The sequence below is a fragment of the Puma concolor genome, chromosome A1 (genome assembly GCF_028749965.1).
Source record: "Puma concolor isolate L17-30 chromosome A1, mPumCon1.1.hap2, whole genome shotgun sequence".
NCBI lineage: Eukaryota > Metazoa > Chordata > Mammalia > Carnivora > Felidae > Puma > Puma concolor.
This window is the reverse complement of record NC_141667.1, coordinates 96,910,734-97,024,729: the sequence shown is the minus strand read 5'-3', so window position 1 is coordinate 97,024,729 and position 113,996 is coordinate 96,910,734. Positions and strand designations below refer to the sequence as shown.

At 39.9% G+C, this 113,996-nt stretch overlaps 1 protein-coding gene and 1 long non-coding RNA gene across 3 annotated transcripts; both read left to right on the top strand.

The window, feature by feature from the left end:
* Nucleotides 1-2,273: 2,273 nt before the first annotated feature.
* On the top strand, nucleotides 2,274-92,036 carry CMYA5 (cardiomyopathy associated 5). Of its 2 annotated transcripts, XM_086698000.1 has the most exons (13): nucleotides 2,277-2,644; nucleotides 35,016-45,531; nucleotides 48,634-48,729; nucleotides 50,119-50,352; nucleotides 51,955-51,977; nucleotides 56,888-57,006; nucleotides 64,121-64,270; nucleotides 67,064-67,210; nucleotides 68,297-68,444; nucleotides 82,532-82,665; nucleotides 83,936-84,035; nucleotides 86,129-86,302; nucleotides 91,190-92,036. In XM_086698000.1, the coding sequence occupies exons 1-13, from the start codon at nucleotides 2,496-2,498 to the stop codon at nucleotides 91,434-91,436; spliced, it is 12,237 nt and encodes a 4,078-aa protein (XP_086554126.1). In that variant the 5' UTR covers nucleotides 2,277-2,495; the 3' UTR covers nucleotides 91,437-92,036. The 2 variants fall into 2 exon arrangements, 1 of the variants encoding a protein (XP_086554126.1); XR_015248369.1 differs by lacking the exons at nucleotides 51,955-51,977; nucleotides 67,064-67,210; nucleotides 68,297-68,444; ... (2 more) ...; nucleotides 86,129-86,302; nucleotides 91,190-92,036 and having other exon boundaries at nucleotides 2,274-2,644; nucleotides 64,121-64,259.
* An 8,306-nt stretch (nucleotides 92,037-100,342) lies between these two features.
* Nucleotides 100,343-107,008, top strand: LOC147584317 (uncharacterized). Its single transcript, XR_015248367.1, has 3 exons — nucleotides 100,343-102,026; nucleotides 102,832-102,942; nucleotides 104,357-107,008. It is a non-coding gene; the product is annotated as an uncharacterized LOC147584317 (long non-coding RNA).
* The last annotated feature ends 6,988 nt before the right edge of the window (nucleotides 107,009-113,996 follow it).

Here is a 113,996-nt window from a genome sequence, read left to right as displayed (position 1 = left end):
TGATGTTTTCACACTTTTGAAGCAATTAAGCTTTACAGATCAATTCTTTTTCTTGGGAAATTTCCTAAAATATACACTGTGCAACTCTTCTTTATTAGAATGTATTGAACATAATATTTTGGTGATGACTGGGCACCATTAAAAACAGTAAAAAATAGTCCTCATGCTCTGTGGTAATACTGTATAGCTCTCAGGGATGGGGAAGTGTGTAGGGAGTTCTGCCTTTATAGTATTAGGACATTTCCTAAGAAAGCCCTAGCGTTTACCATGGTATGGACTCTTCCACTGCCACTGTTTTCTCAGCTCTCAGTGCCATACCCCATCAACCCCATCTTACTGCTGCTACTTTTTAACTATCTTGCTACAACAAATGCATAAAGAAGTTAATAAACTTGTACCCATTTCTAAGTCATTAGACTGAAACCTAAAATTATGTATCTTGTGGTAGCCAAATATGTCAAATAAGTGGCTGTTAATATATGAGGAAATTTTTTAGACTTTTAAATTATTTTCAGTTTGACTTACTTGTGTGGTGAATAATACATTCTTTTATTTTCTGTTTGTATTGATCTGGCCATTTCTATATGTTTGCATGTATCATTAAGAAAATAGTGTTAGGAAGTTAAAAATGTGCAGTCTGTACTGCAGCCAAGTTTTGGGTTGGTTTGAACTGGAATCTTTGCAAATAAATCTTGTTGGCTTTAGTTAGTGTTCCCAAGAAATGTTGAGTGAAATGCAAGGAATATACAGTGGCTTTCTATACTTTTGATTAGTGTTTAACAGATTCCCACAACTGTGATTGAATGCTTTTTGTCCTAGGTGAGCAGTCATTTGGGATTACTAGTTGGAAAAGCCTGGCTCATGTTAGGATAATTATTGCTGATGTTAAACCTGGTTTAGTGAACCGTGGAAGACTAGACTCTTGTCTCTTCCCTTCTCACACATACCAGCTGGTAATTCTGAACTATCTGCAGTTTTTTGCTCACAGACTTAATGTACACCTATAATCTAGTGTAACTGGTGAATACAACCTAACTTATGTTCATCATATTTAACAACTCTGTGAACAGAATTTGTGGTAATTAAAAATACATGTCTATTTTAGCCATAAAATCATCCTCATGAAAAGAAGAATATGTATTATAAAGATCTCTCTACCTGTTCTATGTACTGAGCAGGTCTGGTCCTGTTCTCTTCAGGGGATATTCATTAAGCATCTACTATGTGTTAAGTACTTTGCTTCCTTCTGGGCCCGTAAGAGATGGGGATGGTGGGGAAAAAAATGAGTAACAAATTTATGAAATGTACAGAGGGAAACAGACACATGATTTGGATACAGGATTGAATTTAAGCATTTCAGAGAAAGGTAGTGATCTTGAATGGTGAGTCACCAGGTATATAAAGGTGGGAAGAACCTTTCAGGCAGAAGGAACTGTGTAAATAAGGGTACAGTGGTGTGGCTTAATAAATGTTGAGAATCGTGACTTCTAAAGAAGAAACCAGACAGATGTGGGCTGTTGTTATCCAGCATTCATCTTCTCGAGGAGCTTGAGCTTTCGTCCTTGAGCACAGGGACGCCATTGAGTTTTAAGCATGGGCATGACATGATCCAGCCAAAGGTCTAGGGTGTTTGGGTTGAGTTTCAGACAAAACTTAGACGTTGACCAAAGTGGGGAAAATTATTTCTCTTCAAAGTTATTAGGGGAGATCATGTCCCGACTGAACAGGCTAGGGGCCACGGGGTAAGAGAATACACAATTCATCTGTAAACATAAAAGGAGCCAATACTGAAAGAACAACGGTTTAAAACTGGGCTTATGAAAAGGGCAGACTTAGCTGCTTCCCCCTGGATCACTTACACTGGGCAGGAGGCCTTGAGCAAGCCAGCTTCCCAAACTCTTCTGAGCCTCAGGTTTCTGATCTAGAACACCAGCATTGCAGTTAAACGTACCACCGCAGAATCGTGAGGGGATAATGAAAGCTAGACCCTTCACAGTGTGCCTGAACTAGCAACGGCTCTGCTCAGGAAGGAGTAGTTATTTGGTTGGGATGAAAGGTTTACCAAGAAGTTCTGTGCCAAACACACGGCCTACCAAACCCACACTGGGGGAAAGAGAGGCGGGGCTGGGTGCCTATTCTCCTTTCAGCAACCTGGTGCAGCTGAAGCCTGTCCCCCTCGGAGTGATGATCGCTGCTGGCCCAAAGGGCCGCCTGGGATCCGCCTAAACGGGTGGGGAGGGCTGGGGGGCGGGGGGAAGTTGGCAGACGCGGGGGAAGAGGAGAAGCTGAGCCCGGGCCCCAGGAGCTCGATGGCGAAACTTTGACGCCTTCTATTTAAAGTCGCGGGGCCAGCCCGCCCCCCGGGCCGGGAACCCGAGCCGCGCGCCGGGGCAGGGCCGAGCCGGGCCGGGGCCAGAGGCGCAGTCAGAGGGAGAACACCAGGCGCGCGCGGGCGGCTCCGGCTCCAGCTCCGGCTCCGGCCCGGCAGAGGCACGATGGCGAGCAGCGACAGCAACCACGCCGCGGAGAGCCCCTTCGGCTCCGACGGGGACGAGGAGGCGACCCGAAGGCCGGAGAGCGACGAGGAAGAGGAGGACGAGGAGGACGAGACGGCCGCCGAGTCGGAGGAGGAGCCGGACGCCAGGTAGCGTGCGCCCCTCTCCTGAGGCCGCAGCCCGAGCGCGGGCCCGGCCGAGGGCCTGGAGGTGCGGCCGCGAGGGCAGGTGCTTCGCAGGCCGACTCCGCACGCTTCCCTTTTCTTTCTCTGCGCTAGAGTTCGTTTCCTCCGAGCTCAGCACTTTGTCTCAGGGCGTGCTGCCGTGGTAAGGAACTTGAAGGTGAAGGTGCTTGCTGTCAGCTGGAGTGACAGGCCCGCCTGCAGCGGCAAAGTTCACGACCGCCCCCCTTCCCTCCTTCACTCCCCCCTCCCTCCCAGCAACTTGTGACTTGCTGCTCTTGTTTATTCCCGGGGGTTTACTTAGGGTCCTGCCTGACCACAGAATGTGCTGAAACGCTCATGTTTGGCCCAAGGCTTAGGAACAATCGTGAAAGCCCGAGCTAGAAGAGAAGGGGGTACGGAGTGGGGGTGGAGGCGGAGAAGGCTGCTCTGGAACCTTCAGATAACCGGAGGTCTCTTGGAAGCCAGCCCTGGACCAGATCGCTATGAGAGGGCTTTAATTTGGTACAAAGGCTTACAAATTCTTTGGACGAAAGGAGCCTGACTTTCAATAACCCCTCTTCTTAAAATCGTGCTTTCCCCCCACTATGGTTCCAAATATCGTTTCAATGAATGTGATTGCAATTAGGTAATATTGTATAAAAATATGGGTCTCCTTCTACTTCCATCTCCCTCCCTCTCTTCATGTACGTCCTAAAATGAGAACATTAGAAATCACCAGGGAGAGAGTCGTGTTTTGTTTGCTTGTTTTGGTTTTTTGTTTTGTCAGTCAGTCATGTCCTTTCCGAAATCTATTAATATCAGTAGAAAGGCTCTGTAGGTGACAGATCGATGTGCAACATTTCAGAATGCCCCTCTCAAAGTTAGAAGTTCTGTCCAACCAAAGCCCACAGAGCTGAAGTTGAAGTAGCCCACAGAGTAGCACTGATTAAGCTGAATGGTCAGTCAGATAAGAAGACTGGAATGTAGGTTACATATTGACCAAGCAATTGCCGAGTGGGAAGCAGGCACAGTCCCTGCCCTCAAGGACTTTATGGAAGAAATTAGGGAGCAATATGGGGAATATGAGTCTATGAGCTAAAGAAATGAGAGGGGCAGGGGGGACAGACCGTGCATACTGTGGAAGCTCAGAGGAGAGTATGTAGATGTGTGACTGCCTTGAGAGGAAGTGGGTATGACCTGGGCCTTAGAGAGTAAGCAAAAGATGCAGAAAGGAGAGGCAGAAGAGAAGGCACCTGCGGGAAATGGAGGAGGGAGTAGGCACCGGTGATTCCCGGGCAATACTGAGAAGGGAAATCCGTCAATCTCAGCCTTTAGAACCTTTTCCCCTAAGTGGCATTGGGGATCCTTATATCTTAGCCCAACCAGAATTTACCACCTAGAGAATTTGAAAACTCCAATGTGAGCAGCTGACAATGATTCCAAACACCACGCTGGGATTCCTTTGCCTTTTTCAGGTAAAGATAGGATTTTTGGGTAAAGATAGGATTTATCTGCAGTAAGTTTCGGCCTGCTCTGACTGCAGGTGGTCAGGTGGACACCAAGGCCAGCGTCGGGATTAGTAGAGTGAGGGAAACAGGAGGAAATGGGCAGGTGGCTGGGCGCTGAGGCTTTGTAAACCATCACACTTTTACATTTTGGATTTGATAGCGTGAGTAACAAGAAATCAGTAATTCTGAGCAAGATTTAGCTAAGATTGGAAACACATTGGAGTTAGGGGAAGGTTACCGACAGCAGATTGGCAGATTGGAAAGTTGGTTTTCGGGAGGGCTCCGATCAGAGAGACAGTAGCAAAGAGGAAGAAAGGTGTGTAGAGATTGAATCATGGTGAGGGCCAAGGGAAAGGAGATGGCAGGGAGGCTAAAGGTAGAGAAGTGTCAGTGGGCAGGACCTCCTGGGGGAACTGAGAGTCCTGGACTTTTTACTATCTTGAAGTATTGTTAGAAATCAAACCATTTTGTTGTGTGTACGTTTACAAATATGGCCTAAAGTTCTTTTTCTTCTGAGGCTAGAGGTGAGGACTTGGAATATTCTGTAAAGGATGGGAGGTAAGAATGATGTCTCATTGTTCTTCACCCCTTCCTCTTGCCTCTTCTGCCAAAGATTTACAATTATGAGAGGGTCTACTCACTCTGTGCCAGGCTTAGTGCTAAGTGTTTACGTATGTTTTGTCATTTTAAACCCTCCCAGCAACGCGATGAGATGACTGTCCTTTTATAGATGAGGAAACTGAGGCTTTGTATGATTTCCTGAGGGTATAAGGCAAGTCATTATAAGAACCAGGATGTGAGCCTGGGTGTTTCCTCCAAGCCACTGCTGGACTTTCACCACCTGCCTTCCTTTGCAGGACAGACCTTTATGTAGGTGAGCCTGGAATGGCTCCAACTAGCTTCTGCCTTGAAAAATTCATAGAGCAAAAGGAAAGACCTCATCTTTTTGCATAATAGTGGAAATTTTCCCCCTTCGTGAATGGAAAGGTTGTTTGCATTTTCTTGGAGGTCAGAACCTTTCTCAGAAGTTAGATTACAAACTGATTTTTTTTTAATTAAGAGGCACATAATAGTAAATAAATGGAAATAGCCTAATAGTAACAGAATGACTATTACATCTACTTTATGTGTTATTATTAAGCCATTATTAAAATGCTATTTATTATAGGTTTCTTAAAATATGGAAAGTGTATATATTGAATAGGAAAAAAATGTTCACTGTAAAATTTAGAATGATCTCACTGTAAAATAAAATATGTATTGGGAACAGGCCTAAAAGGTTAGTAAAGTTTCCTAAAAAGTTAATAAAGGTTACCATAATAAACATAATAAAAGGTTAATAAAGAACATTTCAGGAATGGTATATGGAGTTTTCTGTATAGCCACCTTTCTGAATCAAGGGAAAAAAATCCCTTTTAATTATAAAAATGCTTTTCTAGTGCAGACAAGCTCACCATTACACATACCAATGCTTATATCGGATCAGAGAACTACCCTCCTGATGTATCATTTAGTGATATGAACATGATATATGGCATGAAAAAGCCTGAGTGTGAATCCTGTTAGCCATTCTGTCATGAGCAGATTCCCTATTTTGTCTTAGCCTCAGTTTTCTCATCTGTAAAATGGTAGTAATAGTTCCTAATGTATAAGGAATGTATAATGTATAAGGTTGTCATAAACTATATGAACGTAAGAGTACTTGCCTTTAGTAGGTTCCCAATAAATTTTAGTTTCTTATCTCCCTTCAGATGAATCATCATTGGCCATCAGATGAGTCACTATTGGCCACAAAGCTATTTCTTCTGCCCACCTTCATCAATGAAGGGAACATAATGGTCTCAGTTTTCAATGAGTAATGATCCTGTTCCACTTTGACATTTTCCTGTATTCATTCACTAAACATTCATGGAATGCCTACTGATTGCCATGGACCATGCAAGGTGCTAGAGATACAAAAATTACTAAGAATCCATTACTGTCCCATGGTATTCATATTCTACTTGGAGAAACAGAAAAACATAATTATGTCACTAACTTTATAAGTGATTTAAGGGGGAAAAAAGGTCCTTATGAAGTACCTCAAAGTAGGGAGAAAGTCCTGGAATCCATCCCGCCTGGAAGGATTGGAGAAGGCTTCATAAGGGGCTTTGGAGCAGGGTATTCAATGCTAAAAGTGCCTAGAAAGCTAATAATTTGTGGATATCAAAAAAATATTTTTGTGTTGCTAAAACTTCATACCAAAGTTATATGTGAAAAGCATCTCTATAAAACCTACAGGATTTCAGAGCTGGGAGAAGCTTTAGAAATTTCTGTTCCCAGAGAATCCTTTTGCAGATTCAGAAACTGAGTGTCAGGAACATTTGTTCAAAGTCACACAGCTTTTTAGTGGTAGAGTTGGGACTTAATCCAGGTGTCTGAGCTCCAATCTAATGTTCATTAGTTTATTCTTTCAACAAATGTTGATTGATTGATTGATTGATTATTATGTGCCGGACACGTTCTAGGCACAAAGGATATAGCAGCGGACAAAATGAACAAAGTTTCTGTCTTCCTGAGAGTGACTTTCCAGTCTGGGGAGACAAATAAACAAATATGAAATATGTCAGGTGGCAACAAGTGGTATGAGAACACGTGTAGCAGGATAAGGGTTTCGCTGCTTTGGAGAAGGTGGTGAGGAAGCTTTCCCGATAAGGTGACATTTGAGCGGAGACTGAAGGAATGAGGGTTCTAGGCAAAGGGAAGAGCTGGTGTCAGGGCTGTGAGGCAGGAATATGTGTGGCTGATTTGAGGACACAAGGAGGTTGGGTTGCTGGAGCAGAGTAAGTAATGAGAGTGGAGAGGTGGAAAGGGAGTCTGAGAGGTAGTTGGGTTGCAGATCAGGTAGCATTTTGCAGGCCATAGTAAGGACTTCACATTTTATTCTGAGTGAAAAAGGAAGCTGGATTCAGTCTACCAAATCACTCAAGGTTTAAAACAAACAAACAAGAAAAACATGGTGGTTGCGGTATTCCATTAAATAGTAAGGGCCCATACGTTCATATACTCACTGATATTTATTGGACATCGACTATATGCCAAACACTGTGCTAAATGTTTCAAATTCATGGTGTCCTGTATGGTGGGAAATATGTAAATGTGCATTCATTATTTCTGCATTTTTCTGACTGCAGAGCAGTGAAGCGGGACTCTTTTAGTCTTTCTGACAGATCACTTAGAAATTTTTCAGTATTTTTGCTTTGGATCATTTTCTGTTGTTCAGTTTTAATTTCTCTGTTTAAGCACAAAGGATTTTTGCCATAGCAGTACCCAAAACCTAAAAATCCTCTTGAATTGCAGTTTTGCCAGTGTCTGTATAAAAATAGGTCTGTGTAAGCTGATAGAATTAAAATTATTAGTGACATTTACATTTAAGTAATCATTGTAAGAAACAAAACTTGGAAGGTGAAGGGAGTTTGTAAGTGGTTTTTGTTATCAGTACAGAGCACTCTGTTTCCATGTATCTATTTATATGATGGCTCCCACTGCTGTGCTTACCCAGGTGTTTTGACAAGTGTGTCATTTGAGCCAGCCCTCTTTTGAGGTCAGTGGAAAGAGCTGCGAGAGGAGGGGTGACTGCTCAGGATGCCAGAGATGGAGGGAGGAGAGAGGATAAAACAGGCGCTTGGAGCCAGAAACTGAAGAGCTATTTAAGTGTTGGCTGCATGAGCATTACATGCCCTTGGTTAGACTTTGACTCAATATAAGGAATACAGCAAGAGTTGTTGTTGTTGTTGTTTTTAAACAGCAAACCTACTAATGTGTATGACATATTGACTGTAGAATTTTACAAAAACAAAAGAAATGTATCCATTTCCTGGATATTCTGAATCTGGGCTTAGTGAAAACCTTGACTCAGTGCAGACAATATAGCCAAATTCCCCTTCCGACCAAGAAAACTTAGAGAATCAGGTATAAGAGACGGGATGTGGTCTGTACCTGAAATAGTAATCTTTGGCTTAGTCCAGCATTCTCCAGTAGACATATAATGTGAGCCACATATGTAATTTAAAATTTTCTAATAGCCACCTTAAAGTCAAAAGAAACAGGTGAAATTAATTTTACTTTATTTTATTCAACCCAATATACAAGTTATTATCATTTCAACATGTCATCAATATAACATTATTACTGGTATATTTTACATGTTTTTATGATAAGCCTTTAGATTTGATGTGTATTTTACTTTCACAATGCGTCTCAATTTTTCCCCCCCAGCTACATTTCAAGTACTCAGTAACCACATGTGGTTAGTAGCTGCTGTGTTAGTGCAGGCCTGATAATACCTGGACATCCATTAGCTTCCCTGGAATCCACAGAACTGCCACTAAAGTTGCATATGTGTATACAACCTTAGACACTAGGAACATAAAGGTGATTGCATGGCACAGTTCTTTCTCTCAAGGAGCTCACAGTCTGGCACAGGGAAGCAGTTAGCTCCACCATAATGTCATAATGTCATAAGCACGACACTAAAGATATTAACAAAGGAATAGAGAAAAGACATATATTCTTCTTAAAATGAGACTTAAAATGTTTTGCAGAGGTAACGCCACAGCTGGGCAAAAAGATATTTCAAGTACAATATGCGGTTAGATATTGCCTTAGACCCTAGTTCCAGCTCTCGTGCTGCTAATTGCTCCTCTGCCTAAGCTTTCTTTTTCTCACCCACCCAGAAGCAGTCAGCATTTCCAAGACTGAGGATATTTGTTGAATGAATGAGTGAGTGGCATGAATAACTGAATGAATGAATAAGCAAGTGAATGTCAAGTCATCAGACTCCCATGAGAAGCAAATTTAGTTGGGATGTTGAACCTGTTAGGTTAGGTAGAATTGTGGTACCATTCATTTACCAGGAACTGACAATATCCAGTGACTCTGGAAACACAGTAGCTTGGAGGGGACAGTGATAAGTACGAGGGATTGTTCAATTAGGATGTCTGCAGTCATCATTCCCACCTTCTGTGACTTGTTGGAAAGCCTCCCCTAGGCTGACCCTCCAGCCAGATCATAGATGGGAGGATAAGAATAGGCTTTGCTTTTTGCCCAGAGAAAAGTCCTCTATTAAGGCAACTGGAGTGTATTCAGTTCCAAAATTCCACATCCTAATCTGATAAAGTCCAAGATATGTGGGAAGATTAAATGATGCTACTGTTGTCTTCCAAATTGAACAGCTCAGAGCCTTCTCATTGAGCCATTACTATGTTTTCTTAGTTTGCATATGCTTCTTTTTAAAAATAAATTCACATGCTAAACACATTTACATTCACCACAAATTTCCTCTTAAGGGCTGAATTCACTAGGGCACTTAAAATTGTTGATTTGTAAATAAGATTAATTTCCTCCTGTTATGACTTTGTTAAATTAACATTTGTTAAGTGGCGCCATAGGTGGTGCCAGATGGTGAGCCATAGTTTGACAAAAGACCACAAAAGAAATTGCAGTAGGGATCTTTATTACTGACAAGCCCTGGAGGAAGTTCATAGCCACAGGGGAGGTGAAGGCAGAGTGAAGCAGAGAGAAAGGCAAGACCCAGGACACATGCCTTTATTAGGATGAGTGGAGGGCTCTAGTCTTGGCTATGACTAGATCAGTCAATTTGAACTAAAATTAGTGGGGTTTTGGTAAGTTCCACTGCGGTCTTATCTAGGGGAGGCACTGAAGGTGGGGGAGACTGTTGATCACAAGAACTGTCGGGGAAGTCATATCAGGAACTTCCAATGGCACGTGACTCTTCAGACTGTTACCTAAGATATGTGCTTGCATGAGGGAGGCTGGTCAGCTTAAGGCTCCCGCAGGGCAGCCACTTGACCAAACAAAATGGATGCCGAGGCCCCAATACCATGGAGTAGCTTAGCTAAGCTCATGACACCTTCACTTTCAGGAATGTCCGTACTATAAGAAAAGAGGCTCATTCATTCAACAGAAAATTATTGAGGACCTACTTAGAATGAGTGAACAAAACACAATTCCTTATCTTTAGAGTTTAGTCTCTGGAGAGGGCAGCCAGTAAACAAGCAATCTCACCTGTAATTAGTTGAATCGAATGTTTTAGTGAAATGAATTGGGCCTGGGGAGCTGCGGCTGCTAGCTGGGGTTCTGCTAGTACGCCAGCCCATCAAGTCTCAGAGTCTTTGTGTCAGTCTCTGGATCCACCTTGCTAGCACTTCTCTTTCTGCCTACAGAAAAAGATTTCAGTGTCCTGTGGCCCAAGGCTGGCAGGAAAGCCTGGCTGCTGATGGCATTTAACCTTGATGGGGCCTTAGCTTCATTTCCCTGACTTATGTTTTTGATGAGTGAACAGAGACCCAGAGAAGGGAAGCGAAACCAGTATTGACTCAAGGAACAGTTGGTCTATCCCTTGCACTGTCACGTGTTATTTTGAGTTATTTTCTCAATAACTCTGTGATATAGGCATTGTTTTCATCTCCGTTTATGAAAGAGAAAATGGAGGCTTAGCAATACTGAGTAATTTATCTAATGTCAGACAGCTCGTAAGTGTGCTAGGGTTCTAACCCTAGCCTAATGGTTCTCATGAGTTCAGTGCTCACCTCGAGATGTATGTCTGTATACACAGGGGACACATATCTGGTCTTTATTAGCTAATTTCTTTTTTATTTGAGTATAAATTAGTTTTTTAAAAATAACTATTTTAATTTACTTCTACCTTTAAAAGCAAAGCATAAAAGACCCAGAAAATCTGCATAATAGCTAATCCTGACCAGCCCCTTAGCATATTAAGTTTCCTAGTGATAGGGAAGTAGATCTTATGTTTAAAAATAGACATTAGGCAATCTAGTGTGATTGAATTTTCATAAGGTCAAACATAGCAACACCAAAATAACTTCTCTACATGCTCTATGGGATCATATGATAAATGCTTAATAGATAATTACTGTAATACCTTTGTTTAAAAGAATTTGTATTGGAGGGGCACCTGGGTGGCTCCATCAGTTAAGTGTCCGACTTGGGCTCAGGTCATGATCTTGCGGTTTGTGAGTTCGAGTCCCGCATCGGGCTCTGTGCTGACAGCTCAGAGCCTGGAGCCTGCTTCAGATTCTGTGTCTCCCTCTCTCTCTGCCCCTCCCCTGCTCACGCTCTCTCTCTGTCTTTCAATAATAAATAAACGTTAAAAAAATAATTTAAAAAATCATTTAATGAAAAAAAAATCATCTTGTTCCTGGGTGCCAAGACAAGGGCATGGAACATGAGAGGTGACAAGTGGTCTTTGAACTTGGCAAAAATGCAGGTCAACAGAGATAGATTAAGGACAGAAATGCTACCACCTGTGAGAAGGTTAAAAGTTGAAACCTTTCAGCATCTGTTTTAGATTGGATTCCCTTTTGAACAAATCCCTTCAAATACAGGACCTTACAACACTTTCCTGGGAGAAGAGGGCACCAGAAAGGGGAAGGTGGGTTCTTAGGAGTAAGAGGGCACCAAAGGCCCACTGAAGTGACAATTATGCTTTCTCGGTCCTGCTCAGAGGAGTGAGTTAAGGAGATTACCCAGGACACTGCAGAAAACCACTTTCTCCAAGCCCTTGGCCTCCGATCACTCATTACTCAGGGAGGGAGGGATATTCTTCTGACTCCCTGACTCCAAGAATCCAGGATACAAAAAGAGGGGTAGGAAGGCAACATACACAAAGTTGGCAGTGCTGATATATGAACCAAAATCACCTGATAATAAAATGTATAGTTAAATTGACTGATAGGATTCCTACTCCGTTTACATACTTTGGAAGAAAATCCCCAGATACTGACCTAGTTGGCAGAAGATGCAGGGTAACACAGCCTCTGTGGCTGCAGGACCAAGGCAGAGAGGTGTCTGCCTGCACCAAAAACTGGAGCCTTACGATCTGAATAACTTAGGAGAATCAATGGCCTACTTAATCATAGAAGAAAATGGCAAGAAGTGGCAACCATTTCTTAGAGTTTTCTTTCCATTTCTCTCTGCTCCAGTTCTTACCTGCTGCTCAAACTGCCAGAGTTTCCACCTGTCAATCCCACAAGTTCCCTTGGACTGAGTTTGCATAGCTTAAGAGTTAAGAATCACAAATTCAGAAACCCAGGCTTTAGTAACAACATTCCCTCTGAACAGCCTTCCATTTGCCAGGAAATTCTCATGTAAGTGATTTTCTCCAGGTAAGGGGAACTGCCTTGGGTTCCAGAGTCAGGGTCAGTTAGGTTTGGAGTTGCATAGCAAGCTGTGACCAATTGAAGCAGAAAGTGACCCTATTCGCTGGATATTGGTAGTTGAGAAAATCAGAAAAGAGAGTTTAGATGGCCAGGAACAACCCTTAAAACCATGCTTCAAAACTGGTCTGAACTATGCAACTCAATTATAAAAAGACAAATAGCTTAATTTTAAAATGGGCAAAGGATCTGAATAGACACTTCTCCAAAGAAGATATTCAAATGTCCAATGAGCCCATGAAAAAAGTGTTCAATATCATTAGCCATCAGGGAAGTGCAAATGAAAACCACAAGATACCACTTCATACCTACTAAAGTAACTCTAACCAAAAAGACAATAACAAGTGTTGGTGAAGATATGGGAAAATCAGAATCCTCATACACTGCTGGTGGGAGCGTAAAATGATACAACTGCTTTGGAAGACAATCTGGTAGTTCCTCTAACTCTGTTAAACATAGAGTTACCATATGACCCAGCAGTTCTACTCCTAGGTATATACCCAAGAGAAATGAACAGATACATCCACATAAAAACTTGTTCACAAGTGTTCATAGCAGCTCTATTCATAAGAGCCAAAAAGTGGAAATGACTGAAATGTCCATCAACAATGAATGGATAAAGAAAGTATGATATATTCATACATGGGATATTATTTGGCCATAAAAAGGAATGAAGTATTGATTTGTGTTACAAGATGGATGAACCTTGAAAACAGTATGCTTAGGGAAAGAAGACAGACATAAAGGACCGAATGCTGTATACTTCCACGTTTATGAAATGTCAAGAAGAGACAAATCTGTGGAGATGGAAAGGATATTAATGGTTGCCTAGAGCTGGGAGAGAGATGGGGAAAAGATTGGGGGATGATGCTTAAGAGTGTGGGATATATTTTTGGGCTGATGAGAATGTTCTAAAATCGATTGTGGCGAGGTTTGCACAACCCTATGAATATACTAAAAGCCAATGAATTGTACGCTTTAGGTGGGTGACTTGTATATGAATTATATCTCAATAAATTGGTTTGTTTTTTTAAAGTTCTTGCGTAAGGAAATGGTTGCCATTATTACTGGGCACTAGATGTCACAATTTGTACTGTTGCCACTTTCATACCAGTAACTCAGGATTGCAACAACTGCTACCCCCAGAGAAAATGACGATGTCTACCATTTATTTCATTCATCAGTGGCTCTCAAGTCGGTCTGGAATGGGTGTGAAGATCATCATGGGGAGAATATCTGGCATTGTCACCTTTAGGACCCACAAGGTGAATTCACCAAATGGGAAGAGAGGTCAGATGCTAGACAGTCAAAAGGAAGTCAGATGCCTACTGGAACAGCATGAGACACTGGACTAAGATTTCTTCAGGTTTTGTTACCTGATCCTCAGAATGTTGAATACATGATGTGTGAGATTTTACTTTTTCTATGGATGGACAATGCTTTATTTAAACAGTGAAACAGATCAAATAGTTAATATAATAGGAATAATAATAATTAATAAATAATAATAATAGGAATTTATCCGGAAATACAACACAGAGCAATGACCGAGTACAACCATATGAGGTTGAAGTACCCTTTCCCATTAAATATCAGTTGATTCTGACTATCACTGTTTATTCTAGCTTTGACTTGGCATTTTATGATAGTAACAAGTCTTTAATTTAGGCCTCACTGTAACCTGTCTTGCACATCTTGATATCTCTGCTTTGGGGTTTCAAAGCTCTGTTGAAATCTATCTGTTGCCATTAATTATCTGTTTGCCATTATTAGAAAGTTAATTGCCTTTTAATTCTTTTAGTCTATATACCTAGGTCAGTCCTCCTTTGGGGAATTATGCTTCAACTCACAAGGTGGGCTACTATGACCCTGACCAAGGGGAGAAATGAGACTCATATTCTCTTTTCTGGTTACTTGGAAATGGAGACACTGATTCTACTTAGCTAGTTTTAGAAACAAAAGGTTGGGGTTCAGGTCTCAACTTTTTGGAGATCTATTCCACTTTATTTTGATCTTTTTAATAATATTTTGGCTTTTATGTTTTTAAAAAATTGGTAGCTCATTTTTCTATTAGTCCAAAAAATTCTAAATTTATTTCTATAAACTGTCCAAGAAGAAATTAGCTAAAATTGCTGAGCATAACTTGGGGTCTGAGTTGGTATCCAGAAAAAAAAAATGCGATTTAGAACTAAATAAAGCCTATCCGTCAAGGTAGGGAGCCCAGAGTATAGAAGATGGGTGGGGAGGAGATCCCATATAGATGGGAAGGGTAGAACTCTGAGTGTAGGATCACCCAAGTGGGTTTCTAAAACCTTGGAACAGTCCACTCAAAATAGAGCCCAAACAGGGAATGTTTCAGTCTCAGAATTCTGCAAGCACACCTATTGTCTACCTAGGTGTAAGAGGGTGAAAGCCCTCTGAATCTATCCTGTCACTCAGGAAGGCCTCCATCCTTCATCAAGGCAGGTCATGCCATCTGCCAGAGGTGAGATTGTATTGCATTCCCCGCCCTTTCTCTGTGTTCCCTGGAATATAGAGGTGTTGAAAGAGGGAGAAGCAATAAAACACCTTTTCAGAAAGCCAGGATCCTCTGCTTTTGTTTTTGGTTTATGTCTTAATCTCCTTGGGAAATAACTGTTAGGAAACCTAAGAACTCCAAGACAATCGTGTAGACTCTGGGATTGAAGGTACCGTTTGGTAGCAACCGTGTTGGGCCATGTGCAAGAGAAACTGAGGAAGCCATGCTAAAGGAGAGAGAGACAGAGGGACAAGATTCATGATGGATTTCCTCTTTCCTCTTCCCTGTGAGGCCTGGATACATCTGCCCTTGGATTCCATGAGAAATCTCTGTTTCCTTCAGATAAGTCCTATTTAAGTGCTTTTTCAAAGCTAGCTTGAGAGAATTTGTTCCTTGCACAAGAGTGTTTTAATCTCTTCTTAACATTTCTAGCAGCTATTTTTTTTCTCTTGCAGACCTTGGCTCCATATGTGCCCTTCCTCAGAGCTAGCCAAAAGAACCCCTTAAGGTGGAGTCATGCCCCACTTTTCCAGAAATGCTTATTTCCCCCAATCAGGAATCTTTTGGACATCAATGGCTACAGTATTGAAACCCATTTGACCATGAAGTCCATTCAACCTTCATCAGTACAACTTACTCCAGCAAAATTTTAAAAGCCTGCTTCAGACCTGGAGAAACTCATCCTTCCCATTCACATGCCTCCCTATTGCAAATATGTTAACTCTGTTGAACACAGGGTTATGGACCTAACACCAACTCTAGCACATACCACCCAGGCGCTAGTAGCAAAACATTCATGATCAATCTCGGATTGACCTCAAGAGTCAGAGTCCCAGACTGTCTTTGAGTCTCTCCTGGAGAGTCGTTAAAGCCTTAGCAGAAGTTCTCCAGTGAGAACTGCATGCCCTCTTTGAGCCTCACACTCTGAAAGTTGTGGGTATGGGGAGGAGTAAGTGAAAATATGAACGCACCAGGATATCACATGCTCCTAGAACAGAGTAGAGTGTGAAGGGTGTCCATTCTTCCCCCTGCCTCCCTTCAGTATGATCTGTCAGGACCCCTTGACTCGAGCAGTTTTACGGGACCATGCTGCCGTCTAGCAATGCTGCTCTCCAGTGCCCACTCCTCACCTACACCTTAATTGGGTGTACTCCCAGTTGTACAAATAACTCTCCTTGATTGGTGCTTTGTTTTTTGACTTAAAACTCACAGTGAACTTCAGTCTGGACTACACCTATCTCATTAGTGTCTTTTTCTCATTTCCTCAGGGGGCCAGAAAATGTCAAAAGCTTTCTTGTTAGAAAAGTATTTGAATACATCTCAGGGTTTCATTAAAATGTACTAGTCCTAAAGCTCCCTGCGATAATTGTGAGCTCCAAGTCAGAATAGAGCCAGGGATGATGTCCCTGCAGCCACTGGGATGTACAGTTGGAACAGCTCTGTCAGCACAGTTTGGGGAATGGCTTTTCTCTCAATTTAGGTTTCAACACGATCATGGCATTCTAAAAAGGATTTAATTCTTCATTTCTGTTTTGTTTAGGGTCTGTGTGTAATTTTTCTTTGGAACACATAGCACACACTTGTAGATGTTGACTGAGAGCATAAGTAACGATTGAGCAATGCAGGGAACAATAACCAGAAAACTCATCAATTTTGCTTCGTTACACTTTACAGAGATAATCATTGTTAGAGAGATGCCTTCTCTCTTTACTATTTACAGTGTTATGAATCAATCAAAGTGGATTTGTAGATCCTTAAAGTCTGGGCTTTACAAGGTTAATTCAACATCAGAAAGGAAAAGGCAGAGAACGAACATATGGAACACTTGTTAATTGCTAAGTATTGTACGAGGCATTTTACACATAGTGCAATGCAGCTGCCTTAGGAAATACATTATTAATTTCCACGTTAACTGATGATGACCTTCAAGTTTAGGAAAGGTAGGAGAAGTAATTTGCCCAAGCTCATGCAGCTAGTAAGTGATGAAGCCAGGATTTAAACACAGATCTCTCTGGGGTAAAAAATGTTATTTCTACCATTACCCCATCTGTTTGTATCACATTGACTCAACGCTGTGGTATATACTAAGGTAATGAGACTTAGTTTGTGTTTGAAGAAACTTAATGTCAAATAGAAGATGCAAAGTAAATACTAATTGTAATAATGCTAAATAGCAGTAAGTAAACACTGTGGTCGAATTATCAGAGAAGTTCTCTGTGAGCAGAGAATTCCAATAAATCTCAAGTACTGTATTTCATCTGAGAGAGTGAGCTCACTAACAACTAGCTCAGTCACATTTTGATTTTCTAAAAACAACTCTCAAGACAGGGTTCACATGGTACACTGTGTTGATAAGTGTGGGTAAGGACAGAAGGCTCTTATACAGGCTGCTGATAGGAACACAGCAGGGATAAACCTTTCTGGAGGGAAAATTGGCAATATGTATAAAAATCCTGAAAAACTAAGTTTGACCCTCAAATTCTACTTCCTAAGGTGTTATTCTAAGAAAACAAGTGTGCAGAAAGAGATATATTTGAGGATGTTGTCATAGCATTTAAAAAAATTTTAAAGTTATTTATTTTGAGAGAGACAGAGCATGAGCTGGGGAGAGGCAGAGAGAGAGGGAGAGAGAGAATCCCAAGCAGACTCTGTGCTATCAGCCCAGAGCCCAATGTGGGGCTTGAACCCATGAACTATTAGATCATGACCTGAGCCAAAACCAAGAGTGGATGCTTAACTGACTGAGCCACCCAGGCACCCCAACATTTTATTTTTATAATTTTTTTAATGTTTATTTATTATTGAGAGACAGAGAGAGACAGAGAATGGGCACTGGAGGGGCAGAGAGAGGAGGAGACACAGAATCCGAAGCAGACTCAGGCTCTGAGCTGTCGGCACAGAGCCCAACGTGGGGCTCAAACTTACAAACCGCAAGATCATGACCTGAGCCGAAGTCAGATGCTTAACTGACTAAGCCACCCAGGTGCCCATCATTTTTTTTTTTTATAATAGCAAAAACTTAGAAATAATCTGTTTGACAATAGGGTATGGGGTAAAGTGTTATATCCTGTGATAGAATGCCATGTTAACCATTAAAGCTATAGACCAGTAGTAGCTTTGAAAGTTTGATCTCACAGGGTGTTCTCAAGATCAAAACTGTTTTCATTATAATACGAAGACATTTGCATTTTTCACTTCCATTCTCTCATTAAAGTGTAGAGTATGAAAAGTTCATTGGCAATTTTATTAGAATCCACATTGTAACTAATCTTTAAAACACTACCACTTGCCAAGTTTGGGTGTGGTTTAAAGAAAAATACCCACAATAATCTGAGAATTACTCCTCTCTTTTTCCACTACCTATCTGTGTGAGGCTAGATTTTCTTCATATATTTCTTTTTTTTTCTTTTCTTTTTTTTTTTAAGTAGGTTCCATGCCCAATGTGGGCTTGAACTCACACTCTGAGATTAAGAGTTGCACTCTCTACTGACTGAACCCACTAGGTGCTCCTTCTCATATACTTCTGCCAACAGAACATATCTACATTTTGAATGCAGAAGCAGATAAGAGAATTCAGCTGTCTTCTGTTAAGCCAAACATTAAAAATATTTGCAAAAATCTGGGGCACCTGGATGGCTCAGTTGGTTAAGCTTCTGACTCTTGATCTCATGGTTCCTGAGATTGAGCCCGAGACCCTGAATTAGGCTCTCTGCTGCTAGCGCAGACCCTGCTTGCATTTCTCTCTCTCCCTCTCTCTCTCTCTCTCTCTCTCTCTCTCTCTCTCTCCTCTCTCTCTCTCTCTCTCCTCTCTCTGTCTCTCTCTCTCTCCCTCCCTCCCTTTCTCTCTGCCCCTCTCCCACTCATTCTCTGTCTCTCTCCCTCTTTCTCTCTTTCAAAATAAATAAACTTTAAAAAAAGTTTTTGCAAAAATCTAAAATAATGTCACTTTTATCACTAAATATTTTGTTTACATTGAAAAATAGAATTTTTTTTGTAAAATATGTTACTGATGTTGACATGTAAGAGTTACCTTAATTAATTAATTAATTTTAATTTTAGAGAGAGAGAGAGTGCAAGCGGGGGAGAGGGGCAGTGGGAGAGAGAGAGAATCTTAATCACGCTCTACGATCAGCACAGAGTCTGACATAGGGCTTGATCCCACAACCCTGGGATCATGACCTGAGCAGAAATCAAGAGTTGGATGCTCTGCTGACTGAACCACCAAGGCACCCCAGAGTTATTTGATCTTAAAATGAATAAAAAAAAATAATTTTTGTTAATTGCTAATATTATAATTATCAAAAATACAGTCCACATAAACAAAAGCTTTTTGAAGTTCTTGATAATTTTTAAAAGCATAAAGTGGTTTTGAGACCAAAAACATTGAGAATAGCTGTTGGAATAGAATATAGCATGGGAGAATGTTCAGAGTACATTTTTAAATTTAAAAAGCACATTACAAAGCCTACCATTTGTGTAAAACAAACAAACAAACAAACAAACAAACAAACAAACAGAAAGACATCTCAGGATAGAAGAAGAATAAAAGAAATACACCAGTATATTAGAAGTAGTCATCTTTGAGTGTTGAGATTATTGATTATTTTCATTTTCTTTTGTGCTTTTCTGTTTTCCCACATTTTCTACAGTGAATTTATATTTGGCAATTAGGAAAATTTTTTATTTTTAAAGACAGAGCATCAAAATCTTGACTTTTTACCTGAATTCAAATGAAGAATAGGGAGAAAAGTATTAGCAAATGTTGCCTATATTATGCTTTTTAAAACATTTTACTAAGATCTTTTTTTTTTCGCCACTGGATTTTTCTTTCTCCTTTGCGGGTGATGAATAAGAGAATGTTATGGGAAATTCATTTTAATTTTTAGAACTGCTAAAGATGTTTAAGTGCTTTAAAGTCTTATAAATATGATTTGTGGGGTGCAGAGTTTTACGTTAATCCTATTTATCCCAACATATCCATATATCCCCCATAAAAGCAAATTAAATGATTGAATCTATTTTTGCTGATTTCCAATTTTGAGATTCTACATTCAGAAAAAAAAGACGAGGGGTGCCTGGGTGGCTCAGTCAGTTGAGCATCTGACTGGGGCTCAGGTCATGATCTCATGGTCTGTGAGTTTGAGCCTCGCATCAGGCTCTGTGCTGACAGCACAGAGCCTGGAGCCTGCTTCAGATTCTGTGTCTCCCTCTCTCTCTGCCCCTCCCCCGCTCATGCTCTGTCTCTCTCCCTCTCAAAAATAAATAAACATTTAAAACAAAAGTTTTAAATAGAAAATAAAAAAGATAATAAAAAAAGAAACAAAAAGACTAGAGCAAGCTACTGGCAAATTATTCCTAGTATATTAATGGAAATTTTATTTCATCTTTTTGTTTCTTTTTCTCTCTGGAATTTGAGAAACTTCCCTGATGATGTTGCTTTTACTATCTGCATTATGTTGTAGGTGAAATGCTTCTTGTTTTTTTCCAGCAACAGTGTTTGGACTTGATGAGGGGACCATCAGCTAGGTTGAGGGTGTCCTCATTGTGCTGCCAGTGGTGTCTCGTGAAGTTAATTCAAACAGGCCCAGGAGAGCCAACCCACTGTCCCCCAAGCGCCTCTGCTGGTCCAGGTGGAAGGTCCCTGCTCTGGAACCTCCAGGGTTGGGAAGTTTCTCACCCATCCCTGCTCAGCTCGGCAGCATCTGCCGGAGTGAGGTCTCGGTGTGTTTTATTTTTTTTTCCCCCTTTAAAAAAATGACAGAAAAAAGAAAAATGTTGCCATATACTATACTAGGCATATGGACAAACCCTCATTTCATCTAATAGAGGAGCTGGGTTTTATCTTTAAGTGTATTATTGTAATTTTCAAGGCCACAATATAAGGCCTCTTTCTTTGTTGCAGACCTAAGAAAAATCACTGGAGGGACACTAAGGAAATGAGGAAAACCGATCCAGTTTTTCCTACTTTTTGGACCAATTAGTCCTCATCCTCCATGCTTTTATGGAGTTATAATTGTAGTAAAAGAAAAAAAAAAGTGGAACAGCAGGGGAGAAGTCTATCCTGACTCACTGATTTATTTTAAAAAGATCCCAGCCTGACACATTCTATTCAGATGAAGTGCTCTGTCTCTTGGTAACCACCCCTCAACCCTCACAGGAATTTGACAGCAGTGGCTGGTGGGGCACAGTTTCTGTTCTGCACTAATACTCAGTAGCTGTTGAAGAATTCCAGTGCTAAAGAGCTAAGCCTGTGTGTAACTCCTCAGCTGGGAATCCCAGAGCACAAATGTTCTTATCCTCCTTGGTTTTTTATTTGCATGCTCAGCCAAGGTTAATGTTGCCTATGGTTGATTGTTTTTTCCCCTCAGTCTTGGGTCTCCCTATACCAGTGGTTCTCAACTAATATAATTCTGAAGATATTTTTGGTTTTGGGGGCCAGGTACTGTTAGCATCTGGTGGAAAGAGGCCAGGGATACTACTGAACACCCTTAGCACGCAGGACAGCTCCTCCCTCCTTGACAAAAAATTTACGTAGCCCCAAATGTCAATGGTGCCACCACCGAGGAGCTCCCAAGGCCACAAATAACTGATTTGCCCACATTTTGGTTTGAATTAGTCACTAAGCTATGAACCAGCCCTATCACACCATAGTTCATTTATTTTGCTTCTCTAGGCTTGGCACCTTTCTGCCCTTAGTTTTTTATAATAGTGGAGAATTTAATGGTTGAGTTTTTATACTTCTCTCTGGTGGATTCAGACATTTGCCTATAGTTTACTTAATTGAATCATAGCTCCTAACTCATGGCCAGGCCCTGAATAGAGAGTTACCCCCTAAGTATTTATAAATTGATTGCTCATCCCAAAACCCAAAGTACTCTTTTCATGCTGGGGAGATAAACGGCTCCTAGAATTCCAGAATCCTGAAGGGTCATGTAACACCTTTACCCACTACTGGGTAGACCTTTCCTACTTGAAGTAAATGAAGAAGTTTATGCATGTAACCCACATGTAATATTTTGGTTGGGGAGGGGTGGGAGTCAGAAAGATGAAAGATAGTCACTATTTTGAAACCTTGCACTTTCAGATGAATCAATTCTTCATGTAATCCTGGTGAAAGGTCAAGCACATATTGCAGGCACTCAGTAACCCAAGTTATCTCAAGTGTATGTGTAGTTCATCATTTACTAATAATGAAGACTGTTTAAGCGCTGAGTGATGAGTATCTTCCAACCTGCTTGGAGGTTGCAATATCATTTGGGAGCATCGAAATAATATGTGCCACTGGATCTTTGAATTTTCAAAATTAGACTTATGCACACCCAGTCAGACCCTATGGTTTCACACCTCCCTCCTTTTGTACTTGTTCCTTTTACTTGAATTGCCCTCAATCTTTCCTAACCCGGTCCTCCTGGGAAACTCATTTTAATTTTGCAAAACTTTATATCAGCTTTTCATATTCTGTGATTATATTTCAGACCCCGCCTCTCACATATATTCACACAGCCTGCCCCAATCTGCTCCCAAGTTAAAAAAATGTCCTTCTCTGTTCATCCATGTCACATGCCTTTTGCACAGTCTTTCTGTTATCACATGTGTCAACTGTATTTTAATGATCTCTGTCGATTTATCAACATGCTAGGGTTGATGTTCCTAGAAGGCAGGCACTGTGTTATTCCTCTTAGTATTCCCATGATTTTCCACATTATGAGTACTTATTAGAATTTAAAACAATTTCTATTATTTATTTTGCCAGGCTCAATTTTTTTTTCATTTGTAGAATATTATTGATTAATGGTTATCTCTGATTATGAGACTGAATTGGGGTTGTGGTAGTTAAGAGAGACTTTGCTTACCAATGTTAGAGTAATTTTTTACAAGAATGTTTTCATTTACTTGTATAATCAAAATTAAAATTTTATACACACACACACACACACACACACATGCATACATAGATATGTATACATATATAACAAAAGAAGTGTTTTCTATGCCAAGTAGTACCAATGTTCAATGTTGGTGCTCCATGGTGACTGACAGATGTAGTTAAGGTTTGTATTAGATAACACTAGCTGCTGTAACAAACCAAATCTCAGTGACTCGTCATAATAAAAGTTTCTCCTAAGCTTGCTTGAAAGTCCAATGCAGGTATTTCTGGTTGGGCAGCTCTCCTCCAAGTAGTGACTCAGGGACTGAGGCATCTTACTTGTTGTGGCTTTGCCCTTTTTATTATGTGACATTTAAGGTTGCCATGCTTCAAGCTGCACATGGGAAAAACTACAGAGGGTCACATGTGGGAGGTTTTAATGAGCCCTACCTAGGAATGGCATATGTTACTAGTGTTCACTTTCCATTGCCTAGAATTCCATCACTTGGCTGCCATCTAGCCAGACCTAACTCAAGGGAGTCTCTCTGTATACAAAATGGAAAATGGAATCTGTTAGAAGAACTTTGAAAAGCTCACAGAGGGGTGCCTGGGTGGCGCAGTCGGTTAGGCGTCCGACTTCAGCCAGGTCACGATCTCGCGGTCCGGGAGTTCGAGTCCCGCGTCAGGCTCTGGGCTGATGGCTCAGAGCCTGGAGCCTGCTTCCGATTCTGTGTCTCCCTCTCTCTCTGCCCCTCCCCCGTTCATGCTCTGTCTCTCTCTGTCCCAAAAATAAATAAACGTTGGAAAAAAAAAATTAAAAAAAAAAGAAAAGCTCACAGAACAAATGGTAGACTGAGGGATTGGACAAGAACTAGGGGAGTGCTAGGTGGGGTCCAGGGAACAAGAAAGTCTGCCATGGATTTTCAGTCTTCCAATCATGCTTCTAAGATTCAAATTCCCCATTAGGATAGAGCAGGGGATGGGGAGTATATGGACCATATAGTATATGGGGGGTATATTAGCCTAGTAGCTGCTCATCTCTGAGCACCTAGAAGACGGCAGGACTGACAGTCTGATGGCTTACTGTCCATTTCAGAGTGAAGTTCAAACCCTTCCCATGGCTTTGATGACCAGGTGTACTGGCTCCCAGCTACCCTTCTTGCCTCATCTCCTGTTTTTCTCTCTCTCCCCCTCCCAGCTCCATTACACTCCCATTTGCTGCATGTGTTTGCTAAGTAGTCTCATCTTAGCGATGTTAGTAATATTGTTTGCTAGTATTTGCATGCTTCATCCCTCACGCTTTCCAAATCTGCTCAAATGCCTCTTGACATTGAGACGTCTTCTTTGACTACCCTATTTAATATAGCACCCCAACTCAAACCATCTCCTTCAATCTAATTTTTTGTTTTATTTTATTCACAGCCCTTACCATTACCAAACATTTGTATGTTTGCTTTGTTTTCTGTCTTCCCCTCTACTAGAATGTAAGCAACATGAGAGCAGGAACTTTGTTTTGTTCACATGCGAAAAATCAGACACTGGGTGAGTGTCAGAGCAAGCACTAGAATCCATCAGCAGATCACTTGAGGACCAGCCTAAGAATTGACATGGCCTGAGGTTAAAGTAGCTTGAGGCATTAAAGAATACTAACTTTTATCTTTTTTGCACAATCTGACTCAAATTGTCTACCTTATTCTCACAAACATTTTTGCCATGGATATAATATTATTTATCACTGACCATGGGTAATGCACTTTTAAAATTGGTCTACATTGCTTACAATGCATCATAACAACCATTGTAATTCTGGACTTCTGAAAACTAGTGCAGATGAAGATGTGCACAGGTCTGTGTGCGTGTGAAAGAGACCTACACATATGGACAGGGCATTACTGAGTTCTGCCTGGCGGATTTCTCTTGGTCTGATTGGTTCACATATCAGTTTATGGTGGATACTCACAAGCACATAGGTTAGCTTTCCTAACTGTTCTTGCTGTCAAGTGATGTCCTTTAGGCTTTGCCCACTGCTATTCTTGTGGCCATTTGTGTATATTGGGCTTTGACAAGTAGATTATTACACAATATCCTCTATCCTCTGTCTAAATTCTGAAACAACTGATAAATAAATCAAAGGAATGGCAAATAGAGATGAAAATGTCAACCTTATTACTGATAAAGCTGCTAATATCAGAGAATGTGGCTTAAATATAGGATAACAATGTGCTTTCTAATACCAAATCTCAGAAATAAACAGTTTTATGTACCCAGTCATGAATTCTGAAGGACTACAGGCCTCTCCACAGGAGGGCCTGTTCTATATACTTAACAGCACAAGGAACAAAGTAAAATAGGAAACAGTGATAGAGGGAAGCTAAGCCAGGAAAGACTGTTACATAATAGATGTTCTTCCACATGGAAAGAGATACCTGGAATGAGCAATGAGTGTCTCGGTTAATAATTTAAATAAATTGCTGTGGTGTATTCTGTGAGATTTTGTAGATTAAAAAAACTCCTTTAAAAAATCTAAAAAGGTGTGAATCTTTATACTGCACAGTTTATCCATAATCCCTTGTATAGATGAGGCAGAAAAATGTTCCCACACAACCGAGTGTTCTGAAACTAGGCTGGGAGAATGTTGATTGTGTCTGGCAATGCTCTTGTAGAGGTGAGGGCTTAGGCAAGCACCTGATTCACTTTACTCTGGAGCTGCCTCCAGTAGCAACACCCAAATACATCTTAGATTTCAGAAGACTACAATAAGGAAAAATTAATTTTCAGTTCTACCATAAATCTATAGCTCAGACAAAATTGGTTAATTTGAAGTGAACTGTAAAGATCTTTTAGAAAATTTGCACCCAATGATCATCTTGCTGTAAAAAATCATGCCTAACCCAGTGCCTACTACATACTTGGAGCTCAGTAAATACTTGTTGAATAAGTGAATCTGGATTTTGGGCTTCAATCTGAAATCAGTTAAAAGTCAATAATGATTGAAGAAATTTTACAGTTTGGAAATTCATCTGAAACATAAATTCAATGGGTATAAATGGATATTAGAAATGTACAGAAAGAGTAATATAAGCTCTCTTAATTATTTTCCACTAAACTTAATTGACTAGAGTAACCAAAGGCCCCTAGTTAATCTTTAAAACAGGCTGATGCCCAAGGCAAGCTAACCACTCTTTGTAGTAGGCTACTGTCTAATAATACCCATCATTTTGAGTAGCATTGTTACTAAGGGTCAGTTTTGAGTATTCCCAAACCTTTTAATACTAGTTGTTATTGTTATAACATGATTTAATTAAATATTACTCAAGCTGATGAAACCGAGTGCAAGATTAAAAGAGCTATTCTTCTGAAAACAAAGGTGAATGTTTTGGAAAGACTTCACAAGAGGAGAGGTCATAAAAGACAGCATTTCTGTTCGTAGGTGTTTCACAGCCTTGTAGAGTAGCTAAGAAATATGTAAAAATAATTCTAGTGTAGGGTGGCAAATACCATAGAAGATTATATGAAGATTCCAGAAGTTCAGAGGAGGAAAATTACTTTTGGCTCACAGAATCATTGACAGCTATGTGGAGAAGTTGATACATGAGCTGGTCTCTGAAAAGTGTAAAGTTTGGATGTACAGAGATGATTCACTCCAAGTAAAGAGAAGGATGTAAGCAAAGCCTTGTGGGCTAAGGTTAATGTTTGGCTGGAACACAGGGTTCATGAAGAAGAGTGAAAGATAAAGGCAGAGAGATAAGTGGGTTTCAAGTAGTAGAGGGCCCAAACTTCCATGCTTATGAAGTGTCTGGTCATTGTGAAAATAAGATACTTATTCTTCTCATCCACAATGAACTTGAGTGGTCTTTAGGATACCTACAAACTGAGGACTTTATATTAGGGCATGATAAACCTGTATAATAATTTTTTCATTCATGGTTTCATACATTTTTTTTCTTAACTGCCATATAGCTTATAAGCTCCTCTTAACCTAAGCTATTTTATATTACTTTCGTTCAACAATGCATGTGATTAATTTTCTGCTAAGGAAATGGGTATTCAATTAATTTTTGGTGAAAATATTAATTGTAGCATTAGTGAATATGTTCTACGTGTCTTTTTTTAAGGCCCATATAAAATACTAACAATTTGTATTAGAATATTACAAGCCTGCTTGATATTTTATACTTCAAAAACATGTTTTTCAGAGTTTGCAATATAAGCAAGATCACATGTGAATTTTTTACTATGTTATAACAGTTGATACTTAATGTGCTCTAACAAGTATAGTAGGGAAAAAATCCTTTCCATTACCTTTCTTTGTTTGAAACATTATTAGTGCACTGTGATTCCTTGAGAGTGGAATAAGTCATTATGAAAATCTGAGGTATTTCTCATAATTATATTCCCATAAGGAATGTCACTTTAGTTGTTGGTAAGAAGAAGGTACTGCTAGTTCCTAGAAATTAATCTTCAGCTTGATAAAAACAAAATATAATAGTTATACATCTTAGCCTTCAGGTAAAAAGTTTGAGGACCTGTTTCACTTCTTTAGAAGTATAGTTATTTTGTCTTTAAGTAAAAATAAAAGCACCAATTAAAACAAAGATGATAATGGAATAAGAGAAATCATTATTTTGTTAGTTCTACTTCAATGGTTAGCCATTTTCCTCTTTAAAATTTTCAATTTGGATATATGTGTATTTCCTTTCTTTGGTTTTTCTCACTTGTAAAATGAAAAATGTTATAAAACCACAAGGCTCTTTCCATTCATGACCAATAATTTAATTTTCAATAAGTTACTAGTCTCTCTTTCAGCTAAAGTGTAGAAATGAAGAGACAGGGTATATCTAAGGAGGGTGATCACTGCTAAATTGTGAACACAAGAATTTTTTTGATATGGTCATATTCCAGAATTTTATCCTTCATTTTGGAACTTTAGAAGTTAGATTTTTCCAGCACATTTAATAAAATTTATCTCTTGAGAACTGATTTATACTAATACAACTCACACACACAAAATAAATTTAGAAAATACATCAATTTAACAACAAGATATGAGAATATTACCAGCAAGCATACCAAAATACAATTCAGGGGGTATCATATCCCCTCCTCACTATACAAAGGGGTTAGTATGTCACACAATGAAAATATAAATTAGGGTTTATTGGGAAAAATTTAAAGAGATGGAGAAGTAGCAGAATACACAAATCCTTCAAGTACTTATCCCACAGAAATTCTTACTTATTCAGGGCATTGGCTGGACTGCTATAGGAAGACAAGGGCTCCTGGGGGAGGGTGATGCTTATGTAATGCTTAACTTATTTATAGGGAGAGGTGGACATGGAAATAAAAGACAAGATTGAGAACTTTGTCAGAGGACTGGAAACAAAAGAATGGAAACCCTAGAAGTGAAAAATACAATAACAACGAAATATTTGATGATTTTAGTAGCAGTTTAGACATAGCTGAAGACAGAATGAATGTACTGAATGATAGAGTAAAAGAAACATTCAAATGAAGCACAGGTAAGACACAATGAGAAATTGTAATATATGAAAAATTGGAATATTAGAAAAAGGAGAGACAAGGGACAGAAGTAATATTTGAACAGAATATGGCTAAGAATTTCTCAAAAATGGTGAAAGACATCAATATACAGATTCAAGAAGCCATAAAAACTCCAAGCAGGATAAGATTCCTAAGCACAAGATAGTAAAACTTCTGAAAACTAAAGACAACAACAAGATCCTAAAAATAGCAGAGTGATGATAGGGAGAAGTACTCCAGAATACCTTCAGAAAAGCAGTTACATTAACAGTTGATTTATCAATGAAACAATGGAAGATAGAAGACAGTGGAATGCTATTTTTAAAGTATTGAGAGAAAATACCTGCCAATCTAGAATTTTATGCCCTAAAAAAATATTCTTCAAGAATGGAAGTGTAAAAGACTTAAAAAAAAAAAAAAAAAAAAAAAAAAAGAATAAAGAGAATTTATCACCAGCAGGTTCACACTAAAGGAAATATTAAATGGAATTCTTCAGGGAGGAGGAAAGTAATTCCAGATGGAATTTTGGGGTGCAGAAAGGAATGAAACACAATAAAAAGATTCAGTATCTAGGTAAATCTAAATGAATACCGACCTTTTAAAATAATAATAAAGCAGGGGCTCCTGGGTGGCACAGTTGGTTGAACATCTGACTCCTGATCTCGCCTCAGGTCATGATCTCACAGTTTGTGAGTTTGAGGCCTGCATCTGGCTCTGTGCTAATGGCACAGAGCCTGCTTGGGATTCTTTCTCTTCTTCTCTCTGCCCCTTCCCTGCTTGTGCTCTCTCTCACTCAAATAAATAAACTTAAACAAATTAAAATAATAGTAAAGTTATGTACACAGGATTTAAAAACATTTATAGAATTAAAATATAATTACAATAGCATGTAAATTGAAATTCAATTGGTTTATAGTCTTTGTGTTGTTTTGGACAAAACAGAAATACCAATTTGTGTTAGGCATTAATGAGTCAAGGATGCATGTTATAATCTCTAGGGTAATCACTAAAAGAATAGTGAAATGTAACTGCCAAGCTGATAGAGAGGGAAAATGGAATAATAATAAATATTCAAAGGACAATAAGGCAAGAAAGGAGAGAAAAAGGGACATTGAATAGGTAGTGCAAATAGAAAACAAAGAAGACTTAACCCCAAATATATGATAATTATGTTGGTAATTATAGTAAGTTTAAATGAACTAAGTGCTGCATTTAAATTGTCAGAGTTTATTTAAAAAAAAATCTTTGAGCTACTGGTAAGAGACATATCTAAAATATAAGGATATAGGAAGGCTAAAAGTAAAAATGCAAAAAGATATACCATGTAAAAATTAATCAAAACCAAGCTGGTATAGTTTTATTAATATCTATGTACAACTATATTAGTATCACAGCATCCCTAGGCAAAAATCATCATTTACATATAAAGGGAACATTTCATTATGATTCAAAGTTACTATTTCCAGAAAGATATAACTATTCTAAATTTATTTGTATCTAATAACATAGCTTTAAATATATAAATCAGATATTGATAAACTACAAAGAGAGACAAATTCATAATTATAATATAAAATTTTAATAGATCTCTCTCAGCTAATAGAAAAAAACAGACAAAACATCACTAAAGATAAAAAATTTGAATAAGACAATGAATAAGTCATACTTACTGGACCAATATAAAATGTTGCTGAAAGACTGCAGGACACATGCATTTTTCAAGAACACACAAATATTAAAAACAAAACCACCCCCAAAATTTGGCCAAATATCCATAAAACAATTCTTAACAAATTTTAAAGTGTAACAATATAAAATAAATTCTTTGGCTGCAATGCAAAGAAAGCACTAACAAGAAAATAACTAGGAAATCCCCCTGTATTTTGAAATTGAGAAAAATATTTTAAAATAATCACTGTGTCAGATTAGAAATCACAGTGGAAATTCAAAAATATTTTGAGATTAATAATAATGAAAATATATATACAATCTTTTATGTGATACATCAAAACCGTTTTTGAAAGAGAAATACACAGCCTTCAGTTAATACATTAGAAAAAAAAGTTAAAGAAAGGAAATAATAAAAAGCAGACATTTATGAGATAGGAAACATCAATAAAGCCAAACTTTATTTAAAAAGATTACTAAGTAATAACCTCTGGCTGTTCTTATAAAGAAAAAAAAAAAAGAGAGAAGATAGAAATAACCAATATCAATAATGAAAAAAAATGGATAACATTTTATTTTTTTATTTTTTAAGGTTTATTTATCTATTCTTGAGAGAGAGAGAGAAGAGGGGTGCAGAGAGAAGGAAAGAGAGAATCCCAAGCAGGTTCTGCACTGACAGCACAGAGCACGACGTGGTGCTCTAACTCACGAACTGTGAGATCATGACCTGAGCCCCAAAGGCAAGACACTTAACTGACTCGCCATCCGGGTGCCCCGTTATGAATAATTTAACTCCAATGACTTTTTAAAATTTAGGTTCATAGGCCAATTCTTAGAAAAATACAACCTACTAAAATGGACACAAAAATAAACAAGAAATTCCAGGTAGACACAAACTATTAAATAAATTATTAATTAAAAACCTTACCACAAAGAAGACTTCAGGCCCTGATGACTTCACCAATAAATTCTACCAAATGCTCAAGGGAGAAATAATACCATCTTCCACAAATTCTTCCAGAGAATACTGAAAGAGAGAACATTTCCTAATTTGTTTTTTGAGGCAGCACAATCTTGATTTGAAAACCTGACAAGCACATTGTAAGAAAAGAGATTACAGGTCACTTATTCATGAACACAGGAATAAAATTCCTAAACAAAGTATTAGTAAACAAAATCCAATATTATATAAAAAGTATAATACATCACAAACACATATCATCATTTCAGGAATTCAAGGTTGGCTTGACATCTGGAAATCAATCATTATAATTCCTTACATTAATAGAATAAAAGATATGGTCATCTCCATAGCTGTATAAAAAATTGCTTAATAAAATGTAACATTCATTCATTGTTTAAAAAAACCTCTTAACAAATGGGAATAGAAGGAAACTTCCTTAATCAGATAAAGCTTATCAAAAGGAAGGAGGAGACTGTGGCACTCAGCTCTGGCCTCAAGTATATTTTTCTTGATCTAACTCAGACCTGGTAAACCTTCTCCTTGCTCAATGTAACAAGTAAGTGAGCTACATACACAGGTCATCGAGATGTGTCGGTCTTCTACATGGGAAGCCAGGTAATAATGAGAATGTTGTGAGAATCAGAGGACAATGAATGAGATGATGTTCATAGCCAATATCCATTAACTATGAGAAGATGATGTATACATTTGTGCATAGATGAGAACACTTGTGTTCCTGAATAAGAAATATATTTCTGAACTCTATGCGGATCATTTATCTTCTATTAAGGGAAATTATTTTTTTAGACTGAGTGTAATGTGAATACTTGGGCTTTGGCTTTACACATGCTAATATAGTCATTCTCTGATTCCTGTTGGCTCTGTCATTCTTCTATTCCTTTGCTTCTCTCCAAAAATCCAGACATCCCAAAATACTTTGGGTTTTTCAGTGAGCCAGGCTGATTTATTCATATGTACATTTTGCATATTCTGTGACATTTTCCTGGAATAACCTCTCCATCCTCACACCACCTCCACTCCTCATCCATTTGGCAAACTCCTATTTATTCTTCAAAATCCAACTCAAGTATCTTTCCTTTGTAAAGTCTTCTCTTCTTTATATTGTCATTGTATCTTGCATGTCTTCTAGAATAATACTAATCACACTGTGTTAACATGTTTAGTTCTGTCTCCCTATTAGATTTTTAATTTCTTGAGAGAAGATTCTGTGTCTTTATATTTGTATTCCTAGTATTTAAACCCAACGAAAGTTTGTTAAGTGAGAAATGAATGAATGAATGAATGAATGAATGAATGAGCGAACTCACCTCAGTAGGGCTCTGTCTTCTTAGGATCACCATTTGGGTATTCTGCTAAGCACCCGTGAACTCATCCTCGCTAGTAATGAAAATTTCTCCAGTTGAGTACATTAAATTTACAATCAATAATTAAACCTAAATTGAATTTATAATTGGTTTTATAATACTACTATAGTCATGGGGTCTCAAAATGCTGACTTCTCAGATGCATTCATAACCTTAATTTTTAATTTCATCCTGCTTCTCTTAAAGCTAAAGGGAGAAGGGGTAGAAGGAATTGAAAATTCTGAGGAATAACTTTAATTAGGTATGTAAATAGCCTGAAAAAAAAACATTTTAAAATAAGATTCAATCCAAAGCCAAGATACAGTGTTAATTCCTAATTAAGTTCAGTGGTTTTATACCAAAGCAAATAAGTGAGAGAAGAGTTGCCAAGGAAATGGAGAAAGTAGTTCTTCCCACTGCTTTCCAGCCCTTTGCACTCATGGCATATATAGGGAGTGAAATTACTTACAGTGCACTGGGATGAATGGATGAATGGATGAATCTTCTTGCTGTTGAAGACCAGCAGGGCAGGGGTTCTGCCTAGCTGTGATGAGAGTTAGGGAAATCGGGATCTCAGCGGTCCATACACCCTTTGCTGCAGACTGTTGGGGAAACTCTGAGGTTTAAGAAAGGGGGGTAGAATGTAACTGCAAGAATTTATGGTCTTGGCCCTCAGCCTCACCTAACAAATTAGGAAGTGTTCGAAGTAAGTGAGAAAGGCATGTACTATTTAAATTTCATAGTTAGGATTGTGTAGGCTGGTGATTTTTAACTCTGCTTTAGACTGGTGTCACTTGGAAGCTTTTAAAACCTAAAAACACAGAAAAACTGAGACCCTACCCTAGTAAAGTCAAATCAGAGTCTCTGCCGGGAGGGGTATAGGATGGCATCAGTATTTTTAAAAAAACTTCCTACAGGTGACTCTCAAATATATCCAGAGTTAAGAACCACTGGCATAAGCAGTGACTGATGATTAAAAATTATTAGTAAGGGACCTAAATTCTAACTGTGTATGTTTTCAAAAAGTGACTCAGTTTAATACTTGTACTTAGTGGCTTTTTGTATACAAAGGTTTTTGGTTTTGTTTTTATTGTTGTAGAAAGGCATATGTCAGTCAGTAGTTTGTGTTTATCTCAAATTATAGCCATATTCCTAGAAGGATATAACCCTTGGAGTTTTAATCTTGAACTTAATGTTTATGAAGTATTGGCAAACAGGATCGCTGAATTGATCAGGAATAGTAACACTGGAGGTTTTTAAAATAAGCCTTGAAGAGGAGATAGAATTTAGGTGTGCAGAAAAGGTAGAGTGAAAATTTAAGTGGAGGAACAACATGAGCACCAGAAAGGAAAAGGTATAAGAAAATTTCAGAGAAAAGTACTGCAGACTCTGAGATGGCAATTGAAGGGGCAGCCAAAGCCAGTTGTGTCTTGAGACACATGAGAGCAGTCCAAAGAGATCACCTTTTCAAACACCTGTAGCAGTTGAAAATGACCTTGCCAAGGCTCCCTAGGTCTCTACTCCAATGATTGTGAAGAAGCCTTAATTACAGATAGTGTTTAGTGAGCACTAACTATATGCCAGGCACTTTTCCTGAGCATTTCGTGTATATTAACTAATTTAATCCTCACAGCAGCCCCGAGAGGTAGGTTCTATTATGATCCCTGGCTCACAGATGAGGAAAGTGCCGCCCACAGGCTGTTTTTTTAGTATATCTCTATATTTTCCCTGTATGGCTCATACTCAGAGTCCACACAATATATTAACTGGACAGGAAATTATATAGTTAAAACAGAAATGTACCAGGTATGAATAAGGTAACAGTTGGTACTTGGAAATAATGTCAGCTAGGGATCAAAGAGTTAAGTATTTTGAATTTTTTTTCTACAGGTAGAAAAAAATTTACTGAGGAATGAGCAATTCACTGATATTTTTAAAGTTTATGTATTTATTTTTAGAGAGAGAGAGTTGAGAGACAGAGAGAGAGGGCACAAGAGAGCAAGCACAGGCAGAGAGAGGGAGAGAGAGAGAGAATCCAAGCAGGCTCCGCATGATCATTGCAGAGCCCAACGTGGGGCTTGAATCCACAAACTGTGAAATCAAGAGTTGGACACTTAATTGACTGAGCCACCCAGGTCCCCCTCTACTGATATCTTTTGAGCAAGCAGTGTGATGATGAAAATTTTTAGTGAAGTTGGTGTGGAAAGAGGAGTAGGGTAGGGTGAGGATGGGGAGGGTAAGAGGTAAACATTATACCAGCTGACCAGTTAGGAAGCTAATGAAATAATCTAGGGATGACATGATAAAGGTCAGGGTGGTTGTAGTAGTAACAGAAAGGACACAGATGCAAGTGCCATTTTGAAGGTCCTTGCGCCCAAAGAGTGAGCCTGAGTGACTGGGTAAGCCCAGGAGGTCAGGGGGGCAATCCTGATAAGGGTAGGTGGTGCACTGAATCATTCCAGCCTGAAATGTGTTATTATATTTCATATTCTGACTTAGAGTTTTAAATTTTATTTTGTACACCTCCTTATTTTTGATATAGATGGCAATACTTATCTGTATACTTTAATTTCACATTAGCCCATCCACCTAGTAAGAATAGGATATTTACTTATTTCTATATGTAATTAATATTATTATTTATTATTAATATACATGTGATTATTAATAGTATTATTACTTACTTTAGATTATCAGACCAGGATGAAGAGGGCAAGACCAAGCAGAAGTGTATCATAAATGACCCCTCCTTTTCCATGGTGACAGTTCAACGGGAAGATAGTGGAATAACCTGGGAGACCAATTCAAGCAGGTCTTCTACTCCTTGGGCCTTGGAAGAAAGTCAGACTTCTGGTGTATGTAGTCTGGAAGGGTCAACTATGAATTCTTCTCCAGGGAATGTTTCCTTTATTGTGGATGAAGTTAAAAAGGTTCGGAAAAGAACACCTAGGTCAAAGCGTGGCTCACCATCATTGCGTCGGAAAGGCAACAAAAAGAGAAATTCTTTTGAATCTCAGGATGTTCCAGCAAATACAAAAGATAATCTTTTAATTTCAGAAAGCCAGGTACTAAACAATCAGAAAGAGAAGTCATCTAGTGGCGTTCATGATAAAATAAGAAAAAAGAAGACCACCTCAAACACACCTCCTATTACTGGGGCAATATACAAAGAACACAAGCCCTTAGTGTTAAGGCCAGTTTACATAGGAACAGTACAATATAAAATTAAGATGTTTAATTCTGTTAAAGAAGAATTAATTCCTCTACAATTTTATGGAACATTGCCAAAGGGTTATGTAATTAAAGAAATACATTATAGGAGGGGGAAAGATGCATCCATTAGTCTAGAGCCAGATTTGAGCAATCGTGATTCTAACTTAGTTTCCAAAACAGGCAAATTAGTAGCCCCAAGCATAGAAGATGATAAAGTAACAGGGCTTGCTTCACCCTGGAGAGGTGTACTCTCCAAAAGATCAGAGTCCTTGACCTCCTCATTCAGTCATGAAGATGAAAAGAAAATTTACGTTGATTCTCCCCTAAAGGCCACATCTGCCACCAAGCACACAGTTTCCTCTTATGCAAGTAATGACACAGCAGAACAAGAAACACAGCTCAGCCCTCCACAGTTAGTGCCACAACAACCAGGCGATGAAACAAAACTCCGTGAAATGGAGTCTTCCCCTCTTACACCTGATACATCTACAACTGGGTTCCTGGGAAGAGCAAAGGAAGAATTTGAGCCTGATTCACAAGAAATTGTGACATCAGAGCGTGACTCTTCAGTCTCACCACCTTCAGTGGGTGAGGTAAAGAAGGAAGATGTGTATTCTGCTGACCATTCCATTTCATTGGAGGCAGAAAAAGTTTCGCGGATAACAGGTTTACCAGGTCTGGCAGCATCCATCCAGGAGGATTTTGGCCCAGAGACAGAAGGGGTGGACCTGACTTCAACAGAAAGGGCAGAACCAGTCTCTGAAAAATGGAGCCCTCCTCATCTTGATGTCAAAGGAGTGGAGGAAGAAAATGTGCCTGAGCCATCCATTTCTCTTTCTGAACCTCCAGTATTAGAGGAATCAAAGAAAGAAATAGAAACTTCTCTACCAATAGCTACTACCCCTGAGTCTGAAGATTCTAATTTAGTGGAAGAAGAGATCATAGAACTTGAATACCCAGAAAGTCCATCTATTTCTGAGAAGCCCTTCCCATCATATTTGCCCCCTGAAGTGGAGCAGAAAGAAGAGGAGATCACTTTACCATCACTGAAAACATCAACACCTGAATATGTTGCTTCATCTGAGGAAGAAAGAGAGGAAAATGAGTCTGTTTCTACTGATTCTGCTTTTGTATCAGAATATTCAGTCCCACAGGATTTGAACCATGAACCAGAGAAGCAAGAAGTTGAGCCAGTTCCTCCATCCACTGTGAAAGGTATATCTGAACATGCAGTTTTTTCAGAAGAGGAGAATGAGGAATTTGAGCCTTTGGCCTCTGTGTCTGAACGCTCTCTCTCACCATCCACAACTGAGAAGACTTCTGAATGCCAGTCCCCACTGTTTTCAGCAGCTATCTCAGAACATGTGGTCCTGTCTGGAGAAGAGGCTTCAGAAAGTGGATATTACACACCAGATTCCACATCTGCTTCTGAATATTCAACTCCATCACAGGCAACAAAAGAGTCACTGAAGAAAACAATTGACCATAAGCCCCCATTAGAACCAACAGGTGTTTCTGAGCATGTGATTCTATCAGAAGAGAAGGAAGATACAGGACCATATTCCCCAGATGTGGCCTCTGAATATGAATACTCTCTCCCACCATCCACAACTGAGCAGACTTCTGAATGCCAGTCCCCACTGTTTTCAACTGCTACACTGGAACAGGCGGTCCTGTCAGAAGAGGACCTAGGAAGTGAGTGTTTCACACTGGATTCAACATTGAGTTCCCGATATGCAGTTCCATCAAATGCAATGCAGGAATCCCCAAAGAAAATAATTGATGTTGTGTCCCCATTAAAATCAAGACATGTTTCTGAGCACATGATTTTGTCAGAAGAAAAGGAAGACACTGGGCCATATTCCCCAGATGTGGCCTCTGTATCTGAACACTCTCTTCCACCATCCATAACCGAGCAAACTTCTGAATGCCAGTCCCCACTGTTTTCAATTGCTACACTGGAACAGGCGGTCCTGTCAGAAGAGGACCTAGGAAGTGAGTGTTTCACACCGGATTCAACATTGAGTTCCCAATATGCAGTTCCATCAAATGCAATGCAGGAATCCCCAAAGAAAATAATTGATGATGTGTCCCCATTAAAATCAAAAGGTGTTTCTGAGCACATGATTTTGTCAGAAGAAAAGAAGGAAGACACTGGATTGTATTCCCTAGATGTGGCCTCTGTGTCTGAACACTCTCTCCTACCATCCACAACTGAGCAGACTTCTGAATGCCAGTCCCCACCACTTTCAGCCACTCCATCTGAACATGTTGTCCTATCAGAAGAGACAGTAGAAATTGAGCGATACACACCCTCTTCCACCTCAACTTCTGAAGTTTCAGTACCACCATATGCAACACCCGAATCTCAGGGGGAAGAAATTATCCAGATATCCCCTTTAAATCTAAAAGGGGTCTCCTCACCCACGAATTTCTCAGAAGAAGAGCAAGAAGACATTGGACCCTTTTCTCCAGACTCAGCATTTGTGTCAGAATTCTCATTTTCACCCTATGCAACTCAGGAAATAGAGAAAAGAGAATTTGAATGCGATTCTCCAATATGTTTAACATCACCATCTGAACAAACTATTTTGTCAGATGAAGACACTGAGGTTGAACTTTTCTCTCCAGACTCAGCATCACAAGTTTCAATTCCACCATATAGAATCCCAGAAACAAAGAAAAATGAATTTGAGCATGATTCACTGGTAACTACAACATCTGCCTCAGGATACTCTTGCTTTTCAGAAGCGGGTGAGGAAGACATTGCACCAACAGCTGCTACACCTGTACCTGAGCACCTCAGTTCATCACAGAAGCAACAAGCCAAACCTTCCCCTTCACTGTCTGCACCTGAAGACTCGAGTTTGCCACCTTCAGCAAATAAAAGAGAGATCACAGAAGTTCAGCCAGATGCTCAAACAATCTCAAGACCTGTATCTGAATATCTCATTTTGGCACAGGAGCAGATAACTCGAGCATTTTTAGAACCTGACTCTGAGGACTTGATTCCATCATATTTAACCAGTGAAATGGATAAGGGAGAAATTCAGACTATTTCATCAGTAGCTGCAAGACCAGTTTCTTTACCTGAACAATCATTTACGGTAAAGGAAGACACCAAGCCTGGTGTGTGTTCATCTCAATATTCAGCTTCACCTGATTCAGTTCATGCACTTCATGCACTTAAGGAGGAACAAGAACTCAAAGCTTCACTCACTCCAAAAGCTGCAAATGAACAGATGGCTTTGTTAAAAGTTAAAAGTAAGGAAGAAATTGTGCCTGATTCTCAAGAAGCTACAGCACATGTATCACGGGATCAAGAAATGGAGCCTCAGCCTCCAAATGTTCTAGGGTCTGGGATGAAATATTCAGTTCTTCCTGACTTGGTAGATGAGCCAAAGAAGGATGTGAAACCTAATTTAGCTCCAACTGTGACATCTGAACTAGAACAGAGAATGTTGTCAGAGAACGAACCTGAAGTAATAAAATCATATTCACCTCTAAAGGACACATCTTTATCTGGACCTGAGATTTTATCAGCAGTGAAAACACAAGTGAAACATGACTCTAAAATAACTGATACATCTAGAGTGCTGCATTCAGCTCCACCAGGAGTGCAAAAGGGAACTGAACATGAACCACCTGCACCAGAATTTCCGGAAGAAATAAAGAAAGAAATTGAACCTAGTTGTTCATTAACCACAACATCTGTAACTAAGCATGACTCAGGCTTAACTAAGTTAACAAAAGAAGAAACCCCAACAGATTTCTCTTTTACCACCCCTCTAGAACATCCAGTCTTAACAAAAGTAGAAAAGAGTGAATTAGGAAGTGATTTGCCACCACTGGTGACGTCGACAGATGAACATCCACTTCTTAAAGAAGAAAAGGTAGCACTGAAAATTAGTTCTTCTACTGAAACGGCTACATCTGAACGTCCAGCTTGGTCAGAAGCAGAGAAAGAAATTAAACTTGATTCACCTGCAGGAATATCCTCTGTACCAGTGCATTCTTTGTCCAAGGTAGAAACTGAAGAAGTTAAACCTGGGTTGCCAATAACAAAAGCATTGTCTTGTCAACATTCAGATGTAACTAAAGAAGAGAGGGTGGAAAATGAAAAAGGTGTTTCATTTTCTACAGTCCTGGACTCTGAACAACTGGTTTTACCAGAGAAAAAGAATTCTCTGTCTGCCTCAGAAGTGTCAGGGCCTGAACATGTGCTTTTGCTCAACGAAGGTAGTGAGGTAAAGGAAAAAGAAACCAAACTTTTTTCCTCACAAAACATGTCACCTGCACCCAAACAGACAGCCCCAGAATGCCAAAATGAGGAAATAAAAAGTTCTCCTGCATTGGAAAATTTAGCATCAGAAGATTTAACTCCAACCCTTGGAGATGATAAGAACAAAGAGGCAGAAGAGCCATCTTCTACAGCACGGGGAAATTTCCCATCAGAAAGACAAGATCTTGTTCTGGCAGAGCTCTCTTTGGAAGCTGAAAAGAAAGACAAGCCATACCAAGTATCAGAATTACTGAGCACTGGGTCAGAAGTCATTCATAGTTTAGGTGGGCAAGATGGATCCATAGATACAAAACACATAAAATCTCCCATAACCGAAACAGGGGATTCTGTCTTAGAAAAGAGCCTCACTGAACTTAGGAGTAGAGGAGAAGGAAAAGAAGAAAACAGGGAACGTCATGTGTCAGCTACAGTCGACCCTGAAATTCCAGAGGTTTCATCATACCTTAGGGAGGAACCACAGATTCAAGAACTTAAATCTTTCTCTCCCAAGGTAGTCAGCTTAGGATCAAAGGAAGCATTGGACCCTCTAGTTGAAGGAGACAGCCCCAAAGAGCTTCAGCCACTTTCTTTTTCTTTAAAACCATCATCAGAGAAATTGAACCATTCAGCCGACATTAAAGAGGGAGAAAAACAGGAAATAAACCCATTACTGTCAACAGGAAATTTGAAGACACAAGTGATAGGACATATTGAAACAAAATTAAATGAACAAACAGACCAACCAAATTCATTCCGTGTGCCCCAGAGTATAACAGATCCATCTAAGATTGTTTCTTCTGACCTCCTTGTAGACAAAGAGAAGCCAGGAAAAGCACTTCATTCAGAACAAGCTGTTAAATTACCTGATATAAGCACATCTTTTGCAGATAAACAAGATCTGGGAGTTAAACAATTTTTATTTCTGAAAGAGAATTTGCCTTTGGAAGAATCAAAATCACTTACAACAAATGAGCCTGAAGATGTTAAAGAAACACAAGTGAAAGAGGCCCTTATTTTTCCAAAGGATAAAAGCTGGATACTAGAAAAGCCAGAAAGGGATCTGGCAAGTCAACATGAAGAAAGAATATCAGGATCTGTGCAGCTGGGTTCCTCTGGCAGTAATGATTTGATGACAGGACAGCTTAAGGCTGTTGTGCCAGATAAAGACCACACATGTGAAACCAAAAAGCAGGTTCTGCCACATTCTGCTGAAGTATCTCCTGTATCATTACAAGAGCCAGTATCTACTCTCAGTACCTTCAGTGGTGACATAGAGACCTTATCAACTAAGACTTACTCTTCGGAAGAAACAAAGCTGGCCCCCAAACCAAAATCTTTAGTTCCAACTGGAAGTGTAGAGAGAAACGAAGCAGAGAGGAAGCAGATCTTTTCTTTCATGGGGAGTGAAAGTTTGACAGTGGAAAAAGCAAACGCAGAATTGTCCAGGCCTTGCAAAGAAGGCAGCCAGGAAGAAATCAACCTACCTTCCGAAAGAATCCTTCAGAAAGGAGTGTCTGGCCCATCAGTGGAACTGATCAAATCAGAAACTATTCCCTCTCCCTCCAAAGCAGCCCCTTTCCTGGCAGAAGATGCAGAATCTGCATTGGACAGCGAAAAAGAAGCGCACAGGAGTATATCTTCTTTACCTGGAGAGAAGTCATTAGAAAAAGAAAAAACGATTCAGTCAAAGGTTTTAGATGTTAATGAGAGAGGGAAACCAGCACCTGAAGTGAAAACACCCACACCAGTAAAACTCCTCTCTTCGATCCAAGAAAATGAAGAACCTCAATCTGCAGAGCCATCTGAGGCAACACAAAAATTGCCTAAGCAGCCAAAGGCAGTTGAGCGAGGCCTTTCTGAGGAGAAGGGAAAGAAAGGAATCTTATCATGGATGTCCAGTTTGTTTTTTGGATCAAGGACTCCAGATGACAGAGTTGCTGAAAAAGATTTAGAAACTCAGCCAAGTCCATCTGTAGAAAAAGCAGTGCCTGCGACACTGAAGTCTGAAGGAGCAGCTCCAGCTGACTTTAATGCAACCAAGACGCCAACTGATCATCTGTTACCAGAGACAAAACTTAAACCTGCTGAAAAATCCAGAGGTACTTTAGTTAAATCTGGTGAAAGCCAAGACTTTAAAGAAAAAACTACATTTTTATCAAATGTAGAAGTTTTACAACAGCCCCAATCCAACCTTGAGGTGTCTAGTGAAGATTATGGGGAAAAAGAAATCCTAGCGTATTCAGAAGAATTGGATTTAAACTCGGTAGTTACTTCTGCTGATGGTGAGGAACGTCTTGAAATTCAATCTTATTCTCCCATGGGTGAAGAAGCACAAAATGCTGTTCCTCTTCACGTCGCTGATAGTAAAAGAGCCCAGAAGCCAGAAATTTCTGCTCCATCTAAATGGAATATTTCTATTCTTAAGGAAGAGCCAAGAAGTGATCAAAAAGAAAAATTATGCTTTTCATTTGATGCAGTGGATAAGGTGCCACAACAGCCAAAATCAGCTTCATCTAGCTTCACAAGTAAAAATATCATGAAGGAATCAGAGAAGCCAGAGACAATAATTTTGCCAGTAGAAGAATCTGAACGCAGTTTAATTGATCTGGGTGAAGACAGACCGAAGAAAGAAATGCAAAAACCTACTTCCTTGAAAATTTATGAAGAGGAAACGAAACTCAGGTCTGTTAGCCCAACTGAGGAGAAAGGTAACTTGGAAACCAGATCACATTCCTTGGCAGAAAAGGAGGTGCTGGCAGAAAAGCAAGAAACTATGGCCCCGTTAGAATTTAGAGATAATGAAATGGGGAAGGCACAAATTGCACGTGGATCTAGCCCTATTAAATTGGAAGAATCAAAAACCACAGCTGTGCTTCAGCAAGTCTCTCAAAATGAAGACCACAAAGAAAGATACACAATTATGGAGGAGGAGAAAGATGAAAAACAAAAGCAGTCACAAGCATTTTTAGAAGGAAGAAAGTGGCAGGAAATTCAACCTTATTCCTTGAATGTAGCCAGGTTTATGCCTGAAGAATCAGATATCTCTTTAAGTCATTCTTCAGGTGAAACTCAACCACTTTCATTAGTTAAAACTCTATCAGTTACTGAAAAATCAGAAACTGTGTTCTTGGAGGCTCACCCAGAAATCAGAGAAACAAGGGCAGTAGGAACTCAACCACATCCAAAAGAAGAAAGTAAAGTTTTGGTGGAAAAAACAAAGACTTTCCTTCCAGTGGATCTTTCTTATCGTGAAGAAATAGATAAGCAGTCTGTACCTAAGGAAGGAAATCTGATATTGGAAAAGTCAAGCAGGGAGGTGGCAAGTCACAGTGAAGAAAAGAAACAGGTTACAGTGCCAGAGCCATCAAAAGGTGTTTCAATAGATATCACAAAAGAAAGTATGAAACAAGGATCTCCATCTAAAGAATCTGAAAGGATTTTAGATCATCCTTTTGATGAAACCATGAGCTTAGAAACCCCACCATCTTTGTTGTCATCTGCGAAATCACAAACACTTGTTTCTAGAGCTTATCCAGAAATTGATACAGTGAAGAAACAAGAAATGCCATGGTCAGAATTGACTCCAGATAGGCATACAGTCCATACTATTCAAACATCTAAAGATCTAACATCTGAAAGGACTAAACAATCTGTTGTTGCTTCAAATCACCACTTGGAGGCTGTGGAAGATGCCCATGTAAATGAACCAAGCTCTTCAGTGAGCAGCAACTATGCTCGATTTATAAAGGATGCATCATCAATTGATGCTGATAAAATGGTTTCTTCTAGAGAAATATCCAAGGAACCTGAAGACACGTATGTAAAAGATGAAGAATTTACAATGACTAGCAAGCCAGCTGGACTTTCAGAAGATCAAAAGAGTGCCTTCAGTATTATTTCTGAAGGCTGCGAGATATTGAATATTCATGCTTCTGCATTTATTTCTTCTGTTGATCAGGAAGAAAGTGAACAAATGCAAGATAAATTAGAATATTTGAAAGAGAATGCTTCATTTAAAACAATATCTCTTCATGACAATAGTGAGGCAGTCTCTTGCCATAAAACATTAAAGAGTAAGTTAGAAGATTCTGATCAAGTTATATCATTGCAAGAAAATAAACAAAAGGCATCTTTTAACACAGAAGGGGAGATGCCCACCTATTCAGAAACTGATGATTTCACCTTTAATCAGCCCGCAGCTCCTAGTGAAGAAGATTATTTTGAAAAATATACATTGATTGATTATAACATCTCCCCAGACCCAGAAAAACAGAAAGCTCCATGGAAATTAAATGTTGAAGTGGAACTCTCAGAGCAGGTTACAGAAGATACTGTCTCTTTCCCAGAAGGTTCAGAGGAAAGTGCCCTGGAACATGAATATGACTTGCTGAAGTTAGATGAAAGCTTCTATGGGATGGAAAAGGACGACAGCAAATTATCTCACCCAGAGACCCGGAAGCATTTGGATATCCAGCAATCAGCTGACAGAGATGTTCCAAAGAGCATAAATAGAGATGTGGACTTAAAGGCACCTGGGATGCCATTATTTGGTGCAGAAGAAGGAGTTTTGTCACGAACCCAGATATTTCCTACCACCACTAAAGCCATTAATCCTGAACTTCTGGAGGAGCCACCTGCACTCGCATTTTTATACAAGGATCTGTATGAAGAAGCAGTTGGGGAGAGAAAGAAGGAAGGGGAGACAGCTTCTGAAGGTGACAGTGTGAATTCTGAGGCATCATTTCCAAGCAGGAACTCTGACACTGATGATGGAACAGGAATATATTTTGAGAAGTATATACTAAAAGATGACATTCTCCATGACACATCTGTAACTCAAAAGGACCAAGGCCAAGGTCTGGAAGAAAAAGCAGTTGGTAAGGATGATTCATACCAACCAGTAGCTGCAGAAGGGGAAATTTGGGGGAGGTTTGGAACTATTTTGGGGGAGAAGAGTCTGGAAGAGGAACAGAAAGCTATGTATAGGGAAGGAGAATCAGTAGGCTATGTGGGGCCACTTGACAATGAAGCTATGCATGGAAAAGTTCCCATCACTGAAGAAGTCACAGTGGTTACCCAGAAGGTAAGCTATGCGATTCCATTTGAAGACACCCATCATGTCCTGGAGAGAGTAGATGAAACAAACAGTCAGAGTAATGAAGCAGAAAATGCAAGTCCAGAAGTCAGTCTGAATGTCCCAGTACAGGTGTCCTTCCCAGAGGAAGAATTTGCGTCTGGCGTAACTTGTGTTCAAGAAACACTGCAAGAATCTAAAGTAATAGTCCCGCCTGAGCCAAGTGAAGACAGGCTCCGCCATAGCCCTGTTCAGGATGAGTATGAATTTGCTGAATCCCTGAATTATGAAATGGTTGTTCAAGACACTTTATCAGAGGAACTATATTCAGAATCCACACCTGAAGATGTGTTATCTCAAGGAAAGGAATCCTTCGAACACATCAGTGAAAATGAATTTGTGAGTGAGGTAGAACAAAGTACGTCTGCTGAACAGAAGGAGTTGGGTAGGGAGAGGACAGAACAAGAACAATTATCAGAGTTAGCAACTGAGAAGGAACAAAAGGAACTGAAAAAGTCCCAGATCGACACGTACTGTTACACTTGCAGAAGCCCGATTTCTGCTGTTGACAAGATGTTTGGTGCCCACAAAGACCACGAGGTTGCAACACTTGATACAGCTATAAGTGCTGTAAAGGTAAAGAGATGTTAAAGCTTATAAGTACATGACAATACACATACACTTAACTTGTTTTAATTAACGTTTTCTCAATTTAAAAAATGACCAATATTTAATATATTCATATTTAGGCATAATAGTCTGAAAGAAAGCTAAGAATTCTTTCCCTAAGCATTTAGTTAAGATCAGTTTGACAAACATTTATTGGGTATACACTATGTGCCAGGCATTTTTCTAGGTTCTTGCAACACCAGTGTAAATAACACAGGGTCACTGCCTTTGAGGGGTCCTCTCTTATGGCAGTAACCCTTAACATTATCTGAAAGGGCCAAAGGATTTTAAATTGAAAAATGTACTTTCGAGCATAAAACACAATTTATTTTCTATTATCTACGCTATTATTCTTTAAAAATACACATTTATATTACATTGAACAATATTATTGCAAGTTTTATAAAAAACTCAAGATGGTCGTTTTAAATTTTGGTTTTCTCTGTATTTCCTCCTTATGGTAAAATTGATATTAAAAATGGAAAACCTTTGCATTCTTTCTGGCTATGTCTATAGATTCCCAATGTTAAAAAGCTAGTCACAACACGTACCCTCAATGCATGTAATTATAAATACTCTCCCCAGAGATACTATTGGAAGTCAAGTATTTAGTCTTACAGATTGTGACATACTTTCAGTAGCCTTCTAACTGGAATCCCTATCCTTGTCTCTCCAAACCATCCTCCAGTACATTAGCCAGAATGATCTTAAAATGCAGACCATCACAAGAATTGAGCACTGGCTACGTGCCAGGCACTGTGTTAAATTCTGTGCATACAAGATATCATCTACTCCTCACAACAACCCTGTCATTATCATCAATTTTCAGACAATGAAATGAGTGCAAATTGTTTTAAGTGATTTGCTCAAGGTCATGGAAGACAGACTAGGATTGGTACCCAGGTCTGTCTGATGCCAGAGCTATGCTCTTGGCTGTATATCCGTATTGCTTGGCCCAGTGCTTGCTAATGGTAGCAATTTTCAATATGATTATTCAATCAGGTCACTGTTAAATAATTGTTAGGCTAATTTTGATTTAAAAAATGATGATAGAATCTTGACATTTTTTTCCCCAGGAAATTAAAATTTCTCAATTGTCTAACATAGGTTATGCTTCTCTACAGTGAAATTTTGTTGAAACTTTACCTGGTAAAATGTGGGAGTAGAAGATGGGGCAATTAAAAAAAAAAAGAAATCTCAGGCTTCTGGATGCATTAGCACTGGTGAAATGTGCCCCATTCTGTGATGACACTTGGTTTCGCTAACTGACAACTACTGGGCACTGTCAGCAGAAAGACTAGATTTTTTTTAGCTTTCTTAATTATGTTTTATTTATCTCTCTGAGTTTTAGAAATTAAAAAATAATTCTGTCTAAATATTGTCAATTTAAAACAAAGTTCAAAAGCAAGGGGTTACGTCTCCTGCTTTAAAACCATTTTGAAGTTCTTCCCCCCTGATGTTCTCTAAACAGTATGACCAAAAAAAGTGGAAAGCTAGTTCACTAAAGCCAGAGAGACCTGCTTTGTTTCATTAAATCAACTGTGAAGATTAAGAGTTGGTTGACAACTTTTAAAAATTAGAAATCAATTTAAAGCTATACCTTGAGAATTCTCTAGCATCTTGTGTGAGCAGACCATTTGTGATGAGTCAGAAACTGGTGACTGCCTTTATAGATCATTGAGGTCCTTGCTTCTCCTTTCCTGCCATCTCCACTGTGGTGGCTTATCTTTTGCCACTTATTTTCTTCATTCACTCTCTCCTTCTTTCTCAGTATTTATTGACCTCCCATTACATGTTGGAAACTGTCTAATCATTGGGAATGACAACAAAAATAAAAGAAGATGGACTAATGGCTCCCCAAATCAGTCAGGATTATGGGAGCACAGTGTTTTGAAAAAGGACCCTTTTGGGAGTGAGCCAAATGATAGAGTAGGACTGAGAGGGTGAGGGAAGGTGAAGACCGAGTGAACCTTCAGTAAGATAGAGGTTTTTCCAGCAATCAAGGCACGGAGGACATTCTAGAGACAGGAAATACCACACGAAAAGGCACATGGGTGAGAAAAAGTTCAAGGAAAGATGGGGCTTGTGTGATTGGAGCCTGGGATCTTGTGGAAAAGAGGCAAGAGCTATAGAGGGAAGCAGAAGCCAGATCCAGAAGGGGCTTCCATCCTTGCAATTTCTCCATCATTCTGTGGATAGTGAACCAGGCAGCTGAATAGATTATAGCAGGGTTTATAACTATGGCTAAGGCAGCTACCATCTTCCCCCATGACCCATACATTTTCTAGTTGGCTTTCACTTCTTGAGTATTTTAACCCTGTAAGGGTTATTACAACCTTTAGGTCTCTTTAGTAAACAGTTTCCATTATTTGGTATGCTAGGCTCCTGGCCCAGTGACACTCTGAGCACCTTCTCAGAGTGATCCAGGCACACTGAGGCCATTGGCACAAATGTGAGGAGACTACTTGGATAAGTTGAACAAGTTCAACAAAAAGTCTGCAATCTTTGAAGAAGACAATGTATAAAAATTGAAGCTTTAGGGACACCCAGGTGGCTCAGTCAGTTAAGTATCCAACCATTGATTTCGGCTCAGGTCATGATCCTAGCGTTGTAGGATAAGCGCCAAGTCAGGCTCGGTACTGAGTGTGAAGCCTGCTTAAGCTTCTCTCTCTCTCTCTCTCTCTCTCTCTCTCTCTCTCTCGCCCATCCCCCCAACCCCGGCCTCAAATTTGAAAAAAATGAGGCTTTACTAAGGAGAAAATTAAAATCCATGGTTTACTAAAACAAGTATGCTTTGAATTTATGTACTCAACAAGAACTCCTTCCTCTTGCATGAGAAAATAAACTTTCTATTGCTCACTCACAAACCTCCTAATTGTTTAGCATACAGAATTATCTACAGTCAATTTAGATGAAGCAGCAAAGAAAATTTAAAGATTGATTTGTTAGTGAATGTCATATAGTAAATCTCTACCAAGTGTACTAAATTTGTGAGGAAATTAGAGCTCACTGGTTGAAGTTATTTTATCAAATGTCATATACCAACCATATCTAAATTTTTTTCTTCAGGTCCAATTAGCAGAATTTCTAGATAATTTACAAGAAAAGTCCCTGAGGATTGAAGCCTTTGTTAGTGAGATAGAATCTTTTTTTAATACCATCGAGGTAAGTTACCATAACCCTTTTGCTTTGACCTGGTTTGTTCATGTCATTATAAGGAAAGAATTCTGAGCCAGAACAATCTGAATTAGGGATTGTGTATGCATATGTGGTTTGCCATTGTTGGTTTTGTTCCATTAAAAGTGAAGGTCCTCAAAGTCTTCCATCTGTGTGTAATCAGTGAAACTACTTCCTTTCCAAGGATAAACGACTTGTCCTTAAAAACATATACACATTTATTAGGTGCTTACGATGACAGGGCAAATGCTTTGCATGCTTTATCCAATGTAATCCTTACAATAACCATATGAAACAGGTGTTATTAATTTGTTCCCATTTTCTAGGTAAGGAACTGAAACTTAGAGTTAAGTATATTACCCAAGGTCATAGTAAGTTCATAGTAAGTTGAGAGTCAAAATTTAAATTCAGATCTGAGTTCTTAACTTGCTCCACTATCCTGTCTTTCATTGGCTAGCTCTGCAGAAATGCTTGATGTCCAATGCCCAGGACAAATGCGTGTCTCTCATAGTACCACTATCTGGATGAATTTATGCCCTCCTAGCTGTTGGCCCCTGCTCCCTCCTCAGTGGAGGCAGGGGTGGGGGGCCATCTCCATCCATATGCAGAAATGGCCCAGATATCCTCACTTGTCAATCAGACGTGGCAGAGGGCTGCTGCAGAAGGCTGGTGCCCACGTTCCCTATCATGAGGGCAACTCTCACCCTAGTTTGCTTGAGAAGAGTCTCCTTAACTCCTGTTTTAGATCAGTTAACACCTGCTAATTATTTCGAATGCCCCCACCAAGTATCCATTTTAGACGATAAATTATATGATCACCTTATCACTAGCCCCGTAGTGAGAACCACTATATCCAGTGGGTATCTGGATTTGCCAGATGGGCAATAAACTTTCTCTTACTGTGGTGGAAGCTGTCCCCCTCCCTGGAGAGCACTTGTGAATGTAGTGTCCTGTCCAGTATCTTGCTTCTCCCTTCCTCACACAAGGATTTTCATGGAATGGTGAAAATGGCACTAAACGAAGGTCAGGGATCTTCATTCATTCACTGTGACGCCATCTTCAAGTTTTATCCTGTGGAAATGCAAGTAGGCAAGCCTTCCACACAAATATCTTTTTGTTTGTTTGTTTCGTTAACTAAATCCTTCTGGATAATAATCTTACAGTGAATTTTATTGCAAAGCTAACCGTGGCCAAGAGGCTTGATGTGGCCAAGAGGCTAGACTGTGCCCATAATCTAAAATTCTCTTATGAAGACACCAGAGCTCAGTTCTTTAAAAGACTGGTGTTTCTCCTAAAAGAAAAGAAGCAAGACGTGCACTTTGTGATTCATTAAAAAGTGGGGGGTTTTTTTGTTTGTTTGTTTTATTTGTTTTTTAGGAAAACTGTAGTAAAAATGAGAAAAAGCTAGAAGAACAGAATGAGGAGATGATGAAGAAAGTTTTAGCCCAGTATGATGAGAAAGCCCAGAGCTTTGAGGAAGTGAAGAAAAAGAAGATGGAGTTCTTACATGACCAGATGGTCCACTTTCTGCAGAGCATGGACACGGCCAAGGACACCCTGGAGAGCATCGTGAGAGAAGCAGAGGAGCTCGACGAGACTGTTTTCCTGACTGTAAGCACCAATTAAAACAGGCCTAGACACCCTCCACTTGCTCTATGCATCCAAGTCTAGTTTTTAGAATTCATCTTTCAATATTCCCCAAGATCACTTGTATCATTTATATTTCTCTGTGGGGTTTATGTAATTCTGACATTTAAAGATTATTAGGTATGCCTGATGCTTATGGAAAAGGCCCAGAAAATCCTGAAAGTCTTAACATCCAAATCTAGCTGAAGGATACATGAAAGTCAGGTCACAGCATCAACCATTCACTCTGTCACATGGATTGGTCACCTTCTAAGAGTGAAGGAAAACAGCCTGAAAGCCTTACTCATGCTATGCCTTCCCTTTGGGTGCCAGCCTGATCTCCCAGTGCCTGGCATTCTCATGCTGGCCCCTGGGGCTGTCCTCTCCACTCCTACTCCCTAATCTGAAGTGACATCTCCTAGGGACCATTCCCTCTGAGCCTCACCCAGTGGCTGAGAGTAACATGTCAGTACACTTGCAGCATGCAAAAGTACGACATAATGTGATACCTCTTTCAGGTAACACATCAGTGTTTTTACAGGGGTCCTCCTGGGGACCAGATTCCTTAATTCAAGTATCTTATGGACCGAGATTCCCCTGGGTGATTCTCAAGTTGCACCACAGAGGCAGCTCTTTGCTCTCCTAATTCCCTAGAACATTCAGTAAGTTCCTGGTTCTCCATGGAACCAGGATTGACCAGGAGTAGTGTTTTCCTGGAGGATGGTCTCACACCTAATTGTCATATTGGAGGAAAGCACCATCTTATGAAGAGTTGGGACCTCCCTTTCAAAGTTCCCCAGTCCTCCCAGCTCTCAATTGAAGTCTGGAGATAAAACAAGGAAAAATGGGATAATGTTAAGCTTTTGATATGGAGATACTTCCAGGTAGGACTAATTTGAGTAGGTTAGATATGGCATCCTCAAAGGAGAATGAAAATCTTCAGTTGCTTTATGTTTAAGGCAAAGCTTTAATCTTTTAAAATTAGGCACCTCTTGTGAAGTGTAACATTAATAAAGTTCTTTGTGTTCCCTAAGAACCTTACCTTTGTTTGATAAAAATATTTTCTCTCTAGAACAAATTGGAAAAAAGAAAGCATTTTTTTTCTGTTTATGACAGTAATACATATCCATTTTTAAAAATTTGGAAAATACAGAAAAGCACAGAGAAGGTATCACCCAAAGATAACTACTGATTGCATTTTAGGTATATATCCCACATTGAACAAATAGAAGTCCTTTTTCTTGCTTTGGAGAATTCTATTCTGGAAGCTAAGCCATTTGTTAATGAGTAGAGAGGAGCAGCATAAGAATTCGTTGCTGGCCTTGCTTATCATAGAGAGTAGAGCAGAACTGGAAATTAAGCCCCTTCCATCCCTGCCCAGATCCCCCTACCTCTTCTGACCCTCATTTCCTTGCTGCTGGGGGTTATAGCCCCCAAAAGAAACAGACGGAGGGAAGATAAAAAGCTAAAAAATAATGCCTTTAGAACATGCATAATCTTAAGGCTCTAGGTTGGTTTTACACTTTGTTGTTAATTAGTTTCTCTCTCTCTCTTTTTCTCTCTCCCTCTTTCTTATTACCTCGTAAGTCATTTGAGGAAATCAATGAAAGGTATATAAAACGTGGCACAATGTAGTGGCGACTGAGAATAGCATGACTGTATGCTTTATTTTTAATATTTTGATGCTTTCTAGAAAATGAGCTGCCAATTAAAAAATACATACATTGACTGAGCTACTGAATTTTCACTTTTAGACACTGTGCTTTTAAAAGCTAAATGACAGCTTTGAAAGAATATTGCATGTGCTTCAGTTAAATAACAATTATAATGTAGATTTTTAACTGCTTCCTTGAGATGTATTCTGTATTTTCAGCCTAATCTGGACCATCTTTCTTGTCATTGCATATAGAACATTTTGTAGATACTTAGACTTACTGGTTAAATATGAGCATTTGAAAGAATCATTCATTTTTGCTTTGAGTAATTTTGACTTCTGCAATCTTAATGGAATGTTCTCTCAGTTTCTCTTCAAACGATAGGCATGCATGTATCTTCTCTTTCTTCTCAGCTAATCTAAGTGAATCTTCCTGTTTTGATTGTGTTTTGTCTTTGTTGCTGCCGTTAACACTCAATCTAAGGGATTTTTGTCATTATTTTAAAAGGCAAAACACTCAACATGAAACTAGGAAATGTCTATAAAAACACGTACCATCAGATCTGTGTTTATCTTTTGGAGCATCTGATGATGAACTGCTCATACTGATCTGACACATTTTCCCTTTCGCCACAAAGCAAGACCTGAGGACTTTCCTACTAGTTGAGCCTAATGTTCTTATTATTTCTATCCCTTTGATGTACATTTTTTAAAATTGTAAATTTGGTTCAGTTTACTTCAATGGCAAATTGCAAAAGAGCATAAAGCAAAATAAAAAAAAAATACGTTTGTGTTATATTAAAACATAGAAACCTGATTTTTTTTTTTAGATAATGAAAACTGCACAGATGATTCCTGCTTACCTTTAAAAACAATCTATGCAACAGAATATTGCTAATACGTTTTAAGAAAATAACTTGTATGTTAGTACTGGCGTTATTCAATAAGGGTTTTTATTACAATGGCTCTGTCATAAATCAAATTACCCAGGGAGCTTTAAAAAGTGCTGACGCTTGAATTGTGCCTCTAGTGATTCTGATTTAATTGGGTTGGGATATGGCCTGGGCATTTTTAAAGCTTCTGAGGTGATTGTAATGGGCAGACAGGGTTGAGAACCTCTGGCGTATAACAATCCATCCTCCAGTGCACTGGTTCCGTAAACATGTTATGCCTGAATTACCTGTGAGGTTTGTTAAAGGAAAGCGCCTGGAGTCCCACCCCAGATCCACTGCAGGAGAAGCCAGGGTGGGATGATGGGTCTGCATGGTTACCAGTCCTCACACAGGAGTCTCAGGCACACCAGGTAGGTCTGGAAACTCATACCCAGACCTTATTTCCAGTTCTCTTTATTTTTAAAAAAAGTATACATTTCTCTAAGTATTATTGAATTTTGTCTAAAGAGTATATGGATTTTTATATTACAGTGCCATTTCATATACACTGGACAGTGTAGATGCGTTATTTCCTTACTGATATTTCATCTACTCACTGAACATGCTGATTGGCATGAAAATTTGGTGAATAGGGGCGCCTGGGTGGCGCAGTCGGTTAAGCGTCCGACTTCAGCCAGGTCACGATCTCGCGGTCCGTGAGTTTGAGCCCCGCGTCGGGCTCTGGGCTGGTGGCTCGGAGCCTGGAGCCTGTTTCTGATTCTGTGTCTCCCTCTCTCTCTGCCCCTCCCCCGTTCATGCTCTGTCTCTCTCTGTCCCAAAAATAAATAAAAACGTTGAAAAAAAAAATTAAAAAAAAAAAAAAAAGAAAATTTGGTGAATAGAAAATAGCAAACACTTTGACCTTCAAAAATGCTATAGTACATTTTTATTTTTCTCAATGTTAGGATGTTAACTTGCTAATATGAATTGGCATCCATTTAATTCTAAATACCAGTTCTTTGGTTTTGTGCTTGAACTTGTTCATCTGTGTGTCCTTTTAATTAATTTTTATTTCATTGTCCAATTGACAATGGATTAATCTTTGCTACAGCCGCATGCCACCTAAAGGAGAATACACGTGGGTAACTGTTATTTTTCTTGAAGAAAAAAGACAACAAAACTTGGGATTTGGTGAAGAAACACGAGCAATTAATGAAAGCCCTTTTAGACACGCACAGGGGTGTGTGGACATGCGCACACACCTGCAAGCGGTAACTCTTGATTATTTCACCAGAAAGAAGACTCTCAGGTCCTCAAGACAACTTCTGCCTCAAAGCCTCAGTATTATTGGTGTTCTTTGCCATAATAACTGTTTATTATCTGGTTGTATTTTTTTTAACTTGTTGTTTCTTCTCCCTGCCTTCGTATGATATCTCTAAAGGCAGTGCTTGTATATTAAATTATTTTTCTCAACACTGAAAACACTTAAATTAAGGAACGCTGTCAAGCATATTTAGACTCAATATTTGCATATTTTGGAAAACACATTTGCTTAGAAAATGCTGGTCTGTTAAGAAGATGCATTTACTTTTTCTCTCTCCGGTTCGCTTGTTTGTGTTACAATAATGAAAAAGAAGGAGAGGCCCAACCATTGTAGGACCTGCCCTTAAAAAGATGCTTGCTCATCCTTTCATATACAGATGTTAAAATCGAACAGGGAAGTGTGTCAGGGAAAACTCAAACATTTCATTTGTGGTATCTACAACCAGAACTTTTGCGTTACAGAAATTCTCCTATGTAGTCAGTTACATGCCTTGATTAGGCTCGGTGAATGTGCTAGTCAGCACTATTCCTTAATTCAGAATCCGTCATCTCCACCCTCTGCCTCCCCAAGGCCTTCTTTTAGGCCCGTGGTGTCTTCCCTCACCCAGAGCATTGTGGGCTTCTCCCAACCCACTTCACTAATGCCTCTGGTCTGCGTAGTTGCTCTGGTCCTTTCTTAGACTCATTCAGGGATATTCTTCTAAACTTCCTTTGTGAAAACACTCCTGTGGTTCTCTTTGCCTTGTGAGATAAAATGGAAACTCTTGGTAGATATGAAAGTCTTTTCACAGTCAAGCCACAAACCACCTTTCCATTTGTTCTCTGTCTTCAGTTTCCTGGTTCCCAAGGTAGCCCCTGGGTCCCTCTGGCCCCTCAGACGTGCTGCACCTTTCACAGCTCTCAGCCTTGATTCAAGCTGTTCTTCTGTCTGCAACACCCTTCCTTCCTTTCCTGCCTCAGAAACTCCTGTTCATTCTTTGAGACTCAGCCCAAATTTCACCTCCTCTTTGAAGCCCCTCCTGGAACCATCTCTCCTAAAATCAGATGATAGTCAATTTTATTATTTTATTATTCCTAGCACTAGTAAGCATAGTGGGCACTCTTTAAATATTTCAGTTATATTTTATGATCTTTTCCCCTCACACTGATTAAAACATTTACCAGACCTGAGATCCTGATATTCTCACCCAAATGAAAGTATCCTCTATTCATTCCAAATGTATTTGTTAAAAGCTTATTGTGTGCCAAGTAGCACAGTACGGTATGGTGGTGAACAAAACAAAGTCCTTTCCTGTATGTAGATTATATTCTGGTGAAATAGAAGGACAAAACAAATAGGTTGTGATAAGTTTGAGGAGGTAAAATTCAACAGAGTAAAGGATATTAGGGACAGGTTGTGCTGTGTGAGTAGTATACTCTCTGAAGAGCTGACCTTTGAACAGAGATGCAGTGAGGAAGGAGCCATATAATATCTAGGAGAAGAAAGTTCCAACAGCAAGTGTAAAGGCTCAGAAGTGGATCTGTGCTACCCAAACCAAAAAGTCCACGATAGTGAAGCCAGTGGAGTTCCTCGAACCTGGCTTAATTGCTGGTATATATTTCTAGTCTCTTTTGAGCGAGATGCACAGAGGAGAGCTCCTAACGAAATTTAGGGCTCCTCATGCTAAAGTGGAACGCTTTTGCAGTCTCTCCTTCCCCCTTTTCCTCTCTTCGGAATCAACCTGTTTTATTTTTGGTTGTTTTGTTTTTTTTTTAAAGCCCAGGTTGTACCTGAAGACAAATGCTAAGAGTTAGCATCTCCGCTAAGAGGGTCTTGAGTATATAAAAGCTGTTGACTTATAAACTGTGGTTTGTTTAGTCTTTTAAGGATTTATAGGGGCACCTGGGTGGCTCAGTTGGTTAAGCGTCTGACTTCAGCTCAGGTCATGATCTCACAGTTGGTGAATTCAAGCCCCGCGTCTGGCTGTGTGCTGACAGCTCAGAGCCTGGAGCCTGCTTCAGATTCTGTGTCTCCCTGTCTCTCCCTGCCCCTCCCCCACTCATGTGTGCACTCTCTCTCTCTCAAAATAATAAATATTAAAAAAATTTTTCTAAAGAATTTATAGACTTTATCCTCCTTCACTGTTGTATCCCCAGTACCAGAACAGTGCCTGCCACATAGTAGGTGAACATAATTTTTGAAAAACTAAATAACTAGAAGCATAATAGTCAGAGTTGAGAAAAGCAAGGGCATCACAGAGTATGTGAATTTCCAGAAGGGCTGTCCACCTTTATATCCTTCTGGAAATAATCATTAGAATATAGTAATAGGACTAGTATATCAGGACTATCTGTTAGGACTAACCATTATAATAGGACTCTCTATTAGGACTATCTATTAGGACTAAACTTATAGATGCAAAATTGAGACTGTATAACTTGATGGAATGTATCTGGTTTGGGAATATAGGTATGCAATTTCTAATATTAACCAGTTACAACCAAAGAATCCTAAGAATAAATAGATTTTAGACATATGTTTTCTAGACTTTGAAACAGTTTAACTCCTTTTTGGATACAATGCCTCAAAAAAAACCCACCACCAACAACAACTTTATTTTAAACAATTATTTTCATTTTGTATGTTAGTAATTTCTTGACTTATGTAGAAATGTTTTTCCTCCTATGGTAGGTTGCTGTCTGCAATGGAGAACACAGCTTCTTTAGAGAAAATGCCTGCTGCATTTTCATTGTTTGAACATTATGATGACAGCTCAGCAAGAAGTGACCAGATGTTAAAACAAGTGGCTGGTAGGAATTTTAATATATTAATTACCTTGTTGAAATCTGGCAGTTTTTCCTTGTTGTTTTTTTTTTTTCTTTTGTAAAGGTTTTTTTTTTTTTTTTAATAAATACAGTTGAAAATGTTATATTAGTTTCAGGTGTACAACAATGATTCAAAAATTCTGCACATTGCTTGCAATGTGCACCTGGGTAAATGTATTACCATCCATCACCACACAACGTTATTACAATGTTATTGACTATGTTCCCTGTGCTGTACTTTTCATCTCTGTGACTTATTTATTTTATAAGTAGAAGTCTGTACCTCTTAATCTCCTTTACATATTTCACTCATCCCCCAAATCCCCTCCCTTCTGGCAACCACCAGTTTGTTCTCTCTATATTTATGTTTCTGTTTCTGTTTTTGTTTGTTTACTCATTCTGTTTTTTAGATTCCACACATAAATGAAATCATATGGTATTTGTCTTTCTCTGTTTGACTTCACTTCACCTAATACTTTTTAGGTTCATCCATGTTGTTGCAAATGGAAAGATTCTGTTCTTTTTTATGGCTGAGTAATATTCCATTATATGTATATCACATTCCATATATATCACATCCTCTTTATCCATTCATCTGTCAACGGGCCTTTAAATTGCTTCTATCTTGGCTATTGTAAATAATGCTGCAATAAACATAGGGGTGCATGTATCTTTTCATATTACTGTTTGTGTTTTCTTTGGGTAAATACTCAACAATAGAATTCCTGCATCATATGGTATTTCTGTTTGTAATTTTTTGAGGAATCTCCATACTGTTTTCCACAGTGGCTGAGCCCACTTACATTTCTACCAACAGTGCACACCAATATCCACAATCTCCACATCCTTGCCAAGACTTGTTTTTTCTTGTCTTTTTGATTCTAGCCATTCTTACCAGTATAAGGTGATATCTCATTGTGGTTTTGATTTGCATTTCCTGATGATGAGTGATGTTCAGCATCTTTTCATGTACCTGTTGGCCATCTGTATGTCTTCTTTGGAAGAATGTCTATTCAAGTCCTCTGCCCGTTTTTTAATTGAATTATTGGTGTTTTTTTGATGTTGAATTGTGTAAGTTCTTTATATGTTTTGAATATTAACCCCTTAGATATATCATTTGAACATATCTTCTCCCATTCAGCAGGTTTCCTTTTAGTTTTGTTGATTATTTCCTTCACTGTGCAAAAGCTTTTCATTTTGTTATTTAAATTTTTTTTTTCAACGTTTATTTATTTTTGGGACAGAGAGAGACAGAGCATGAACGGGGGAGGGGCAGAGAGAGAGGGAGACACAGAATCGGAAACAGGCTCCAGGCTCAGAGCCATCAGCCCAGAGCCTGACGCGGGGCTCGAACTCACGGACCGCTAGATCGTGACCTGGCTGAAGTCGGACGCTTAACCGACTGCGCCACCCAGGCGCCCCAAAAGCTTTTCATTTTGGTATAATCTGAATAGTTTATATTTGCTTTATAGTTTTTGTATGTAAGGAAATATAACTGGAAAAAAACCTCTTAGTTGTAAAAATTTACAGCTAGATTCTGAATCAAAGCATAAGACTAGCGTACCATTACAGTTATAATCTGCATTTCCATTTGAACCTTTGTGACTGTCTTAGAATATCAAGGAGATAGGGAGAAGGAGTGATGGAACCAAAGGTCTCATCTTTTTTTTTTTTCTCTTTGTAAAACAAGATTTCTTTCTCTGTCTTCTAGAGATTATTTGCTTCACTCCAGCAGTTAGGTATAGAAGGAAAAATAAATCAAATATTTTCATATCTGTTGAACAGATTTTTCCTTATGAGTGGTTTTTCTCTCTTCAACTGAGCCCCTGCCCCCTTTTTTTCATACTAAACAGATCAGTTAGAGAACTACCAGCTCAGCATCGTGCTCTGTGGCCAGGAGCCTCCTACTCAGCTGTCAGAAGCATCCTGCTGGCTCTTTAAAATATTTTTTAATGTGCTATTTTAACAAACAAGACAATGAAACTTATTTAGATTTCCCAAAGCTGGTGTGTTTCAGTGAAGTTACCAAGTTTCACTTACTGTAAAATGTACTCACCTATCTTCCTTAAAAGATGCTATATTCCTTCTAGACCACCTTAAAGACAGCTGATGTTTTTAAACTGACAATTAATTTACATTCCTGTAGGAACAATTTTAGTTTAGTAACTAGTAAAAGGCTTTTTCTGTGTCTTTTAGAAAGACCCAAAAAACCCATCAACCGTATATAAAGTGCAAAATTCGATCATTTATCCTAATAGATTTTATCCATATATGTGTCAAACAAAAGGGCGGTTTTTGGTAGTGTCTTTACGAGGCATTGAAATAGAGCAGTGAACTATTGGTGGGAATGGAAACTGGTATAGTCACTCTGAAAAACAGTATGGAAGTTCCTCAAAAAATTAAAAATAGAGCTACCTTATGACCCAGCAATTGCACTACTAGGTATTTATCCAAAGGATACAAAAATGCTGATTTGAAGGGGCACATGCATCCCAGTGTTTGTAGCAGCACTATCAACAATAGCCAAATTATGGAAAGAGCCCAACTGTCCATTGACTGATGAACGGATAAAGAAGATGCAGTATATATAAAAAAAGGAATATTACTTAGCAATGAAAAAGAATGAAATCTTGCCATTTGCAACAACCTGGATGGAGCTGGAGTATATTATGCTAAGCAAAATAAGTCAGTAAGAGAAAGACAAATCTCATATGATTTAACTCATATGTGGAACTTAAGAAATAAAACAGGTGAACATAGGGGAAGGGAAGGAAAAATAAGATAAAAACAGAGAGGAAGGCAAACCACAAGAATCTCTTAAATACAGAGAACAAACTTAGGGTTGCTGGTGGGGAGGTGGGTGGGGCGATGGGCTAAATGGGTGATGGGCATTAAGGAAGGCACTTGTTGGGATGAGCACTGGGTGTTATGTGTAAGTTATGAATCACTAAATTCTACACCTTAAACCATTACTACTGTGGTAGGTAGTAGGGTATGTTAACTAACTTGGATTTAAATTTAAAAAACCCCAGCAATTAGAGCAGTGATTGGAAAGTAAGAAATTCTGATTAATGAAGTAGATTGTTTGCTTTTAAGGGATTCATTAAATGTTGTTTTTCATGTAGAAGGATTCTTTTGAATATCTGATAGACAACGACAGGACATCTCATGTATTTTAGAGGCCACAGGGTTAAATTGTCACAAAGTGTTAATGATTTATTCGGAAATAGGGCGCATGGCAGTCCCAGCAGTTCTGAGCTGTTTATAGGGAGACTGATTTCTGAGAGGAAAATGCCATGCATGGTGTGTCTGTCTCATAGAACTGGAGCCCAGGGTGTTGACTTGCTGCTAAATAGTTTTTGCTCATTTGTGACCAGTGATGCCTCTCAGATGTAAAATCTTTGCCTGGTACCTGAAAAGTTAATCTGATCATACCCTAAACCAATCAGAAATCCTAAGGAAAGGATGTGACTTTTCTGCTGGGAAATGGAACAGTCCCTAACACTCATTCCACACTTACATGATGCCATGTAAGGGTACCAGGGAGACTGTTAGCATCCAATCTCACAACAACCCTAGGAGATAGGTTTTGTTCTTATTCCCATTTGACAGGTGAAGACACAGAGGGAACAGAAAAATGTCTCTCATATTGCCCTAGATACACAGCTACTTGAGGGTAGGGTGTGTGTGTGGTGGGGGGCACTTAGGCTTCAAGGTCTTCATACTCGAACCACTCCTCCACACCAGAGAGGTGAAGCACAGTGCTGTAGCAGGAAGGGTAACCAGAGATTAGTGACATCCAAGGCTTCCTTGACTTTGGCTCCTGCAGACTTTTTTTTATTATTATTTGTGGTAAAATACACATAACATAAAATTTACCATCTTAACCACTTTGAAGTGTACATCCACATCCTGTATAACTATCTCCATTATCCGTCTCCCAGATTCTTTTCATCTCGTAAAACTGAAACTCTGTACCTACTGAACAACACCTCCCCATTCCCCCAGCTCCCCAGCCTCTGGCAACCACCACCCCACTCCCTGTCTCTATGAGGTTAACTACTCTACATCCCATGTATAAGTGGAATCATACAGTATTTATCTTTTTGTGATTCACTTATTTAGCATCATGTCCTTAAGGTTCATCCATGGGTCAGAATGTCCTTCCTTTTCAAGGCTGAATAATATTGTATTGCATTGTATTGCATTGTATTGTATTGTATTGTATTGTATTGTATTGTATTGTATTGTATTGTATTGTATTGCGTTGTATGTGTTGTATTGTATCATATTGTATTGTATTGTGTTGTATGTTTATATCGCATTTTGCTTGTCCATTCATCTATTGATGTCCACTTGGGTTGCTTCCAATTTTTGGCTGTTGTGAGTAATGCTGCTCTCCTGGGAAGAACTAGATGGAATGGGAATCTGCATCTGGCCACACAGGTCCTGAAGTCTAAGTTGATCTGATGCTTAACTTCCTGAGTGTGACAGCTCTTTATGGGCACACTCCATCAGAAGGAGGGAATCCATGGGGTGATTTCTCTGCCCAATTCCTTAGCCTCCAATAAAGAAGCCTTAAAATCTCATTTTGTTTTTTTTTTTTTTTTTTTTTTTTGGCATTACTCCTGTGCAAGTTTATTCCTATAGAAGTGTAAACAGAGTTGCTGACATATGAAATCTCAGTCTCTGATATTCTGCCACATGGGAATTGTAAATCCAGCCATAATCATTTGATTATATCTATGGAATATTCTTATTCTCTTTTTCAGAGTACTTTGAAAAGTAAAAGTATTTCCTGTTTTTGAAAAAGAATGTTTTAACTGTAATAATTTGGGGGGAAGGAACACATGAGGTCCAAAATCATTCCTAGCCCATACTCTTTGTTTAATTCTCTACAACTACTTCTTCCTTAAAATTTGGTGATTTGGGGGGAGTAAATATCACTTTTTAAGTTTGTTATGCTACCTGAGAGAGATGTTTCTGTAAACATGTTGTCATTTTTATTTATTATTTTTTAAATGTTTTATTTATTGTTTATATATAGAGAGAGAGAGCATGAGTTGGGGAGGGGCAGAGAGAGAGAGAGACACACACACAGAATCGGAAGCAGGCTCCAGGCTCTGAGCTGTCGGCACAGAGCCTGACACGGGACTCGAGCTTACAAACCATGAGATCATGACCTGAACCAAAGTCGGACGCTTAACCGACTGAGCCACCCAGGCACCCCCATGTTGCCATTTTTAAAAACAGATATAGCTCAATGTAAAATTCATAGGAAAAAAGAAAGGGAGATTTTCATTGTTCATGCCTCAAGGAGTTCTCCTAAACTGTTTCAAAGGCAATTGACAATAGTTGAAGAATTCTGCCTGGCTTTTCAGTAAACCTAGGTAACATGAAAATTTACTGAACTCCATTTATCCGGATGAACTCCTTTAGAATGTGACACTGATTTCCTGCTGGGAAGACAAACAGGAAAGTCAAAGACAGTGTATGGGTCTCTGAACCATTATCATTTGTTGGGGAGGTGCTCTGCCAGGCAGGCTTCTGAGTTTATTAAGCATGGCTGCTCAGCCTAAGTTTACTCAGCACGTCTTACCTCTGTAGACCCTCTGTGATATACCAGATGATGGATCCCCAGTTCAACTTGCATCTTCACGGGCTTCCTGCCTTCTTCCCTCCATTGTCTGTGCTGCTGCCAAGGCCTTTTTGCCTTTTGAAAATTTAGCACTGCTGATATGTGAGAGAATCTGCTAAGCACTTAATGTATATATGCTGGTTACAACTAACCTGGGAGGAAATGTTATTATTATTATTATTGTTGTTTTCCCATTTTAAAGATGGGGAAACTGACACTAAGATAACACAGCTAGTAAGTGAGGGATCTGGCATTTAACATCAGGCTCTTCTTTGAAGCCCATGAACTTGACCACCCGTTTATCCTGCTTCTAATTTTTCATAATTCTGTACTTCCTCAGCTCTTTATGTCTTTATTGAATCTTCGATTTGTCTCTTTTTGTTCCATCCCTTAGACCATTTATTTTTTTTCTTGTTTTTACCTTCTTGTTGAACTAACCTTTGTTGTCTTTTCCTTCGGTGTTGACTTTTAATAAAGTAATCTCATAAGACTTGGCCCATAGTATTTCAGTAAGCTTATCTCTCAGGAAATGTTGACTGGAAAAAATAACCACAAAAACAAATTTAGAAGCATAACATATTTTCAACTATAGGAATAACCTTTTCCTCTAATTTGTAAAATATGTTCAATGCTTTTGTATCTCAAAATTTTGGAAGACAATTGCATTGGAGCTTGATTTATGGTGTTGTATACACTGTTAATGTTCAATATGCATAATGTTAACTTTTTAAATCTCTGTGAAAACTCTTGAGAATATTGTCTGAATTTAAAATTCAGAACAACAGAGTTATATCAGATATCTAAACCTTATCTTTGAATCAGTTAATAGTGTACTTTTTCTCCTAGGTAATTTTAATATTGTTTAATATTTTAAAAAATATGTAGGTATAGTCACATTGGAAAGAGAAAATGGAATATAATTTCAGAAAGTGTATTTTGATATTTTATTCATACAAATCTTTTTTCTGTTTTGATCATGTAGCAACTAAATCTCAAAAGGGTTTTATTTATCTCTTTTGTGAACATAGACTCTATGTTGAAGGATACAACATTGGTTAGGTAGCAGAGCAACTCAAGTTTTTGTTTTGAATGAAAACCATATCATTTGATGCATCCTCTAACCTGTATACATTTATTACTCTGAATATAGGACCACAGAGGAGTATTTTCAAGTGATCATATTTTGGGGTCTATTTTTATTTCTACGTGGATATAAGCACACATATACAAATGGATAAAAAACATTTTGGAGGGATATGCCCTCAAATGTCACAGTGGTTGTCTCCAGTGAGAGTCTTTGGGGTGGGGGGTGTTGAGAATGAGAGACCCTTCCACTTTTACTCCACGTACTTCTATATTGTTTGAATTTTTTTCAACAGGCCTAAGGGACTTATGTAAAAGGAAAAAAAAATCAATAAATAAAAACAGCATTAGTGATAATAAATCTTGCTTATATTGCAGTTCCACAACCTCCTAGATTAGAACCTCAGGAACCCAATTCTGCCACTAGCACAACAATTGCAGTTTATTGGAGCATGAACAAGGAAGACATCATTGACTCATTCCAGGTTTACTGCATGGAGGAACCACAAGATGACCAAGAAGTGAACGGTAGGATCTCTAACACAGATACAGATGTGTGTGTACGTTTCTGCATCTTTATGTGAAGTACTTACAGATATCCGTATTAAGACTTATTCCACAACGCATTTGTGGCCACATACAGAAACAACAATAAGCCAACAACCATATAAGTAAACAAAAGATGTATAAGCAAATATTGGAAGTCAGAATCAAGAAAAAGAAAATGCATAGGTATCATAATGGTCAACATGAATATTGTAATTGAGATTCAAATTTGGCTTTGAGTTCGCGGGATAACAGGAGCAACTAAGATATTCTCATTTTCAAAAAGGAAGTAACATACCAGCCTTTCAGGGAGAACAAGTCCCTTTCAGTGCTTGAATCTAAAAGAAAGTATAACGTACCATTTTGCAGGGGAGAAATGAGCCATATATAGGACAGTGTCCTCCATAATAATTGTAGCACAAATGTAGGATTAGATGTCATGGTTGGCAGTTTCTCAGATCCATCTTGATAAAAGCTGCAAACAAACCATAAAGGTTAATTTAGAGTTCACAATTCTTGAGGCATGGGCTTTGAAAAATGTGCTTTCCTCATGTTCCCAATTAATATGCATAGAGAAGTGAAAGTGCTTAGTAGGGTGAATGTATGATACATCTTTAGTGTATGATACATCTTTAGAGCCTCTGTAAATATCTCTCTGTTCAGTAGGACTTGTTTTTTCTTTCATTTTTTTTTTTTTTTGAGAGAGAGAGAGAGAGAGAGAACGTGTGAGCAGGGGAGGGGCAGAGAGAGAGGGAGACACAGAATCTGAAGCAGGCTCCCGGCTCTGAGCGGTCAGCACAGGGCATGACACGGGGCTCAAACTCAGGAACCATGAGATCATGACCTGAGCCGAAGTTGGACTCTTAGCCAACTGAGCCATCCAGGCACCCCTGTTCAGTAGGAGTTCTAATAAGACCTGGAAACCAGACACTTTGAGGTTGTACTTCCTGATGAATCAGAGCTGGGTGTGCTGGCATTCTATATTGCTTGTTGAAGACAGACCCACATTTTTTGGAAAACAGAGGAGCACACGACAGGATGGACATGCTATTCCAAAACTCAGGAGCCCAATTTGTAATGAGGAATGAATTTTATTATATTTCACTGTTACCAAGATTTAAATTTTTTGAGATGTCATGTGATACATATTTAAATTAGAAAAAAGTTTAAAAAAATTTACAAAGGCAACCATAGACATAGTGTGAAGTTGGCTAAGTTTGTCAGTTAAGGACTCTTTATTTTACTGGTGACCTATGACCACATACAACATGAGATAAGTGTTATCCCCATTTGCAAATAAGAAAACTGATGTGAGGTTAAGTAATTTTCCGAAGGCCACACAACTTATACATGACAGGGGTAGGACTCAAGCACAAACCTTTGAGACTCCAAAGCTTATGTTTTTGTCTGCTTGTCTCTGGGTTTGTCTTGTTATACCACACTTCCTCTTCCTCTGTATCTAGCTGCATATGTCATGGACCTTCGTGACTCTCCAAGACTCCTTTTAACAATGATTTATTGATTGCCTGAAGTGCGTTTTTTTCTTAGTACTTCACCTCCGCATCTGCCCCAGCCCCTAAACACTTACCTGTCCTGTGTCTCATCTATTCACCGCCTTGAAATCTGCAGATGCCCGTTAGCTAATCTGGTGATCTATACTGTGATGCCCTGCTCTGTGTAGGGTCTCCAGCAATGTATGTTATGTGCGTTGTTAAAAGAAGTACTGGGGCAACGGAACTCAGCCCAAGAGGATGATTCCACTGAAAACTGTAGCCACAGTTTCTAGGATGTGGGGGAAATGTTTTTCACTGTGTAAGTCCTTATAAGATTCTTTAAACCAAACTTTCTGTCCAGAAAGAAGAGCTCATTGGGACAGAAAGATGCAATTAAATAAATGGAGTTGAAGAGTTCCTAAATTTCCTTTAAAAGTAAATGATCTGGGCTTCTTAACTGGGGGAGTTTTGAAGATGTGATTTTCAAGAGTAATCAGGGAGGATAACTGAAATTATCAGGGCTAATTCAAAAAAGAAAATAATTCTTTTTAAAGGAGAAAACATTTCAGTAAGAATAATCAGATTGGTCCAAAGGGGCAGGTGTTCGTAATGGTATCGAGTAATGATACTACTAAAATATTGAGAGTAAAGTGACTTAGAAATTTTAGGAAATGTCTTCATTGACCAAATTATTTTCTAGAATAGTTTGTGACCTATCAAAGTTATTTAAGTATTTCTGTAAGTTGTGGAACTCTCTAGTTGGAAGGATTCTGGAATTCATGAAGAGGAACCAGGATTTGAAACTTTGAAAATTATACTGAATACTAAAATTGTTGACTAATTTGGGAAATTGCTTTATAACATAAATTTGGAAAACATGGGGTTGTCCTTATTTTATTACATGCTCTCCTGAAATATTGGCATTGCTTCTTAAGAATTTTTTGAGAATGTATTACTGAAATTTAAGCTAACATAAACTATGCAATTTTAGTATTTGCTATTGAACTACATTACTTTAATTGTGGCAGATGAAGTTCATATCTTACTAATATCCTATTATTTTCTGTAAGTGTTCACATGTAATACGGCATCAATCTAAATGTCTCTTTTTAGCATGCTCTTGTTTTCTTAGGTATTTGAAAATACTAGCTATCACCTAATGATATCTGTAAGTTTATCAGTTTGAATTTTCCACTGAAAATAGTAGACCAATTCTTCTAGTAGCTAATTTCTAATTAACTTTAGAAGACACCCTAAAGTTTATAATTGTGTTTTGTGCTAGACTTGGTGGAAGAATACAGATTGACAGTGAAAGAAAGCTACTGCATTTTTGAAGATCTGGAACCTGGCCGTTGCTATCAAGTGTGGGTAATGGCTGTGAACTTCACTGGATGTAGTCTGCCAAGCGAAAGGGCAGTTTTTAGAACAGGTAAAGAGATGTTAAGAGGGTGTCGGGAGGCAATTTTCAATTCTTCATAGATTACTAAGATCAACCTATAAGCATTTATTAAGCACCTATAGTGTGCTAGGTGTTGTGCAGTGGTGAGTACACAAGGATGAGTAAAACTGGGCTCCTGTTCTCAAGAAGCTTGCTGTCAAGGGCGAGAGATAAAACAAAATATCATAAAAATTGTGGTAAGGGTCATGATCTATTTATATACAAGTTATTGTGAAAACACTCCAGAGGAGTACTCAACAGAGCCTGGGACAGGGGCAGGTTTAGGAATGGCTCCTTAGAATTGATGCCTAAATGGAACCCTTTGAAGGATCAGTTAAAGGAGTATATTCCATTTATAGAAAACATATGAGCAGAGGCATCAAGGTAAGAAAAAGTATGGAGTGTGCAGGGCACTACAAGAAGTTTAGAATTATTTCTTTGACTTAAAAACAAGGAGAGGAAAGATGTGAGGTGACAAAGGCTAGTGTATGGGGGCCATGTTTGCTAAGGTAAGATTGGGCTTCATTGTATGGGTACTAGGAGCCCCAAAAGGTTTTTCAGCGATGATATTCAACTGGGAATGCATCCCATGATGGAATCTTTTCACTGAAGGCTGCCGTGGGTGTGGCATAAGCCAGGTTTGCATCACCTTTAAGATCATTCTAACTACTTCAGGGGGAGAAATGACTCACTCCCACCATTTTATTCTTTCTTCTTGCCTCCTAAAATAAGTATTTATTGAGTATCTACTGAAGGCAAGATTATGGCTAACTTGTGTGAAGGGAGACAGACAAGAATCTGTATTGTAATTTGCTTGTAGATGTATAAAAAAACTGTTGAGATTTATAGGAAGCTAGTATTAGAGGCTCTCTGGGGATGGGTGAAAACTGTACAGTTTGGAAGGCAGAGGTGGGAGGGGGACTTTTCATTATATACATTATCTTTTGGGCTTTCAACCAAGAATGTATTTTTTAATCAAAAATTAAAATGAAACCATGCCCAAGCACTCTTCCCAGGGTACGAGGGAAGCAGAGCTGATGTTGATTGTTCCGTGATTGCTTTGGTTCTCTCTCGCAGCACCCTCCACCCCTGTAATCCGCGCCGAGGACTGTACTGTGTGTTGGAACACAGCCACCATCCGATGGCGGCCTGCCAACCTGGAGGCCACTGAGACCTACACTCTGGAGTACTGCAGACAGCACTCTCCCGAGGGTGAGGGCCTGAGGTAAGGATCTTTTCCACAGGGAGAGCCCAGGGTGCCTGGAACTCAGCTCAAGGTCCTAACCTAACTGAGCTTCTGCCTAGAGAGGGAGAAGAGCTTCCTAACATCCTGCTGAGCTCATTAAGCTGTTGACTTGATTTGCAACTCCATCACTGTATTCGTCAATGAACTCCAAGTTTGTAATAAAACACATGCTACAATGTAGAATAATAACTCCCTTGTAAGAAAAATGTATGCAAATTTTAATAAGATAGAACATTCTTTGAGGTATATTTAACTTGAGTCGTTAGACAGGATTTATGCATATTTCATGCATTTTTTAGTAGTTATATCAGAATAGATACACCTAACTCAGGAAACTAATAGTGAGCTTATATATAATGTAAATCTGTGTCTCCATGATGTATTGGTAATATAAAGGAGCTAATTATATATATGTATATATACATATGTGTGTATATATATAATATGTATATGTATACATATGTATATGTGGGTGTATATATATATATATTATATATATTACGTATATATAATTACAGAGACATACCTGCCTCTCCAAGAGCAAGAAGGATCTAAAGAGATTTTTCCAGGAAAAAAAGAAATGGGAAGCTCTCTCACTAAACTTATAAAGCTTTAAATTTGTTAATAAAGGGGTATGCATCCTGGGGGCATTTGGTAAATGTTAATTTATTTACTGAGGTGGTGATTTCTTAGACTCTAATCCATGGCAATAGAGCAAGTTCACATTCCATGATGAGTATTCAGATCATTATTATTAATGCTCATATTTTAATAGAGGCACTTTTAGCTTGTTTTCATTTATTTATCTTTTTGAAATGTTTATTTAAAAATTTTTTAAATGTTTATTATTGAGAGACAGAGAGAGACAGAGCATGAGCATGAGAGGGACAGAGAGAGGGGGAGACACAGGATCAGAAACAGGCTCCAGGCTCTGAGCTGTCAGCACAGAGCCCGACATGGGGCTCGAACTCACAAACTGCAAGATCATGACCTGAGCCGAAGTCAGATGCTTAACTGACTGAGCCACCCAGGCGCCCCTGAAATGTTTGTTTATTTTTGACAGAGAGAGAGAGGGCACGAGTTGGGGAGGAGCAGAGAGGGGGGGGGGGATCAGAAGTAGGCTCCGCACTGTCAGCAGTGAGCACGATGTGGGACTAGAACCCACAAACTGTGAGATCATGACCTGAGCCGAAGTCAGATGCTTAACCAACTGAGCCTCCAAGCACCCCTAGCTTGTTTTTAAAACAAAGTTAACTGAAATGAATTATTTTGGTAGGATATAAAACTTTGAAATAATAGTACAACATTAGGCGGCTTTTTAATAAAGTATATTATTTAAGCTCTTGATTATCTACATGATCAATCAACAACTATTTATTTAGTTATGTAAGGTTTCACACGACTGAGCAATAATCATAGTTTCTTTCAAATATGTGAAGACAGGCCTCACAAAACAATGATCAAACAATGAATTCATGTTGAGTGGGGTATGTATGGGTGGGATGTAGGCATTTCAGCAGATGTGAGAACATAGTAAATGTACATAAAACAACATAGCTGTTAATGTGCCAACTGCTGGATGGCAGACCTCAATAATCAGCAAATAGAGGCGAGGTGAACTCTGACCACAATGGAGTGGGAGAAGAAGAAATGGGGGCAGGGGGAGTAGGGAGAGAAAGAGACAGAGACAGAGAGATTATAACTGACTTTTATTGAGCATTTACTGTGTGCCAGTCACTGTTTTTGCCTTATTTAATTCTCATAAGAACTCAGAGAAAACAGACTCTTTGAGAGGGTACTCAGCTAGTGAGTAACAATCAGGATTCAAGCCCCATTTTGTCAGTTGTCAAAGTCCAAGCTGCTAATCCCCATTTAATGTCACCTAGGGGCATCCTGAAACTTCCTGGAACTTCTCCACAAAAAACCCTTGGTGTCATGAGAACCCCGTATCAGCAGTGCCCAAGTCCCTGGCAACCCCTCCCACTGTTCTCCACCATCACCTCAGTTCTTTCTGAGGCAAAATCAGACTGTTAAGGAGTGCTCTGAAATGACTCATCCTTGTTATGGCATCTGGCCTCAGCTGACATTTGCATAAATAATAGCACAGTTGGATTCTTAAATCAGCAGGGATCTGGAAACCCTGAGATCTAGTGGCCATCGCACTAAGGGAACTGTGATGTCATCTCATAAATGTGGCTACAGGGAGAAGGAACGGGGGGATGGATGGGGAAATGGCAATCCATTGAGGGCCTCAACATGCCAGGAACTATGCTAAATCTCTTTCAACTCTCTCAAAAATCCTAGGAGGGAGGTGAGGTGATGAACTCCATTAAATGAGATTCAAGAAAGTTAAATAATTTGGCCAAGGTATTAAATGATGGAGTGAGAATTTGGAGTCAGAATTCAGACTCAGATCTGTCTTATTCTCTCCACTAGTTCTAAAACTTGTATTATTATATAGACTGAGTTAGCATACTTCAACCGCCTGACAATAGGGAGTTATTATGTATCTAGAATTTCTTTTGACATATGAAAATTATAGATGTAAAGAGAGAATGCAGTATCATTATTCAAACCTTTCCTGACCAATGTTTTTCCTTTCCCTGATCACCCTGGGGGCCTCAAAACAAAACAAAACAAAACAAAACAAAAACAAAAAACCAAAATATTCATTTAGTATCAACAATGAATAATACATTCCAAACAAATCCTTCTATCAAAGCCAAAGAAGCAAAAGACGGTTCCATTTGTAAGAAGAAAATGGCCACCCACAAATGTTATTAAGACAAAAGTTGTGCTAATTAAAACATAAGGCTTGTCATTATTTTATTCTGTTTGGGACTTGCTGGTAGGTTCATTCTAATTTTTCTTGTTAAAGGAGAGCCTCTGAGAGGCTGGATAAGCAGATGTTCCTAGTAGTTATAGAACAGTACAGGGATCCTTTGTTATTGAATGGATATAGTCCAGCAAGTTTAAAGTGAAGGGAAATTCCACATTCAGAGCCTTGTTGATAGCTTGGAGCTGTTTTGGAGATGGAACTGTTTTCCAGGTGCTAAAAGATTCCTCAGTGCCAGGAGGTAGAATGGTATGTCCAATCCACAACCCAGGGGGGACTCTCCAGCCTCTGGATCCCTGCTGAGTCTGACAAAAAAAATAACTTCTTGAAGCAAACACACATTTGTTGGCCACAAATCACTACCTTGTTCATTTGCTAAGTCTGTTGCCGATGTACAACATTAGAGACATTCCTCATCAGTACAAGAACCCTCAGTGTCTTAAACCCCAGGTTGGCATCAAGAGACTGCAATAACTCATTTTTAATTTCAGACGCCCAGAGCTGCAAAACTCAGTTGTATTTCTCTTGGTTCTCCAACTTAAGAGTTGAGAGGAAAGGAAAAGTGGCCATGTGCCATAGTCTTTTGACTATCTGGTGCTTACAACTACCTTGAAAGTATTCCTTACAGAGTCTGATGGATCAAAACTATAAAACATTATGAACTACTTAACTATGATCTGTATTGTTGCATCTCTAAGATAACAACTGTACACAACTAGTCAGATAGTAGAATTGATAAACAAACTTAAAACTTGATCACCTCTAGTCAAAATGCAAACAATCCCTACTGTTCCATTCTATTAGAACCACATTCTTCACTTCGGTTCTCTGTACAGCAGTACATAATTAGAGTTATTTTTGTCTTGGAAAGAACAGTAAGCCAAGAGTTATCTGATCCCACTCACTTGTTGTCTCCATGAAGGGATCATTATGTAAATTTGCAGCCTCAGTGTCTGGGACACTATCTGGCATATTGTAAGTACTCAATAAATATGTGTTACCTGAATGGGTTAATATCAATTAGCACTGAACACATAATACTGATACCAACAAGAAAAGTTAGGCCGGATTTGAGGATAATCTCTTACTCAAAATGGGAACAAAATAACCTGTGCTGAAAAGTAGCACAGAATGGTGAATGAATTAATTTTAGTGCTTGGGTGCTTAGCTAGGAGATAAGACCAGCCTAGTTCATGGACTAGAAACTATTTAATGGATCACTCTATGGCACTTATAATCTTGTTTAGCCATTGGTCACATAACCTTTTCATTGGTTCTGGGTTCTACCCAAAAATCTTATGCTAAACCAGATCCAAAAATTGATACAGAGGTCACTGTTGGGGAGTAAATGGGATCAAAGATTCCTTCTTTTTGATGTGGTGTGTTTGGGTGAGGATGGGCAACTTATCTGTGTAGATATTCAATAAAGTTCTGTTAAGTGAATGAATGAGTGAATGAATGAGGGGAGTAGCCAGCCTCCTGCTGGCCTTGCCACCACCAGGTCATCTAGCTGGCTAGAGTCTCTGGTACAGTGGAGAGGGAAGACTAAAGCGAATTGAGAACTAAATGAGTTCACGTCTCTTTCTCACCTTCAATTTCTGAAGAGACAGATAGCCTTAAAGGCTCTGGTCTGGAGTAGGAAGAGAAGTTGAAAGGAAATGAAAAGAATGGAGAAAAGGATGAGTAACATGAACGTACACACACACAGGGAGGGCATTGATTACCGTTTAGACTGGGGAATCTGATTTTTGTTGCCAGAACAGAAGGACCTGCATCTTCAGACCTGCATTCATTCTCCCAGTATGATGGCCTCTAAATGTTCCAATTTAAGACCAAAGGTGCTGGGCGAACTCTTACAGTGAGTGTTTGAATGGAGTGAGCCTACTGAGCCCCCAAGTTCCATGACGTGGTATCTGAAATAGCCAAGCAATTGCCTCCATTCCGTAATCCTCACAGAAAACACATTTGCATATTTTTGTGTGTGGGCATCATGGCTGGGCCCCAGCAGTCGGCCCCTGTTGGGATTGGGCGGTGGGCGGGAGTGACAATCCCCGGCTTGTGTGTGGGGGCTGAGGGAGCTCCTACTCACCCTTTCCTGTTTTTCTTTGAATGCTCTCCTCAGGTTGGGTGGGCTCAAAACACTTTCAAAAATTTTCCACCGCTCGGCTGTTTCCTCAGCTGTTCTGTCTCTCCTGTGTGGAGAGAAGTCAGCAGAACTGTGGGTGGAGGAGGGAAAACTGAGAGAAATATAGTACAGGGATTAGCTGTGTGGGCTGTGCAGAGAGAAGCTGTGTACTGAATGACAAATCTGTGAGACTCAATACACCACAAAAGTAGTTGGTAGTGAACTTCCTGCCCCTTCCCCTGCCACCCTGGCTGTGGCTGTAGGGTGGAGAAACCCTCCCTGGGTCCCCCTCCCCAGAAGCATCCCCAGGGTGAGCTGGGGTCTGGGTGCTGGGCCTGTAAACTCATGTTCCTCCTGCTTCCAGCATTCAGGGCCACACATGGTGGGGCAGGAACAGAATTGTCTCTCATGGTTGGGTTTTCTAGCTGGGGACAGCTGCCACTCTGTCTGTATAATAAGGACAAATAGGGGCGAGTTTTCTAATGAACTTAGTACCTGAATAGGATATGAAGAATCCCAGCATTTCTTTCTTTTTAAAAAAACTTTGTACCAAATTTTCGGCTGGATAGGTGATGACCAATTGTCAACAGCAAATGATTTGACCTTCAAATCATTGACTTCCTCCTCCTGGAGGAGGTAGTTATTCCTGCTCCAAGCTTGCTTCACAGGGTGATAGGAGGATCATTGACATGAACGGACCAAAATTTATTGAGTATTTAAGAGCTAATAGCCAATGTTTACATGGTATTGTTTTCCTGACCCAGGTAATATCTCTCAGCAAGGAGCACTTGGGAGAGTGAGTTATGGGATGATTCCCACTCCCTTACCCAGGATTCTTGGCATTTAGCTTTTCCTAAAAGAAATCTTTCTTCCCAAATGAATCTAATTAACTTTGATCATTTACAATCCTATACACCTCCTGGTTGTATAGTAAAACCTCAATCAATGAAAACCCAGACTGTTCCTTCACTTCTACCTTATGTTCCGTCAATTTCCAAAAGGATTCAAGTTGTTCACTATAAAAGACCTAGACATAATAGAACGACTAGAAACAATCATGTAAGAACAAGAGCCAGATCATGCAGGGGTGAGGAGATTGTATCAGAAAGTACAGGTTAAGAACAGTAGCTCAATGGAACATAAAATTTCAATCTGAACTTCCTGGTAGCTAAGGTGAAAACAAGAGAGGGGGAGACAGTAAGAGGGAGAAAGAGATTACATAACTCGTCTTTTTATAAAAAGGAAGCATAACATTTCACTAAGAGACAATTATATTTCTTGACATTCAGCTCTAAGATGAATTTTTCATGTAGATCTTTATATAAGGGCTATTGAACAAGATAATAGTGATTGTCTTTAAGAGCAGTTTTACAAAAATTGCAAAAACATTGCCGATGTAATCATTTTTTAAACAAGGTCTGAAAATGTAATGTTAAATCACCATTCCAGGCGGGTGGTGCTATAGGGACCTCAAGTAATTGTCTACATATGTGGGCTTAAAGTGGTTAAGGAAAATTTAGAGAATCCAGAGGAATGGATGTTACTAGACTCCTGGGCTTCTCTGCCTGAAATAGAAATGCTATCATTCAGGCTTTGGAGGGGAACTACAGAGAAAACAAAACTCCAGGATCCTTCTGCTGGAATCCTTTGGCTCACTTAGATTTTTGTGAGAAATCTAATTACAGGAGAGCCTGAGTCCCAAGGTTGGCAGTGTTCAGCCCTCGTGTTCCTACGCTATTATGAATAGTGATGTTTAGTTAACACTGAATCTCATAATGTCCTCATTTATCAAAAGACAAATGGTCCTGTTCAAAAATTTTTATTTTACCAAGTTTAAAAAAAAATCCATATATAAAGAATTTTCTTCTTAATCCTGATTTAACTAAAGTTTTTCATCTTAAAACAGAAAGTTCCATGTTTATACAGTTTAGGTTTTTAAAATGGCTTCCAACAGCAAAAGTTAGTTCTTGCATTTAATGTTGCTTATGTTCTCATGGATTTTTCTTCTTTTTCCTATTTCTCCCTCCCATCCCGTCTCATCCCACTCTATCTTATGAGTGTGTTTTCCAAACCTAACTGATCATAAAAATCAACTGGGTTACTTGTAAAAGCTTAGATTCACAGGCCTCCTTAAGAAATTCCAATTCAGAAGGTCTAATGTGTCCGGGCAGGTCTGGGAAACACTACTAGCTGGTCCCCTAGGGCCCAGCCGTGTGCTCTGTTCACAGTTCACATGAAATGGTGTTGACTGACTGGCTGAATGTTGGTGCGGCCAAAAGGAATGCTAGTAAGAACCCACTGTGTTTTTAACAAACAATTTGTACTTAGCCATCTGTTGTGCACTGCAGTGACAGCACCATCCGTAGGCTGCTTCCAGGAGTAATGGCACTGGATTCCTCCATATTGTTTGTACACATGCCGCCCCCCTCTGCCGGGGAGAAAACATGCTAAGTCTACGTGTTAGACACGGCAATGCAGAGGCAGTCACTCCTCAGTATTACCAGCCCCTCAGGTTCCCTAAAGCACACATAAACTCCTTTCTTCCATCCCACACAAATTGTTGAATATAGAGAAGCTACTATACAAAATTCAAATTAACACGTGTTCTGCAAACACATTCAACCAACTCCTGAGCTTGTAATATAGCTCTAAAAGTAAATTATTTAATTAATTTTGGATAATATCCAAATGGTACAAAATTCAAAAGATACAAAGGGATACAGTGAAAATTAAGTCGCCTTTCTATTTATCTGTCACCTACTCAATTCTTCTCCCTGGAGGCAACTACTCTTACCTGATTCATATTTATCCTTTCAGATGTGTGTATACAAACATCTCTATATTTTTGCAACCAATGGTAGCATACTATAGATATTTCTACCACCCTTGCTTTTCTTATTTAAAAATATTTCTTGGTGAGTATCCTGTACCAATAGATATGGAACTGTCTCAATTTTAAGAACAATTCCATTATATTCTGGTTTAAGAATATAATTTAATTTATTTAACCAATTGAAAGGTACTTAAGTTGTTTCCATTTTCTTGCTATCACAAACAATGCTGCAGAAAAAACCTTATCACATATCATTTCACACATGTACCAGAATATCTGTAATTCCTAGAAATACAATGACTGGGGTACCTGGGTGGCTCAGTTGGTTAAGCATCCAACTCTTGATTTCACTTAAGTCATAATCTCATGGTTTGTGAGATTGAGCCCCACATGGGTCTCTGTGCTGACAGCATGGAGCCTGCTTGGAATTCTCTCTTTCCTTCTCTCTCTGCCCCTCCCCTGCATGGGTACACACACTCTCGCTCTCTGTTTCTCTCAAAATAAATAAACATTGAAAAAATTCTTTAGAAATAGAATGACTGGATAGAGGTTTTACATTTTGGATTTTGATAGATATTACCAAACTGTTTACATAGAGGTTGTGGCTGTTACACACAGGCTAGAAGCATACAAAAAGAGTGCTTTGTTCTTCATATCCTAGCCTGCATAGGGTATGATAAAACTTTTGATCTTTGACAACTTGATAGGTAGAAGATAGAATCTTATTATAGTTTCAGTGTGCATTACTATTAATAGGTTGAACATCATTTCATATGTTTCGGAGCCATGTACTTTCTTTCCTGTGAAATATTCATTTCCTTTACCTATTTTTTTTTCCTGTTGGACTATAGTTTTTTCCTTATTGATTTGTAGAAGTTCTTTGGTTTTTAAAGAACATTAGTACTCATCTACAACATGGGTTGCTAATTTCTTTTGAAGGTTTTTTGCCATGCATAATTTTTAAATTGATTTGTAGTTGATATTCAATATTATATTAGGTTCAGGCATATGACATAGTGATTTAATATGTATCTACCTTATGAAGTGATCACAATAAATGTAGCTACCATCTTTTAGCATACAAAGTTATTACATACTATTAACATACTATTAACTGTACTAACATACAGTATTCCCAATACTGTACCTTGTATCCTCATATCTTATAAATAGAAGTTTGTATCTTTTTTTTTTATAATTTTTTTTTCAACGTTTGTTTATTTTTGGGACAGAGAGAGACACAGCATGAACGGGGGAGGGGCAGAGAGAGAGGGAGACAGAATCGGAAACAGGCTCCAGGCTCTGAGCCATCAGCCCAGAGCCTGACGCGTGGGGCTCGAACTCATGGACCGCGAGATCGTGACCTGAGCTGGTCGGACGCTTAACCGACTGCGCCACCCAGGCGCCCCTGAAGTTTGTATCTTTTAATCCCCTTCTCCAGTGCTCGCTTCGGCAGCACATATACTAATCCCCTTCTCCTATATCACCCATCCCCCCACCCCTCTCCCCTCTGGCAACCACCAGATGGTTCTCTGTATTTATGAGTCTGTTTCTGTTTTGTTGGCTCATTTTTCTTTGGATTCCACATATAAGTGAAATCATATGGTATTTGTCTTTGTCTGACTTAGCATTGTTCCACTTAGCATTATATACTCTAGGTCCATCCATGTTGTTACAAATGGCAAGATTTTGTTCTTTTTTATAGCTGAGTTTTATTCCATTGTGAGATAGGTCTGTAGGCCTAGATATAGAAATATCTCACATCTTCTTTAATCCATTGATGGACCCTTAGGTTGTTTCCATTTCTTGGCTATTGTAAATAATGTTGCAGTGAACATGGGGATGCAGGTGTCTTTTTAAGTTAGTGTTTTCATATTCTTTGGATAAATACCCAGCAGTGAAATTGCTAGATGATATGGTTGCTCTGTTTTTAATTTTTTGAGGACCCTCCGTACTGTCTTCCACAGTGGCTGCACCATTTTGCATTCCCACCAACAGTACACAAGGGTTCCCTTTTCTCCACATTCTTGCCAATGGTTGTTACTTCTTATCTTTTTGATAATAGCTATTCTAACAGGTGTGAGGTGCCATCTATTGTGGTTTTGACTGATGTCTCTGTGGTGATGAATCATGTTGCATATGCCATGTATACCTTTTGATACTATTTTAGGTGAATTTATCAATCTCTTTTTAAAATAGCTTTTAGTTTTTGTCTCCTATTTAAAAATCCTCTCTCTTATGTTTTTTTAGTATCCAGTGATTTCATTTTTAAAAACTAGATCTTTTATCATCTGAAATTTATTTCAGTAGCAAGTGTGAAATTAGTAATCCAACTTTATTTTTTCAGTATGACTATCCAGCCGTCCAAGGAAGAAAACCCATCATTTGACCTTCTGATTTGAAATACTTCCATTATTATCTACTTAAGAGCCTGTGTTTGGCTCCATTCCTGACCTTTATAATCTGTCACGTGTTCTATTGATCCATCTATTTATGTCCCAGTGCCATGCAGTTCTCATTACCTTAGCTTTGTAATTTAGGACTCTTGGCAGGTTAGGTTGCCCCTGCATGACTTCTTTTTTTAACCTCATGTCCATGTCTCCAACTTATAGGAATGCTTTTAGTATTTTCTCATTGAGCATTAGGTCCCTAATGGTTTTTTACTTCATGAAGACCCTTTTCAATTCCCACGTAAAATGATTCTTGCCCCATTGTCTGTATGGTAGGTTGTGTCAAACTTTGGACTGCCTTGTGAAAGGTCTCAAGCTACAAAGGCCTTTCTTATATTGGGCGGACATTGGCTCCCAGTGGCTTCCACTCATTTGCCTTCTGAAACAACAGAAGAGAGGAACAGTCTCATTTACCATAGCCTTTCGGACTTCTGTGGGTCTCCTTGAAAGTTTCTCTCTGCTTTATAGCACTGGAGTTTAACAAATGTCATTTGTTCTACCAGTGGAGAGATGAATAGCTGAAAGTCTTTCAAAGACCTGCTGAGCACAGAAAGGTGGGATTGTACTCCTTGGCATGCTTATGCTCCACCGGCAATCTGCTAATTGCTGATGCATCAGGGTTTCTAGATGCTTCCTTGCCCTCACATTCCTGAAAACTGCACACAGAGAGCTGTCCCCTACACTGCAGTATGGCTCTTGTAGGGAGAATTCCACACTTATGACCCAAAGTGAGGCCATCTGACTCACATTTCTTACTGTCTTTTGAATTTTACTTTTGGCTTTAGACTTTTCACATAGATCAGTCATAGTACTGATGAGGCTAACATCCTTCTTACCTAAGCACCAACAACTTGCTGTGGTTCCATGTGTTGTGTAACCATTTACCTCAGTTTGGATATTCTGTGAATCTGGGTCCTACTGCAAACTACACTTTGAATAAGTCATGTGGGTTTGGTTGCAGTGATGATGTTTTTGTTTCTGCAATTAAAAAAATTATCATCTGTGGAAGAGTGCCACTCTTCAGATTTCAAATTCCAAATTTTTAAAAGGCTTTATTGGGTGGGGCCCTGGGTGGTTCAGTTGGTTAAGCGCCCTACTTCTGCTTGGGTCATGATCATGTGGTTCGTGAGTTTGAGCCCTGTGTCAGCTCTGTGCTGACAGCTTGGAGCCGGGAGCCTGCTTCAGATTCTGTGTCTCCCTCTCTCTGCCTCTCCCCTGCTCACACTCTGTGTTTCTCTCTCTCTCTCTCTCTCTAAAAAAAATAAACATTAAAAAAAAGTTTTTATTTGGCTAAAAGCAAGGAAAGCTAGTATGAGGAATTTTATGGCATTCAAGTGATGAGGTCAGACAAGTAAAAAGACATGGAGATAAACCATTTGTATGTGAGATTTTTTGCTTTGTTCTTGGTGCTGGAGCATAAGATGACAACTTGTCACCAATAAAACTCTATGACATTTCACATCATTTTCGTGCTCATGCCTAGTGCTTTTATTTCACAGATGCAATGAGGGCATCGTGCATATCTATCAACTCTGCATGGCCTGTTCACATACTGAAAGCAGGATCTGATCCCATATTCTGACTTCAATACCGTGTAGACCTTTATTCTTTAAATGAGTGGTGAGACATAGGATGCAGTTGATTATATATATGGAATTCTTTCCTTGGCAAACTTCCTAAAACTTCAAGGCAAACACTTCCCCCAAATCAGTATTTTTGGTATTTAACAATCTCATTGTTATGAAATGAAGCCAGCATGTTTTATCCCTTCTCTGAAACTAAAATTTCCTCACCTAGTCTTGCTAAATGCCCCTCAGGCTTCAGGGTAACGGGGTCTGGTCACACAAGTGATTGACAGACATTTATTTCATGAGTGAATGAAGTTAATTCAGTACAGGCCCAAGTATGCTTACTGAGACAATAATTTTACAGCTTATTATAATTAGCATACATTTAAAACATCTCTTTAGTCATCAAATCAAATAAGATAAGCAATACATCCACCCCAGAATAATATGCTAGATATTAGTCAGGAATTACATTCTTAATCATAGGACATGGGTTTTCATTAACTAACTGAAGCATAATTAGTTGTCTGTGAACATGTGGCTCATTGATCCCCTGTGCATCTAAAGATAGTGCTTGTGGAGAGCTGGGTCAGGTGGTAGGTTCTGAAATAACGACCAATAACATCTGAGCAGTCTCCAGCGGTCTCTTCCAGACAGGGCACTAAATAGCATATACACAAATAGACCCAGTCTGCTCCCCTCCTCTGTCCCCTTCTTTCTGAGGAAGACGGGGTGTTTTTTCACTTTTAGACGTGGTGGGGGAGGGCATTGTTACTTTGTACATATTTCCTGCTTTTGAAAACTTTTTGATTAGTTTGTTTTTTGAATTAATGATGCTTTTTCCTTCTTCTGATTCTCCATGGTGTTCTCTAAGGCAGGTACTGAGAAGTGAAATAAATCTACAGAAGTAGAAGTGACCTGAAAAAAGTCTTTGATTCAAACACTTTTGTAGTACATTTGTTGATAACAAACACAAAGAAAAACAAAAACAAACAAGCAAACGGATTTAAAAAAAAAACAAAAAACCTTCTTCTGAGAATGAGCAGGAAGGGTATTGTACTATTGTTTTCACTGACCATTATCCAAAGGCAAGATCTCCAGGGAACAGAGCCTGGCATTAGCACTCAGATTAGGAATTCCTTAGTAAGGAGCCTAACTTGTAACTCTCTCCAAAGCCTCTCCAGATAGAGGCTGAAGAAAAAGAGCACTTGTGTAATTTACTTGTATACATGCTCTGGGTCATGCTATCAGGCAGATCAAGAGACTAGAAAAGAGGCACAAACTACTTCAGCTCCCCAGCACGTTCTGAGAGCTCTCTGTTCAAATCCAGCAAGTCTGTATGTGTTTAAATGGTTGGGCTGTTGTAAGCCCGTTGCCACTTAGATACCACTACCAGCCTTTTATCTTAATCTACATGGGAGATTTAGAAACAGAAACTTTGGGGATTTTATTTGGCAATTAGAACTTGCTTTTCTTGCTTGGACTAAACTTGCTTTACAAGATACTGTCTTCTAGGGGTGCCTAGGCTACTCAGTCAGTTAAGTGTCTGACTCTTGATACCAGCTCAGGTCATGATCCCAGGGTTGTGGGATCAAGCCCTGCATCGGGCTCTAAGCTGACAGTGAGGAGCCTGATTTGGATTCTCTCTCTCTCTCTCTCTCTCTCTCTCTCTCTCTCTCTCTGCCCCTTCCCTGCTTACTCTCTCTCTCTCAAAATAAATAAACTTAAATATTTTTTAAAAGATATTGTATTCTTTAGGGCTCTTCTGTTTCTATAACTTGACTGGCTTTTGTATGATGGCCATGTACAAAATCATCACTCACCTTAAGTTTTCCACTATGCTGGATCTGCTAATTAGATATTAGGATCTGTGGTATTATAGATTGGCTTAACATCATCTTAATCCAGAAATGCCCTCTTAGGCAGAAATTGATAAAGTAATATATTCTTGCAGACTCATTAACCACAAAATTAGTCTGTTTTCTGAATTTTAAAAAAAAGTTTGGTTCATTTCAGGAGCATTCTGGAAGGCATATATTGGACAAAGTTGACAAAGGTAGAAGTGATTTGATTAAGTAATCTTAGTGGACCATAAACATTTTGTAGAATCGGGCTTGCTAACTCGGTGGTCACCAAAAGGGAAAAATAAGTTATTTGTTGTTAATAAAAAATGTTCATTCACTCCAGGATTGAAATATGATGAGTTGTTTAGCGTGTGACCCGGTATTTAAATTAGTTTTTCTTTTGTGTTTAGATCCTTCTCTGGAATTAAAGGACTCCAGCTGAAAGTTAACCTCCAACCCAATGACAATTACTTTTTCTACGTGAGAGCCATCAATGCATTTGGGGCAAGTGAGCAGAGTGAAGCTGCCCTCATTTCCACCAGAGGTACTTCTTTTTCATACACACACAGAGAACTATTTCCAAGCATTTCCATTTCTTTCCTTCTAACACCTAGAGAAGACACTGTAGAAGACTATTCTTAAAGCTCCAACCTCTTGGACTAGGTTCTTGGCATGAGGACCCAACATTGGTTAAAGACCAAGATATTTCTTTTAGATTTCTGGTTTAAGAAGTTCTCAACCTTGGCTACTCATTAGCCATCAGTCAGGGTACTTAAAAAAGACTGATGTTGGGGCCCCACTCATGGAGTCTCTGATCTGATTGATCTGGAGATGCATATGGGCTCTGACATGTGTTTTTAATCCCCCCAGATGATTCTTGTTTGGCTCTCAATGTGCTATAATTAGTGGGCATGTTTTGAGTGTGTGTTAGGGACAGTGGGATGGGGATATTCTTATTTTATTACACTGTAAACTCTATGAGCAAGCTTCCAGTCTCATTCTTCTGTTTATTTCTGGTGCCTAGCACATAGTTTGTGCCAATTAATGTTTGTTGAATAAATGAGTGAATAACTCAAGGAAGTGATAAAGCTGTTCAATGACATTTTGGAGAAAATAGCCAAATGATGCCCATAAAAAAATACTTGGCTGTTCTCAATTATTGTGAAAAGTGAGAGATGCAAAGGTGATCATTTTCTTATCTTACCCTCGACCCAAAGATGGCAGAAGATTGAGGGCAGTACATCAAGTGATTTGCTTAACCAGCAAAAACTTGTGCACATGCCTTGTTTGTGATGTGGTCAGGGCCAGCCTGATGTTTACAGGAGAGGACATGAGGGCTGCCTTCCCAGAAATATTTCCCCTCCAGTCCTAATATGGTGCCTGGATCTTCCACTGTTAGAACCACTCCCTCGGCTGACACCAGTGCATCTTCAGACTTTCATGTGCGCGTGAATCTCCCGAGGAGCCTGAGAAAATGCAGATTTTGGTCCAGGAGGTCGGGACGGGCCTGAGCTTCTGCATTTCTAGCCAGTTTCCGGGTGATGTTGCTGGCCAGAGGAGTACAGTTTGCATAGCAGAGGGAGCTCGACTATGAGAGGCGAACTGCAGCACCAGGTGCAGGCACGTGGTCATTAGCACTCATCCAGGCCTTGTTTGTCATGGATGAGATTTCCAGCTTGTGGATCTGAAGACACTGAGCAGGGCATTTTGATGTCAGGGGAGAGGGAGACTGCAGTCTGAAATGAGGGGCTAGGCCCAGGGACAGCACTTACTATTGTGATCATCTTATAAACTTATGTTCATAACTGCAATAGGAACCCGATTTCTTCTGTTGCGAGAAACGGCTCATCCTGCCCTGCAGATTTCCTCAAATGGGACAGTGATCAGCTTCGCTGAGAGGAGACGGCTGACAGAGTAAGTTGAGTGTTCTGAGAGGGGTGTCACCCTGGTGTGGCCTTGCCTGCGCATGTTCTTGGTTTAATGGACATACCTGGGAGTATAGTACCGAATATCATCACGAGCACACCCATACGGTTCGGGTACGGCTCATCACTAGGGAGAAAGTGCCAGTAGTTCCTAAGTTGGAGTAAGTGTCAGTATTTGTATTGCAAACACAAGCACAGATGGTTTTGCTTAAAACATAGGCTGTTTTCAGGTACCATCTCTGATTAAATGAAAAAAAGAGTCTAGGCTAAATTCTTCTGTTATTTTCAATAGCAGACCAGGTTTTGAAGAGAGGAGAATGACATTTTGTTGAGTTTCTGCTTCTGGCCACAGGGAGGACTTTCAGAGTTTCAGACTTTCTTGTCCCTCCCCACCCAGGAGCTCCCAGAAAAAGGAGTACTAAAGAGCCAAAAGCCGAGGGCCCCGTGGGGAGACTGATCTGCAATTTGCTTGCGATCTCTCACGGTCATTGTGAGGGGCAAATGGTCAAATGGGAGAAAGTATGTGAAGGCTTTTGAAAAGTGTAAAACATGTGAGACACAGGCAGCTGTTGGCGTGGATGTGCCTCCCACATGGCTGCCGGCAAGCCCTCAGTCCCTCACTGTGGCTGCCAGCAATGACCTGTGTGGTTTTCCCTTCTGGTTGCTGTTCACCGTATTCACTACGGCGCATGGCCCAGCTCAAGTGCTAGCTGCTCCTGGAAGTTTTCTCTGGGCCCCAGCGCCCTTTGATCTTACCTGTGAAAAGGTCTGAGCGCAGGTGGATTGTTTGTTAGCCACTCTGTCTTGAATAATCCTCAAGGAGCAGCCCTGTATTCTGCATCTTTGAATTCCCAGAATCTGGCATGGGGCCTGGAATGTTGTAGGTGCTAAAAAATATACAAATAAGTGAATTCAGAGGAAAAAAAGATTTAAGAAATAGATTGGGCTTTTCTGTCTTTTTCTGATTTTTCAAAAAATCAAAAAGAAAAGAAATAGACTGGAAGTTGGTTAGAGTTCATAGATGGTAACTGATGGTAACTGTAATGTATTTCACAGACCTTTATTTATTATTAACCTGAAAATTAGCTCATAAATATCAGGCAGCCAGGCTTTGCTCAGAGAGCAAGGGCCTGTCAGTATCCACCTCTTTGAAAGGAGGTTGTTGGGTAAAGACACGAGAAAGTGAAATACATTCCTTTGCATTAATCATTTTCTCATCTGTTAAAAAGGAGAGGGTGCTGACTGAATATTAACACTGCTTAAATTAAAAATGCTTCCTTGCTGTCTCAGCCATTTCAAAGCAGGATTGAGTACTTCATGCAAACAAGGTCACCCATCAGCAGTTGAAAGTGCTTGGGTTCATTTCATGGTGCCCGTTACAAAAATAGCTAAGGTGAGACAAAAGGAGACCTTTCAACAACCTCTCAGGTGCCCCTACTACAATCCAAAGAGGCCAGAGTCCCAAAGACTGTTGAGCACAGCTTCTACAAAGCACACTCATCACTCCAGTTCTACACTCTGCTCTGGCCTCACCGGCTGTCTTGCCGTTTAAGAGCTGCACCTCATTTGGTCTCTGTGCCCAGTAAGGTCAGCAAACACCAGAACTCATTGTTAAAGAAGATTTTGGAGACTCCTCCCCTACCTCCTCCTACTTTTCTTCGTCTTCTCTTGATGTTTTGGAAAAAAACTTTGCAAGTTATGTTCTCTTGGACCTCCCCACCTTCCTCCCTTGTATTTCCTCACTCTCCCTGAAAACAGAGATGGTGCCATGTCTTTTTTTCCCCTGCCATTATTCTAATTATTTCCTGGCTCTTAGCTTCTTCAAGAGATGCAGTATACTATACATGCATGGTGTATGTGGCAGCAGAAATATGTTGAATGCATGTTGAAAATTTGTGCAGTTCTGTGGCAATGAGCTGAAAGTTGGGGGCACAATGGACAACAAATGTCTCTAGTCAAATTCCAGCAGTTTCCAAGGATAGAATCCTGCCTAAACTGTGTGCAACTGTGTGAATGTGGATGTTTAGGAGATCAAAGCTGGTGATACCTGTGCTAGGCTTAAGTGATCCACTTTGTCTGCAGAATCCCCTCAGTGCTGGGTGAGGAGCTGCCTGCCTGTGGCCAGCATTACTGGGAAACCACAGTCACAGACTGCCCAGCTTACCGACTTGGCATCTGCTCCCGTTCAGCTGTGCAGGCTGGTACCCTGGGACAAGGGGAGACTTCGTGGTACATGCACTGCTCTGAGCCACAGAGGTAAGCTGGAGCCTTGCTTCCCTTCTTGGTCAAAGTGTCATGAGTTAATGTGTAGGCAGAGGTCTCTGAGGCACCTAACAAATAGTATCCTACTTCTCTGTCCAAGTCTGAGCCGACAAAGAAAGAAAACAAAAGAGTCAAACATATGAAGACTAAACTGTTAGTCTGATTACTGAGGAAGCCAACTTTAGTGAATGTGATTCATACCTGAAGGAAAGGAGATTTCTTACATTGAACCCTATTAATAGATTTCACCCAGCCATGCCACCTTCCCCACCCTGCATGGCAGAGTTCGTCCCTGGAGAAACAAAAAAGGAAGTATGTTTCATCAGTCAGCTCATTCTCCAAAGATAGTGAGGAGTGACCTCTATGCCATGCATGGCCAATTTCTCCTTCTAAACTCACCTGAGGGTGGAGGAGGTGACAAGGGTAGTACTAAAAAGCTTCCTCCCCAGAGAAATCAACAGGAGTGAGAAAAGAAGTGAGTCCCCGATTCCCCTCTCATTGGTCCATATCAGGAATTGGCAAACTATAGCCTATAGGTCAAATAGGACCACTGCCTGTTTTTGTAAAATTTTACTGATAGTATTATTGGAATACAGTCATGCTCATTGGTTTACATATTGTCTGTGGCTACTTTTGCATGTCAGTGGCAGAGCTGACTAGTCATAACAGCAACCAGTGACCCCCAAAGCCTAAAATATTTACTATGTGGCTCTTTACAGAAAAAGTTTGCTAACTGTATTAGTTGTAGTTTTGTTTGGTTGGTTACTATGTAAACACCATAACCTGTGTTAGTCTCAGAGAGATGAGGCAAGCATGGAATGATCTGAATATGCTCACAGGGTGGTCTTTATTAGAAACCTGACTTTAGTCCTGGCCCCATCCTTGATTAGCCTCCTGTTGGCTACTCACCAGGAGTCAGTGAACCCTTTGAGCATACCTAATAGACCTCATCTATCTTGTCAAGGGACAGGGATGCCTGGTCTGCTACATTTTTGGGTTGTGAGGATCACATGAAGTCAGGTACAGGGGAGAGTCTTGAAATTGTAAAGTATCAGGAAAATGTGAGGCATTATTCAAATGTAATGCTTTAAAAAGGAAGCCTTCAGAGCTCACAAGTTCCCAGAAAAAGGCCCACAGATTGGGATTTTGCATATCTCTGGCTGCACATTCCTCCCTGTATCCTATTTGACAGAGTTTGATTTTCTGACATGGTTCATAAGGACACTATCTCCAAGAGCTATTTAAAGTCACATTTCATCAAGTCAGAGCAATTATGATAATTGATGTTCATTGCTGTGCAATGCTTAAGGGCCTAGCCCCTGCCTGGAGTTTAAAATCTCTCAAACCCAGAAATTATAATGAGTAGATTTAGAGCTGGAACCAGATATTGATTTCATGAACCAGATATTGATTTCATGAAAATTTCCTTAGGCACTTGAATCTTTTTATTTATTTATTTATTTATTTATTTATTTATTTATTTATTAACATTTTTAAAAAGTTTATTTATTTTGAAAGAGAGAGAGAGAACATGAGCTAGGGAGGGGCACAGAGAGAGAGAGAGAGAGAGAGAGAGAGAGAGATCTCAAGCAGGCTCTGCAGGGTCAGCATGGGCCTGATGCAGGGCTTGAACTTAACTAATTGTGAAATCATGACCTGAGCTGAAATCAAGAGTCAGATGCTTCACTAACTGAACCACCCAGGTGCCCCAACACTTGAATCTTTGAAACCCCAAAACCATAGATTAGCCTCCAGTAACAAATTTCTAGACTCTAGAAAACAGAATTGTATCTTGTCAACAGGTTCAACAAGTTTGGTCTTCGGCTCTTTCAGGCCCAGGGTAGGCTCTGTGGGTTCCGGGAGGAAGAGTGTGCCCGTCTGTGTGGTCACAGCACAGAGAGGTCAAGCCTTGAGTGCCTTCATTTCATGTTTCAAATAGAGCACCCCACCTTAAGGCACTGTGATAACCACTGTGGCAGACCCCTCTCTGTTTCACTTTTCTGGCTTCATGATTTTAAACCAAACTGTATTACTCTTGATACTACTTGGGTAGAATCTAAGGTTTAAGATATTATAGGTGGAAAGGAGAAATGGAGAGGGTCTGAGGACATAGAATCAACTGGACTTCTTCCTGCCCACTCCTAAACTTTCTCCCCTAGTTCACAGCCTTTTCACCTCCTCCACCACAGCTACCATGCCTGTACCTTCCAGGGCGAGGTCTGCACGCATGCCACACTATCCTGTGTGTTGCAACTGGCAAATATTTCTAGAATATCATTTCCATCATGTCCCTTGTGTTTTTGCTCAAAAATCTACAAACATCTACAGTTTGTAGATGGGACCACAGTCAAGACAGGAATCCAGGAATAATATGACCAGGAAGGGGGAAGGATGAGGAGACCCAAGGGGAGTAAACCATCACGACCAAAAGGGGCTGGACTCAGTCTTGGCCAGTAGTGAGATTCACAGAGGTGGGCCCACCGGGACGTGGGGGCCCCAGTAGAGCAGTTCCAGAGTTACACGGGTATCTAGAATCAAGTTTCGATCTTTGTTCGAAAGACACCAGCAGTCCCAAGAAGGGGCAGGCAAAAGCTGGGCAGGTAAGAGGGCTCCAGGCAGACAGGCTTGGTTTCAGGCCAGAGTGGAGGCTAGAGAAGGAACTGATATGCTGGATAGGAAATGGAGGTGGAAGCAGGGCAGGGCAGGGCAGATTCCAGGCCCTGCAGAACTGGCGGAGCCAAGGCTTTGAGGAATGTCTCTCCCTCCTTGGCCTCTATGGTGGGGACTAGCTCAGGGACTGACTGGGGCTGGGCCTGTGAGCACCAGGGGCCTTCTAAGCATGACTTGGGGAAAATAGCTCAGTAGGGCATTCAGAACTCTCTAGACCAGTGGTGTGCAATCAAAAATTCTATGAAAATAGAAAAATGGTGTCACAGATGGCTTTTGAACACTTGAAATATGGCTACGAGGACTGCAGAATTGGACATTGAATTTTATATCATTTTAATTTTAATTTAAGTGGCCACATGTGGCTAGTGGCAATTGTGATGGACAGGGCAGGTCTAGTTCCTGGCCCCTGACTTTACTTATTCATGTTATATCCTCACAGTCACTCACATGTCCTCTCCAAACCTGTCAGACAGACGGTGCTGTTCTCTATGACCAATGGGCTTATTCTGCCACCTCGTCATTGCTTCTGCTGTCCCTGCTGGTTGGATCCCCTTCCTCTTTCCCACCTATGTCCGGTTCCAACTGTTCCTTTTTGCTGAATATGAGCTCATCTGTTCCCAAAGCCTTCTGTAAGAGTCCCAGCCTACGCTGCTGTTCCCAGTCACTGCCACTTGCAACCTTGGTCTTCTCTGTGGCTTCCAGGGCTTCCTGAGATTCTTATTGTTCTGTCAGATCTCTCACTGGCAAGACATTGAAAAGGTCCTTTATCACTGTGTACGCCTTGCTTACTTTCACATCCCTGTGAACCTCTGCCGTCTCACATGGTGTTTATTCTGCAGGGAAGTTGCTAGCTTCCCATTCCCAAAACACACCTGTACTCAAGCTTCTGGGCCCTTAACACTGACGTCATAGGCCTTAAGGGTCCTTGGCTTTCTCTGCCACACCAGTGCTGCTGTGCTTCCACTCCTCAGACCATCCCCGCTGATCTTTCCCTCATCACTTCTATCTCATTTTTTCCCTTCTCCCACTTTCAGGGCCCCAGCCTCTGCTTCTAAGACTCCCAGGAGAAAACACCAAACTTGGGTTACTTTTTGCCCAGAGCAATTTAGCCTCTTCTGTTGAGCGATTTCCCCTTCCTAGCCTGCTCTTGAACCTGTCCTTTCACAACCAAACAGGTCCATTAAATGTGTGTATAAACACTTTACCAATCTCTGCCCTGAGACGGAGCCTCACCCATAGCCCACTTTTTTTTTTTTTTTTTTTTAAATTTTTTTCAACGTTTATTTATTTTTGGGACAGAGAGAGACAGAGCATGAACGGGGGAGGGGCAGAGAGAGAGGGAGACACAGAATCGGAAACAGGCTCCAGGCTCTGAGCCATCAGCCCAGAGCCCGACGCGGGGCTCGAACTCACAGAACGCGAGATCGTGACCTGACCCATAGCCCACTTTTAAGTGATCAACAGAGTTTTCCTCCCTGGTCAGGAGGGTCTGGGTTCCCCAAGGGCAAGGACAGTACTCTGTGGTCCTTCTTAGCCCCCAGAGGGCCTAGTAAAGTGCCGGACTCACAGACATGCCCAGTGAATACTTGTTGAGTTGAATTTATTTGAATTGAAGAGAGAAATTAGAGGCAACACACCTGAGCTGCAAGGCTGCAAAAAAAACCATTCAGAAGATAAAAAGGAAAGTTGGTCTGGGGGAGGGGGGGCATATACAAAGGATGAAGTTGGGCAAAAATAATGAAATTTTTCTTAAACTTCATAAAGGCCCTTATGTAAGTTACTTAAAAAATTTTAAGCTGTAAAAGTAATACATTTTATGGAAGGCAAGCCTGCAGTACTTTTAAAAATACATGGCAGCCTCAAAGGAGTTTTATTCAAAAGAATGACACCATGAATGCGGTAGTTAAAACATGTGGGCAGCTGGGAAAGAATTAGAATGTTGAGAAAAATCACAAGGGAGGCATATGCTGGTTATTCTGGGACCGCCTCCTAATGTAGAAGGAGCAAAATTATTAAAAGTGTTTGTCTGTTGAGATGAGCTATGCATTTTAGCATCTAGGAGGGATCTGGTTAAAGGAATTGGGATAACATTATTGCAACTCACTGTGTAGTGAAATTAATAACTGAAAAATTAGTTATCACCAAGTGATCTTCTTCACCATGGTCTTTCAAGATTTCTAGTTTTTAATTCCCCATTCTGTTTCATTTCAGATATACATTCTTCTACAGTGGCATTGTGAGCGATGTGCATGTGACTGAGCATCCTGCCAGGGTGGGCATTCTGTTGGACTACAATAACCAGAGGCTTCTCTTCATTAATGCTGAAAGTGGACAGTTGCTCTTCATCATCAGGCACAGGTTTAATGAGGGTGTTCACCCTGCCTTTGCCCTGGAGAAACCTGGAAAATGTACTTTGCACCTGGGGATTGAGCCCCCAGATTCTGCAAGGCACAAGTGATTGTTGGCTTTCAGAGTTTGCAAGAAGAATAATTCAAATTTTGGGGGTCTATTGTTCTTTCTCTTGGGTGCTATATATTCAAAACGTCTCCCATACATTCGCACTAATGATAGCTACATGCACAGTGATCAGCACGTGAGCAAAACCACCAAGGAAACCTTGACTTTCTAGGTAGCGTTTGAGTAAAGACGATGGAAAAACAACTTCTACCCTTTGCTTTATGTATGTTTGCATTCTCCCCTAAACTAAAAGAATTTATACCTGATTTGGGCACCAGAATAGAGAAGTGGTCTTCCACCTGTTTTATCCGTGATGGACAGACAGGATATCCTTCTCTGACAAGAAACATGAGCTTTTTCCATAAGAAAGATGTCACCTCACTCCATTAACGGATGTTGGATTCTAATCATTAGAGAAGGAGTTTTAATTGTTCACAGCTGATAATGAACTCTTTTGTAATAATATGTACTGTAGGACATGAGTCTCTTTTCCCTGAAATTTTAAATGTAGACAAGAGCTAGGTATTAGAAATTTCCATTTGCTAAATAAATGGCTAGAGTCTATAAAACAAAACCTGTTATATGAACTTATTATATATAACTTATGAGCCCTGCATCTCTGGACTGGGACAGACGGCCGAGTAAATGACCATCACGCTTCAGTGGGTTGTGTCACGACTAACTTTCACATAAGAATTTTACATGCGTCTTTTAAAATCTGAACACTTTTATCCCATAGTTACAGTCAACTACAGGAAGCTGGGAATCTCTTTTTGCCAAAATGAAATAGTTGGTCATTTTTAGATACTATATTGAAATCTCTTGAAATCTTCCTAAAATATGTGTGCCAAGTTGATAAATCTAGAAGGCATTTTGAGATGATTGCTCTTGTTTTCAATAATGTAAATACTTTGATCTTATTTATAGATTTTTTAAATTATGAATTCATTTCTTTCTTTTCTTGTAATTAGGAAATCATATCCTACTGTTGAGATCTGTTCTAAATTCTCTTGATTCACAGCTAGAAAATCCAAACTGGATCTGTAACTGCATTGGTAGAGCCCCTCCAAAGCCATCACAACTCTGCTTTAAAATGAGAGCAGCTCCGGGCAAAGTGGATACTTAGTGAAATAGAAGGAACAATGTAATGCTTTGTTGAGAATGTTCTCTTCACTTTTGTCAAGACTTAAAAGTGTTACCATCAGGTTCTGACTCATCAGCAACCCATGGGCATTATTACTTTTTTGGTGAGAATGTCATGTAATTAAAAACAGGAACAGTAGTAGCAACCACATGAATTTTAGAATTTGTCTCAGCTTGGGTTCTTCCAAAAGTAGACCTGGAGATAAAGATGCAGTGCTGGTTGTTTACACAGGAAGGAATTCTGGGAAGCACACGGGAGGAAGTGGGGAAAGTAAGACAGGAAGGGGGAAGAGCCAATAAAGGACATGTTTTATGAGTGGGTATTGCCACTCTGATCAACTGGGGCTCACTTGTGCTGGTGGTACCCTGGAAACCACCCAGAACATTCCAGAAGCTGGCATTTAACCACTCTGTCCAATCCCTGTTGGTTGAGGGTTGATCCAGGGGGCATTAGGTTCCCATCCACTGCCCCCCCCACCCCCACTTTTCCAGGTGTGTTCCTTGCAAACTCCTGCAGTCTCCAGAAAGCCCTCAGACAAAGGAAATGAGAAAGAAAGTCATCTCGTGCAGAATTGTCACCAGACAACTGCCTAATGCAGCTGTTGGTACACTCAAGTGCGCTGGGGGTGAGTTGGAGGTAAATGGGACAGGGCACCAGCATCATCTGCCATCAAGTTGGCAGCTCTGGTATGAAGGGGAGAGTCAGAATAATGGGAAGAACTAAGGTTGAAGCTTGATTCAGCTCCTTCCAGGTTTTAACTCAAATTCTTTAGTTATGCCTTTCTCTTGGGATAATTGTAAACATCAGATTAAATAAGCATGTGAAATGTCACAGCATTTTGTAGTTTATAAAACATCCAGACAAGGGACTTCGGAGATCCTCTTTAAAGCCAATCCTCCATCACGTTCCGTGAGTGGTCCTCCCATATCTGACTCCATGTGTGTGGTGGAAGATAGGACTCTGGGCTCAGAAGGTCCATGTTTCAGCTGCCTCCATCTGTTGACTGATAGATTTCCAGTGGGTGGGTTTCTAGGGAATTATTCCAGTGGAGACAAGCAAAGTGAAGTTAATGCTTTTTCCTTACATCCTCAAGCAATTCCTTCCTCCTGGCCCTTGTTTTGAGTTCATTTTTCCTTCTTCTTGTCCTTCCCACTCACATAACACAAACCCTCAGAACAAAGAAAGGAAGTCAGCAAATTTTGTCAAAATTGCTCCTCTGCAAATCTGTCAATGGTACTTATTAGTTTAATAACATGCAGAGCTCATACCTCATCTCTTTTAATCTTCATCAGGACCTTGCACAGTAAAAATCACTGCCATTTCATAGATGAGGAAACCAGTCTCAGAGCAGTTAAATAACTAGTTCACACTCACAGCCAGCAGGTGGCAGAGTGTGGATTTAGATACAGCTCAAATCCTGAGCCAGGAGGATAAAAAGATGTTTCATTTTGTATCAGAGATCATGTTTTCCATATATATGTGATTCGTGAAAATTACATGTGTGTGTATATACATACACACTCTCCCCCATACACCTGTACATATGCAGGCAGACATTCATACATAAATATTTTCTTCCCTCCTGAACTGACTTCCTTCCCAAATGTCAGTTTTGTTGTTGATGCTGTCTTGGGTTTACCTTTGATTCCTTCTTCAGTACCGATGACCTTAATTAGGATTCCAAAGAGTCGGTAACATCTTATTTGTGAAGAAAAGACTTTAATACGTGAAACCACAATGCTTCCTCTCAGAGGTATAGGGCCAAAATAAAGGAGTTTTGGGAAAAAGAAGAAGAAATGAGGGTCAACACTGTGGTCCTTCTTTGTTTGCATACACACCTGCACAACCCTGGACAGGTACGTTCTTGGTCAAAGATGGAAGGATTTTTCTACTGAAGCAAATCAAAATGCATTCCTGCTGTTTTTTCTGGAGATGCTTCCATAACGTGCAACAGAACTGAAGTATCTTACTTCATCATACCCACTTACAAAATTGTGTGCCTTAAGCACCAAACACTAACACTCTCCTGTCAGAAGCATCCTTCAGGCTCCAGAGTGGCCTGTGTTGGAAGTCATTTCTTATCTTTACTGTGTTAATTACCCACCAATGATCTCAAGTGTTCAACTGCTGAAAGGACTCACAGGACTCAGTTCATATTCAACGAAGAGCTTCGTCACAGGCAAAGGATATAGTACAGCTGCACAGAGGAATGTTAGGCCATCAAGGCGTTCTGGTATCTCAAGTGCAGCCTTGTTTGTGCTCCCACCATTGGGTTACGCATTCTGTCCAAAGTCTCCAGGCCTCAAACCACCACCAGTGTGCATGTGAGGCATTGTGATACCAGGAAGCCCAAGTTTTGTTTCTGGTGGTGTTGGGCCAGTGAACTGGTCACATAGGCACTTTCCAGATATACAACTAGCCCTAACTGTTGAGCCTTACTCCTCTGCCTCCTTCAGCCTCCACCAAAACCAATGCAAATCATCAATCTGTTGATTGTTACTAAATGATACTATCATTCTGCAGCAAAACAACTGGTGGTTGTTGAATCATGGTTCCAGAATCTCACTTATTTTTTTTAATGTTTGTTTATTTTTGAGAGAGAGAGCACAAGTTGGGGAGGGGCAGAGGGAGAGGGAGACATAGAATCTGAAGCAGGCTCCAGGCTCTAAGCTGTCAGCACAGAGCCTGACGTGGGCTTGAACTCATGAATTGCGAGGTCATGACCTGAGCCGAATGCTTAACCGACTGAGCCACCCAGGCACTCCATTTATTTTTAGTTAATAGATCTCATGACCGTGTCCAAGGGTCAGTAGCTTTGTGGATATGCATGTGATCAATTAAGACTAGCAAAAATAAGCCCATGCTGGGCACTTACTGTCCTGTGTCCCTGAGCTCAATTGCTGGGGAGTGTTTGAAGAGTAATAATAGTAAGAACTGAGTCCATCCGCTCATGTCCCTGATATGGTGATTGCCAGAGTGATCCCAGGCACATCCCTGAGTTGAATGACACGGGTGCTGAGTTCCGGTCCCCTTTATAAAGTGCAGGAGGGAACACGCTTCCTGGGCTGCTTTCTGAAGAGGAGATCAACACCTTTCCTTTTTCCTTAGTATCCTCAAAGTGTTTGTGATTGTGTCCCTCTTGGTGCTTCTGTTTTGGTTGTAAATGAACTCCTTTTCTATGCTGAGTTTGTTTTTTGCAAGTGATATCAATAATTTCAAATCCCAAAACAGTATATGAACTACAGTTTCAGAATAGATGGGGGATTAAGAATGTCTGACTTGGAGCAAAGATGATTAGGGAAGGAGGTAAGATATCTTTAAAGGTTTGAAGAGTTATCTCTAAGAGGAATAAAGCTTACTTTGATTTTTATACTAGGACTGGTGGAGAGTCCCATGGTTGATGAATTTGGTTCAAAAGATGGAAGAACGCCCATCAGTGATGATTGGCTCAGGGACATGCTGCTTAGCAGTAATGAGCACTCAGAGTTAGGATGAATGATCAATTGCCGGAAATATTAAAGATTTGGGTTCTAGATTCGTGGTTTTGAAACTGTGTTCCTGAAGTGCTGGGATTCCACAGACTTGCCTGATGGCCACTGTGGGATCCAACAAGAAAACCGAGTGGGCATAAATTCTGACCCCTGTCCTATTTCATCACGGCAGCTCAATATTAATCTGTTTTACACATTGGGTTTCATATAATAATTCATATGATGAAAAGATTTCCATGAGTAAGTAAAGTCGGAAAAGTAGGTAACCATTGAGGTTCAAGTCTGAATTCTGTGATGCAGGATGACCCAAAAGTCCTTAAATCCTCCATTCTTTCAGAGTACCTTTTACTTTACTATCCAATACTGATATCATATGGACTTAAAGAAATTGTTTCCTATCCCAAATTTCCAAGAACTTCTATAGATGATTACATTCTCCTGGTTGACATTGCTGACCTCCTGCTTCTGCGTTCTTCTCCATGACCTCTAGCTACCTCACCACTACGTCTTCATCCTTCCTTCGTCCTATTTGGTCATCCTGAAACATTGACACAGTGCTCCATTGATTCCTTAAGGCAGTGCTAACACAAGGCTAAAACTGGTAGTGGTTAACACAGCTTTTGCTCAAGAGTTGGCTTTAGTGAGGGAAATTTCTTCATAGATCATGAAACAAAGTAAAGCTGAATGTGAGGCATCTAACAGTGCTAGGAGCCCCTTTTGATCTCTTCTCCAGCTCGCTCTTCCAGCCACACTGAACAGACTAACCTCTCCATGCTACTTTATTCTTTAAGTTTCTAGATTCTGCTCAAACTTTTTTTTTTTTTTTACTATCAGCTTGCAAGGAAGCTGAAAATGTCAAAATACAAAAGCCTCTCTTACCAATATAGACATTTTGTATAATAGAATGAGAGAAAATTTTTCCCTCCTACCTCAGCCTCTTCCATTCTGCCCAGATTCTAGGCCTCTCTTTGCAGAACTAAAAAGGCCACTAAATCAATTCTCTAAACCAAAGAACACTCATTTCCCCAGAGTGAATTTGGCCATTACCCCTCAGAATGGTTTTAGAATTCCCTTAGTGTCTTCCCTCTAGTAGATTTGTGTAGAACTAGGTAATGTTTGAAAGTTCTTTCTCAACCTAACTGGAGCTCCCAGACTTTGTGTTGGACTTCCTGGCACTGTGGAGGACTTTACTGCATGTTAGGCACTTCAGGAAGAATGACACCCTTCTAGAGTCAACATATTATTTGAGGATTTGATAACTTCAGAGGCAGTGGGTAATTAGGACAAAGGAAAATGGGGAAGGAGAAGCATAATTCATTAATTAATTCATTCAACACATGTTTATTGAGTACTTACAATGGGCTGGGCACTCTTCTAGGCCCTAAGGAAATGATAGTTATCAGATCAGACAAAATCCCTGCTTTCAAGGAGCTTATATTCTAGTGGAGGAAGACGGACAATAATAGATATATAGCCTGTCAATGGGGAATAAGAACCAGGAAAAAATAAGAGTAAGAGAATAAAAAGTAATAAGAGGTAGAGGCTGCTATGTATTTTAGGTATGATGGAAATATCTCTGATAGGATGATATTTTAGCAAAGACCTGAAGGAAATGATGGGGTGAGCCACATGGATGTCCTCGGGAGAAGAGTATTCCACACAGAGGAACAGCAAGTGTAGAAGTCCTGAGGCAGGAGTATGGGGGTGTTGGAAGACCATTGAGGCCATGAAGGCCATAGTGGAATAGCAAGGGAGAAAGAATGCTATGAATACAGTCAGAGAGGAGCTGGGAACAAGACCATAATGACCTTAACAGCCAAATAAGGACTTTTTGTTTTATTCTAGATGAGTTTACAAGAAGTAACAGGTATGGAGAGTAGACACAGTGGCAATCTCAAAGAATTGGCTTTTCATGTGCTTGGGTATTATGTTTTTTAACATTAAATGGAAGATTTCATGAAGACCCCCTGAGCTGGCCTTTGCCAACTCTCAGCTCCTGCAGAGAAAGTGCTTGGTGTAGGTAGAAGAAAAGGTGGTTTTTGTTTTTTGTCTCCTCCCCAGCTCTGCCCAGGAATCCTATGGCCCTACTCACTTTCTATTTCAGGGGAGCAGCCCCTGCTGACTGGTTGCCATTAGGACCATCTAGCCCAGAACTGTGGAGGGTGGGGCGGAACTGCTATCATAGCCGGGCTGACATTGTGCTGAACAGAGTCTGCTCACCCTTAATGACAGGTTGGCAACCATCAAAGATGGAGAAATATAAGCACATTTGAAGGAAATGTTTCATATCTTTACAACGGCATGATTTTTCAGTTACAGAGAAGGTGAAGTAATGATGGCATCTAGGGAGGTTGCCTGCCAAACAGGCCCTCATAGGTGTGTCTGTGAGTGTGTTTGTGTGTGCATCTGCATGTTGTAAATATTTCATATGTGTGATTGTGTGTATGTGTGTGTGTGTGTGTGTGTGTGTGCATGTGTGTGTCTTAGCAGGGGTGTGTGTGTGGCCAGAAGTGTCATTACAATTCAGAGCTTGCTTTCCCATTGAAGATCTAGGAACTGGATTTGTCAGAGCTCCCAAGGGTTGTTAGGTTCAGAGGGACTCACCCACATTAATCGAGCCCACAAAAGACTTATTAAGTAATTTAGAACACCATTTGCTTAATTTATAGTGAGAAATCAAATTATCAAAGGGAGTGATGACCACATCTCTGCTGGTCACAGGATTCTCTCTCTAGGCCCCTGAGGAGAATTAACATATTTTCCCCCTGGGGAAGCCCTATGACACTCAAAAGATTGTTTGGTGATCAAGGCAAATTATGTGAATGATCTTAATGACCAGCATTATTAAACTGCCATGACAAGCCATGGGCCCAAACATTTGGGTTTACTGCTCTAAGTACTTTCTCTCTGCATTAGCATTGGGCTTCCCTAAATCCTGTCCTTTGAGGGCTATTCAGTCCAGTTGCTTACATTACCATTAAGAAAAAATGTTGCCTTAAGACCATTTCCCAGGCTATAGATTTTTTCTTCATTTGGTAAATAATTGATTCGATTTTTAAGCCCTGTTCCTCCTTCTTTTGATCTGAAGAATATCATGCCTGTTACGATGACTGTTGCAGATGATAGAACATTATCTATTACATAAAGATCTTACTAATTTAACACAAGGAAACCACACTTGCAAATTCTTCTGTGGCATCTCACTATCTCTCTCATGGGTTGACTGCATGTGGGAGGAGGACATTCATTCAAGGATTTGTTGTCACTGATGAGAAAGAGTGGTTGAGAACACACATCCGGGAATCATGGAGATGGAGCTCTGTACCTTCATAGCAAGTTGGGCAAACTGTTCCGCCTCTTACAGAGTCCTCATAGTAAGACAGGAATAGTACCAGTTATTATGTCATAAGGTTGCTCATACACTCATTTGAGGACTAATTAAGTACCGAGCACTGCTCTAGGGACCAGGGAGCCAGCAGTGATCAAACATTGCTGCCCTCCGGAAATTTGCATTCAAATGAGAGGAATGACACACGGTACAAGAGATAAGTAAGTACACTGTTTAGTTTCAGAAAGTGATCAGTGCTATACAGAAAAATAAAGCAGGGAAGGGTTGTTGTGACATGTAAATGAAAGAACGTATGTAAAGTCCTTGGAATGCCTGACCTATAATGATAGCAAAAACTTCAGCTGTTACCAATTGAGCTGTACCGCAGGGACTCTTACAGTGAAAGAACTAAGTGTGGCCCTCAGAATAGCACATGGGCCTCACACACAACTTGGCATGTAGTTATGCTATCCATGATCACTGTGTCTCCAATGCAAGTTTAATATTTTCCTGTTTTTACTCGTTGCAAACACTCAGGAAAAGTATTTAGAACAAAAGATAAATTATCCTTAATGTCACCACTCAGAAGCAATTTAACATTTGGTATGCATCCTCGTAGGCTTTTCTCTTTTTCTTTGGACGCACACACACACATTTTTTTTTTTTTTAATTTTTAACATTTTATTTATTTTTGAGACAGAAAGAGAGACAGAATGCAAGCGGGGAGGGGCAGAGAGAGAGAGGGAGACACAGAATCTGAAGCAGGCTCCAGGCTCTGAGCTGTCAGCACAGACCCTGACGTGAGGCTCAAACTCATGAACCTAGAGGTCATGACCTGAGCCAAAGTCAGATGCTTAACGGACTGAGCCACCCAAGTGCCCCCCACACACATTTTTTATTTTTATTTATTTTATTTATTTATTTATTTATTTTTTACATTTATTTATTTTTGGGACAGAGAGAGATAGAGCATGAACGGGGGAGGGTCAGAGAGAGGGAGACACAGAATCGGAAACAGGCTCCAGGCTCTGAGCCATCAGCCCAGAGCCTGACGCGGGGCTCGAACTCACAGACCGTGAGATCGTGACCTGGCTGAAGTCGGACGCTTAACCGACTGCGCCACCCAGGCGCCCCCCACACACATTTTTTAAATGCAACTAAAATTACTGTTACATAACCTGCTTTTGTCACTTAAAGCTCTATCTTCTGACATCAACAGATTCACATCAGTATTTTAATGTCCAATTATAGTCCACTGGAAAGAGAAATCTTTTTATTTTTTTATTTTTAGAGAGAGAGCAAGTGAGCAGGGAAGGGGCAGAACGAGAGTGAAAGAGAAAGACAGTTCAGCGCAGAACCTGACCTGGGGCTCCATTTCATGACCATGAGATCACGACCTGAGCCAAAATCAGAAGTTGGACGCTTAACTGACTATGCCACCCAGGTGCCCCTGGAAAAATGAATCTTAAGCTAGTTTGTTATTGATAGATATTCATCGACTTCCAAGTTTTTGTTTCTATAAAAATGCTTTGGTTTTAAAGGCACAACTTCACTATTTGGCCTAGAGCTTTCCATGGATCTGTCATGAGAAAGTATGCATTATTTCCATATTTACTATGAACTCTTATCACCTTTTAAAAACCCAGCTGGGAAGATTGAATAGAAACTCCTTCATGGTACCTAGTTTAATTTAGAGTCAATTCAGTGTAATTACATTTAACTGTATTCAGTTTAGATGTATTTTTTAACATCTTCCGTGTCAGGACACCATGCTGATTCCTGCTGGGAACCAAGATGAGTAAGACGTAATCCCTCCTTTCAAGGAGACCAAGACAGGAACATAGATATTGGTAATCAGCATATAGGCCAGAAGAATCATCGGATCACAGACTAGGGAGAGGACATATCTATCTGTTTGCTGTGACCAAATAATAAGAAATGTCAGCCTTATGTCACTAGTGTGTTGAATAAGCAAGCCTCCTGAGACAGAGTCATAAACGATGTACTGTTTTTGTCTCCTTGTGCCCTTTTAAGTTTACTCAGTAGAAGGAAGTTCTAAATGAAATTTTAGGCAGAGGAACTTGGGAGGCCTTAGGTGGGCTTTCTTAGAAGAAATGTGGGAACCAAGACCTGGTGATTGAGTAAAAGTTGGCCAAATTGAGGGGTGTGGGCTCTGGGGCAGGAGGAGGGAAGAGAAGAGTGTTCCTGATGTAGAGTGAAGATGAGGAGGCGAGAAATAGCCTGATGCCTTAGAGGGGTTCAAAGATCAATATAGTTATGTGGGAGGGAAGGAGAGGTGTACTGTGGAGGGCTTTTATCGTGGGACAGATTTTCTCTGACTACCCCAGGTTTTAGCCTACATTCATACAAAGTGGGCAGTAAATAAATATTTTTAAAAATAAAGTCTGAAAATCATATAAGTTTTTGGTTCCTTAACACAATTTCCCTTCTCATAATTCAGAACCACCATGCATCAACTTCCCACTTCTCCTCACTGGAAAATTGGAAGACTATCTCCAAATGGTTTTTGGACCTTAAGGCAGAGGGAGAAAAGTTTGCATCCTTCAAGCAGAAGCTCCCATGGAGTTTGTTGGTAAAGCAAGTTGTCTCAGGAAGTAATGACTGAAGGTGAGTGAAGGATTGAAGCCTCTGGGTCAAGGATTATCATTCAGAGTGGACGAATAAGCTAGACTCATCCAAAGCACAAGCTATTTCAAAGGTGGTTTTCTTAGGGAAAAAAATGGTGATCAATCGTATCTTTCAGGAAATCAACTCTGCTGAAAATAATTTATCCTGCTTTTTACTTTTGTCTTCTTTCAGTGAATTAAACTATAACCAAGCTTATTTCTTGATTTGCATTTCTCCTTAATTATTCTGAGCTAAGTTCTACCCTGCAGAGCTCCAGAAAATGGATAAAATATGCATCCGAGTGTTGAACAGCAGCGGCAGACTCCTACACACCAATCCCTGGCTGTGTGGGACGCTGCCATTTTCCCCAAGTCATTTCAGGTCAGAAACACCTCTGCTCCCAAAGAATAGCATTTAGGGGCCCCCACACAAGGTCTTTGTATGCACCGTATGATATCTATCAAGGAGCAATACATTGTTCTGCACCCTCCCAAGAGTAAGTGCAAGGCTACTTTTCTGCACCTACGGACATAGAAGGGATTCTACAATCATTCTGCCCAATGGGAAACCCTGTGAACTACCTTTAGAGGGCTTGAAGTCAAAATCAGAACATGATTTTACTTTATTCTCATCCAATAAGCCAAGCTTTCTTTTAAAAATAACATTAATCCATATGATTGTGGAACTTCTGAAAACTGCAGAAATGAGGTAAAAAAAAAAAAGCATCCACAATTCTGCAGACTTAGACTTGGTTGATATGTTCTTTGGCTTCTGGACTTCTGCCTCCTGCCTTCCCCTAATGCAGATACAATGCCTAGAAGTGTCACAGGCAACTTGCAACCTTGAGGATAAAATTCACATGCTGAGCATGAAGGAGCATAATGACAGAAGCTTGGATTCTTTCTCAACGCCATTGGTGAGAAACCATTCTGGTTCACTACTTCTTACCTCTAATCTTTTTGGAGTAAAATAAACCCCTATCCTTGGAAACCATTAAAATTTTAGCTGTATTTTGGGGCGCCTGGGTGGCGCAGTCGGTTAAGCGTCCGACTTCAGCCAGGTCACGATCTCGCGGTCCGTGAGTTCGAGCCCCGCGTCGGGCTCTGGGCTGATGGCTCAGAGCCTGGAGCCTGTTTCCGATTCTGTGTCTCCCTCTCTCTCTGCCCCTCCCCCGTTCATGCTCTGTCTCTCTCTGTCCCAAAAATAAATAAACGTTGAAAAAAAAATTTTAAATTTTAGCTGTATTTTGAAGTATGACACGCGTTCAGAAAAGTGCATCACAAGTTTATAGCATAATGAATTTTTTTTCAAAGCCAATATAAGTGTGGACATGTAATATATGTATACCAAGAAAAAAAGCATTATAGTAAGTGACTCCCAGTTACTCTCACTTCCTTAAGTAACCTGAATCTGAAGTTAACCACAGATTAGTTTTTCCTGGTTTTGAACTTTGTATGAATGGAGTCACACAGTATTTTTTTTGTTTCCAGCTTCTTCTGTTCAACATTATATTTGTGAGATTTATTCATGCTGTTGTATGTAGCATTATTTATTCATTCTCTTCATTGTATAGTAGTATAATTTATAAATATACCATAATTTGCTTATTCATTTTGCTACTGATGGACATTTGAGTTGTTTCCAATTTGGGGCTGTTAAAAATAATACTGCTGTGAGTATCCTTGTACATATCTTCTAGTGAATATGTACACACTTTGTAGTGAAGATAGCTAGGAAAAGAACTGCTAGGCCATGACATATGTATGTTCAGCTTCAGTAGATAGTGCTCAAGTCCAAAGTATGAAGTTCCTTCCAAAGTAAAAAAGTTCCGATTTCCACTCTAACCAGCCCTCATAAGAGTTTCAGCTGCTTCATATCCTTGCCAAGTATATTCACATCATCGTGGGACCTGAACTTTTTTTTTTTTTTTTTAGGATTGGAAGACACTATACTTTTACAAACTGATTGTCATGCGATTCTTCTTATTGTTCACTCCCTAAATACTGAGTACATGCCTGAGTCTTAGTGATGATTCTCTCTCTTAAGGGAACAAAATTTACAATGAGTCAAGCTGGTTAATATGAGGTTTTGGATTTTGAGATTATAATGAGGTCATCCCTTAGCAACTAAGCTTAAAGCTAATGTCATGCTTCATTTGAAATGTTAGGTTAAATTGGCTTTGGTCAATCAATGCTAGGTTTAAAAACTAAGAGAGAATGTGTGGGATGTTCTTGCTCCATTATGATAAATGCTGTGATACTCAAGGGTATTGCTGTGGACAATAGGATGTGGAATTCAATCAATCTGGCACAGTGCCCTCTACTTTGCAGAATGAAGAGAAAGCTGACAGTTGGATGAAGAAAGGCCTTGTGGAGGAAGTGTTATTAGAGCTGACCTTCAGGAGCAAGTTCAGTGTTACTGCAGGCAATCCTGGGGAAGTTATTACAGAAAGTGCAGAGGAGACCACTGGATCAGAGGTGAAAAGAACATGCGAGCGACCCTGAGGAAGCCAGCAACTAAGCTGCCCCAGAAGTCAGGAGTCTTTCAGTCTTTTCCGTGCTTAGAGCCTCATCAACCAAGACAGGTGTGTGTGTGGGGGGGGGGGGGGGGGATGACGGGGGAGGTTCCTCTCAATCCCCTGGCTTTAGTCTTGCTCAGCATTCTGGGGTGTGCTGGCTCAGGTCGAAGAAGCAGCACATACTAACTTCCTTCCAGCTGCCTTAGTCAGCTGAGCCAATTGCATTGAGGGCTTGACATCAAGGCTTCTCAAACAGAATCCTGTTGGAAGTAAGAAACACAGACAGAGCTCTCCCCTCTTGTGTCTTGGCCTCTGATAGGACATTTTCATAGATGGTGCTCATCTCCCAGTTGTGGTACTGGTGGTTGGGATAGTGATTACCTGTCTAGGTTGTGGCCTGGCTGGACTGAGGTCCCATCCACTAACTTGCCCCAGGGAGGAGCCAAGGCTCAGTCAGATAAAGCCTCTTCTCATTACACGGAACACACCCACCCCATCGGCCCAGTTCTACTGCTTTTGATGTCAGGGATGCAGACTTGGGCTGATTAGTCCATTCAAAGTAGATTGAAAAAAAAGTCCCTATTTATTTAGTCAGGATTGTGTTTCAACAACAAAACCCTGAAAAGCTCTGAAGCTTCAAAGTTTATTTCTTATTTTTGCTATATGTCCATTATGGGTTGGATGTGGCTCTATCCCATCTTACCTTTACTCTGGGACCCATGCTGATGGAGCAGGGGGTCCTAACTGAAACATTGCTATTTATCTCCTGGCAGGGAGGAGCTCAGTGAACCATCCATTAGCCCTTAAAACTTCTGCTGGGAAGTGATCCAAGGCTCTTCTGCCCAGTTCCATTGGCCAAAGTCAATCATATGGCTAAGTTTTCTCTAAGGGGTAAGGAAGGGATAATCCACCTCCCCCCCCACCCCCCAGGAGCAGTATGGAATATTTGTGAAAAATGCTACAATATTCCACACTTGGTCACCAAGGGAGGTATTCCTCAATTTCATCGTAAATTTACCTTAACTGACAGGTACTGGTGTGGTTTTTATTTACCATCTTTTAAAACGGTGGGAAAACCTGAGTGGTAAGTACAAATCTCCAGGTGATTGGTGAAGGTCATTCATTTTGGGTGAAGAGCTGAGAAATAACAGATTCAAAGCGTAGTGTGTGTTGTAGGTTGGAGGCATAGAGTAGGAGGCAAGATGGGGGGAGAGAGAGGCGCTTGAGTGTGGTGGGCCTTAGGCACCAAGGGTTTAGAATCATTCTTTAGGCAGTGAAGTTTCGTTGAAGACTTCAGAGTGTTGGGATGCACACTCTTCCTGCCAAGAGCCCCGAAGACATTTATAAAGGATGAAATGAAGGCTGGGTACTAGTTAGAAACCATCACTAGAAGAATAATGGTGAATTTGACTTCAGTTCCAGACAGATTTAAGTTCAAGATCTGCCTTTGAAATATCATAGCCACATGATTCCAGGGAAGTTCCTCTACCTCTCTAAACCTTGGTTTGTTCCATGTAAGACGGAGATGATAATAGTATTGCCTTCCATGGTTTGCTGTGGGAACTAAGTAAAGTAACGTATGTAAAGTGGTTAGCAAAACCCAATACACCTAGAAAGCCCTTACATGTGGGAAAGCAGATACAATGAAGTTTAGAATCAATAGGATCTGGTGATTTTATGTGAAGAGTAAAGACATGGGAGGATTTGAAGAGAGTACCAACGTTCCCGGACTGGTGAATGGCAATGCCACTTACCTATTCAGAAGCTGGTAACAGCTGGGGGAGGAAAAATCCTGAGTCTGGGATCCCAGGGAGACATCTGTGGAGAAGGTTTCCAGCAGGTGCTTAGAAATGTGAGCAAGGCTTAGTAGATAGAACTTGTACAATGAGTCATTGGCTGATTGTGTGGACAGATGGTTTCTGGGGTCTCTTGTGGAAAATACTTAATTTTATTTTAATACTTACACAGCACTAAGAGCTGAGGAAAGAGACACTTCTCCAGGCTAAAGATTCTGGACGTCAGTGATTCTCACACTTGAATATATCAGAATTACCTGGAGGGCTTCTTTAAGCCCAGAATTTCTGATTCAGTAGGTCAAGAGGCTGGAAACTGGGTTTCCTCACCTCCTCCAAATGCTCTGCTTTTATGTTTTCTCTGTCTTAACTTAGTCTTAGAGTAGACCTGGAAAATGCTGACCCCACAAACAGGAGTGATTACATTCACACCATCGATCCTCATGTCTAGAATAAGATTTAGGGAAATGGCCTTTTGAGAATACACAGCAGATTGCTGGGAGATCAGCAGCAATTCAATATGACAGGTGTGGCAGATTTTTTGATTTGTAACATCCCTATGTTATGATTCATAGAATAAGTCTTTAGCCTATGGACCTTATTCAAGAGATATCATCTGTCCTGATGAACTAAACAATCCAGAAAACCACAATAGATGCCTGTTGTGTGCAGATCTTTGTCTCACTCAATAGTCTGCCTTTAGCAGCAGCCGCTGTCACAGAGGGGATCTTCCTTTAGGCATTAGCAGGGATGAGGGGTTGGAATGGAAGAAGTGACAATCCTAAACTCCCCTCAGTAATAAAGACTGCACGGATTTACATCCCTGAAGAATTTATAGTTTTTGCCTGGATGTAAAGCATTCTCTTAGTTTACTAACAACTATGTAAAATACAGTAATCCTTTCTTTTGTCCAAAGGACCATCTAGTAGAAGCTTCTAAAGTTTCCCATTACTTTTTTTTTTTTTTGCAGTATAATTGACCTAAAATAAACTGCACATACTCAAAACGTACAGTGTGATGAGTTTTGACATATATTCACATTCATAAAACCATCACCACACTTAATATAGTGAACATATCCATTACCCTAAAAGTTTCCTTGTGCCCCTTTGTAATCTAGAGACTACAAAGTCTTAGAGTGTGCTCTACTCCCTACATGACCCTATTCCTCAGCAATCACTAATCTGCCTTCTATCACTATAGGTTCGTTTACATTTTCTAGAATGTTGTATAAATAGAATTATATCATATATACTGTTTTTTTTGGCAGGGGAGGGGTCTAGCTTCTTTCACTTCGCTGAAGTTTTTTGAGATTCTTCATGTTGTTGTATGTATCAATGGTTCATTCCTGTTTCTTTTTTTTTTTAATTTTTTTAATGTTTATTCATTTTTGAGAGAGAGACAGAGAGTATGAGTGGGTGAGGGGCAGAGAGAGAGAGAGAGAGAGAGAGAGAGAGAGAGGCAGACAGAGAACTTGAAGCAGGCTCCAGGCTCTGAGATGTCAGCACAGAGCCCAATGCGGAGCTCAAACCCATGAACCACAAGATCATGACCTGAGCCAAAGTCGGACCCTCAACTGATTGAGCCACCCAGGTATCCCAGTTCATTCCTGTTTCTTATTGAGTAGTATTTCACTGTATAGATATACTCCATTTGTTTACTTATCTGTTAATGGGAATTTACGTTGTTTCTACTTTGGGGCTATTACAAGCACTGCTGCTATGAATATTCACGTGAAAACTCATGTACATGCAGATGCTTTCATTTCCCTTGGGCAAATACCTAGTGGTGAAACGTCTTGATCATGTGATGTACGTGTAAAGTTTTAAAGGAATTGACAAAATTTCTGAAGTGTTGGAACTATTTAAGATTCCTTAAGGAATCTTAATGGTGTATGCAAGTCCCAATTTTTCTGCTTTCCAGCCCATATTTAGTTTTGCCAGTCTTTTTCATTTTAGCCATTTTAATAGATATGTAGAGGTATCTTATTGTGGTTTTAATTTGCATTTCCTTGATGGTTAATGATGTTGATTATTTTTTTCAAGTGCCATTTGCTATTTGTGTGTATATATAAAAACATATACAATGTATACAAAATATATGTACGCAATTTTTTGATGAGGTATTTATTTTTAAATTGATTTGTTTGACTTTTCATCATTGAGTTGTAACAGGTTTTAAAAATATATTCCAAATACAAGTCTTTTGACCAACATATGTTTTTCAAATATTGTTTTCTCAATCTGTGGCTTGCCCTTTTCACTTTTATAACAATATCTTTTGAAAAGGAAACATTTTATTTTGATGAAGTCCAGTTTGTTGGTTTTTTAAATGGTTCCTATTTGTGTTTCATTTAATTACCCAAAGTTACTAAGATTTTTTTATGTTTTCTTCTAGAAATCGTATAGTTTTAGTTCTTATATTTAAGTCCATGACTCATTCTGAGTTAATTTATGTTTATGGTGTAAGGTAAGGATCAAGATTCATTTTTTTTGTTTGTTTTTACATAGACTAACCAGTTGTTTTGGCTCCATTTGTTAAAACAATTAACCTTTCCTCATTGAGATGCCTTGGCATCTTTGTCAATCAGTGGATCATATATGTGTGAATTCTCTGTTCTGTTCCATTGATCTGCATCTGCCTTTATGCCAATATCACACTATCATAATTACTTTTACTTTATATGTATTTCTATCTTACTTAGTTACTTTATAATGTTTTAAAGGTAGTTCTCTAATTATTTTTTTAATATGAAGACAACCGAAATCTTTTAGAGTTGTACAAACTTTAATCAGATCCCCATATAGCTTTTGTCTCTCTAAACTGAGAAGTTTTGATTTTTCTGATTTGTCTTTATCCAAAAACTCAATAACAATTATTGTATTGAAATTTTATCCCATTGCTTCCATTTCTTTTTTTTAACATTTTTTAATGTTTTTAAATTTTTAAATTTATGTTTTTATTTTTTTGAGAGACAGAGAGAGAGCACAAACAGGGGAGGGGCAGAGAGAGAGGGAGGTGTAGAATTCAAAGCAGGCTCTAGGCACTGAGCTGTCAGCTCAAAGCCAATGCGGGGCTTGAACCCACAAGCATGAGATCATGACCTGAACTGAAGTCGGGGCCCCCCCCAACCCCCACCCCATTGATTCCATTTCGAACGTGCTTTCTTTGTGTAACACACACACACACACACACACACACACACACACACACACACGGCACCTGAGTAAGTGCAATAAGAGTAGCTTTCCTTCACCCTCCTCTCATTATCACTATTGCTGCTACTGTTGTTACCATTATTGCACACACCCTTTAGTTTCCAACATCCTTCCTAAATATACAAAACCATTCATTTTAGTTTCGTGCTCCAAAATTGAGCCAGGTTAATTTCTTTAACAAACGTACATCACTCCTATGTTCCATTCCATCTCGGCTATTCTAGAGGCTCTACTGGGGTATCTCATTGTGGTTTTAATTTGCATTTTCTTATGAGTAATGATGTTGTACGCTTCCTGGAATATAATGGAAAACTCAGATATTATTAATTTATAAGTATTACTTAAATTCTTTCTCCCTAAATGTATAACTGAGTACTTTTTTACACTGATCCTTTTTCAGGATCTTGCCCCTTTACCTGTCTTCAAGAGATCATTCTGTGGTGTGCCCTGATCAGATTATCATTTAATAGACTGAAAAGCCCTATGAAAACTGGAGGTTATGTCTTGTCTTTGTTTTCTGTCTTAAACCAGTGTTCTATTCATAATAAAAATTTCCATTTCCAACCCAACCCCTAAAAATACAGTTTTTAAGAGTGCTGTGTGTGTGTGTGTGTGTGTGTGTGATTACGTCAAAAGTTTGGGGAAATGCAGATTATAAACTCAGCAACATCAGGCTTACATCTCTGCTTCTCTTGCTTGAAACCAGTCAGATTTCTGTTCAAATTTCAGCAAATTCCACTCTAAGTGATGATATGACTTTAAGTAGGGGAAACTCCTTTCGGCTCTCTTACAGCATTTTGGAGAAAAAGGAAGAGGGGCTGACAGGCAAAGTTGTTAAATGTTAAATCATAAGCTGAAAAGTCATTGAATGCAAAATAATTCAAACTCCAAATGAGAAGAGAGTTCAGGAGGGACTTCTCACAATGAAGTGGAAAAAAAACGTCAAACCAGCAGTAATTGAGGGAAAAGTCAAATGGAGGATGGAAGTCTCCTTTCTCAGAAGAAAGGGCTACTCTGTCTTTGTTGCCTCCTCCACTTTTCCTTTTTTCAGTTTGGGATGAGGAAGGTGACAAACTGTAGGGAACATAGGTGGAGGGAGAGCAGAGGAAATTGCTGGCTGAGCAGGAGCTGCAGGGGCGGAGGGGGAGGGGCCCCACTTTGTGCTTAAAAGAAGCTGAGAGGCTGCCAGCAGCCCGAATATGAATTAAGGAAGGTGACCTTACAGAAATAGAAAAAATGACCTCTCTCTAAAATCTAGAGGGAAAAGATGAGGATGTTAACTAGTTAGGAAAAAAAAATCATCGCGTATTGGAATATGAAAGGACCTTGGAGGTCATGGAAACCGACTCTTGCATTTTACAGATAGGCCAACAGTTGTGAAGAATGAACCATCAGAGTCCAAACTGGTCTGCCACAACATAATATGTTTGCATTTGAAGTAATAAAAAATAATGTCCTTCAACATCAAAGAAATTGTGTGCTCTGAGAAGAGTCAGTCTTTTCCTCTCGTGGCTTTTTGTCAGTGACACTTAGCACCATCAGAGCCCTTTTAGAAGCACCGGATTGACTCGCCTAAGAGCCATAGCTTGATTCATGAGATCATTTTAAATTGTGTTTTGGAATATTTGGAAAACTATATTCATTATCATACTTAGTACTTAATCAATAGTTGTGTACATTTTGATTCTTTTAATAAATAGCTATGGTATTTGAGCAGGGTTGCTGTATACCTGGTGGCCCAGTGGGTTGGGGCCAGGGAAGACAAGGCTCTTCATTCCCACCACCTCACACGTTTCTTAGCTTTGGCTGTAAGAGCGGCCTTTCATGTGTCTTCCTGTCTCCTACCTTGCCCGCTTCCGAACCATCTTCTGCACCAGCCCGCAGAGTGACTTTCCTAAAATGCAGACCCGATCATACCGCCTTCTTGCTAAAAACTCTTGGTAGCAACTCAAAGACCACAGGTTAGATTCTAAACTCCCTAACCTCCAGGTCCTTCTTGCCCTCCCCCCCCTCATTTATGGCTCCCCTCTTAACACTTTACACTCAAGTTTTAGTGATCCCGTGTTACTCAGCAGACCACTCGAGATGGCTGTGTCTTTGCTAGCAGTTCTTTACTGCCTAGGATGTCCTTTCCCACTTCCTTCTCTACCTACTATCTGTCTACCCGTCCCTCAAGGCTCAAAGCAACAATTTCCTTGCACTCCCGGTTACAAGCGACTATACTTCTAATAGTGTCTCACTCCTTTCTGGACGTACATTTCTCATCACACCTGTAACATCTTATTGCATTTATTTGTATCCACATCTATGCTAGAGAAATCAATGGTTTTCAAACTTCAAAGCACATGGTGCACATAAGAACCACCCAAGGAGTTTGTTTAAAAGACAGAAATCTCTTGGCCTCACCCCAGAGCTTCTGTTTCTGATTCTGATTCAGTAGGTCTAGCATCAGAGGGGTTCACGGACATCTCTGAGCCTAGGGAGAACCTACTGTAAATCAGGTAAGTCTTCTCCTGCTTACAGCACCATTTTTCCAAGGGCAGAAGATACTGCTGGTGAGTTCCACCTGCTTCTCCCTGATCACTGACTCACAAGAGTATCAGCTTGAGAGATCCCAACACTCCCTTCCTCTCCTCCCACTCTCTTGGGGGTAGAATATGCAAAACTCATTTATATTCCCGCAAGTAGGTGAGAATCATATTCTGGGCCATCACCATTCAATAATGGAAGCTTTGTGGAAAGTAGTGACAGGTGAGAGGAATGATTTCATTTTTCACTTTGACAATTGGGTGAAGCAGATTCCTGGCAGTTCTGCAAAGGTTTTATGCCCACATAGTTACCCAAGGGATCTGCTTAGCAACCAAGAAATGCTGCAAGGGGAGGCAAAGCAGATTCTTCTCTCAGTGGCATCTTGTAACTGAGATGCTGCTGCACAAAGAGGAGATAAGAGGGCACCTCTGACCTAGGGTTCCCGCTTGTTCTATGGTCTCCAGAAAGGCCTGTCCTGAAAGCCCTGGTCCCTCTCCCCTCCCCACAGCCCACGCAGAGCTCACCTAGAGGGGAGCATCATTCCCCAGGGGGCTTGGCTGTGCTTGGCTAGACTTCTTCTTTGTGCGACTATTTTTTCTGACTATAACATTCAACCTATTTGTTGGAGGTTTGTTTTGAGAGGATCTAATATAGCACCCCTCTTTCATGCCTGGGTTTTGAACTGCGAAGGCGAAAAGCAGGCACTTGGCAAACCAAATAGGACAAGTTCATGGAAAAAGTGGATATTGGAGGATGGGGCTTGTATCTGCCGACAAGGGGGTTTCCTAATGCTGAATCCTGGAACCAAACTGAACTCCCTAAGGGACAGCCCTCCCGTCCTCTGCCCAGGAGCTGGGGCAATCTAGCAAATGTGCCCTGGGCCAGAAGGTGGGTTCCCTGGAGGAAGAGTGGCAGGGGCTGGGCAAGTCTGGATGTCTCTTTTAAACCCACCCATCTGGTGACTCCTTCAGTCTTTCTGGGTGGAGGGAGTCAAGGGCAGGGAGAAACCACAGTGGCAGGAAACATCAGACATAGGTACAGGTGTTCCCCAAACCCAAGTATATTTACTGTTAACTATTGGGAAAATACAGAAAAATATATAAGGAATAAAATGCAAATCATCAGTAATTCCAAAGATACACCATATATTTTTTTATTCTAAGGCACATATTTCTTACTTTCTAGTGTTCCTTAAATTGGGATGTACTTTACAATTGTATGTGTTTAATGTAGTATTATGACTTTTTCATGAAAGTTTTTTTAAGCCTCTAGTGCCTCTTTCGGTTGTCAATATCTTTGAAATGAGGAAAGATGGTAAATTTCAATTGTTTTACAAAATAGGGATTTTACTGGAGCATTTGTCTATTATCAATAGGTAGTGAAAACCTGATGTACAATGACTGCAAAATAGTCCAGCAACTGAATGTATCAGAATGTATTTAATCTCTACCTTTTGTCATTTAAGTTGTGCTTTTCTGTTTGTTTTAGTTTTTAGTATTATAGATAATGTGGCTGGTAAACTTTCTTGTACCGAAGTCTTTGCTCCAAATGTGATCTTTCCCCCCTTAAGAATTGGTTCTTGAATCCAGGATATTAACTTTTTTTTGTTTATTTTTTTTTTTTGAGAGGGAGTGTAAGTGGGGGAGGGGTAGAGAGGAAGGGGGTCTGAAGATCCAAAGCGGGCTCTGTGCTGACAGCAGCGAGCCTGATGTGGGGCTTGGACTCACTGACTGTGAGATCACGACCTGAGCTGAAATTGGCTGCTCAATGGACTGAGCCACGCAGGTGCCCCCAAGATATTAACTATTTAAAAGTGTTGGTTTCATGTGACCATATTGTGCCTCAGAAAGTTATCCAATGGAGCATCCCACTAATACTGTCTGAGGGTGCTCATCTCAGCACAGGCAGCAAC

What these genes read in the sequence shown, in the direction of transcription:
- CMYA5 (XM_086698000.1), top strand. Translation starts at nt 2,496, where the DNA reads ATGGCGAGCAGCGACAGCAACCACGCCGCGGAGAGCCCCTTCGGCTCC. An exon ending in AGATGACCAAGAAGTGAACG is followed by an intron (nt 64,271 to 67,063) that starts GTAGGATCTCTA and finishes GTTTTGTGCTAG; the next exon opens with ACTTGGTGGAAGAATACAGA. An exon ending in AAGGGCAGTTTTTAGAACAG is followed by an intron (nt 67,211 to 68,296) that starts GTAAAGAGATGT and finishes TCTCTCTCGCAG; the next exon opens with CACCCTCCACCCCTGTAATC.